Source organism: Falco punctatus (assembly GCF_963210335.1).
Source record: "Falco punctatus genome assembly, chromosome: 6".
NCBI lineage: Eukaryota > Metazoa > Chordata > Aves > Falconiformes > Falconidae > Falco > Falco punctatus.
In genome coordinates, this window is record NC_137585.1 from 78,046,419 (window position 1) to 78,173,447 (window position 127,029).

General features: G+C 39.7%; 2 protein-coding genes and 1 long non-coding RNA gene across 7 annotated transcripts; 1 reads left to right on the forward strand and 2 right to left on the reverse strand.

Annotated features, from left to right (window-relative positions):
* The first annotated feature begins 9,847 nt into the window (after window positions 1–9,847).
* Window positions 9,848–35,077, forward strand: LOC308065273. Of its 3 annotated transcripts, XR_013928721.1 has the most exons (3): window positions 9,848–24,231; window positions 32,175–32,249; window positions 32,345–35,077. It is a non-coding gene; the product is annotated as an uncharacterized lncRNA (long non-coding RNA). The 3 variants fall into 3 exon arrangements; XR_013928720.1 differs by having other exon boundaries at window positions 32,175–35,077; XR_013928722.1 differs by lacking the exon at window positions 32,175–32,249 and having other exon boundaries at window positions 32,496–35,077.
* TMEM168 (transmembrane protein 168) lies at window positions 33,490–62,183 on the reverse strand. Of its 3 annotated transcripts, none has more exons than XM_080391006.1 (5): window positions 61,667–62,183; window positions 56,264–57,530; window positions 44,505–44,647; window positions 42,422–42,696; window positions 33,490–37,857 (listed from the first exon to the last, which is right to left on the reverse strand). In XM_080391006.1, the coding sequence occupies exons 2-5, from the start codon at window positions 57,398–57,400 to the stop codon at window positions 37,310–37,312; spliced, it is 2,103 nt and encodes a 700-aa protein (XP_080247132.1). In that variant the 5' UTR covers window positions 57,401–57,530; window positions 61,667–62,183; the 3' UTR covers window positions 33,490–37,309. The 3 variants fall into 3 exon arrangements, with proteins under 3 accessions (XP_080247132.1, XP_080247133.1, XP_080247134.1); XM_080391007.1 differs by lacking the exon at window positions 61,667–62,183 and adding an exon at window positions 57,946–58,564; XM_080391008.1 differs by lacking the exon at window positions 56,264–57,530 and having other exon boundaries at window positions 61,667–62,178.
* A 637-nt stretch (window positions 62,184–62,820) lies between these two features.
* Window positions 62,821–105,506, reverse strand: SAMTOR (S-adenosylmethionine sensor upstream of mTORC1). Its single transcript, XM_080391031.1, has 5 exons — window positions 99,643–105,506; window positions 87,969–88,110; window positions 79,363–79,518; window positions 71,842–71,956; window positions 62,821–67,045 (listed from the first exon to the last, which is right to left on the reverse strand). Exons 1-5 carry the CDS (start codon window positions 99,878–99,880, stop codon window positions 66,416–66,418), a joined length of 1,281 nt encoding a protein of 426 aa, XP_080247157.1. The 5' UTR covers window positions 99,881–105,506; the 3' UTR covers window positions 62,821–66,415.
* Window positions 105,507–127,029: the final 21,523 nt, after the last annotated feature.

Genomic DNA, 127,029 nt, shown 5'->3' on the forward strand with positions numbered 1-127,029 from the left:
ATACCTGATACTTCCAATTAGGAAGTTATGGTACTTGCATGAATGCCTGGTTTGGCAATAGTTTCAGAGTTGGTACAGGAAAAGATATGTTATGAAGTCAGCTACAAAAGCAGTGCTAACACATTTCTAATACCCCTCTCAGGCTGTAAAAGCATGGTATCTTCCAATTTAGGTTTCTACAGTCATCATCTTTATGAAAAATTATTAAGCAGGATTGTGCTGTTATAAAATTAGCTGGTTTGCTGCAGTAACTTTTCAGTAAAGGGCCCTTAAAGAAATAATTCCTGAACCAAAATTTATAATTACTTCAAAGAAACTAAAATAAAATAAGAAACTCAAGCATTGCCAAAAAGCAATATAAAAATGTTTGAGTTACTGCTATTTGTGCATGTCCATACTTCCAAATTGTTGGATGTCTAATTGGGACATTAATTTTGAATTACCTGACTTTTTATTCATTTATTTCACCACTGGGTTCCTGCTTTGTAATCTTTATACTATCTGTCTGCTAATCAGACATATATCAATCCACTATACGTCAATAATGTTTTACATTTAGGAATTAAGAATAATTAATGACATCTTCTGTTTATTCTTTCAAAAAACCAGCTATGATTGATAGTCTTTTCCTGACCTGTCTGTTCCTTTTTAGGCCCTTTTTGTGTAGATGAACTTCAGGCCAAGGCAAAAATGGATATGGATAGTATAAAATTTAGAGGAGTAAGGTGGACTAATGTTGCAAAGCTTGTGGATTTTGGTTTGTTTGACCATAAATCAGAACCAGATATGACAAAAATATGAACTTAAGACTGGAGGGCATGTCTTGGGTCATTGAATTAGAATTCTTGCAATTGCAAGTATCTACATCATGTAACCTTTTGGTTTATCTTAAGATTTTTTGCAGACCTCAAAATATAGATTATATCTTTGCTATTGTTTTAAAGAAGAAATAGCTTCCTTTCCTTGAAGGTAAAACTTCTTTTTTTTTGTCCAAAGAACACCACTTCAATATTTTAAACTCGGATATTTCTACTGTGTATAGCCAGACCACTTCTATTGCAGCCAGGTTGTGTACTGCACTTGTAGACCCCCTATTGCATAAGCTATTTTCCCTCCGTGATTGCAGAGGATTCACTTTGTTTGGGCACGTTTTACCACACACTAAGAGCACGCTGCATACAGAGCACATCCAAATCAAGTGCAGAAATCAGTTTCTTGTTGGCTAGAACACACAGAAGGTCACTAGGATTAACAAGCTACCCAGCCAAGCATCAGTATTTCCCCACCTGAAGAGTATTGGCTGGCCAGACACGTGTCAGTCAGTTGGGGAAGGCTGATGTCTGTTCCTCCTTGGAAGAGATCTTTGATGGTACTGAGTTGTCATCCTCCAATTCCCCGTTTTTTCCTGAAAGTTTTTATACCTTTATATATTGTTTTTCTTTTCCCCTTTAACTGCTAAGGATCCTTATCTCAGTAACCCTCTATTTACAGTTCTACTTTTCCTGTCTTGCCTGGCTTTACTCTACAGATCCTCTCATTGCTTTCTCACATTGTAATTTGCTCAGCAGTTAGAGCTAAGGTTACACACCTGGTTGTACCTGACCTGGGCCTTGGATCTTTGGTCACGGGCAGCTCTGGCTGTGAGGCCAAGCCTTCGGGAATGGTTAGAGAGAGGTAGAACCTACAACTATGCCAGTATAAAATGCCATTATATTTACAGTGATTATCATTTTCCATACCTATTAGTGTGTCTATGTTCTCAACTCTATCAAAAGTTATTTACGTACAGGCTGTTGTTCTGAACACATTAAAGATTTTATTACATACTTCTTCAAGAAAAACATGTTTCTGATCCATAAAACTTTTGCTTTTAAAATATTGAAATTGTTCCATTTTTTTGAGAAAGTCTGTTTTCTTTCAGTGCAGCATTAAGGAAAGAGCATGTAACCGAATCACTTCGACATTAAAAAGTGCAGCCTTTTAGGTGTGGTAATCCAACTAGATATCCAGACAACATTGCCTTTTTCAGGAGGATGTCAGATGTGGAGACAATAAAGGAGCTGGATGCAGTATCAGAAGGTAATAATTTATCCATTCTTAATGATTGAAAAATCTATCCTGAAGGCCTTTCTCTTCCTGTAGAATGTTCTGTTTTCTTATTTTTATTGAGAAACATTTCTATGGAAATAAAGAAGGATATAGTGCTTTTGTGGAACATAAAGCAGAATTCCACTTAGTTCCCACCCAAAGTATTGGTTGGATTTTTTTTTTTGTTTTAGTTGACAATATGGAAAGAATGGACAGGTAAGAAATGAAAGGCTTAGAGTGGTGGAGTTTGAAAACAGTTAGGTACACTACATTTGCTGATTAATCTGTAAAATATAATACATGCAAAACTTTGCAAGTAACTGCAGGCAAATGACTGAGATATGACTTTTTAAATCTAGGCATAGACTTTTATTTTCTTGCTAGAAACAGCTAAATTCTTTTCAGTTTTTCTTGTTGCTGATCAGGAGTGGAGTTGGTTCTTATTAAGTTGAATTGCTGAGAACTTTTTTTCCCCCTTGAATATGTCTAATGGATTAAACTAAACAAAAACTGTTAAAAAAAAGTAATACTTTTTATCTAGAGGCACGAGGAAGAAGTATTAACCTGCAGGGAAATTTCAAAACAGATTTTGAATTTAATTTTCTTAAATGTAGAGTACATTTGCATGCGCAGGTCAAAGAGTGAAAAAGCACAGGGAAAATTTTTCAAATTAATTGAAGTGCAAATGTAAGTTCATTTCTGGTCATTGTTTCTCTGTAATTTGGCTTGGTTTGTTTGTTTATGTAAGTATTAATGTGGAGGTCAGATGAGAGTTTTGTTTTCATGAGGCTAAAATAGCCTTATGAAAATTTGATATTCTAAAGGAGGGAATGGTGGCGTTGGCATAAGCCGTTTTACACTATTCCTTTCCCAGTGTTTCCTCCACATTTTATCATCCTGAAATACGAAAGTAAGTGAAACTTTGGGTCATTGTAATCCATGCCAAGCTTTTCAGATCACAGGACAGCCCTCTAGGTATTAGGGATTGTTGCTGGGAGCTAAGACAAAATTAAAGGTAGCCTCCAACGTATGTGTGTTGGCATTGATTCTGTGCTGTCAGACCATACTTAGACTAGTGGTAAAGGCAAGCGACCTTCAGAGCTGTTGATGCAATCCTAGCATGCCCCGTGTCACTGTACTTAGAGCTGGACTAGACTAAGAGTATAAAACTAAATACAAAGGAGATTTACTTAACACAAAAGTATTAAGGGCAGGGATGCCATCCAGAGGGACCTTGACAGGTTTGAGAGGTGGGCCTGTGCAAACCGCATGAAGTTCAACAAGGCCAAGTGCAAGGTCCTGCACGTGGGTTGGGGTCAATCCTGAGCACAAATACAGGCTGGGCAGAGAACAGACTGAGAGCAGCCCTGAGGAGAAGCACATGGGGGTGTTGGTTGATGAGAAGCTCAACATGGCCTCACAAGTGTGCATTTGCAGCCCAGAAAGCCAACTGTATCCTGGGCTGCATCCAAAGAAGCGTGACCAAGCAGGTTGAGGGAAGCGATTCTGACCCTCTGCTCTGCTCTCATGAGACCCCACATGGAGTACTGAGTTCAGGTCTGGGGCCTCCAGCATATGAAGGATGTGGACCTGCTGGAGCAAGTCCAGAAGAGGGCTGCAAAGATGATCAGAGGGCTGGAGCACCTCTCTTAGGAAGACAGGCTGAGAGACTTGGGGTTGTTCAGCCTGAAGAGAAGGCTTCAGGGAGACCGTAGAGCAGCCTTTCAGTACCTAAAGGGGGCCTGTAAGAAAGTTGGAGATGGACTTCTGACAAGGGCTTGTAATGATAGGACAAGGGGGAATGGTTTCAAACTGAAGGAGAGTAGATTTAGATTAGATATTGGGAAGAAATTCTTTACTGTGAGGGTGGTGAGGCACAGGAACATGTTGCCCAGAGAAGTTGTGGATGCCCCATCCCTGGAAGTGCTCAAGGCCAGGCTGGATGGGGCTTGGAGCAACCTGGTCTAGTGGAAGGTGTCCTTGCCCATGGCATGGCATTGGAACTAGATGATCTTTAAGGTCTGTTCTGACCTGAACTATTCTATGATTCTAAAAGTATGTTTTGGAAAATCTAGAATACAAAATATATCCCATTTTAGTGCAACACTGGAACAGACAGAATTATATGAAAAAATATACAACAGAAGCTCAAATTTAATTCAATTCCTAAACGATTGTCCAAGTACAAACATGTTCAAACAAAACTACTTGGCCATATTTTCTTCAGAAGGTGAGTTTTCAGGGAGGATTCTGTGAAACACCAGCACTGCTTCAGTGGCCAGGAGAGAAGGAAGCCTTTAGCTATATGAAGAAAACAATAATAGCACGATAATTATTGTTATAATTAGATAATTATTGTTATAATAGAGGCGATAATAGCAGTAGAAGTATCATCACAGGGATAAAGTACCAGTTATTTTGCATGGCAAACCTTAGTTTCCAGATCTGTGAAGTAAACTGGTTAGTTAAATTGCTGTGGTCAGTACAGTTACACACACATACAGAGATGTGCAGGGACAAAACTGTGTTGCTTCATCACTAAGGAAAAAGCCCCACCCCAGCAGAAGGAAGATCTTAAAATTCATAAGCCGGACAAATTATGGCAGTGACAGATTTTGGTTGTCACCAACAACTGGGAGCTATGTGCTTTTTACAAATACTTATGACAGCAGAAACTGGAAAGCTTATTACTTTTCTTCCGTACCTCTTCCAGCTATGGCATACATTTGAAGGAAAAGAAATCAAACCAGGATGGTCCTGCAACTTTTTAACGCTAGTGAAAAAGCTAGCAGCTAATTAGTGTATCCTTTGTATGAAATACGTCCTGTGAATCTTTAATATGTAGTATATTTCAGTTTATTATTTTTTTATATCTACAGAATAGCTAAAAGTAAAAGCATGTTCTCCTTTATGTCTTCAGCCCATCTTCTTCAGCAGAGGTACTGCAGGGTTCAGGAGCTGCATAGGCAAATACTGCCTGGTTGTTGCAGTCACAGCAAGTGCCTTAGAAGTGACTTCAAAGAAGCTGCAAAGATGAGCGGAGAAATGCAGAGGAGAGAAATAAGGTCTGAATTCCATTTCTCAGAGGTGGTTGCTTCTGGTTGGAATTCTTAGATCTCAGCTCTCTCCCTGCTGAAGTAGCTTAATTTTAGTTTAGCTGAAAAAACCTGAAAGGTAGCTCTAAAGATGGCACTTGTTTAATTACAATCTACTGTGTAATGCAAACTGCTGTCCCTTTTCTCTAGTTTTTTAAAAAAACAAACCCACAAAAAACCCCAACAAAACCAACCTACTATTTCTCCAAGGAGAAATATTTTTAATACCACATATTGGTTTTCAGTCCTTCACATGGAATTGTAGAAATATTGGTTGGAATGGATCTTTGTAAGTCATCTGGTCCAGCCTCTCACTTGTAGCAAGAATATTTCCATGGACTTTCTGGGTAACCTGTTCCAAGGTTCAGTATCTTCCTGGTGAGTAAGTTTCTCCTGATGCCAGTATGAACTTCAACTTGAGGCCATTGTCTGAAAAGTTTGACACCATAATTTTTCTAACTCCCTTTCAGTTGTTCTTGTAGGGTGCAGTTAGTTCCTCTCAGCCTTCATCTCCTCCTTGTCAAACTAGAGGTTTTTCCTTCAACTTCTGCTTGCAGCCCATGTGTCCTCTGCCTCAAGAGCCCCCTTCTGTACTTTCTCCAGTTACCTTAATTTTCTGCTCCAACCAGGTGACACAAAGCTAGATACACTATTCTGAGTGTGCCTCACCAATGCCAAGTAGAACAAAATGTAGTCACTTCCTGCAGTTCCCTGCTCATAATCCTAATGGATGTGGTGTTTGCATTGTATTGAGGCTCCCTGTTGGCTTATATGCAACTTGAGATCCACCATGATGACCCCAGAAGATTTTCAGCAGGGTTGGTCTTCAGCCAGCTGATTCCCCGTCTGTCACAATGCATCTGAGTGTTCTGCCTCAGGTGCTGAGCTTTGCACTTCTCATGGAACTTCATGAAGTTTCTGTTGGCCTAATCCCCGATATCTTATTGCACTGAAAGGGGTATTTTTTCAGAACAGAGTGTTTCGTTCAGTGTCTGTAACACTGTAGAATTAATCTGGTGTGGTACTCGAAAAGTTTGAAATACTTTAATAGCAAATAACTTTATAATAAGTGTTTCCAAACAAAATCTTTGGCCAGATTTTGCCGTTTCGTTGTAATTGTTCTATTGCTGTAGAAGTTAGTCAGGTTTCATTTGCAGACATGGTGTAGCGTAGGAATGAACAAGACTTACGCCTTAACTGTAACCTTGTTTAATCTCTGAGCCACTAGGTCTGAATCAGCCTGTGGTCTAATTTTCTAGCAGATAGAATGTATCCTAAAAGAAATTTTGAAGAGAGCCGAGTTGACTCAAGGTGTCCCAGGGTGAGACCTAGAATTGTTAATAGTGACAAACATTTGCAGGTCTCTGAAGAGATTCTATATAAATCAAGAACATCTACATTCAGATTTGCAAATTAAATCTCTGTTCATTTCATGTGGGTTCAACTACTTGAGGAGGAAGAGGAGGCAGGCAGAATAATAGTAACCTTCTCCCTTTTTTAGAAATGTGCCAACGTTGATTGAATTATATACCTTTATTACTATGAAATGCTGTTTACCAGCTGGTAGGATAGTATGCCTAAGACTTTGCCTATTTCTCTTTCACAGCATGGTTACAACTGCATAACCAATAACAAACTCATAGAAGCAAAACCACAGCTGCTTAAGCCCCTAAAATAAGTGGTTTACAAGAAAAAGCCTAATCAGTAGTATCAAGTATTTTGTCAATTATATTAGCAACAGAGAACTAGAAAACTATGCCTATTTGAAAAGAGACTGTTTTTAAGATATTATATTTGCATAATGCTTGTCTTTTCGTGCTATAGAAAGCAACAAGACATTATAAAAGATATCCATTATTCATGAATTTAAATAATCTGACTTGCATGTGGAAAAGAAGACTGAACTAGATTTTATATTGTTATAGTGTGTTTTTTAAAAAAAAATTACAGGCAATTATTGTAATTTTTTAATGAATCCTGTTTCTTTCACCTTTTATGACTCAGAGTGCTGAGAGTAAACAACTCAGGCAGAATTATCCTGTCACATCTGTGGGGCTGATGAGATGTAAGCATCGGTCATGACAATTTAGGTTTTCCATGTAGCTTCTGCAGATGCCCTTGTATACTATAAGCATGGATGTCGACTAAGGCTGCTTACCAGATCTATGTTGGTTTCAAAAGACAGAAGTAATTTGTAAAATAAATACTGGTTTTTTATTGCTCCATCTTGTTTTTAGGCAAGAACTGTGTATCTCAGAACAGAATTAGTGACTAGATACAATCCTCAATGGCAGACGCACAAAGCAGACTAGTCTGTGTCTGTTTACCCAATTAACATATGAAACAACCATAGTACAAAAAACAATACCTGAAATTTGGTTAGCTCAAAACGCTTGGATCTCTCTGGTTTTTCTGCCTTCTTGAATACGTTCCAGGTACTCTTTCTTGGCTTTATACCCATTTTCTGACCATAAACTCTTCTCTCTTTCCAGTAAAAAGTTGCAATGAAGCAAGTCTGAAGCAACAGCTCTGCAGCTCCCATGTGAATCTCTGAAATGCAGCTGAGGTTCTGTTGCATCCCTTCTAAAGCTCCACTGCCTCCCTCCCACAGCCACCCCAGTGAGATGTTAGAACCCTATATTCAGGCTTTTTCTTCCTAACTCTTAAGGTTAGAAACCTGACCAAGCTCCCTTAGTACTTCTGACGCTACAGCTTTACATTCTTTAAATACAATGGTTTATTTTGTAGAGAGTGGGTTATCTAGTGATAGTGTTCCTGTAGCTGTGGTAGCCTGAGAATGTAAGAAAATGAAAGTTTATAGGTATAAGAAACATATTTTAATCATTCTATTAGTTGAAACATTCTATAGAGCAATGAAGACTTCTCTGACAGTGGTCTGAGGCAAAATGAAGGATGCTGATACAGGATTTGATTAATATATAGTTAAAGGAGGAAATGATAATGATAATTAATATAACTTTATGGAAAAAAATGACATTGTTAGTTGCAAAACAGATTCTTCAATTCACCGATTTCATATTTTTATATCTTATCAAAGATACTTTTAAATCTTTACTTTCACTGTTGATTAATTTTCTCATTTTAATTTGACCAAACTCAATTTAAAGTAAGAAAACACAGTTTCTAACCAGTGAGGTGATCAGAGATCTTTAAGACAACTGGGCAGGACAGAACCCTTTGGAGCTCACTTTGGCTTTTTGGCCTGTTACAAAGATGAGAAAAGATTTTTATATTTAATACTGTTTAAACATGTATCTTACGTGGTAGATACTATTATGAAACAACTAACTGGTCTAATTACATGGACTAGAGCCCATTCCATTATAACTCAGACTGCTTCTGTAGATTCACTAATATAAATGGAACTCTAGATGTATTTTTTTTTTTGCCAATCTCTAACCTGAACAGCAGGTTTGTAGCTGCTGTCTGCTGATCTTGTAATCCATGAAGAAACACCCTTGAAAAGAAAGTTGTCAATATGGATTCCATGACCAGACCAGCTTCCCATTGTAATTCTGTGGAGCACTATATACTGCAAGAGGAGCAGGACTGCTCCCCAGCATAAGGTATAAGGGCATTCAGAATTTAGCTGATATTCTTCATGATTGTTGCAAGCCAAAGGGAATATGATAATGAGCAGTTGGGATTCATTAAATTGGGATGGGAAGCATTGTAGATTATATTTATTACAAAATCTAATATATTATTTCTTGTATTTTGAAGAACAAGTGGGCAGAAGTATTCATTTTTCCTTCTTTGTATCGTTATTTCTTGTTCCCCTGGATCAAAGTATTAGTCTTTTGGTTGTTTTCTCAGACGGATGCCTTTCCCAACTTTGTTTTCTAATCATTCTCCTGACTGTCTTTGCATACATGTGTTTTTTATGTGCTCTTCCACTTAGTGAGTCCAGAATAGTATTATAGGAGAACACTTCAGTGATACATAAAAAATGTTGAAATACACTGACTTAGTCTCGGCATCTTTATTGTTTCTTTATTGTTTCAGACTGATATGGAGAAATAGTGTGAAATGGGGACGCTTAACACCGACTGTGATTGTATATGTCTACTCAGAAATGTGGGTATGGTGACTAGTCATGGGTGCGGTGTCTGGTCACATAGGCACACAGCTCTGAGGAGACAACTACAGTTTTTGAGGAGACGCCTGCCCCTCTTCCTCTAACAAAGGGGAGACGGGGAGACGCCTGCCCTTCTTTCTCTGACAAAAGGGGCTATTTAAAAGAGAATGAGAGAAGATGAGAGACATTCAAATGCTATCTAGAGGGAGGGAGTGCTAAGTCTCCTTGCTGGAGAAGATGGGATGGTCACAAGGACATGAATCACCTTTCCTTGCTGAAGAAGATCAGATGGTCACAAGAACATGAATCACCTACAAACCTGCAAGACCACCACATTCCAGGAAACGGACTGATAAGCTAATTAACATACGAAGCGGGGTTTAGGTAACAAATATGTATAGGCGCTAATTGAATATTCATTTGTTTCATTGTATAAATGTGGGATGGTTCGTCACTTCGGGTATGCACGCTTGTGGAGGAGCGATCCCCCGTGCATCTGCGCGCAATAAACATACCTACTTTATAACTTTCGAGTTATAGAGTCTAATTCCGCACGTCAAGACGTTATCTGTCACAGCACACTGAACTGTGGTTTTAGACTCAAGACTTTGGTGAGAGGTGTGGCTAGTTTAGAATTTAACACGTTGTTCCTTTCTGCACACGTTACCTTGCATTCGCGAATGCTTAGTTGTCTGCTTGACATGCAGACTTACTCTGACTTACTCTCTCGGGTGCCCTGCACCTCCTCCTGTTGACCTGCACGAGCATGAGATTTCATTCTGTATTTCTCAGTTTAGATGAAATGAAGGCTGTGACTCTTATTTTAAAGTAGCTTTGATGTTTCTGTAGGAAACGTGCTGATCCTTAACGTATTCAGTTTTGAAGAATTATTTTTTCAAAGACAATATACATTCTGAGCACTGATAAATGTAACCTTACATTTACTTAAATTATTTTCTCTGAAAGTGAGAAATTTATCTCTTTGGGAATACTCTTAGAACCACTGCAGTAAGCAATCCTTCTTCTTGAAAATGTGAAATATTTTATTTCAAGGCTTGGGACACTCACTTTGGATGTTGTTCAGCTCTTCCCTTTTCCTGAAGAAGATTTGAACTCATAGGACTTAACTCCTGAAGCAGGCAATTTTAGCTTACTGCTCTCAATCTCCACTTGAAATTGCTCCACTTTTAAATGGCATACCTAAGCATTCTTTGAGCCTTAAAGAGAGAATGTGTGTTATAAGGTGAGACTTCAGATTTAATCCCCAATCGTTTGATTGTTTCATTGTTTTCTGTCAAGAAGAACTGTGCATATCTCCTTTACTGGTAAACATAAGAGCGTCTCTTTTTTTTTTTTTTTTAAAGTCACTGCTGGATTTAGGTGCATGTGTTTGATTTATATTCCACTTTGGACACCTATATCTTTCTATGAAACTGGCATTAAATGCTTCTTGAAATAGGCAAGAGCTGGACAAGCATTTTAGAATCTAAATTTAGGACTTTGGCACTGAAGACTGAAACAGAACAAGGTCTTAAAAAAAAAAAAAATTAGTCAGGATGAGTTTGGTACAATGCTCTGGCTGATGCTCTGTTTGTGTTGAGAAAGGAATGTACTCTGAACAATTAGAAAAGATAAGGTGGGCACCTGAAAGAGATAAGGAGACCATGAGTCAGGAAAACAAAGAAAATTGAAAGGTCTATTCCACCTAGATCCCACCTGTTATGAATGGAATGACTGGGTGTCAAAATCAAATGAATATGTATGTAAAGATGTTGTAACCTTTCATGAAAACTGTATAAAATACCTAACTTCTCACTGAAAACTTTGGAGCTAGTTTGCCCGGTGCGAACTGGCCAGCTCCCCAACGTTGCACGAAATAAATAACTTTGCTACTTAAAGACAAAATTCGCCTCTGAGCAGTTACTCTGTGCTGTTTTGGCATCAAGATACATAGTAGAGGTATGTAAATACTGCAGTGGTTTGTCTTGCACACACGTATGAACTTTGGGGCTATTTGTAAGCTTGCATTGTTTTTCCATTTAGCTCAAGCATGTGATTTGATTAATCAAAATTAGACATTTTGATTTCTTTACCTAACTTCAAGTTTGAGAAAGCTATTGTGAATGTGCGCTGTTTCAGCATATGTACACCTCATATTTCAGTCTCGCTGTCTTATTTCTGTTTAGATCAATAGCTGTAGGAACAGGAATGTTTGCGTGTTTTGTCTGAATTATGAAACATTTTTCTTTAACATTAAAGAAGAAGTTTCTTGAAGTCCTTTAAATTGATTGGGTTTTGGGGGCTTTCCAAGCTATTTTTCAAAGTACTTGTTTAAAGGTTAATAGACTTAACTCTTAGGAAGTGTCATCCTCTAACAGGAAGTCTTTGTTATCTCACCATAGAATATGCTTCCTGCAGCTCGGGGTTAGGTAATACTCCATTAATCTCTTCAAGTGTCCTTTTGCATTTAGATCCATTTGGTTACACAGACAAAGAGGAGAATATGTTGACGTGCGTGTGGTACAGTACCAGCAGTCAGCTACAGTAAAGTGACGATGCAGCTTTTTTAGAGAACCAATTCCTGGATTATTGGCATGGATTATCTGGTGAAGATTATTTAATATTGTGGAATTGTAGAATTATAAATTATTACACTTCATTGTTCAGTCTAGTCCTTACTAGAAAAATAAACCAAGTTTCTTGCAGCAATATCTATCGGTTTTAGTTCTGGACCAAGATTACTTTATGCTTAGTCACATATGAGTCTGAAATGCAGTTTACTGAGCCTAATTCCTTCCAGATGTAAGGATTTAACTTCTGACACATTCAGACTTTTGCAAAAGTAATGGTCTGAATTTTGTGTCCTGTAGTTACAACTAGGGCTGAAGCAATGTGTGGAGTATCAAAAGTTCCTCTGAAATTTTTCGATACCATGCGGAATTGGAATTGCAAGCATGTGTCCTGCATTGAGGGACCAGGCTTCCTGACTTAAGATACAGTCACTTATCAAATAACTGAAGAAGGATTGCTGTTCTTGGTGGAACCTTGTGCCTTGCTTTTGTTGAGTTTAGCAGAGGTCTGGCTGTCTGGTGTAGCTGTTCAGAACAATTCTCCATCCATGTAAAAATTCAGACAGTTGCACTTTCCAGAGCAATTAGCAGCAGACCTGTAGTGGAGAAGCAGCATCGCATACTGGAGATGGAAAGAGTTTAAGGAATGGCAGCATCTATCTTCAAGAAGTGTATTATATTTATGACTCTGGTTGGTATTCATTTTGATGGCATTTGCACAAGTTATCCTTCCTAAAAATTAACTTAAATTGTCGCAGCTGTTGTTGTCAAGTTTTATCTAATCATCAAGTGTCAGTAACAGTATTTATTCATTTTTGAGGAAGCCCAAACCACTTCAGTCAAAATTTATCATCATAGTAAATTTCTCTAATACAGTAATTTTTTCACTGAAGTATCAAAGAAAGATTGTGTTTGACTTGAGTCATTTTGAAATATCTGACGAGGCTTTGTGTAATGGATTTTCAAAATAATACTGTCCTATACTGCTTGCATACTGTTATCGTAAATATCGTAGAATGGAGGAATGCATTCTTTTGCATTATTTTTTGTTTGTTTTGCATTTAAGGAATTGATGCCTAAATTATATCTCTTCTTTGTGATCTAATACAATATGTTTGATTAAGAAGCACGTTAAAATACTTCTATTTTTAAAATATTCTCTGTTTCTGTGTTAGCTACTTTTTTATTTTATTCTTTGCGTATAAACTTTTTACCAATGTAATTCCATGTATTTATTCAGGAAATGCTTTTTTCCAGGGAGCTGGAATCTGTTCCTCCCCTTGCTTTTTGCAGAACTGGAAATATTCTGTGACATTCTCGCTGATAAAAAGGAAAGCCTAATAATTGCATTGGTGTTTCTTTTACTTTCTCTGTGGCAATAATGGTTCTGTAGACAACAGAGACCACGTCTAGCTGCTACTGAAACCAGGAAAGTCCTTCTCTTTTAATCTCAGTGGAGAGTGAATCAGATTTCACGAGAATGGATGATAGCTTTTAGATGAAAGGTACCAATATCTTGCTGTGTGATGAAGATGTGTCTCAGCACTCTGTTCTCTCCGTTCCTTGGATGGAGAGCTCTGCTGTAATGTATTTAATCCACTACTGCAGCCTCATTCTGCAGAGCCAATACTATTACAATTAAGCAGCCTAATCAAAACAGAGAATTTCTGAGAACGATGAGATTTCAACAAGCTTGTGTTCCTATTAAATATAAAATCTTATTTCTGGAGTTCTTTTCTATTTGAAATTTGTTTTAAAATATTTTTCATTTAGAAAGTGAAACTGTCTGCTTTCCCATTCCTGATTCCAAACTGAGCTGAACGCACCAGCTTTCTGCAGCCCCCAGACCTTGCCTCCTGGAGCAGTTAGACCTGTTTCACCCAAAGATTATTCACTGCCTGTGACTGAAGGCAGTGTGACCACAACTTGTGTGAGGGCTGCAGCTGAGGACTTCCTATGCAGTATTTGCAAGATCATTCACATCTTAACTCACACCTGTATCATTTTTGCATTTGCACCCCTAGAAGGAGACTGCTATCTGGGAGCAAAGGCTGTCTGGGGTGCTGCAGAGCTGACAGCAGTCAGCATCCTCTGGGAGGTGCTGGTGCTTTACAGTGTTCCCAGACTGTACATCGTGGGACCTGGCTTCATAAGGAGGCATTGGATGCTGTTTATTCTATTTGAACTCGGGGAAGCTGAGGAGGAGCAGTCTTGAAAAAAACTGGTCTCTTAAAAGCATTATACACATTATATTCAAAGCTTTAAAACATATTTACTCATTTTAGATCAGTTCTCTGGGTGGTACTGTTAAGAGTATTTAGAATTACTGCTAATTTAAAGGAAAAATAAATCACAGAATCTTTGCAAGTTTCCTTTTCAGTACTGAATGAAAGATTTTGACCAGAAAACCAGAACATTATTTCTGCACTTAACAGTTCTTGTGACAGCATGGCCATCTACAATGATACTAAACAAGAAAACCATCTCAGTCACTTATTTTTATCCAAGCCTAATTGCACATACCTTGTTTTAACTAGCATAATTATGACCATAATGCAGCAAAACCTGGAGATGATCCTCTGTTTCTCCAGAGGACAAATAATGCAAAGAGAGCAGATTTACCAAGGCCATATCAACAAAATAAGTATCCTCGTATTTTTCTTGTTAACCTTTTACATGCTTATTAGTTTTTTTAAGGTTGCTAAGAAGAGCCGTTATTGTAGCACCAGAGTATTGGATTTTAATTTTCTCAGTGTAAATAATTCAGGTAGCTACCATGGCTACCTTGGTACCTGCTCTGGATCCCACAGGGAAAGGTGGTCTTTGCAGGTCTTGAGGACCAGTGACCCCTTTCTGTGTTCTCCCCTGTTCTTGCCCTGGAAAGCTTTCTTACTGCCTTTGCTCCAGGTGGAATACCTTCTGCAGCTACGCTTATGTCTCACCTCTGCAGCCTTTTATGCACAGATTAGAAACCAATTTTGTTTATGCAGCAACCTATAGTAAAACCAACCAAACAAATAAAACCCCCAAAGCTAAGTTTAAATTGAATTTTGGCATAGTTCTCCTTTTCGTGCTTTTGTGAATACTTAAAAAAAAATTAGCAGACTTATTGTATCACCCTAATCGATTTTATGTATTTAGCTTCTTTTCAAAGCAGCAGTAAAACTTTATTGTAAAAGGACTTTATCTCAGTATTATTTTTAAGTTTCAGGCTTTAATCTAACCTGCTGTAGCATCATAATATTGTATTAAAAAAAACCTCCAACATTCTCGAAAGGCATTTTTCATTTATGTTGAAGTTCCTTTTGTCTTTTAATTGTATGACACATTAATGCTGAGGTTTGGGGGATTTTTTAAAACTATGGACAGCTAAAGAAAAGCTACTGAATATATGGCCTGATTCTGAACATAGCTTGATAGCTGCAGTGCCCAGAAAACCCAGGATTGCAAAGTTTGCTTCAGAACCTGGATTTAATGGATCTGTTAGCCTAGGAAGTTTCCAAAGCTCTTGAGGTAAAGCTAAGCTCGTTTTTTTATGAAAACAAAGCGCATGCAGCTCCAGGGCCAACGAGTGTCTGCATGCCAGCTTTCAGTCTGGGAATATATAAATAGCAGTAGAAGCAGGAAGAAGCATTTGACCAGCTGCATGGGCAATTGCATAACACTATGTTACTGAACTTCTCAGCAAAACTAATTGCTTCAGACAGAGGCATTGTGCTAACTCTGCAGGTCTTGGGACTGACATTTGATTACACGGCTTCGCACTGTCCCCTTTGCTGGCAGCTTTACTGCCCTGGTTGTTGGATCACTAGCTTCTGGTACAGATGATACGGCGTTTTACCTGTTTGGGCCAGATGTCTCTGAGTCTAGCTACAAGACATGTACACCTTGTCAGCTTCTAAGATCCATCTGAAAATGTTTTAGCCATGCCCTCCTGCAGTATGTCCTGTTTAACCAGTAATAAGCCCCACTCCGACCTTCTGTTGATTTGCTCAGTTTGACATTTATTCACTACGGATTTTCACTCCGCTTTCTGAATATATACAGAGCGCATTCACGCTGGGGTGTTCTCCAAACCAAGGGTGATACAGGAAAAGCTGATTTCTACTGTTTGAGTCAGGCCTTCGTAACTCACAGACTACAGCCCCTGATTCTCAAGAGGATCCATTTCCTGAATGGTATGACAGGACAAGATTGTGTTACTCTGCCAGAATCGGATGTATCGTGCTGTATGAAGTATATTTTAGACAATTTTCATGAAACTATTGGGATCTGTATCCTCCCAAGAATATAAGGCAAAAATAAAGAGAATAAAGGTGATCTTGCAGCACTTACTTTTAGGCACTACATGGCTGAATCCACAGCATGAAACCCTGACTTGCCCTTGGTCTGAGAAGGAATTCATGTGCCAGCAGCCTGGTTGAGCCTGAAGTTTGCTGGCTTGTCCCCCAAAGCTTCATCCAGACCCTTGTAGCTACAAACCTTGGCTCCCCAGGCTGCACACACACATTACCCAGACCTAGCCAGCAAACCCAGGAAGTTCTTGTGGTTCCTCAGAATTACTGTCCTTCACTTCAGGGTCTCTCCCCATTCATTCAGCTTTTACAGGGTTTGCTTTTGGATGAGGTATATCTGGGAAATAGCTGCGCTGTGCAGCGGAGCTTTGATGCAAAAATATTTAAGTCTTTCAGGCATGAGAAATGAGAAAGATGGGCTTTACGAAGAGATTTCTAAGCAATTATGCTGTATTCTTACATAAGTCACAAAGGACATCCAGAGCTATGTGAAATAGTAGAATTTATGCACTTGATTTCCTCTTGAGTGTTTTGGGGAGATCTGATCTAGACCTGGACTCTTTTGAAAAACAAGATGGTTCTACCTGAGAAAGCATGTCCTTTAAACCTCTCATCCAAAGGTTTAAAACCCAGCTCTGACACTTGTTTTCACTCCCTCAGGTCTTTAATTTTCCTCTTTTATATCTCTATGGACAACATAAGGAGAAGCAATTCCCTACCCTAACTCCCTGCAGAACTTTTTCAGTTATTCTCTCGTAAGGAGATCTGGTTTCCAGTTTCCTGTCCTGAAGCGTGCCAGTTCAGATTTGAAAAAAAAAAAAAAACCCACAACAAAACAAAACACCAAACCACTCCAGAAAGCAAAATGGACTGTTGGAGTGTATACATAACAGAGATCACAATGTGCAGATTTCATAGCTTTTAACATATGGAAACAGCATGTCTGAGTTTTGTGGTAGGTAAGGCAACTTTATTCAGTACTGGATGGATAAAACCAAACCAGCAGACTAACTTTCATTTCAATCAATAAAGTGGTAGGCATGGAATTGTTTCTTTCCTTTTTGTGCATCATGATTTGGTGAGATCACGAGAAGAAAGGCTTAATTCTAGTAGAGGCCTTGGATATCACAGTATGAAGCAAGTCTAGTTGCCTTTTTGCCTGTGTTGGTTAATGTGTAAGCATTCTAGCAGGGTATGTCCTGCTGGTGCACACATAACCTCCTACTCGGTTTCACCTGTTCCAGAGGGGATGTCAGAGATACAGCCGGGAAATTTTATATTATATTGCAGTAATTTTGGACAGAATCCTGAATCAGCTTGTTCTTAAAAAATGTAGCCAGTGAAAGTGGTCTTAAGACAGTAGGTCTGTGCTAGGCTTATCTAGTATAAGAAGGTAAAATTTCATGACTAATTTAAGTTAAACTGATGGTATTTGCATTCTTAAATTTAGTCACTAAAACATGTGGCCTAGTTTTCAGAGTTTCTGCATACTCAATTGTTTTTTCATTAAGAAACTATTGATTACATTGGTGATGTAGAAGAGGCATTTAAAGGAATACTGATGACAAGGTTTCTTCCCTCTTCAGTGCAAAATCCATGTTTCAACTTAAATGTGTTGTATAGCCGTAACAGGAGACTTTCCTGCCTCTCATGTGCGTACAGCTGAGTCCTTACAGGAAAGCTTTCTATTTAAAAGGTTGTGGGGGGATGTTACTGATAGCAAAAAGGGGGGAGAAAAACATAGACAGAAGAGGACAGCAAAATTTCATTTAGTCCAACACAGACTTATTAGGGAGAAATTAAGAGACTCCTTGTGACTAATGAGTTCAGGAGTAGCTTTGACTCAATGCAATTACTAAAAACTCATTTTAATCCTAGGTATCGAAGACTTAATAGCTGTGCAGTTTACCTTATCAGCTTTACCAGATAGTGGTGTATACTCCAGAAAAGTCCATGACTGTTACTTCACTGTAGTGATTTGTTGTACCGTTAAAAAAAAAGCAAATGCAGACTATGATGAGGTCAAGCAGAATCACTCACAATGCATGTGCCAGCTTTACAAGAAGGCTTCTTTGAAATGCATGTAGCCTTTTGGCAAGTAGAATCCAATTTTTCATTGCAATGCAGGGGAATTGTCAGACTCCTGTTTTCTGCCCTTCTTCCGTTTTTTGTTGCGGTCTCAGATGCGTGCGTCGTAGCAACTGAACCATCGCAGTTCATGGGTAATCTTTGTAAATCTTTGACATTTCAGCAGCTGTTGCATGAAGAGCAGAGGGACATCTGAAGCAAGGGTAGGATTTTCCAAGAGGCTGAGGTCACCACAACAGGAATTCCTAGGTAATCTGTGCATTCATGAATTACAGCCTTCAGCTTCATCTGGGGACCATATTGCAGTGTTGACTTTGCTAGAGTGAAGTTGATAGGACTTTCAAATGTAAAGATTGGCTCTTTTGGAAGTCTTTCTTCTTTTGGAAGAATTACACACATGTACTCAAGATTACCTGGAAATCTGGCATTCCTCTGCTGATGTGGAATAGCACTTGTGACTCAGATTCAGGCAGGAGCCTTGAAATTAATTTTCTTTTTCATAAAACAGGACTTTCTTAGTGCAAGCAAGTGAAGGTCACATCTTTGGGGAAGATGTGACCTGCAAATCAGTAATCTATTAATATCTCCAATGTTCTGTTACTCAATACGGATCCTAGCCATAGCAAAACACCTTGTGCACCTCTGAGGGACCTGTATGGAGAGCTTAATTAGCTGTTTAGGGAGACTGGAGGGGGTCTTCTGGGTCAATAAAATGTGGCCTTGTGAAGTTGCCATTAGAGAATAACTCTGGTGGGGACATATTACAGCCATCAAACTGCAACATCATCCAGTCTATTTTTGTTTGTCATTGACTGAAATCAGTGTTGAATTTAGAAATGGCTGTTGGAGGAAATTGTCTTTCTCTTCTTTTTGCTTAAAGGAAATATCTTACAAAATTATGTGGTTTACATGGGTTGCAATTCAGCTAGTTCAGAAAAGAAATGATGTGAATGTCAGGGGCAGAGACTACGGGATGAAAAGCTGGGGGGGGACGACTTCGGGTTGCAATGAGGAGAAAGGCAAATTATGGCAAAAGTTGAAGTGTTGGGGCAACTCTGGTGAGAATGGCTGGGGGGCTCAAAGTGGAGCAGTAGGAAGAACTGGGCTTACAGGAGATAGAAGTCAGTTGCCTCTTCCTGTGCACCAGGATCTTGGAGGAATTCATCTCTTGTGACCCTGGGGTCCTTCTGCAAGACGTGACATTAGGCCTCTTACCTTAGAGGCTAGGAGAGCCACTTACCCTCTAATCACCTCATTCTTCTTGTCCCAGACTCCACCTTGAGCAAGCTGAGGAGGACATCAGACACCGCAAAGCAACCTTCAACTTTTGCCAGCCACGTTTTGTTTTGCCAGTAAAGAATAATGCTGGCAGGCTCAGCATCCTGCTTCCTTTGCAGGTGCTCAGCACAAAAGCAGCCAGCCAGCGGCGGGGCAGAGGGCAGGGGTCTGCTGCTGAGTTACGGGAGCTGTTCTGGGCTCTCCTGGGCTTGGATGGTGATACTGCATTACCCGGTCTGTGAAAATGACCTGAGAGTACCTGTTCTGCTGGCTGAGTTGTTTCACTGGATACTGTTAACTGCCCCGCAGACGTGTCTTGAAGGTTACTTTACAAAACAGTTCAAGAAAGTGGTATAGAGGATGAATGTTTAAAAATAGCTACTTTCCACTGACACTGCAGCAGTTTGGATGAGATGACAAGTCCAAACCTAAACATTTGTCTTCAGAGGGGTATTTATTTCACATTAATCTTAGCTACTGCTCATGAAAGCAGCCACAGCTACCAAGGCAAAATAATTAGGGTGTACTGACTGCCAAGACAGTGCCTGTTCCTCTGTCTATTTTGAAGGTGTTTAAGTTTACTGCTTATTGATGTAGTATGGACAAAGATACTCTTTTAATGTATGGCAGTCCTTCTGTTGTGTTTCACACCAGGACCAAGTAGTTCTTTTGCCTTCAGGCCTTATCCAGCTATGGAGAGAATTGTGGGCATTTTTACCTGCACATCCCTGGCATTGTCATGAGCAGAGCATGTCTGTGGTACTCCAGTGCTGTGTCAGCCAGCAAGAGACAGATGTCCATGACTTCAGGGAAGAAAATAAGGTTCAGGATGGGCTTGAGAATATCCTCTGAAGGGGTACCTGAACCAGGAGGCATCTGTGCTAGCTTGTTTTATTAACACAGTGAGGTAAAAACCAATTGTAGAAGACCCAAGGAACAAACAGCAGAGTGCATGAGTAGCAAAAACCAAACAAAAAGTGTTACCTGTGGATTTGAATCTCCTAGCCGGACTCTCTGGTGTTTAATGACCCTAGCCGTGTTTTGCACTATGGCAATAAGGACATTCACAATGTATTCACTGCTGTATGTGGTAACTAGCACCGGGAGTGGGCTCAGCCTTTCATTCAAGAGGGATGCTTATGGGAGGTCCCCCTCCACCTTCTCAGCATACTTTTGAGAAACTTGTAGAACCTAACATCTTTAACATCTCTAGCCTGACATGAAACGAGATACATATGGATTACCATGTTCAAAAGTTACTGGAAATATACGTATGCACACACAGGGTTATTATGTATATCTCCATAGGAAAATACGCAAAACCCAGACCTCCAGCTGTATTTTTATTGTATTCATGTTCTGACAAGCTGGATGGCATTTCATCAGAGAGCAGCCTGCAGCTCAGCTGCTGACAAATCCAGGCCATCATTGCTGAGGACAACTTCTGGTTCACAGGGCTGACAAGAGAGAGGTCCAAGAAGATTCTGGCATCAGGAACCAACCTGTCTACTTTGGCAGTGTTTTTAGCGTGCCGTATACTAGATTTAGTGTAATAAAATCTTACCGTGAAGTAAGTTTTTGGAGCAGTCTAGAGGCAAGGCGTTATTTAAAGCAGTTTGATTCAGTTTTATCGTTAGGTTGTTGAGATGACACTTCTGACAGATGACTCATAGAATTGTGTCATGGTGATAGAGCATTTAATTGCCTAACAAGGCAATTCTACAAGGAAATCCTGCAGGTGTTATTATAACCAGTGAATGAACCCTGTACCTGTCTGCAGGATACACTGAAGGTACAGCTGTGACACTGCCAGGCAGTGCTCCCTCCTCATCTGCTCCGCTACATCAAGCTACACCCCTACCTGCCAGCAGTGTTTTGTGAGGGAATCAATCTGCCTGTGTCTTGCTGAGTTTCTATTTACCTTCTTAAGCAAGTACATCTGGGCTCTTTGATGCTAGATGCAGTCTGCCAGTGGAAACCGCTGTGCAATTGTTCGCTTACTACCTGCAAGCCTTCAAAGCATAACATTCCTTCCATGGATTCTGTCCACGGCTTTCCCAAGTATTTCCCTGCCAATGTCCTCTGAAAGCTCTTCTTCCTTTTCCCGCTGCGGTCATGGGAACCATTGCCGCTCACAGTCAGCTCTTGATCAATGGTCCACAGCAAGAAATCACCTGCCTACCCCAGTGGCCACACGGAATCGTGACCACAGGGTGCCATACTTAGGGAACACAAGGTGGGGAAACAACTTCTTGTCTCCAGTCTAGGGAAGATGCACACATCTCTTAATTGAAAGGTGGGGGAGACCGCATCTTTTAAGTCATCCAAGTAAGATATTCACGTTAATCTACCTGCCTTCCACAGTAATGGAACATGAGCTGTTGGTGTTGTCAAGGACAATTTCCTCCTTCCTTGCCATTCTGAACCAGGAGAGAAGACTCAAAGAAGGAAGCACTTGAATAACATCTAGTAGCTTAAGAATGCTGACAGCAAGTGTTTTCAGGACTCTTTTTGAGGTTCTCACGAAGTTGGAAAGAGAAAGATGGGGGGTTAGCTATGTTACAACTGAAGAAAATCTCACCATAAGCAAGAGGACTTGGGAAAACAGGGATGAGCAAGTATCACTCCTGCAGATAAGGAACAGGCAAATGGCTTCACTGGGAAGCATACTGAAACAAGGCACTTTTTCTCCTTTTTTTTTTTTTTTTTCTTTTTTCCTCCTATCACAACTTATATTCTGCATAAGACATTAAGAGCTGAAGGTTTGTGTTGTGGCCATATGAAACAGGACATCCAATGAAAGTTCTCTCCCACACAAGATTCTGGCCCTTAAGATATCAGACAAAGTGGGCAGCTAATTGTAATGTTGGAAACTTGTGATCTCTTGGACTTTGACAAATTCATGCAACAGTTTTTGTGATCATCAAAATTTAATGACTGACTCTTTTTAAGTTCACAAGCTTTCCTCTTTTCTGTAATTTATTACAGCAAAATGATTATTTTTGAATGAAGAAATATTTTTCATCTGTATAATTGAAAAAAATTCTATAAAAGCATAACTTTCAGCCAAAGAAGTCCTGCTCTCATATTCAGCAATTTTCATGAAATATCTGAAGTATTTTAAAAAGACTCCCTGATGTTTTCATGAAATATAGATGCCAGTGTATAAAGAAAATAATTAAGATCCCAGTGAAATATGTTGTAATTTGGGCAGACTCCAAGACAACACATGCCCAGTTTTCATGAGATTATATGTTGCATTTCATGAATCGTTCAGACCCCATATTTTACAATATCCATTAGGTTTCATAGCAACATTCATGACATTTAATAGCAATTAATACAATATTAAAACATAAAAAACCCCATCACAGCCACAAGCTTAATAAATCATAGGAGTATAAACTTCCAAGCTGTAAGAGAACAGACATCTTGCTTTGTTTTTCTTACATTTCATTAAAGACAAGCAGTGTTTCATGGCAGATTCACAAAACAGGTCTTAAAATTCATACTCGCCCTGCATAGGCTAAGCATTCAAAATGACACAAAGCATGAAGACAGCACAGCCACAGCTTCACTGGAGTTTATTTTAAATTATTAATAAAAAAATAGCCCCCTCCTGTCATAGCAGGAATGCTGCTCTGACAGACTTCATCAGAGACCGCAGAATGTTATTCTGGAGACAGCAGCTTTCTAGTTGCTCATAATTTCTACTTCTGTGTCTTCGAGTTATAACCTTAACACTAAAAGGCTGTTAAATGGAAGTCTCCAGCCTTGCAACTTGCCTTTCAGTTTTCCAAATTCATACTTCATCCTTACCTTACAGCTAATTAAACACCAGTTTACCATTCACAAAGCCATTCAGGAAAAGGCTTTGTTAATCCGGGAGCTACAGGGTAGAGTGGGTCTCCAGAGGGAAGAGCATCGGTTTTACCAATTGCAGTAGCTGTGGGAAGTAGATGCTTTACAGCACAGTGACATATGTGTACTGACAAATGTATCACCATGCCAAACAGGAGCAGCAGATAAGGTTCTTTAATAGCTTCCACCCTGTTGAAAAGGTACAGTGTCCTACCTGCACCAGCTGTACTTTCTTTACATCAGCTGATCACAACCCCACCACCAGCAGCCAGCAGGTGACCTGCTCAGGCCTGACTGACGAGCAGAGGCAGCCGGTGCCAGCACGGTGCTGGTGACTGGCTTTTGCAGAGATTAGAAATCTGGTATCGGTGTGCTGCTTCCCCGGCTTTGCTGGTTGTTTATTGTATCTCTAGAGACATGGTCTGTCTCACTAAGGTTCCTCAGTCAGGGCAGGTCTGAGGAAACACATCCCCCCCCACATCCAAGGAAATGACTTCTCCCTCCTTGAGCCCTGCAACCTTTTTATGTTGCATCAAGGGCATCCAGGGAAACTTGTTGCTGGACACGGGTCCACGGCTCCTTGTCTATGATCTGCTGGAGCTGTCAGCAAAGCTGCTTCTTGTTGACGAGCAGAGTGGAGGCTGTACGGAGCAGGCTGTCAAGTGCAGCTCTACAAGACTGTGTGGGTGTTAGCAGGGCTGTAAGTGGATCACTGTGTCTGACACATACACTGGTAATGACCTGGAGACGACTGGCTACCTCAGGAGGAGAGGTCATGGAGATACATTAGCAGCTTTTGAAAAACCACAGCTTGGTGCTAACTAGACCTTCATGCAAGTAAGCTCTCAGGTTAGAAGGTAAGCATTCTCTTCTGGTTGTTTCTCCTTTTTTTTTTTTTTTATTTTTTCAATATGTTTTGTTACTCAGCTATCAGTGCTTGTGGATGGCAATACAGTACAAAACATATCAAGTAATATGTGTAGCTACTCCTGAGTACAAATATGCTACCTGTAATTTTAAAGCACTCTGGCAGTAAGTTTTGCTATTGCAGGGATGTGTTGAGTGTGCTGGGCAATGGGGAGAGCTACTGGGGTTTCTTCTGGAGTTTATTCAGTTACTTCTTAGGGAAAGCTTCCTCTAATGGGAGTTTGTAAGAAACCAGCTTGTAATTTGACTCATGATGACTAAATTAATAGAGAGAAGGCAGTACTTTGATCTAATTTTTTGGTTTCTCCTGAGAGGAACATGCTTATTTGTCAAGAGAGGTCTTAAAATATTCTCATATCCTCAGTTCCCATTAGGCCAGTGAGTGAAACCTTCAGCTTTTCCACAGGCAAAAAGTATTTGGGATGAGCAGTTTTCAGGATAAATCATGCAAGCACTTGAAGAAACTGATCCTCACGTGAAGTTTTTCTCCTGTCTATGAAAGGAGATCCCCTGTCTATGAGAACAGAGGTCTACTGTTGACATTTGTGATTCAGACTCTTAACACTGACCACCTTCCCTACCACCAGCAGAATAGCTTCACAATGAAAATGTTTAATGTTTAATAGTTCCAGACATGACAGAGCCAAAGTAAAATACACTGAAGTGACTTGCTTTTTTAACGTGTGTGGTGGTTGAGAGAGGAAATTTTCATGTGTAGTACTTGGAGAAGGGTAGAACAAACTGACAACCACATGGGAGGGGGAAAAAAAAAAAAAAAAAAAAAAAAAAAAAAAAAAAAAAAGAGTTCTTTGAGGTACTGGTAATGCCTAGAAAGCACTCCTGACAGTAGGATGTTCCCATGAAGCCATTTGGTGCCAGCTCATTAGAAGGTTTTGGCAAGGATATTTGGCATAAAATAGATTTTATTTAGAATTAGGGACTCTGCTGCCTTGCTCTTGGCATGGAATGAGCTGCAAATTAAGCTGTCTTGTAATATAATGACATTACCTTGTATCATGAATCATTTTAGAATTAGAAACATTGATCTGAATAAAAATTCAAGACTTGTTAAGAAGTGGAGAATCATGTGCAGCTGATATTCAGGGCCTGAACACATATGCACGTGAAGAACGTGTTGCACTCTGTCCCAGCACTGCAGCAGCGTGCAGCATCTAAGCCTGTGTTCAATACCTGGATCCTTGTTTGCTAAGATTTCCAGTTACTCCAGTGGTCGCTTCAGTGGTTATCTTTCTCTCAGGTTCAATTTCTTTAAGAACTTCTCCTCACTGGACGTCTCAGGTGGCTTAATATTAAAATTTTATACTTGCCAGAGGCTTACTTTTCAATTAGGACAGGTTTGAAAAGTCTAGGTTAGGTGGAAGAAAGTTTTAAATACAGGGAGATGGTGGCTGGGCATGTGATGCCTCTCTAAATGTTTGATGAAGCACAGGGCTCTGTTCTGGCTGCCCATACTCTGCGTGGGGCAAAACCCCCACAGGGATGGTTGTGTATTTGTGGAGCGACTCACTGAATATAACTGTGGCTTGTTTCCTGAAGTGAATTCAATACTTAAAAAAAAATCCCAAACCAATCAACCAACTAAACAAAAAAAAAAGAACAGGAAAAAATGCCTAAACCAAAATTTGGTGTTGGTGTCCTCTTTATAAGAAATGGATACATTTGCAGTAAGATCAGCTCATTTCCCTTAATAAGCCTCAAACTCACAAAGTTACAAGTGGAGAGAGCTTCCTCAGCACTTCCTTGCAAATATTTCTCTCTCAGATCAAAGACACCATCCAGTCCTCTAAAGAAAGCTAAGTTATGGAGTGCTACAGATTCCTCTAGCCTGAGCATATAGGAATGCAATATGCTTTTCTGCATGTGTTGTGCTTTAGCATTCATAAGTATCCTTATGAAGGCAAGTTTTGAGTCACATGCTGTGTCACACTACAGGGAAGAAGAATATCAATTATATAGCATGCTTAATCATGAGAGGAAATGGATTTGACTAAACTGAATATGCAAATGCCAGTTCAAAATAAAATTATGAGCTCGTCCTGATATGCAAAATGCCACTGGTGAAAAACATTTTATATTAGTCCTTGACTTCAGGGGAGTGTGGTCTATGATGAGAAGAAAGAAAAAAACCAAGTAATTTAATTTCTTGCATTGTATTATTCTTGAAGCTGTTGGTATTTTTCTAGCTCGGAAAAGCGTAGCTGACATGAAGCTTTTAAAGCATATTTTGACATTTAAAATGCAGCTTCCTGTGCTTGCGTTCACGCACGGCTTCCTGAGACAAAGGGTGGTAAGTAAATACTCACTGCTGGTTTTCCTGCAAACACCATGAGGCTGTACAGGATGGGATTTGTTGTACACAAGAACAAGCTGTTTCTGGAACCTTACACCCCCTTGCCCTAATAAATCAGCAGCTGTTTGGCAAGGAGACAGGAACTGTCTTATTTACCCAAAACACGGTATTTACAGCTATTCCCCCATGATGTGGGTGGTCACAGCTCCCTTCCTGTGGCTGCTCAGTGAGAACAGCACCTCCCACCCGCTGTTACAGTAGTCTCTGGTGGAGCATCTTTTCCAGTCCTCATCGCAGAAGTCTTTCACTTCACGTGGTGTGGTGGGCTGGCTCAGAGAAAGGTGATGTACTGCACAAGAGCATCACGCTCTCCTGAGTGGGAAAACCTAATGCCAAAAATCTTTAAATACTGTTTAAAGTAGCTGGCATGTTGGCAATCGAGGCCAGTTTGCCATGTCCTCCACGAGTACTGGAACAAGTGATCAAGTTATACAGGAAAGTCTCTTTCCCCTCTTACCAGCTCTTGTTTAGAACCTGTTTGGTGGTCTTGGCTAATCGTACTCACAAGGTCAAGCTCTGTAAGGAGACTGTGGTGGGTTGACCCTGGCTGGATGCCAGGTGCCCACCAAGCTGGTCTATCACTCCCCTCCTCAGCTGGGCAGGGTAGAGAAAATATAACAAAAGACTCGTGGGTTGAGATAAGGACATGGAGATCACCCGCCAATTGCCATCTCATCCAAGACTCACCTTGAGGAAATTAATTTAATTTACTACCAATGAAATCAGAGGAGGATAATGAGAAATAGACCCCACATCTTAAAACACCTTCCTCTCGCCCCTCCCTTCTCCCTGGGCACAACTTCACTCCCAATTTCTCTCCCTGGGGGCTGCGCTCAGTCCCTCACACGCTGCCCCTGCTGCCCCTTCCCCCTCAGGGGGGCTCCTCACACCCCGCCCGGCTCCAGCCTGGGGTCCCCCCGCGGGGCGCAGCCCCTCAGGCACAGCCGGCTCCAGCCGGGGTCCCCCGCGGGGCCACCAGCCCGGCCAGCAAACCTGCCCCAGCCCGGGCTCCTCTCCCCGCGGGGCCACAGGCCCTGCCAGGACCCTGCCCCAGCACGGGCTGCCCACGGGGTCACAGCCCCCTTCGGGCACCCCCTGCTCCGGCGTGGGGTCCCACGGGCTGCAGGTGGGGATCTGCCCCACCGTTACCCTCCACGGGCCGAGGGGCACAGCCGGCCTCACCTGCAGACTGCAGGCTTCCAGAGAGACAGAGAAGTAAAACTGAGGGGACAGCAGCATTTCAGTGACAAATGCAGGCACTGGTGCAGAATTCACAGGGGGCTCTGGGAAGACGGGGTGTAAGCACTGGAAATTCACCTCTGTGATCTGAATCTTGTGCTTGTTCACTGCAAACTGTTCTGACTGTGACAGTGCCAACCAGCAGCCTTACTGCTGGCAGTGCCAAGTGGGCTTCTTGCAGCCTTCTCCTTCTCTTTCCCTCAGTATAGTTTTAAAATACCATTTTAATGGTGAAACAAGACTCCAGAGATTAACGTGAATGTTTTAAGTCCAGAACGGATTTCACAGATTCTGGTCTGAAACTGCTTGCCCGTCTGTGGCTGGGCTTTCAGTTGATGCTACTGCTAATTCATGAAACACATCCTGGCTTGCTGGTGGCTGAAATCCTGGGTGTGGGGTAGCACCGCGCCTTCACGCCACGCATCGGTAACAGGTGAAGCTTTGGGGCTGGCCCCTCTTCCCCCCAGAGGAGGGCAATGGCCAGCGTGATTCTTGGGAGGGCAGCGCTCCCCCAGCACTGCGCACACTGTGTGATGCGTGTGAGACTGCAGACAGCTCAGGTGAGGGAATGAGCCATTTCCGTGTGCGAAGGAAACTCTAACTGGGGGCTAAAACCCGGGCTGGGCTTGCTTAGGTGGCAGGATGAGGTTTGGTGGAAACGTCCTAGCTGGGTCCTACTTTGAATCCTGTAAAAACAGGAGCTTTTGAGGTATGTTATGTCTCTCTTTGACTTTCCAGTAAATAAACCCATGTTTATTAGGCTGTGGGATATATGGACTGGCAGAAGTGCCGGCGTGGGTGTCCAGAGCTATGCAGATATAGGATGCTCCCACATGATGCTGGGATGGTTCCGCTCCACTGCCTGCAAGCTCGGTGGTTATTCCGCACCTCTGGTGGTACTGTTCTGTCATGCCTTCATCTGAGCGAGGTTTGGGGTAAATCTGATGGCTTGAATAGGAGCTGTATCTGAGCTACAGTGTTTAGACTGGGGATTTCTGCTGTGGGGAAGACAACCAAATAAATAAATGGGAAGTGAAAGATGGATGAGCTGGAATGAGCTGTGAACTGACAGCTGTGTGGCCAGTTTTGACTTATTCCCTTTTTGTGGTCTAAGCTGGGTACCTTATAAATTCTAAAGACATCAAAACTTTAACTAACACAGCTGAAACTATCCTAGCACGGCTGGAAATCTAAAAAGCAGCAACTGTAACTAGAAGACAAGAGAGAGTGACAAGGGAGTGAGTTTTCTCCTCATAATGATGTTTTTGGGTATTTACTTCGCTTTTGACATTACAGGTTGAATCAGCACACTGACACAACTGTGGGCATTTGAGGTCACACAGGGAATGTCCTACAATCTAATATGGACCTAGAAATGAAAACAGTTTCATAGTTTATGCTTCTGGGATGCTGTACTGACTGATCTTGAAGATCTTGGAATCCTCAAATAGATACCTACTAACCCTCTCATGCTCTGTCAGCCACGAGGTGACGGGCAGTAGATGCCGTTCACCAACCACCAAGCAGTGTGCTGGGCCTGGGGGCCGCTTCGTGCTTTGTCCACTGGGTAGACAGGAGGGCTGAGGGCTTTTGAGGGGAGGAGAATGTAAAATGAGATCAGCCGCCTCAGGTCTGGTCAGAGCACGATCCAGTCCAGCACCATGTTGCTTAGAGTGGCCAAAAATGGGATGAGCCATAAGAATGGGTCAAACAGTTTGCAGCTGAGAGGACTGAACTTGGGTTACTAGCTTTGTGTCTCAGTTGTGCAGTTGTACTCAGTGGTACGGTTGTCTCCTATGAGCCTGTCCTAGACCTCTTTAATCCATATAAGCATCTGCAACACCCTCTGGCAGGAGTCGCAGCTCAACTCTCTATTAAGGTTATTTAGTGAAGAGCTGGGGAAAGAGTTAGAAAATGAGCTATGATAACAGTACTCCAACTGCAACTTGATATTTAGCATCATGCAGTGACCAACAAACCCTCTCTCCAGGGTATGCACAAGTGAAAGCTGCTAACTTTCCAGCAGTTCACTGTGCAGTTGTGCGTAGCAATTTCCTGGCTGCCATCAATTCCTTTTGTGTTTCCTCGGAAGAGCCACGGGGCAGCTGTCGCACAGCAGTGAACTCCAGAAAAGTACCAGCTTTTCAGATGTTTGGGTTTTGGGTTTTTTCCCCCCCTTCACAGAAATGGTCTCTAAAGAATACAGTTTTGTAGTACGCACTAGAACTTTGGAGTAGATTCCTGGCAGCCCCACGCCTGCTAAGTTTAAGTTTGGTATTCCCTGCAGGACAAATTTCTTACCCAGAACTATAGATGCATGAAGACTCTGTACATCCATTAACAGTCTCCAACAGCTAATTTCAATGTTTATGTACACAGTTTTGTGCATCAAAAGCAGGCTGGTCCAAAAGCATACTTTGCCCTGTATGTGGGTGGAACCAGTCTGTTCTGGCTTGTTCAGACAGGGGCAACTCCCGAGTGCTGGCCCGTTACGTACTTTCTGTATTTGTAGACGAGGTGGGCTGTAAGTCTGTCATCTGAAATCTTCCTGGCAGTTAATCTCAGTTCTACTATTTTTATACACCTACGTCAAACAAGCAGGAATTACAAAATATTTGACTTCCTGCCCTAAACCAAAGAGTCCTGTGGTACATCTGGGTGCAAGACAAGCGGGATGTGGTTCCTTTATAGGGCTTCCTACTCCCTTTCTAGCCCCGCTTTCCGTAATTTTGTACTTCACATACCTTGTCTGTGTATGCCAGCGCTGTATTCTGTCCACATTCATCAGATCTCTTATCAGAATGTGCTTGATCTTTAAACTTCAAATCTTTAAAATTTATTTCACTGAGTACTTGAGGTATTAGAAACCTGCTCTAAATTCAGCCGGGAAGGTACCACGTTTCCTCATCCAGAGAAGCATCTGGAGACTCAGCTGACAGTAAAAATGAAACAGGTGGAAACCTGGCTTAAGTCATCTGAGCCATCTTCCTCACCAGCGATGGCAGAAGACAGGGAACCTTCAGTGCTGCAGCAGATGTTCCATGCACAAACACCACTGTGGGAATGTGCCTGAGGGTGCATAACATCCACTATTGCCTTTGTACTACAAAAGCCCCTCTTCTTGGCCAGCTGTAGAGCTGTAGCTGTACAGCATGATCTGGTTTCAGACACCGTATTAAAAATATAACAATCAGAATTTTTTAGAAGCCATCTTTGTAACAGTCAATTAAATGGTGCCAGGATATGAGCCCAGAACGGAAACTTGCCTGTCTGTCCTGTCAGTTTGTTAGGACAGGCTGCAGCATACTTCTGGTGGGCTGACAGCTTTCCCTGGCAGGGCTTGGGAGATGGTATGGGACACGTTTGGAAGGCAGTCTGGATGCTGCTGCCACGGTTTGGAAGGTAAGATGGTCTGACAGTACACACAGGCCACCTCTGCAAGAAACGAAACTGATCCGTTCTGAAGCCTCTCTCTCATTTTAGGTCTGTGAACCCCCATTCTCCTGCCCACAGCACTGAATCTGACCCATCTGATGGTATTTCTTTTCCCCTTGGCTTTTTTTTTTTTTTCCTTTTTCCTCTTCTGTCTTTTCTTCTGCCCTTTGCTTATCTTTCTCTAAGGATAAAAATCTTTATACTTCTTTTTGCAAGGCAGAAGAAATCTTCAGGGCTTTCAGCTATATAAACCTAATTTGTCAGGTTCCCCACCCCCCACCCCCCCTAATGGATCTCTTATGCATTTATAATGTACTCAGTACCATGGTGTCTAGGGACCTTATACACAATTTATAAAGCAAACACTTTTCGCAAGAAGTTCCTACTTCTCTTCTGGCTACTGCCAGTCTCTGAATCAGGCTGTTCTCTGATTTGCAGAAGAAGCCCAGTTGTCTGTTTTATACTCCCAACACAGCCTGTCTTTCTCCGTTTGTGGGATCGCAAAGTTGGGCTCGTGATTTATTTTAGCAGCTATTAACTATGGAACTGTCTATAACCAACACAGCTGGCTGCATTTCTCCATCAGCTTCAGCACTGCCATGAGTCAGCACTGGCAGCTCCCTGGCTCTGGGCAGAGCAGTATCCGAGGTAAGAGCCCAGAATGTTTCACTCTACCTCGAAGTGCCTTTACCAGAGAAAATAATTCAGTGCTGACGAGGAGTGAAATTTTGAGTTTCTGTGTCACTAGATGTAAGCAGCTGAATGCTGCAGGCGCCTGTTGGGAACAGCTTCCTACCCAGTAATCCAGTGTCTGACTGCTGCTTGCAGGGTGACCAGCCCTTCACAAACGTGTACGTTGTGCATCCAGTCGTGCATACCTGTTCCGGCCCTGAATCACTAAAGGTGAGCTCTGTCGTACGGAGGGCCTTTACTGGATCCAGCTTTCCAGTCTCCAGTGTAACACCGTGATAACAGTGTGTTTGTATTTCACTCCACAGTGGCAGTGGGCAATGGAGACCACCTTGCTTCAAATCCATGTGCTTGAATTCTTCTGCTTACACTTGTTTTCCAACAATAATATATGTAACAGCACCTAAGAAGAAACATTATTGGAACGTTCACATGGCTATTCACACTTTTATTTCCTAGGTCACCAAAGAAGTTGACCAAAAACCCCTTCAAAGCCCCCAAAGCCCGTGACACGGATGTAGACATACCAGGCCAGATGAGTCCAGCCAAAGAGACTCTGAATAGCTGCGGGGCAGTACTGAGGGCGAGCTGTATTGCTGTCTAGGGTTACCTCTGAATTTGAGACTAAACAGAAAGAAACACCGATGAGGAAGTTTCAAAAATAATGGATTCAACCATGAATTAGAAGGATGAGCTAAAGTTAAATTCCTTCTGATTAAAAAAAAACCAACAAACCAAGAAAACGTGCCACTAAATCTTCATTGTACTCAGCTAGTCCTTGTGTTACAAGCACTGCTAATGGTGCAGTGCCCTTTCCTGCAGCTCTGGATACTGGATTACTACTGGTATGCCCATCACCTCTCATCACACCAAACGCTCTGCCTCCCCTCCATTTCCTACTGAAGTCTTCACTTAACAAGCCCCAGCTTCTTAAGAGTAATGCTGGACCTGTTTCATGAGGAGGGAGTGCAGGAGCCTCCTCAGCAGTTTCTGGGAGGGGCAGACGTGCAGATCTGTCCTTCTCACCACTCTGCAGTGTCGCAGTTCCCTTCTGTTTCATCTTCCAGGCTTGATCTCACTCAGACAGGAACCCTCCATTCCCTTACCTTACTGGAGATGGTAAGTTTGACTAACTACAAATACTCACATAAATGAAGGCTTCAATTAAGTCTCTATAAAATAACGTCTCAAAGTATAACAACATTTTTACTAGCTTGTTAAGTGATAAAAAAATGACAAGGTGAAAGTTGTTAATAAGTTAATATTTCTCATGTCTATTTAATTGCTAAACTACAAATAACCCTTACAGTATTTTCAGTAAACTCTTGTTGCAATTTATAGCTTAAAAAACCCTCTAAACCAAGCTGTACAGAAAAAAAACCCCATGTAATTCAAGAGGGAGCACAGAGATCTGGGAACTGATCAAGGCATAAACAAAAACATGAAATGGCAATGAGCATCCAAACCAGCAAAATATATTTAAGTAATATCACAAATACACACACAAAAAAATCTATTTACAGATCTACAATTGGTATATCCCATAAAAATCCTCCCACAGAAAGGTATTTATAAATGAGAAAATTAACCCAGTTACATTGTCTACTGCTGGCAACAGAGGTGCTTTATGGCTGGCATAGCATTAATTATGCCTTTGCAAAATAAAGGGAGAACTTAATTAAGTTGAAGAAACTTTCTGGGAAAAACTTGAACTGAAGGCTAGACAACACAATCACAAGGTGTACAAAGCACAAGGAACTGCAAATACTCTGGTAGTGCAAAAATGAAGAATGGCTTTTTTTCCCCAATACTTGCTCAGTGAAAAATACTACCGTGAATTTGCAATCTGAATTCCTTTTAAAGACTTACATTTGTAGGACTCAGTGCGTTAGCATGTTTCAGCAAGGCTGACACCATACAGGAGGTAAATGAAACAAAGTCAACATAGAATTACTAGCATGATATAAATTTATAACAACCTTTATAACAAATTGTCTGAATATACAGTATGGAGACAAGCCTCTAAAAAAAGTTTAATCTTCTCCATGCAGACAATTTGTAAGCATGTTACTGCTAAACAACTTGTATGTAACTGACCGCATATGCAACATTCTTTGGAATTAGATTTAACCTTCTCTTTCAGGCGTTGCCCCTGTATTTCATACAGGGAACAGCAGAGGGGTAACTCCTCACTGGGATTACCAGCTGGAGCTCCAGTATGCACCCAGGGCTGGGCAGAGACCTGCGGAGGTGGAGAAAAACTCCACTGGGAACGTGGTTCAGGTAGGACACCCTGGTATTGGTGAGTGTGTAAGTGAAGAATTAATGCTGTTGAATTCCTGAGGCTCATCATCCCACAGCCCTGGCTTTGCTGTGTTTTGAAACGCACAAGACAGTCTCTGCCCAAAAAGGCCTCGTAGTCTGAATGGCTGTAAACATTTCTTTTAGTTTAAATCAGCATTTTCACCATGTCTTCGCTGTTTAAAAAACAACAAAATCCAAAGTAGGAATACCTTAGCTGACCCTAAAACTATTTCAAATTCAGAAAACTAGAGTTCTTTAATTCATAAAACTGAAACAAATCTAAAAACATGATTTTGCAAATAATCTTTCTGCTCTATTTGTAGCTGACTCATACCTATCTAACTTTCAGCCATCTGCTAAAGATCACCCAGTCTTCTATCTAACTTTCAGTAATCTGCTAAAGATCACCAGGTCTATCCTAGAAAAAAATAGCTGGAAACCATTTAATAAAGAGAGGCAAAAGATCAGCACCAACTGTTGCGTTTGCTCTGCCCAAAGCTAGGCCCATCACCGCACTGCAGAGCCAACACTGCTCACAGTCCCGGGACAGGTCAGGAGTCCCACGCTTTCCCCGTTTCCCTTGATGTACAAAAGGAAAGAGAAAGACGACATCTGTGAAAATGTAACAGCAGCAGGTACAGAGTAAGATTTACCCATTAAAATTAGTTGGTAGTGGTTGATACCCAAAGCTTTTCCAGACCAGAAAGGACTAACTTCTTGACTTTCAGATGTTCACAGAGTGACTATCGGGTATTACAGCATTGCTTTATGGGGACTTCATTAAAAATTTCTAGTGCTCAAGCTGGAACAGTTTATGATGCAATCAGATGAACCTTTACTAAAACAGCAGTCAAAATAATGGTGATTTTACAAACCAAATGACTGCTTTTATACAATCATTTTTTCTCTGTACCCCTGGGTTGTTGACCAGAAATGGCTGAAAATTACTTCTGCAGGAGACAGCACTGCTTTTCTGCAACCTGACGGAAGCTCTAACCTCAAGTATCCAATTTATGTGCTTGAACGAGGAGCGTATGCACCCAGCCCAGGCTCCAGAGGATGACTTGGAACAGAAGTGCTCTTAGGTTATTCAACAGCCATAAATGATTTGTCTGTTTGACCTCTGGCAAAGTCAAAACAAATCTAATGGGCACAATCACAAGAAAATTCATCCTAAAATAAAGAGATCAAATGAGTCTTCCTCTGGAAATATTTAATTCTCTTTGTTAATGAACAGTGGAGCACTTCAGGTCACTAGCACGGATTCAGATGTCCAGCTTTCAGACACCTGAATTTAAATGAGATGACTGCTACCTCAGGCTGCCACGTCAGGAACTGAAGTTGGCTACTTGTAGTTAGATGGTGCAGTTACCCTCTGGTCCTTACTGAGGACAGCCACCTCTCCAATCCATGACAGACCTGCAATCACAGCATTTACTTAAAGACAACCCAAGGGAACTGAGTCTTGGTAGGGTATCTCATCTCGTTTCTTTGTCACCTTTTCACTTCATGGAAGGGAATAGAGAAAGGCAAAGTGGGGTGGGGGGTGGTGCCTTGCTAAACAAAGTTGTATAAAACACACTAATGAAGAAATTTAGTGCCTGTCACTTGTAAATCCTACAGAAACACAATTTTTAAGTTGGTGGGTGCAGATTACTCTGGCTATTACAGATCTCTTAGTTTAATCACACATTTTATTTTCAGGAGTTACTAACAGGTATCAGTGTTAGTAGATTCTCTAACTTGGCTGACTAAAATGTTCAAACAAAATTAGAAGAACCCTTGATGGCAAAGACTTAAAGATCTCCTAAAGTATTTTCATATATTTAAGTAAAAAAAATATTAGTAAGTTATATTTTAGACAAGTATCAGCTAATGCCTAACTTTTTTATTAAAATACTGATGGAAACAGAGAAAAGTAAACTCTAGGACTACAGGATTGCACACACATATACAAAAAAAACCCACCGCAAATTGTACTGTCTTAGCTGCTCAGCTGTTTCACTCCCTGTTTTCTGTACTTGAGAAAACAAGATCAGAAAGTTATGCAGATTCTCTGACTGAAGAGGAAAGGCTAGGACAGATTTTCTAGACTCCCATCCAGCTATGTGAGTGGAAGGATTAGGACTGGGACCTTGTGGCTGGAAGAACAGAGTTGAGGAACACTCAAGATTCCCTTCTGTCCTAAGGGAATAAATCCAATCTTTCTGACAACTTTGCTTGTGGTTTTAACAGATAATGAACTCATTGGTCCAATTCTGAAAGTAACACTGAAAGGTTTAAAAAACTGCACTTCAGAAAATACTGTCTGAGGAGCACCAGAACATTAGTGGGTTGTCTGACTTCCCTGTAGCAAACTTCCACTGATGGCAGTACAGAACTGAGGCAGGGGCTGAAGATGTAAAAGGAAATAAAACCAAAGATTCTTGATAGCTACTTACCTACAATGGCTATTCATTCTTCTTATTTTTTTGGCTCAGTGCTGTTTCATAATACCCACGACCCCACAATACAATTTCAAGGACGTATAAATTGATTTGAGTATTAGCTTGGTTCCTTTCCTATATTTGAACCTTATAGTGGATAAAAATGACAAATAAGTATGCTGTAACATTCACAGGAGCTGCTGTCCATCAAACTGGTGACTCTGAAAAAGGCTGCTTTAAGTAACGCACATGAACATGCAAACTGTCTCCAAAATGCATGGTCACATTAAGTAAGTCTCTTGCATATGGACATATACAGACCAGAAACAAAACTCAAATATCATAGTCCTACCCTCTCCTGTTTTAAGATTGTGGTTTCTAATTGTTGCATATACTGTAGCTGCTCAAACAGCTACTGAATAAAGTGAGCGTAGCAGACATTTTTTTTTTTTTTTTGAGAAAAATAGTCATATAAAATGTTGTAAGTACAGTACAGTGAGTAAGTTCCCAGAGTACTCACTTCATTTTCTCTTTGGTTGCTAATTAGGATTTGACAAGTTTGAAACCCTGTCCCGTGTCCAGCACTGTGGGAAGAAACCAACTCATTTTCAGTCTTTTCAAGCACCTAAAGCATGCTTTACAGACCCAGAACAGATTGAGACCACAAAACCAGTTTGCCAAATGCACTAATGGATAGGTGACACGTGGGAAGTATATCATCCAGTGTTTGGCAACATCGCTTCCTGTTGGCAAATGCAAAGTGTAGTCACTCCAGTGTTTCGACACACCATACACTGCTTTCACTGTACGTCCCTTTTCGGACCAGCTGATGTTGCTGTCAGGGTTACAGTTGTACTCAACCCATTGCCTGGTGAAGTCCCCAAGCTGTGGAGGGTCTGCTTCCTCGATGTCTACAACTCTGGCCATTTCTGCTCCTTGCACGGCAACATACTGGTCATTTACTTTTCTTACTTCTTTAACCCAAGGCTGAGAGTTCTCACAGTCTAAAACGATGATGAGTCGAGAACAAAAAGTGCCATTCTTCTCTCTCCACCACTCCAACAACGTGTCAAGTCGTAAAGCATCACCTCCTGCCACAAGTAAAAAAAGATTTACATTAGGATGAAGAAACAGAAACCTCTGTAGAGTTTTGACTGCGGGTTCCAAGAATCCCTTATTTTAACAACCTGGACAGACATAACAGAAGTTTTCAACTGATCCTCCCTGCCTGTATGCTGCAGATCTCCAGAGAGGCATTAACTGATTCCACCTGACATCTGTGGCAGATGGGGCCACTAACTCACCCTCGATTTAAAAAAAAAAAAATTAAAAAAAAATTCCCTTACAGAGTGAAAGAAATCACAGACTATTGAAGAAATCTGGAAATATCTGAAGGAGGATAGAAAACCTAAAATAAGAGTTTATTTTGTATTAAATCTTAATAATTTTAAGGCAAAAAAAAGGGGACATTTTTCATATGTTCTTATTAATATTAAAGAGAACTCATCTTTTACAGGAAAAGAGAGGACTTCTGAGCAGAACACATGCTAACTGTTTCAAAGCACAACGAGAAAGCCACCTACAGGCACGACCATGGCTTTGGCTTGAAAAATTCATGTGACCAGAAATGGAGAGATTCACTCTAGACACCGATGTCTTCAGTTTCAAGAAAATTAAAACTGGCATGGATTTACAACTCAATGAAGCAAAAATCTCATATGGAATTTTTCCACAATATTTATTTCCTGTAAGCTCAGAAAGCATTTGCAACTAGAATGTGCACCTTGTCGTGTTCCCTCTCAGCTCTTGCTCCAGCAAAACTTTGAAAGACCAGACTGTAATTAAACCAAGCCACCTGTACTGGGGAGTCCTTCTGGTTAAGTGTAATGGATACTGTAGGATTAATGCTCTGAAAAGCACACTTAAGTGCCTAAGGAAAGCATCCTGCAAGTAAGTGAATAAAACCACATTGCCTCCATAGTGACTATCAATGTGAAGAAATGGTATGTCTAGGTGTTTGCATGTTGGAGCTATAACACAAATTTACAACAACGACGCTCTAGTTTGAAACTGTCAACTTCAAATAAAAAAAAGCAGACTTTTAGAAGAAAGGCAGAAAAATATGATTTAAAATAACTGCATTTTAATTCCATAGTTATCTTCGCTGTGGAATATAAGTACATTTAACAGTGTTTAAAATCTTGTTAGTAAGAGTTTCACTGCAGTAATGAATCTCAAATGGAATAGGTGCAATTTCAGCATTAACATTTCTACCTTAAGAGGTGACAAAAAAGTGCTTCAAATTAATAGCTCACAGTTAAAAGCTGTGAGCATGCTATCACAGTTAAAGCAAAATTACAAGGCTACAATTTTTTCCAAAAAAATATGTACACTTGGAAAAATTTAGCACCAAGGAAAATCTTAATATGCAAACCTACAAGTAATGACTTGTACACAATCCCCACACTGTGGTAGTTTTTTACAGCAGAGACTTATACAGAAGCAGCTTCCTTTTTCTAGGTAAGCCTTCCATGTCAATTAGCAGTAAAAATTACTTTATTTGTTCACATTTTAAAAGCTTTTAAATAAATTTAATTTACGGTAACAATGCAGGGGGTGCAGGTGATTTCAAAACAGTACTGGACAGAGCTGCCCAAAGAAAACCATCTCATCGTTCATACGCATACACAAATACATGCTCAGCTTCTAATCCTACTGACCTCAAACACATGGACCGATAGGACTGTGCAAGATTTAGGCACCAAGCTGTGCAAGAAATCCATGCATCTGGCCACATCTGGCTCTTTGGCAGGTTTTGCAGGCAGTTAAGCCGACAGTTTCAGCAACAGAGGCAAAGCTCCATTAGCCCAGCTCTTGCCTTTGCCTTCACTCGGAGAACATGACCTCCCAGGTTGTTTGACTGCTCATACTTTATGCATGACTAGTTAACAATTTCTTACATACACCATTGTGTTACATCTCAGCTTCCAACATGAGAGAAACATCATTAGTGAACTAATAAATCCAGTAAGTCTGCTTTAAAAGATGTCATTACAAAGCAAAGACTACGCTCCTACTGCTGTGCCCTATCACAGCATAAGCTGGCAGCGAGACACTGCTTTTTCTATTAGATCAGAATGTTGTATTTCATCGTTGCCATCTCTCTCCACCCTCTCCAGAGGTCGGAGAACGGTACACATTACTGGAGCTGATGACCAAATGTTCCATCTGTCAAAAACCACCACTGTCCAATACATGCAGCACGATTACACAATCAGCCTTCACCTTTCCAGTTTATACTTCCAGTTACATTCAGGAGCAGTGCTATCTGGAGGGACTATCATGTTACACTCCATGATTTTGCTAAAATTAATCACCAAAAAGCATGCAAGACACATGACAGCTGCCTCTTCCTATCTTTTTGTGACTATACATATCTTCAATTAGAAGCTGAAGATGGGCTTGGACAGAGAACGGCAAAGCTTTGTGAGAATGTCGGAACACTACTGTAGTTACACACTTTCTCTTTTAGCACAAAAACTTTATTTTAACAGTTACCTTGGCCCTTATCCTAAAAGTGAAGTCAGAGTTTAATTTAAGCTACAGCTACCTGAGCAGGTACAGAGAGACCTGTGCTCCCCTGTCACACTCCAGGCTGGCCAGATGTAAGGCAGGACTGGGCTGGAAGCTGTGCAGTTTTTGCAGCAACACGTGGCTCCCTACACGCTGGAAAGCTAACCCTGTCTGTGCTGCCGGCTGCAGCACGGCTGGGAGGCAGTTCTGCTGCTGGCCGTGGACACACTAAGCAGTTGCACAGGGCGGCAGCTGCTCTTTTGGACAAAACACCCTACCCTTGGAGAAGTCACTCCACCGCCCCGGCAAATGCTGCGGTACCTCGCTCGTGCTAAGCTCGGCGTACAGCTGTGGCTTTTTGAAATCATAGGTATGGATGAAGCCTTTGAGAAAAAAATAACGTGTTGCTTCTTCAGCAGGTCTAATGGTGCAGGCATGGAGTCGCACCAAGCAGGCACACAGCCTCCAGCTGAAAACCGACCCGAGCAGACCACACGCAAAGCTGTCTGTCGGCACTGTTGAGGAGCACATGCCCCCGGGGGGGGCAGACTGATGACAAACAGGCAGGAGCTCCCCGAGCACTACCCAGGGGAATTAATTCTGTCCCAGGAAGAAAGAGAAGTTGCAATTTTTCAATGTATTAACTACAAGATTCGCTGTTCGCACACAGCAACCCCAGCAGCGCAGTTCCATACAGCAGGAGGAAGCTAAACCTACCAACGGTCTGTAATCTTCAGGTTTACCAAGGAACACAGCTGAGACAGAACTGCCCATCATAGAGAGATCAAAAAAGAAAAGGGGAAGGAAAGCGGGGTGGGGGGCGAGGAAAGGGGGGGAGGAAGGAAAGGGGGGGAGGAAGGAAAGGGGGGGAGGAAGGAAAGGGGGGGAGGAAGGAAAGGGGGGGGAAGGAAAGGGGGGGGAAGGAAAGGGGGGGGAAGGAAAGGGGGGGGAAGGAAAGGGGGGGAAGGAAAGGGGGGGGAAGGAGAGGGGGGCAAGGAAGGGGGGGGAAAGAAAGGGGGGGGAAAGAAAGGGGGGGGAAGTAAAGGGGGGGGGAGGAAGGGGGAGGGGGAGGAAGGAAAGGAGGGGGGAAGTGTTGAAGTTTATGCCAGGCGTATGATAAGGTATTAAATCAGCCCTTTATATAGGGCTTTGTAGTCTTAAGGCTACACTGTGCCCACAGGGACCCCCAAACTCCAGGATCTCAGCAAACCACAGCTGTTCTCATGATACAAGGTTTGCTCTACGTTTGAAGACCTGGTTTTCTAGTGTGGATTGTACAGCTGCCTCCTACTTCTTTTATCGATTCTATCTTCTATAAAAAAAGCAGAGCACATCTTAATGGCATGAATGCAGCCCTTCATGACAGCCTAACTGACACAGTGACACAGAGCACTGTAATACACTGCCATGTCCAGGGAATGAGAAAAGATTATGCTTTTCCATTATAGTGAACAAATATTCCTCAAAATACAGGGGAAATCTGTCTTGAGAGCAGGAGGGGCTTTTCTGGGGGAAAAAAAAAAGTTATCTTTAAAGTTCACTTGGATTGTACGTGGAATTTGAAGTCATGTTTAAACTTGTAAGTATACATTTGGGGTCAATGATATGTAGACAATTTTGAGAACAAGTGTAAGATCAGTTAGCTGCAAAAGTGACTAAATACTAAAATGACACGAAGTTCATGAAGTAACATACCTGGCTGCCACACAGAGCAAGGTAAGGCAAGAGCTCCTGCTTTTCATCAAGTTAACTGCACACAAAAGGGGCTTCTGCATTTCACAATCCTCCCCACTAGCAGAGGCAGGCACCTGCAGCCTTGCCTATTTTGACAATTCTTTGTAGCCCCTGAATCTCTCAACAGCCATGCTCTGCAGATGACCCCTTCCTTCCCTGACAGGAGCTTGTATAAACCTGTTCTCCAAAGACTGGTGATTCTTTGACCTTCTGGACTATCAGATAATAGATGTGACAAAAACATCAAAGTTTTGCAATACGCCATGATGTTTTAAAGAACAAATTAATTGGTTTGGAAAATTTATCAATACCAAAACTATTAATAAAAAAACCTGCCAAACCAGTTACCTGCCAGTGCCCATTCGCCAGTGCCATGTGAGTGACCACTGTAATATAAAATGTAGGTATCATGTCTGGGTCCATCTGCTGTGCGAAGTTCAAGAAAAGACTTGATCTTGGAGTGAAGAGTATCAAAGGTCAGTCCGCTTGTAGAGTAGTCACAACCATATGTTTCAATCATATGATATGCAAAAAATCTTTGGATGGCATTAAGCATGCCAGTAGACCTCAGATTTAACTCCTGTACATGCTCAGGTGGAAGAAGAGTTGGTTGGCCATCAGGACTAAAAAGAAGAAAACCAGCTATGATTATGATTTATAATTATTTCATGCTTAGTTGACTTTTAGCAATTGAGTGTTTTTTTCCCTGTGCATCTCATCTCTGATATGAACTAGCACTGTTCTAAATGGAAATTGGCTTGAAATTTACAGTTCATAAACAATTCAAAATACTGTATTTGAGTGAGGGACCACTACCTCTCCCTTCCTTCTGTCACATTTCACTTCAAAGCAGTCCGTCTCAAACCCATGCTACTCCTACAGCTGAGAGACAGAGGGATAGAGAGAGGAGCTGTGATGTGAACAGACTATGTAGGCTTCGACAATTAAGTCCCATGCAAGAATTCGTGCTAATCTGCATAGAATATCATGCAAGCTAGTTTCCAATAACTGACTAAAGAGAAATCCAAGGACACATTTTGCTCAGGTATTTTGAATTAATCTCCCTCTGTTCCAAACCAGCCTTTATTCAATATGGTACTCATACAAATACAGTTAATTCTTACTTGTGTGTGCTGTTCAGGTGCTGATCTTTCAACACAAGAAACGTGTTTCATATAATGGCATTCACAGCTTAGAAAATGGAAGTTCTAAGAAAATTACAAACTAGACCTGGAACAAACCATGTATATATAGAGGGGTGCGTGTGTACCTGTCTCTGTGTGTGTATACATATGAATATGCATACACAGCAAAAGAATCCCTGGGTTCCAAAATGGATTTTATTTGTATTTATATATACTTTCTATATAGAAATATATAATAAAAATATTTTAAAATGTATAAAATACACTTTTTTTTTAAGTCTACATAGCTATTCATTAATCATGACAATAAGAAATTTGGTCTTGCAAGACACCCAGTTATGGGAGCGCTCTTCAGGATGCGTTTTCAGAAAAAGAAATGCATTCATCACTCTTCAGCCAATGTAATAATGGTAATGATAAGGAGCCTAACTGACAGCTTTACCAAGCTGACCTGATTTATGCTTAGCTGGAGACATGGAGAGGTTCCGTGGGTGAAAATATGGAGACAGTCTTACTCTACTAATACAAATTATAACTTCCATTTTTTATACATGTGTATATTTCATGTATTTTGTTTGCAAGTCACTGTGTAATGCTACCATGTTTCTTTTTTGGTCTAGCTAATTAAATTGTGTGCCTCCTCACCTGGCTCACATTCTACTACTACAGTTATACAGAATACATCGTCATTACTGTTTGTCTCAGCAAGTTTCAATGGGCCCGTCATTGAAACAGTCAAGCTTTTTTGACAAGGAAGCTTAGTTCTGTCAGGTCCTAAACAGTTGTTCAAAAGTATCTCATTCACTCAAAAATTAGAGGGAGCTGCCAGAGCCAAAATAATGTAATACAATGAAAGAATCAATTTGTTGCCACGAAAACAAAATTATTTATTCATATTCTAATGTAAATATTGAAAAATTATTTTTTTAACCCCTAACAATAATTGACTACAGGGATTTTTTAAGACTGCATCGCTGAAGACTGTAGATCAAGAGCTCAGAAAATTTGTTTCTCTCTTTGCATGAGATATGGACTGTGGAATCTGCCTATGCATGACTGGTTTGTGAAGCATTCATTTGCTTTCTAAAAGCAAATTAAATACATATAGCAAGGTAGAGTTGCAGTTACTCATCTTTTTTGGAAGGCAAGGCAAAGGAAAAATACAAAATCTGCCTATTTAAATTTGTACTTAATTATTGAAAAAAACAAGCAACAGTGCTGCATTGCCTCTGCGAGCTAACAGTACACTTGCACTGCTATGAAGTTCAAATACGTGGTAACTATACCTGCAAAAGTTGGTGGGAATCACAACAGCATACCCAACACATGTTCCTCCCAAGCAGTTTCCCAGCTCATGGAAAAGCCCATGAGCCATGGACTCCAGAGGTAAAACGATGAGAAATGCACTCATGAAGATTCCATTGGTTGGCTAAAAAGAAAACAGAGATTGAGCTATTGCACGAAAAATCCCTCCTGTTGGTTACAGTTATACGAATAATTCCCTGTGTATGAACACACATAACTGGATCCTGAAACACGCAAATTATTATATGAAATGTATACTTATTTTTCCACATACTATACAGTGAAGTACTTGCATGGCAAATGAAAGGCTTGGGGAGAAGATGGCTGGTAAGTAGGGGTCACTCTTTGGAAAGGAATGTATTTAAAAACACTAACAGCACAGGACTCGCGTTTAAAAGCCCTGATGATAGGTTTGCTTTACCCACTTAAGCAGGAAAATCAAATACCACAGAATTATTTATGTGCATAAAACAAGTATATCTGTAAATATCTGCAGGGTCAGGCCTTAATCAGTAAAGTACAACACAGAATATTATGTACCTAGCATCAGATGGTTGCATACTACATTACGTCATTAAAAACATAGATTTAACTCTAGATTTAACTGTTCTTACCTTTTAACACCAAGAGTTTTTAGACTATTCTTTGTGGAATACTATGTATCACACAACAGATGACTTCTGAGAATATTTATGAACATTACTCCCATTAAAATGACAATTGTTTATCAGCTACATAAATACCAGATGAGAAGGAGCATCCACCACACAACTTCACAGCATTCACACAGTTTATACCCTACACTGAGCTTTCCTGTTTTATAGACTGATACAGATGATTTCTGTAAAAAAGAAGTTTGAAAAGTTAAGTTTCAATCACTAGCACTAGTAAAATAAAAACAGACTGCTGAAATGCTAGCTGTCAGAGGCAGAACAGATACAGCTTCATTTTAATTATTTTAATATGATGTAAATGGGTTTAATGAGGCATTAAAGGCTTTAGGAAAGGTAGAAACAGTATTATATAATTAATCAAGAACGTTAATACACATGGTACGGTTATTAGATAGTTTATTATGTAGCCAAGGAAATAAATTCACAGCTACAGATTTCTGTCTTGAGAAGAGTCCCGTGGCCTCTGACCACATTTATGTTTTATTCACCCTCTATGCATAAATCCATGATACTAATTTTTTTAAAAAACAGGATATTACCTTATTGTTTAACACTCAGCGATTTGATGTGGACTGGTAGTCTGGCTTAACGCATAGAAAAAGCTATTAAGTTTTGAAAGTAAATTATACTGAAAAAAATGAAATTTGAACCAGCTCATTTCTTGTTGTCACATGGCACTAACTCAACTATATTCAGTTTTTAAACAAATAAATATTACAAGACTTGGTCTGAAAGAACAGCTTTACCTATCTAATGTGCTTCCTGCCCTAAGGAAGAATACTGTTTGCTGCCTGTCCTGGTTTTAAAGTGTCCCATTATACTTCTGATGGAAGGATCTCACCTATGTCCTTGAAATGGTGACAGCAATACTTCTAACCGCAAATAAACACCAGAATCTGATATTAACTGATAACTCACTGATAGCACTATTCTCAAATAACTGGTAACTGTTAATTGATAGCATTATTCTCAAATTCCAACACCTGAAACCACTGTAAAACTATAATCCAGCTCCTACTATGCTTCGGACAATTCATGACAAATGAAAAGTTTATTTATTTGGCTTCTAGCTCTCCAGGACATGAAGATAGGACATTGAGCGAACATCAGATCATATCACAGAACAACCATGGAGAGCTTCCCCTAACCCACAGCCCTGCACACCTTAGTATAAAAGTGCAATCAATCTGCTTATTGACCTGCTATCGTTTGAACTACGAAACTGGTTCAGATATAACCAGCTCATCAACCAGTGATAATGCTAGTGTTAATACTGCAATACAATTTCATGTGATATAATGTAATTTTATGTTTTGGTGCAATAATTTGAATCCACAAGGAGCAATGTGTGCCTACGAAGCAGACATACATTGTAGGAGATTCACAATCACTTCTATGTACATAATTTTCTTAGACATCTCAGGAGAGATGTTGCATCCCTCCAAATACAACCCTTTCCCCATCCCAGTCTTGACTACTCTCAGAGGGCTGGGATCAATGAGCAAGTGAGCAGATGGAATGTATTTACGACTAGTGCAGAGAAGCATTCACATAGTGATCCTCGAGTTTTGTGTCAGAGGATAAGGGTTTTCAGAGTAATTTCCCTGAAATCCATATAATTACCTGAAATCACCAGAAGATAGGAAAGCATAAACCACTGTAATAATTATGGTGCAACTTCAACTTGTTTTGTTGTCAAGAAGGAGGAAAAAAATCCTATAACTAAGACAATATAATTTTCGTTTCAAATGTATCATCAGAAAGTGCGCATTTTTGTTGCTCATTTTCCCTAATGCACTCTGAAAATGAAAAGCACTCAGAGCAGCAGCAATAAAAACTTACAAATATTTGGTTAGTTTTCATTCTATAGAAGCCTTCTAAAATATAAGATTCTGATGAAATAGTGGAGCTCTCTAGCTAAATTAGTTTCAAGTTTTGGAGACTTACTTTTGTAACTGTGGATACCAGAAGGATAATTTACTTTAAGTTATAAAAAAAAGGAAGACTTGGATCCTGCAGAAATTGAAGGGCTTGTCTGGAAAAGCTTCCTATTCCATCAGTTAGAGGACTTTCTCAACTTTGGAAAGACTGAATACATGGACTGGGAAGTTATATAATGCATTTTTATGACAAATTCAGCTTTTCCATCATGTATAAATGTGACATATATGACTTTTCTTGGATCTCATTAGAGCAAACTGCTCTTATACTGCATTAGTGTTTTGATCGCAGTGAGCATATTACAAAATAAACCCCACATCTGCCCATAAAAAGTACAGCAATCATAATATCCTAAAGAATACTATTACATTATTACTTTGTATGAATGTTCTTGTGGAAGTGTTCTTACAACATGCCAGGTTGTTATAAACACTCCCTGCATTTCCCCAATCCCCTAAACACATGGAAGTTATTAAATCCACAGTGTTCTTCATTAACACAATTTGAGATTATCACAAAGATTAATAGTTTTCACCAAATTTCTGACTGAGTCTGACTACTAAAAAATATCCACATTTGATTTTTGAAAGTACTCCTACTAATATGAAGATACCGGCAAGAAAATTCACAAGTACTTGTGAGATAAGGATTCCACACAGAAACCGTAAGGATCATCTCAGTGATCCACCTTGTTCTGTATCTTGCTTTGAGTTTGTACCAAATATTAAACAAGTATGGGAAATATGCTCTGTAGTGTTATGAATCAACTCAGCTCCACCTGAAGTTTCAACTTTGTTTTTCATTTAGTGACCATCTTACATTATTGGAGTAGGAAAGTGTTGTTAGTATGGATATTTTACATTTTTAGACATCTATCTAATGTAAAGACTTGCTGTCAGCACTTCAACAGTTTTAATTTAGAAGAAATGTATCACTAACAAATATAAAAATGATTAACGATGCTCAGTGCAGCTCTACAGTAAGATTTTAATTTATTAAAAAAATATTTTAATTCAGCACTGCAAAGACATGACTGGTGGCATTTTAAAATACATAAACTACAGGAATTTGAAAAGAGTAAAAAATAATATATAATTAAGTTAGTAATTACAGTAAATCTGAAGGTAGGCTCCTCTTTTAAGGTAGCAGCTAAGATGCCAGGTGGGGACTGCCAGTGCTTTACTAAATCCGAAAGATTTGATGACTGGTCCTTAATGGAGCAGATGGCCATGGATGCATAAGCAGAGCCAGAAAGGGATTTTGTTCTTTCATCTGTTGAACCCATTTTCATTCTGTTTTCGACTGCAGTGGCAATCTCAGCCTGAAGTGCATCCCTGTGCTTCAAGTGCCCATTGATTCCAGACAGACTGCTCCAAAAGCAAACAGAAGACAGGGACCCTTCTCGGCAATCCCACTGAAAACATGAGAAGTCATTTTATCCCTTAGTCTTTGGGGTTTTTTGCCTTTGTCTTCTTCTAAATAAGTATTTAGGAAATATACAGTGTGTTTTCATTTCAAATAATGTAGAAAAGGTAAAAACTCCATGCTTCTTGCCTCTGATGACAATAAAAGACCTGTGAGCTTCACTAGTAGTATTATCTTTCCACTTTCTTTAGCTTTCCAAGCAACACTTGTCTTTAACTGTAACTGTTAAAGCACCAGAAGAATTTAGAGGTATTTTACAGCCAAGATACATAATTTTATATTCATAGATAGCACAACTCCAATCCCACAGCGTAAACCCCTGTTGGACGTGGAACAATTCTGGAACTGTATTTAATGATGGAGCATTACTGACATGCGACCGATGAAAATAACAAGGAGGAGGGGAAAAAAAAAAAGAAACATTAGTTTAAATTGGAAGCCAGCTACAAAGACCCACAGAAGAGCCCTTCTGTTTAAAACAGAAACAAATTACTAAACATATGTCAACTAAGATGATCACAGAAACACTGAGTGGCTGAGGTTGGAAGGGGCCTCTGGAAATTGTCTGGTCTGACCCACTGTTCAAGCAGGATCACCTACAAGTAGGCTGCCTGGGATTACATGGAACAGACCAACAACAGAGGAGGCTTACAAAGATCTCTTTGTGTATTTCCAAGCAAAAATTCTGCCCTGCTTTCTATTATCCAAGCTGAATAATATTTACCTATATTTATATATCCATAGACACAGAGACACATGTAAATAAATATTAAAGAAACCAGTTTTGCTTAGCTCCGCTGCAGTGATTCTGCAAAAACAAAGGAGTATATGATGTTCCATGATGGAGAAGGCTCAGGAGAAAAAGGATAACGTGATAACTAATTTGAAAATATTTTATGGATAGCTCATTCTAAATGAAAACAAGACATGTATATTACAGGTAAAAGGAAGCCTAAAGACAGAATTTGTAAAATTACAATGTAGATCAACTACCAGAGGAAAGAATCTTACAACAAGTTATTGAATGAAAGAACAGTCTCTGAAGAACAATAAATAATCCATTACTTCTGACTATTAAAACAGCACTGGGAATACAATTTGCAGAAAATAGTTGTCATGTTCACTGGCAGACAGATTTAATAATGTTATGTTTCCCATCTTTGACTCCTGTTCTAACCACAGGAATGCCAGTGCTTTAGTCTGGCATTTGTCCCAGCAAAACCAGAAGTGGCTGTCAGTTTAAAAGAATACTACATGGTTTTCTGATATTTTTTTTTTAATATAAAACTTTGAATTCTGAAATTAATGCGATTTTGACAGCAAGCTTAACACATAAGTCAGATTCTTTAGACCAACAATGAATACCTTCTTTCTTTTGTCACCAGAGATTCCCTTCATGACCTAGGGCCACTGGGAGCAGTGGCAACAGCAGCAAGGTGTGCTGGCACTGTGGATGTGAACAGGTAACCTGATGTAGCCCTCAGGGCAGGACTGGAAAGGGAGAGAGCCAAGGCAGGATGAGTGCTCACTGCAGGGAGGAAGATGGGCACCAAAAATAAACAGTACAGCAGGTGAGTTTGAGAAGAAATGATGAGCAGTAAGCAAGGAGGATTTAGAATCCAGCTTAAGAGATGCTGAAATAGTAGGGAAAGAGGGAATCCAGGTTATTATAAAAGAAACTGAACAGATGAGTCTATAAAGAAACAGCGAAGCACAGATATGCAAGTCAAATCAGCAAGTAGGGGAAAAACCATCAGTGAGGAAAAGAAAGGGGGAACTAAAGATGACCAGACAGAGAGAGAGGAAGAAACAAAACCAAGCAGGAGTGGCATGGCTATGTGAGAAAATATGGAGAAAGGCCAGAGAATGCAGCAGGGCCTCTGAAGGGGGTGGGGGTGGGGGTGGGGGGGTAGGAAAAAAAATTAAATTGGACAAGCAAAGCCTGAGGAAGACTGGATTAAAAATACATCAGGATGAAAAGTCAGGGGGAAATAAAGGAGAAAGACTGGATATGATCTGTATTCAAAAAAGTCACTTAATCTGTGTGTTAACAAAAGTATGTGCAGGTAAATATAGATGTTACTTAGAAAACTTCTTACTGCTCAGAAAACAATCTTGGTTTTAGGAAAGTTAAAAACCTTACCATCTTCAATCTTACTAAGGCATTGCAAATTGAGCTTTCAAGAAACACCAGGCAATAACAAAGACTACAAAGTCAGTAGCTCTCCCCAAACAAGAAAATACTCATACACAAAATAAACTAACTTTTCTTCCATGAATAATTCAAGTTCAATAGTACTGTCCATTTAAGTACTCAAGCATATCATGAATATGATTATATACTAACCCATAAATTTCACTAAAATCAAGAATAATGTACTGAAAGTACTTCATTCCATTACTTTATCTGTCTCTGACAGTTCATTTTTCTCTTGGTAATATTACATTACAGGTCTTCCAGGGATAATAATTCTCTTTGGCCAGTAATTCAGAAAACCTGTAGTTACCATGGCATAGAGCACTTAACAAAAGCTGATTTTAAGTTTCTGAGAAAAAGAGTCCCCCAAACCTTTCCAAGATCTTTGCTTGCAAATTCTGAGACTTCCACCTGCAAATTTTTCATAATTTTATTGGCTTCTGAAAGAAGTAATGCCTGAGTCATTTGCATGACTTCTGCTGGATCTTGTCCCATCCAAGGGCCTAATTATAGGCAAGCACATGAATAATTGCTGAAATAAGCTGGAGTTGAAAAAGTCTATTGATCTGACTGAAATTACTCACAGAAATGTAAAGGCAGGTGCAGAATATTCCCTAGATATTTTGCAAGGAAAATGTCAATGCATTTCTACCAACAAGGCAAGGTGTCTTTCCTCTCCAGCTAAAGCAGGAATTACGCTCAGAAGCAGACCATGCCCAAAATTAAACATGCCCCACTGAAAAGCTCTTACTCAGTTTTTTAATGCAACCAGGTTGAACAAATGACTTTTACACTTCTCATGCTTCCTGAGCTCATCCTCCAGCTTCACACAGACCTGACAATTCTGCTCTTCACATTAAAAGCTTCATCCCAGAGACACATTCTGCTTTCAGGAGCCACAGGCCTTCCCAAGCACATACTGAAGCACTAGGAACAAAGACTTTCATCCTTTGGCTTATTACAAGGGCTCAGCTCCCCTTCAAGAAAGGTCCTTGGCTAACCGGACTCTGAGCCTCAACAGCTCTGCATGAGTCAGAAAGCCACTATGTGCAACAGTGAGTTAACTGACCTCACTTTAAAATCATTTCCACAAAAGGAGATTTGATGTTTTTCTGGCAATTTCAATCAAATAGGATACTTCTAGCCACCAATTAGCAGACAACTGTCTCTTTGGGTCTTGACCTTTCATACACTTGAGATTTATATGACATATAAATATTAGTTATTAAAACCATTAAAAGGGCATATATAATGTGCCTGTAACAAAAGTTTTCCATGAAACAGAACCCCTCCTCTCCACAACCCTGTCTCTGGCTATAACCTAACACACACAGCTGAGCTAGATTTTTTTATATGCTGCGGCTATATAGCTGACTGTCCAAGTCAGTCTTTTTTTGTCAGACTGTTTTTAGCCAATTCTACTCATTATATAGGAGGCCAAATGGCAGACCATGAAGTGATGTCAAGCCACCCCTCTTATCAAACACAGTATCATTAAACAAACTTTCAGTACATTTTCAGAGTGAGGTAAGGTATAAATAAAAAATGCTTCACCCTCCAGGTGACACTTAACAGGTTTAAATATAATTAGCACTTACTAAAATGACTACATAAATCATAAACTGAAGTCACACAGACTGAAAACTGTGAAACTTACACATACACAAAATGTTTTAAACAATTTTAAAAAGAGCAAATACATTTTCAGGAACTGGTGACTGAGGAATACTTGGCATTCCTAACAGAATGTAAGGAAAAAATACACTGAAAATTTGAGTTAAAAAAATGTCCATAATATAAGAATGTATGACTGGCTGTATTAGGTTGCACCAAAAGTCCATCTAGAAGAAAGCCTGGTCTCCAAAGAGGCCAAATGGGTGCCTAGGGAAAACTGTAACAGACCAAGCACATGTCTCCTGAGTACTCCAACCACTGATGGCTCAAGGACTTCCTGAGCCAGATGTAGTTTCATACAGTACATAAACCTCTGTGAATGTTTCCCTGAACTAGTCCAGCTTCCTCCCGAGCCTCTGCAACCATCTGGCACACAGCAGGCCATGATCCACAGCCCCAGAGCTCACGCAGCGCTGTACGAAGAACTGTTCCACCTGTCTGGCTCCAGCCTGCTTCTTGCCAACTTCATTCCCCTCAACTTTTGCACCAAAACTGATCACTTGTTGTCTCTTACTGTTTACCTTCTCCTGCATAAACATATTTCATACCTTCATCGTATTCTTAGTTTTCTCCTTTCCTGACTGAAGCATCCTTGTTTATTCATTCCCTCCATGTAAACTGTTTCATGTCTATGATGAATTTAATCACCCTTCCCTGAACCTTTGCTTGTTTTCTTATCTGTAGGATGGTAAGCAAGAATTGCAGAGTTATTCAAAATACAGAAGCTATGGATTTATACAGTGGCATAATGATACCTCCAGTCCTTTCCTAATAATTCCTAATATTTAATTTGCTTTTTTGACCACTAATAAATATTATGCTGATGCTTTCATGGAAAGGCATCTAACACAGCCCTAAGATCTCTTTCTACTACATACTGATGTCACTGGCTTTTTTTTCTGCAGCAAAGTTTTCTTAAAAAACAAACAAAAAAACCCTGAAATCCCAACCCACTAAGTATTTAGCAATAACTATTACTTTTTAAAGAGGAAAGGCTGAGAGTGATCTTCAGCAGTCTGATTTGTCTCTTTAACTGTTACAATACATATAAATCACCATAAGAAAAGTACACATTCACTGCAGAAGCTTCTTTGCTGCATTAATGTTGAGCTTGTTAGACTTCCTGAAACAGCAGACTCAAAAATCCAGCAAATGATTCTAAAGTAGAGTCTTAAGGCCTTGAATTCCCCCTGCAATGAAGAAAAAACACTGGTTTCCTTAAATCTCTAGGAAAAAAAACAAATGCCCTGCAAGAGGGTAAATTGTGTGCATGCATCATTGCTTTCTCACCTCTAATTATTTTGAAACCTGACACTATGCAGAATAATACAGAAAAGACCCCAGCTTCCTGCAATCACTATAATAAATGATACATCCATTTATTAAATTATGTTCCTGCCAGGTCTGATGAAGTATTTCATTTTCTGACAAGAGACGAAATAGACACACTGATCTGCAAGGCAAACATCACAACATCTGCTGAAGTAGAAATGCTTTTAGTTGGGGACACCTGCATTCATAATCTTAAGCTAATTCATTATATAAACACATGATGAAAAAATATAAATATAGTAAAAGAAATGTAAATGTAATTATCTATTGAAAATAAATTATTATGATAAAAATCTGGATTTCCTAACAAGGGAAAGTATTTGGTCTGATGCCTTTCCCTTTTGCTACAATTACTGCTCCTCCCACTGAATAGGCAAATACACAACCTGTCAGACAAAGGTGATGAGCAACAGCTTATCTACAGCTTATCTAATTTACACACAGAATGCTAGAAACTGAAATTAGCCAATAATAAAGATTTTAGCTGCACTGTCAGTTTTCTTCTTGAGAACAGTCCTGCACAAGTCATTCCACAGCACAACTGCACTTCTTTAGAATTAGAGAGGACTGAAAATTACCAGATACGTTAACAGTTGCAGCTATTTTGGGGCAGAGGACAGAGACAGGAAAAAAACCCAATGAACTATCAATCAATGTGAAGAGAAAAAAGTTGTAAGATGGGTATGAAACCAGTCCTCCTTGCAGTAATGAAGCAGTTCTATAGGAAGCGCCTGTGTGTTTTAAACAGATGGCCTGGGGAGGGGGAGCCCTTGCCATGAAGGGCTACAGCAGGAGATCCTGTCCAAGTCTGGTGTTTAACTCCCCGCAGACAGGCTCTGGGCACCACCAAAAGAAACTGCCTCTCTCCAGTTGCTATCTGGACAATTTACGCTCATCATTTGTTCCGATTGCTTTGCTAGATGCAACTAGGTGGAATGACTCTATCCAAGTAATTTTGAAACTGTAATTAACTAATGTGTCTCAGGGTGTTAAAGGAAGAGGGCAAGGACCGAGAAATTAATAAGACTATCTGATAGAAATGGTAAAAAATTGCTTTTTCTGAAAAAACACACAACTAGCATATAGAAATTAAAAGCTAACATTTTGATAAAATCACAAAATTCTCAGAAGGAAAAGTATGGAAGTTAGCAATATTTGCACACTGATCTTTATTGTTTCTGTCTCCCAAACCACCATTTCCTTTGGTGCATTACCACCCTCACTTTCTGTAAATACATTCTGCGGATTTTTCTCCTCTACTTCACTTTGGTTCTATTTCTTCCTATTGTCTTTTCTGCCAGCCCACACACTACAGCTATGCATGCTGATACTTTCCCAAAGACAGACTAAAAGCACCTAGCTTTCCTCCCAGGCTTGTCCGTTAACCTCTAATGCTCTTCATTCAAATAAAACCCCAACACCTAAAAGAAACCCCAACTCAAAAAAACACAAACCCAAACCACCAACACACAAACCCTCACAAAATGACTGTTAATTTCCTTTTCCACCCAAGTTCTTTAACACCTTTCATCCAAGAAGTTACTTAATCTGAGAAAATCTGCAGATATGGGTGGCAAATTGTTCTGGAAACACTACAGGGAATTTCTAAACTTACATCTGCCATAAAAATATATATATAATTTTTATATACCATTATAAAATATATATATACTTGTAATTGATTTAAGAGATGCATGGGTACAAAAATGATTGTTGTCTTGTTTTAGATCAACTTTAAAAAGCAAGTAGGCACCAAACACGCTGCTGCAACTGTGACAACACACAATATACTTTAACTTGGGCACTTTGCAAACATTTTGAGAGAGATGTATGTTTTCTGCTAAAGAAGAGACAACAGCCTTCATTCAGGAATGGAAAGAAAAGTCAAAGAACACTGTGTGGTTTTGAGAACTGGTCTTTCAGAGGAAGTATCCTGTGGTGCATAACCAGACTTGAAAATAAGACACTTAGAGCACGTGCTATACCAACAATTTATCAGTTTATCAGCTGATTTCTAACGCCACATTAATAGTTAACTCCAAGGCAAAATCACTGAAAAATACATTCTTAAAACATGAATTTGCCTTGATTCAATTAAAATAGTCCATAGGAAAAGCCTCAATATAGTGAGCATTACTAGGGTTCAACACTGTGATTTACCTTGAAAACAAATTTTATGGCACAATGAATTCAAAACCAAAATAATTTCCTAAGTGTATAAATGTAAAATACTTTGCACACTTCATCTGGCCCGGAAGCATTAACTCTTCCCATTCTGCCAACATAAGGAAGCTGGTAAGTTCCAGTTGCCTTAACAGGTCACAGGTCAAGGCAGCACACAGCGTTAAATTCAAAGCGCGTGCTGGTGAAACCAAGGGTTCCAACTCTGAATTGCTGAGCCACAGCACACCATCAAACGTCACAGAAGTTTTAAGGAGCCAGGAGTTCTCTGGAGCATTCTCAAGAGGGATATCAATATAAACAGACTGTTATTTACCTGCCAAGAAACGGCCCCCAAAACAGCGGTCGCGACAAGGCTGAAAAATACTAGCTGTTCCGAAATTAAACAAAAATGACGCATTCCTTTAGATGCCATAACTCTGTCAAGGCTGTTGTTTTCTGCACGGTGGGTATAGTATACCTTGTGACAGTCATTTAGTTTTGTGTGAAAACCCCAAAGAGTTATGAAAAAAATCACATGACAGATCATCCAAAAAATTCCAAAAATAGAAAAACCAGGTATCACAAAATACCAGAGATCCAAATCACGCAGTTTAAAGGCTGCAAGAATGAAAAAGATTAGTTCAATGACTCCAACTGAGATGACAGAAAGCCTTCTGCAAATTTTACCACGATACAAATAGGGCTTCCATCGTTCAGTAACTGAAAGTCCACTGAAGTAAACATCGAGAAGGGGATCTGAAATCAGGCAGCTGAAGAAACATGCCAAGGCAAAAGGGTTTGTGGGGATTTGCAGCGATGGAAAAAAGAGTAAGGATGCAATGGCTCCAAAAATTGCCAAATTTGGAATTGCCAAAAAAGACTTCATACGTAAGTCAATAATCAACATGGCCAAAGCCATGACCAACAGAATAATACTCACAGATTTTTCAACCAGCATAGTTGTGCTGGCAATTGCAAATCCAACTAGTTCCAAAAATTCAACTGTTGTCAGCAGAGTTGGTCGATGATGGATACAACCACAAATCCTCTCAACCAAAGCACATAATATCCTTAAAACAATGGCGGAGAGGAGTAAATATTTAGTAGCTTCTTCTTTCACATCCGTTTTGAAGGCAGAATTATTAAGAAAACAGAGAAGGCCAAGCAAAAAACCAAACCAAAGATTGGAAAGACTCAGACTTGCTGTTTCCATTGAAAAATAGTAGTACAGTATGCTGGCAATTCCAAGAACAAAGAGTCCCAGAATAAATATTACCAAAATCAATGCATCTGCAGTTTTTTCCCATCTGACATAAAGGCCCATGCAAATGGCAACCAGCAGGTTGATCCTGGCAAGATAGCCAAGGTATCTGACCGATGAGTGCATGTTCACTTCTCTGTTCGCTTCTTCTAGCCTTGTCATTGCTGCATAGAGACAATGACTAACACAGTAACGCAGTGACCTACACATGTAAACTGCAGTTAGGGGGTTTTACCCACTCGGCTGAAAGTAAATATTTGGGTTTCATCCAACAAAGACAAGGCAATCGCCACCTTCTGTAATATCATTTCAGCAACAGCAGTCCACAATCCCTGAAATCCTGGAAGAAGAATTAAGAAGGTTTTAGCGGCAAATAATTCCTTTTAATCACATACAGCATAAACATGACACAACCTTTCTCACCAAGGAGTTGAACACATAAATTAAAAAACACGTAATAATGACCAAGTAAGTGTGTTGTTAAAGGTCATTCAAATTGGGGTTATTATTAAATCCAATATAAGACTGGTTCTGCATCAATCTTATTTCATAATCTGAATGAGAGGAAAAGGTAAACCAAACCTGGCCTGTGCAGTTTTTCCACAAAACTCATCCATTAGGTATCTATATTAGACATCTATGGGTACCCAAAATATTGCTATGATATCCATTGTCTTCTAAAATAATTTAATATTGATTTAAAACATTGTTTTACTTCACCATTACCTTTGATAAGTTCTCACTTTATAACATACCTTTTCAGTACATTTTGCAAGGCTTCTTTTTAGTAGTCAAGTAGCCACAGGATTCACAAAAAGAACTTCATAATCAGTTAATGAGCTAAACCCACAGTAGATAATCAAAAAGGATATTATCATCTCCATTTCACAAAAGGGGAGTGGACACACAGATGTATCAATAGATCTGGCAATATTTTCAGAAACTTTTCTTAACCAAAGACTTCATTTTCACCCCTCCAAGCCACTTTTTTTTCTCCCACCAAAAAACCCAAACAAAATGATGGGGATAACTATTATATTTAGAACATAAGCATCTCCTACTCGGATCCATTTAACTGACATGCTTTTCTTTTTAATATAGTATAAGAAAAGACAGTAGTATTTTTAGGGGAATTTTGTATGAAAATGTGGCTGGGCAGATTTCACTGGAGATCATTACTATTTTACTGGAAAAGTTTCTTCCCGGTCTGAACTCAGTCTTGAAACATGAGGACCACTGTCATCCTATCGGTGTTTAATCATACGGGGCTTACACATAAACAATACTAGTAACTGCTATAATTAGGAAAAAAAGTTATTGAGGAAAATCTATTTCTGTGAAAATCTTAATTGCACTGTATTTATACACTTTTGTACTTACCACAAATTTGTCAGAGGCACAGTTCAGAGCTTTCTAATTAAAGGCAAAAAAGGTTAGTACTTTTGAAGTCACAACCCTGCTCTGTACGTAAAACATGTTGTGACAAATTGATAAGAATTACTCAGAGAACAGGCTTTTGCAAAAAGAGCCACACATACTTCTGATTTTTGGTGCAGGAGTCACTGAAGGAATAAAGCTGAGTCCATACCACCAGAAAAAATAAGGCAGAAAACAACTGGTAGATCACAAGAAAGTACAGAAACAAGAAAACCAGCATCATTTTTTTTGTCTCTATTTTTCTTAAGTGTCATACATTACAAAGAGCTCCAGAGCTCCAGTCGTCCAAATTCCCTTAGTTAAAACTTAGCAAAAACCTGTGTAGTATTTATATTTAAGCATAAGTTTTGCTTTTGAAGTAATTAATGAAAAGTTTATTTGTAAATATAATTGTACAGGTTATGGGCAGAGTCCCCAGCATGTAGGAACACTCATTCGTAGCCACTATAGTTTTTTAAGTAATTACCTAATTGCCCATCTTACAGAGACTTCTGAAGAGTTATTGGTATGACAGAGCAATTAATGTGTCAAGAACACTCAAAGATAGGTTATAGCTTACTGTTTTTATTTATACTATTTATTTATTTTTACTTATTTATTTATAAAGGACACCTTGACTGAAAATCAGAACTTAACTTCCATTTTCCCTTGATTTTTAAATTCTCATTTTTTAAACCAGAGAACAACAGAAGACAAAGTGAACTGACTGATTTACCCATATGCTTTGGCTGACTTGAAGACTGACACCCAGCATAAAACCAGCTTGAATAATTGGTGTAGAGATAAAATAGGCTTAAGAAATCCTATTGTTTAAATTACTTAAGTTTGGTAACATATTTCCAAATTATGTTAAACTCCTAACAACACTGCAGATGTTACTTGCAAAAACTATGTATTAAAAATCTGTTTAATTGAAATAGAATACATACCATACAGTTAAAGCAAATGGTTACTGCATGCCATTGAGAGTTAAAAGTTTTCATTTTAACTGTGCATTTTCATATTACTTATTATTGCTAGTGTTTTATACAAATAAACTTAATTCTGAGTTGCCTGAATGCTTAAGATCGTGTAATATTTCTCTCATTAGTTGGTAACATATTTACAGTTTTCTCAACCTTTCATTTGTTTCTACTTTATATAGATAACAACCCAAAGTTAGCTAGCCTTTTCCAGGTCACAATATATCTGGTATCATAGCACTGTCAGCAAGGCTGTTTCTTGTACTACGATCAACATTTGCTTTATGGACAACTTGAGCTTTTCAGTTCAACTCCTACACATGCCCCCTCCCTGCCCGCAGTTCTCTCTCCTCCAAACCATGAATATAAAGGAACGACTTCCCCATCTCCCCTTCCAACCCACAGCACTGACGTGTAACTACTGCTATGCCAAAAGCACATCTGCCATGCCATCCTGTTATCTTGATTCCTTTCTGGAATCCCTCCAAGTCAAGAAGCTAATACTATAAACATTCATCTGGACAACAGGCTCATGGAAGTCAGCAGTTTAGCTCACGCGCAAAGGGTGGAAGCTCCCACCTAACCCCTGGCTTACTATTTTGCTACAGTTGCTACATTATTTTCTGGTGGTATCATTACACTAGCAAGCTACCTTGCAGGCAAGCAGCCGCTCTGACAGAAAACTACTCTGACTAGCTCAGCTTGTGCCAAGCGGAGTTTTGCTGTGATCACATCATGAGAAATGTGAAAGTGAAGCTCCACTGCTCTGCCCCACGTGCTGTGCCAGGTACTGGGGTGGGGGAATGTGCCTGCTCCTAGTGGAAAGACACAAAGTCTGCTTAAGTACCAAATATTTGCAAAATGACAGCTTGGACGTAAATGCAACACCCTCTTCCTGGCTACGCCTTCTAGGCAATTATCAGAAAGGCGTACTACTAAACCACGCTATTAATCATTAGTATTTTTCTATTCAAAACACATGGTCAACTTTTTGGTGAGAAGAGAAAAAGGAGCATTTTAATGATTAATGCATCCCATCACGCAGTTATTACCAAATAAATTTAACACAATTTAACACAACAATTCAGACAATTTTAATGGGAGATTTCGATATCTGATTTATTCTTTAAAACATAGCTATTTGTAACTCATTTCTGTTAAGACTCTGACTGTTGAAGCAAAGACTGTTCCAAGACAGGGGAGTGTTGTGTTTGGTTTTAAAACCAACTGCTTTCAAAGTTTCAGGCTTCAACATCTGAGTTACATACCTGAGCGAATCACATTTAGATCCAAAACACAGAATGTGTACACCCACTTTTAAAGATTTGTTGACTTTTGCAAACTTAATTTTAGAGCGAAACCTGGAGTCTAAGTAGAGATTTAGAGACTAAACCATCCAAGAGCTTTCCTATATGTAAAGGAACATCATTCCCAAAGTAGTTTTCATCTTAATTTGTCTAAGAAAATATAAAAAAAAGAACCAAAACCCGAAGATGGTTCAGTAGTTTGACTACAGTTGACCTGAAGTCCAGGCGAGGCCTATCTAAAATACTGGACTTACTTTCCTTCAGCTTTATTCTTCCAGTTTAGTGCATGTTTTTTTTAAAAAAAAAATCCCAACCAAAACACAACTGCGTGACGCCTTTTTAAAACCATAACGTCGTACTTAGCTACCATATTAATAGAGCAGCCTTAAACTTCAGGTGAACGTCTTCGTTAGTCTTCGGACATGCACGCCCAGCCCGCATTACGGATTCCTGGTGCGGGACATGCGGGGAGCGCCCGGCCCAGGCACCAGCTGCCGGACTGGCCCGGCCAGGGGAGCCTACCGACGGCTGCGGGCTCCGCGGGGTGCCTGCGGGGCAACGCCGCTCACCGCCAGCTGCCGCCCCGGGAGGCCGCCTGGGCCCGGCCCGGCCCGGCGAGGCCCCGTGCCCCAGGGGCTGCCCGCCAGGCCGCCCGCCTCCCCTCGGCCCCGCAGCGACGGGGCCCTGCTCCACGCACACGGCGCCGGGGCGAGCCCGGCCCCAGCCCTTCGGTGCCGCCGGCCCCCGCCGCGCTCCCGGCCCGCACTCACCTCAACAGGCGTCCCGGGAACTTCCCACCCCCCGCGCAGCGCCGCCGCCATGTTGAGGCTCCGTGAGGCGTCCCGGCTACGGGCGGCGCCAAGGCTCAAACGCCGCCGCGGCCGCCCGGGCGCTGCCGGAGCCCAGCTGGTCGCGGCGGGCAGGCTGGGCCCGCGGCGGCCCCGGGCGACGGGACCCTCAGCGGAACGGTGCCTGCGTCGGTGGGGCAGAGCGGGGCTGTGACCGTGGGCGGCCCCGTCCGCACCCCCCAGCCTCACGGCTGCCCTGCTCTCATGAGCGTCTGGATGCAAGGGAAGCGCGAAAGCACCTTCTTCCCTCCACACCCCCCAAAAATGCAAAGTTCATCAGCTGGAAGAAGGAGAAAACAAGACAAGACAAAACTATACGCACTGAACTGGTGCTTAGGGGACAGAAGAGGGAAGCTGTGTTTGAGTCAGCGCCCCTGTAAGGCGGGCTGGGCCCTCCCTGGCCTCCCCCATGGCGGGCCAGGAGTGCCTTCGGGGGGGGGGGGGTGGGGTGTCGGCTCCGGGCCTTCCCCAACCAAAGCATTCACCCCGCTCAGGCACACCGCCTCGGCCACCGCTGTGGCACAGCACTCGGCCTTGGGAATGCATGCTTTCTGCTGGCCCTTGCAGGCAGGTGGGCAAGAGCAGGAAGCTTCTGGATCATAATGGCTCCGTGGCTCAGGCAAAACCAGGGGAGCCTGTGTGAGTGACGGCTTAAGGGGCACTGCCTTGAACTGCCAGAGGGCTGGGCCTGCCACGGATTTATATCCTTTGTGCCTGCATCACATCCAGCCCCTTCGCCCCCCGCATCAAGAAGCACTGGTGCTGATGGGTGGCAGCTGGACACTCAAACATCTAAACTGACAGCCTGTCTTTTCTGCCTCAGTTATTCAGACAACCGATTCACAAAGAACCTCCGTAGTCTCCAAATCCGTACCACTCTCCAAATATTAAATAAAACTGGCCTAAAAGTTACACGGGTTAAAAAGCCAAGAGGTTTCCCTTGAACAAGCAGAACAGTAGAAATCTCAGTTGGTTAGTAAATGTTACCTGCTTCAGATGCTTTACCAGCATCATGGACAATGCTTAGTTGGTACTACATCTGTTCAACTGTGATTTAGGAATACTCTACAAGCAACTATTTGTAGAACTTTTTACTTAAAAATTAAAAAAAAAAAATAAACAAAACCCTCCAAACAACTGAGTTCCTGTGCAAGTCTGTGAAATGCAGCCCTTCTAAAACTATCTTTTACTATTCTACAGTTACAAAACAATGAATCAAGGAAAATCAAGAAAATGAGGAAAAAGGAGAAAACCTGCTGCTGATTCATAGAGATAAAATTAAAGACTTAGAATGATCATACTTTTAAAGCAAGTCAGCAAGTCTCCCTTAAGCTGAAAAGGGCAGATTCTGCAGGAAGCAATACTGAGACCCAGCTGTGAAATCACATCTTCTGGTCTTCACTGTCAAGAAAGAGACCAGAATATACCAGCTAGGCTCTGCAGTGCTAGACACACACATCAGTTCTGCTAAAATCTAATTTTTGTAGAATCTGGATCAGAGTAGGCACCTTGCTTTTTTTTTTTTTTTTGGGGGTGCGGTGTGGTGTCTTTTCCCATTGCCAGCCTTTCCCCAACACCTCCAATACTCAAAACCACTAGGGAGAAAAATACAATCACCTCAAAGGGTCAACATACGAGCGCTGCAAAGACATTTCAGGGGAATAGAGGAAAAATTAAGAACATCTAGAGAAAAAGATGGGAACTGCAATAGAAAGTAACTGCATCCTAGAAACATGATACAGGATCAAGTGGAGGAACTCTAAAACACCTTCTGTAAAGCAAAGGCCACAACCATGATGTAGAAGCTGAAATGGAAGTACCAAATCTAGTATCTCCACTATAATTCGGTAGTTTATAAAATAAATCCAGTGCAAATACTTTCTTGACAATAAGGAAAATAATTATGCATGGGTTTCACTGGATTTCAGCATAAACAAATTGCACAGGAAGAAAAAAGGGTATCTCCACCCCAAAGAAATTTTAAAGAGGTTTTCAGTTTTTTGTGTTTTTTAATAAATGTGCTTTGTTCACAAAAGGTAGTGACATAAAGACAACAGAAATGCAAATACACATTTTTTCCTTTTCCCCTCCAGCACCTTAAGAACAAGAGATCTCTTGCACAGTCATATTTTCAAACATTTCATAACCTAGAAACATTCTTGCACTAAAGCCAAATATCCAACAACTCCTGATATCACCACTTTATTGTTCAGGGAGGTGTATTTATGCAAATCCCACTTTCCTCCTCCACCACAATCTACTGTCCCTTGTAAAAAAAAACAAACACAAAAACACAAATTAAAAAAAAACAACAAAAAGCCAAAAAAACCAAACCAAACCAAAAATACCAACAACAAAACACCCCCCCCTTCAGCTATTTAAAAGGAGCAGCAAGAAAACCAAGCTGTTAGGAATCTCAGGTCCCTAAACCACAAATACAGTGGTGTCACCAACCTGCCAAAAAGGCTTAAATTTAAATGTTAATATTATAAACTATTTTGGGGGCGGATAAATCTTGGTCTAAATTGCTTTTTTGTATGAATCACAAACCGGTTTACAATTAAACAATGCCAACATACACTTCAGCTGGTCCATAACTTGTTGTTAAAAAGTATCAGTTCAAATGTTAGGTACATTTTGAAGTATGCACAGATTGTTTCCATAAACAGCTGAATTTATAGCACCAGTATTTTAGCTTTAACATGAGCACTGCTGGAGTCAGTGGTTAACTGGGAAGAAGAAAGGCTGTGAATGACAAACATTTTAGTGAAAGTGAAGTGGGAAAGCATTGGATGCAAATATTGACTTAAAGCCAATTTTGAAACCATTATATATTTCATTAGAGAAGTATTCTCCAAAAAATCAACCCCGATACTTCTGTATCTAAACTTTTTTTTTAACACATCAGAATATAATTGTTTGGTTTATATATATCATTCAGATTGAATAACAAATTTGAATCAGGTACAAAGGGACCCTTTACATTTAAGAAGGGAAACACAAAAAGCTTATGTTAAAGAATAAAGCATTGCAGTCCAGATCATGTTTGAGTGTAAGATGGACCAATGTGGGATGACTCTGTGTAGGAAACAGTGTAAAAGAAAAACACATAGGTCAAACTGTGACACTTGTCAGTGCAAAACTTCAGTGAAAGGAGTAAGTTTCCTTTTTGTAGCAACCACCGTAAAAATCCACACTACAGTTTCAGTTTATCTGGTAACTTCTGTATTATAAGTACAACATGGTAAGTTAATATGGTATAAGGTGTATATCATCACAACTAGTTGTGAAAGTACATTATTAGTATTTTCTACCATTTTGCTGAAGTCAGTCTTAAAACCATGATGTGGCACCTAGGTCAAATCATTTGTTATTAGGCACTTACAGATTTAACAGCCTAACATTCAAACCTGAAGATTCTGACCATTATTTTTAAATGGAGGGAAATCTAAACTAAACTAATAGTGAATCCTCTGTTTTTACTATTGAACAGATATGTTTTTTCCAGCAAAAACTCACAAATTTATTACACAAATTTGAAAACTCAGATGTAAAAAACTTCTGTTCCCTGTTCTTACAGCACAGACCAGTTTTCAGACAGCTATGGAGTTTTTACTTAACTAAGCAGAAGATTTTTGGGTCCAATTCACTGAGTATGTGGCTTTGTGCAAATAAGTGTATCCTTGAAAAACTTGTGTAATTGTGTTTGTTTTCACAAAATTGATCTGTAGTTACCTTTTAACTTGGGAGGTCTACAAATAAGGGCAAATAAAGAAAAAAGTTGATTTTAAAATGCATAAATAATTTACTTTAAAACATGACAAAACCTACCCTGTCCCCCAAAAAACATGGTTTGAAGAGAATACAGAACACCATCATCGGAGAAATACTGATATATGTTAGTGCTTGTACACTCACAAAATTGCAAAATCATGTTCCAGCTTTGAAGTGAAACATAATTGTCTAGACGTACCATACTCCTCTGGGGGGGGATAACCTCTTCAGAAATTTCATGTCTAACTGCTATTTATGCAGTGAAATTACATAATATGTATAACTATGGATTAATAAATTCCTGTGTTTTGGTGTTATCTTGATTTGGTGTTATCTCAAGAGGGCTGCAATAAACATAAAATCAAATGTGCAAGAATTATAGTTTCTCCAGCCCAGAGTGAAATAAATTTTGGAAGAAAAGTTTTTTTCCCTAATTAAGAAGGGACACGTGTAACCAAGTGTCTTAACCTTTCTGCACGTTGAATTAAAGTGCACAATATTTCTTTCTACAAATACTTCTCAGAAGCCCACCAACTCCAGTGCCTTAAGCTCAACCACACCGAGTTAAAATATTGAAACAACATTTAACAAATTAAATAGAATTCACACTTCACAGCACTAAAGAAAAGAATGGTACCTTTCTGGAAAAAATTAGTGATACAAATCTAAAGAAAGTAACAGTAACTTATGCTATGACACAAGTCATTTGCATAAAACTTGTATTTCTTTCACTTTCATACAAGAATAAATTTTAAAATTCAAAGTAGAAAAAAATAGCAAACTCTGTAAACCTTTGCATTTTCTTTATGCAAACCGTTTTTGTGTGTTGAGCCCATGTTAGTATAGCAAAATTAGTTAAGCAAGAGGTTTGACTGAAAGGGCATTTCAATGACTACATTAACTTAGAAGCAATATAGGATCTTCTAGCTCATAGAAAGGAATTGAACTAGACTGGCTTTCTCCAGAGTCCGAGTCATAAGGAGCATCAGGTAGCTCCATAAAACCATAAGCTAGCTGTTCATCTTCTGTATCAGATCGAACATAGCAGGAAGTGTTGGAATATTCCTCATCCTCTATACTGTTGAAATCCTGTGGGATATACAACATTCCTGGGTAGTTCCTGCTAACTAAGTCACTTGTCGTTTGCAGGGAGGTTTTCCTAAATGCCATCAGATGCATGTGAGAAAACTTGGAATACTTGAAGCGTTTAAAACCCAAAGACTCTATGGCAATTTTCCAGCTTTTCATCATCATAGCCCGGCGATTCTGATGAGATGAATCAGGAGTTATTACAAGCAATAAGCCATTTAATACGAGAAGTTCATGTGCCTTCTTGCAGCATATCCATCGTTGATAGGGGGATGGAAAGTAAGAAAGGAGGAGTGAGAAAACAACGACATGGAACAGTTCTCCAGGTAGAGAATCAATGGGATTTTTCAGTTGCTTAAGAAAAGCATCTATAGCATCTTGTGCCAGTTGGAGAGGTTGCTGAATTTGAAGATTTAGGAAGTCACATTTGTATACACTCTGGTGGAATAAAAAAAAACAAACAGAAAAAAACAAACAAACATCAAGGTTAGTTTAAAGAGCAAACAATCCAAATCCACAGAAAAATAAATCATTGACACCCTCTCCATTCTCTTGAGGAAATATCAAGCCTTCTGAACATTCCTCTTGATATCACATCAAACAATTTAATGCATTGCTAGCTTTTAGAGTTGCAAAGCAAAATTTTAGATGTGCAGTAATTTACTAGTGATTTAATTGCTGAGAAATATTAATTTAAAAAAATAATTTTCCTAAAGTATCAAATGAACTATCTCATAAATGATTTAAGAACTCAGGCAAGCCTACATTGCTTTTGTTTCTCCAGATGCTGGAAGCCTTTTATAAACCTGAAATTAGTGATGAGGAACTATATTTGATACGTCAGTATTTACAGCAGTTCTTTGAAAAGAATCCAAGAAACTTAGTCATCTGATCACTTGGGGAAAAAAGTGTCATTCTTTACTGCTACAGAAACAAAGAAGCTATGGCAAGGCAATATACTTTAGAAAGTTACAGTACGCTAACCGTTTCGCAGCAGTGAGGCAGGTCCATGTAATTTACTGTAAATGCAAAGTGGTACACATTTTGGCAATTATCAAAGTAAGGTGAGGGTTGTTAAGTTCACCTGTTGATCATTCGTGTACTCAAGCTGCCAAAGATGGGAAATGACACCACAATACAACATACAGAAGTTCTTAATGCCCTTAATTACTGAGCATTAAAAAAACCCAAAACCACAGTACGCTATTCACTACATTTAAGTTTTGACACTTTATATTCATCCAAATCTGACTTCTTCATAACAAAGGTATTAAGATAGAAGGTTTTGGCATGATAGCAACAAAACTTGTTATTAATGCCTAGAGAACATGCAGTGAACGACAGACACTCTGAACAGGTAAGTGAACATGAAAGCAGAGAAAACATTTTATGGAGCACATCTGAAAGGTCCACCTGTTAGATCTGTTGCGTTTTCATACCACAGAAGTATTTATATCGTGACTTACAAAATAATATTCAAAAAAGATCTCTAGAACACTATTGTAAAGCTATTCGTAAAGCAACTGATGTGCACAATTGTTTTCAAGTAGAAGAGAATGTTATTTGTTTATATAATATCACATTCTCTTCCAAGAGTATGCATTAAATTAGAAAAAGTAGTCAATGTTCAAAAAAATGTGCGATTTATTTTCTAATAGCATTAATCTTGGCCTCCAATATGCTAAAAATCCAGAAAAATACTTATGTTATGTGGCTATAATAAAGAAATTTTAATTGCAACTATTATACCTGCAGGGCTATATTCTGCTTTCTTGTAATACTTAGAACAGGAAATTACCAGTAGTAATTTCATTATTTCCTCTAATAAGTTTTAAAAGAAAGAAGTGCTTTGAAGAATAATTGTTCAGGGTAACAGGCTAACTTTATGTAGAAACAAGACTTAAAAAGGTTAAACATACACAATTAAAAAAACAATACAGACCACAAGTATTTCTGTATACTGGAAAAATACTTTAGTCCTTAAATTGTCCTTAACACTATTTCTATGTTGTTTATGACTGGTTTATGACTTATTTTTCAAGTGGAATCTGAACTCTGCAGAAAGTTTTAGGACAAAAATGCTACTCAACTGGAGATTGCTACTAAACTCCAGATATACAAGTCTGGAACTGATCTTAAAGTCCCCCTAGACACTGAAACAGCAGTCATACTTCAGTGCATCCACTGATATTTAAGAACGTAATCCTACTTGTATATTCTAATTTTTAATTCCAGTACCCTTCCATTCCCCCCCCCTTTTTTTTGGTCTCAAACTATATTTACTCTAATGCAACAGATGTTGCATATTCAGAAACTTTTGCAGCAGTATGAAATCATATTTGGATTTTCCCAAAGTGCACATTCTCCCTTCAGTTTTGCCTTTTTTTTAATTCAGTGTAGACAAATTATCTCCTCCAAGAAAATAACCACTGCTACTTGTACTCTAGAATATCTGTGTTATAAGCAGAACGTTTGAAGGAATAGCAAAAAAACCCACACTGGGTCAAGAAGAGACATATTCTGCTTATCCCAGTCCCCCTCCTCCTCGTTTCTAATACTGCCTGTTTCCCTCTGCGTATGTTACACCCAGACACTGAAAATGAGTGCACAATGCCTAGCTAAAGGGAATACTATTTTTTTTCTTGGTGCAGTTCCCTTCCTGCTCAAAACACAAAACCTTTTAATGGAAATATATTTCCATTTTCGTATCGCTACAGTTTATATTTTCTCTATATGAAACTGAAATTCTAAACATTTTGAATACATTATTACATTTCAGTTCCCCTCCTAGTTTTTCCACAATTTTATCTGTCTTAATCCTCAAATTAGCTGAAGTATGTTATTCAACTACTTAGTCTATATCCAAAGCATTTATATATGCAGAAAGTGGATTAATCTATTTTTATTAAGGAAGGAATTATTTAACCCTCCATTCAACGTTATTCAAGAAACTGACTTCCTAAGAAGTCTCTATGCTTCAATGTGTTTCAAAAACTACTTTGGTATCTTAACTCAAAGATCTGCTAAATCAGATTTTACCAGTTCTATTTTCAGCTTCTACCACTAAGTTATTGGATCAATTTTCAGGTCAGAAGATGGCAATAACTACCACAAGAACCCTCTGGCTGTTGTTCTGAAATCTTAAATCAGCCCAGGAAACTGCTGGCCTAAAGATAAATTTATTCAGGAGGTTACAGTGCTGATGTAGTTCAAAATTGAGTTATCTTGAATACATCAGGGCTTATTAGTGCTGTTTTGGAGGTGGGCCTAAGCTTATTCTAGCAGATGCATTTGAGTGCACAAATTGTACTCCATGCCACTCCAAGAAGGCTTGCTAGCTAGGTTGCAAGGTGCCCTGAACACAGAGTATCCAGAAGAATTGAAGTAAGAGAAGCTGGTGAGCCTGGGGACAGGCTTCACAGTAACTGTGTTGGTCTGTACAGTAGCATTCTGGGGAGTTCCTACCATTTCCTGTCATCAGGCTATAGTACTAATTATGTCCGATGACAAGAAATCAATTAGTTTATCATTCTCTTGTTCTGGGAGAGAGCCTGAAGAACTGGTTAGCACACAGAAACTGCGACTACCTGATTACTGTTGTCTGGCCTGGATTACTCACATGCATTCCTCCATTACATCCACAGGAGTAACCTTTCTGGGACTCTTCCAAGAATGGTTTTGGTCACTGTACATCTACATTGATTTTCACGAGAATAATAGTAATACGAAAACAGCACAACCGACTAGATACCAAAATAATAACTATGCGTACCCACGAATTAATGGTTGGGTTCAGCTCATGCACCTTCAGGTGCCTAGGCTCCCTTTATAGCCACTGGAGAGCTAATCAATACAGCCCATGGGGTCAGCACACAATTCACCTCAGCATGAAACAGCAGACACTGAGGCTTCACTGACTATTTTTAATAGATCTCCACTGACTGTAGTGGAGATCTGTGTATCTTACCTCAAAATTTACTTGCCATGTATTACTGTTTAAGTGCCATAGGCTGCCACTTCAGTGGCATGTGTCTCTGACATCCTGTATCGTGCCAACAGCCCTATGCAGATGTCCTACAGCCTCATCAGTGGAAAAGTACTGGAGGGCAATCATGTTTGGGCAACTGGTGCCTGTTCTTCAAATTAGGCAAGACTGAGTCCACTCAAAGTTTCTTTATGTTTTAGATGAAGCTAACATTGAATTGCCTTAAAAAGCAATTTATCAGACTCAGACTTTTTTTCCAAGAATCTCTTTCATTATCTCTAAGTGTATATGGCAAAAATATAAATCAGATGTTAGTGGACTAAACCTGGTAACCACAAGAAAATATCACACATTTAGCATGTAAACGACACTGCAGCAAGTAAGAGGACATTACTTTCAAGTTAACTGTATTGTACTCATACACTTTTCCAGTTCTAAAAAGGGTAACCTTAGGCCACTGATTTTAAGAGCCTTAAATCTTTAATTTTTAAAGCTTTAAAATCAGAGCCTGATTTTAAACTGGAAGGGGTCAAGATGCGTACAGTCAAAAGTTTTTCTGTCAGAAATGCATTCCTTTTTGTTCCTTTTCATTTTTATGCCACTTTGTCATTTTGCTTGGTTGATAAATGCTATCTGGACTTACAAAAGTTGGGTCAAGAGCAGAAGACAAAGAATATATGATTACAGCAGAATTAAAACATTTTAGACCCTTACTAACTAGAGAAAGTAAAGCAGTTTACCCCAAAAATGCTTATAAATTTGTCTTAAGTATTGTGGAAGTTCAGTAATAATTCTAGCAATTAACGAAAAGCCCCCTTACAGTGAACTCTGGTTACTAAAACTCCCCAGAAAAACTCACCAAGTACAGTCACTGATCATTTCCTTCTGTCAGCAAACGCAGCTTCTGAGAGGTTTATGCCTAAGCATAACCCTATGTAATCTGTACTTATGCCTTTAAGATGCAAGGACTCATCTGAAAAGATGGCTACTAAAATTTTCAAAATTTAAGATTCACAACAACATAAAAGGCATTAACTTAAAAAAATCAGTTTTTTTAAAACCGAACAATTACAGTTTAGAGTCTGTTGATGGGAAAGGATATAGTAGGAGGATCACAGTTCCTATTAAAGCACAGATATTTACAATACACACTTAAGTATTTAACATACTTTCTTTTTTACAGTCATTTTGAAGCATTCAAAAATATTAGAGAATCAAGTTTATATTAAATTCAGCAAACATTACATACCTCAACAGCTGGAACAATATCTATGCCAACTGTCAGAAATTCTTCAAATTTCAGAAATGGATTAAAGCAGCTACCAACATCAAGTAATCTTATCTTCCCCAATGAGTGGAGCAGCCTAAGAAGCAGCAAGAATTCAGCTTTATCAAATGTTTTTGAAGGTATATTCTGAATTACAATTTCAGATAATGAATGCAAAAGAATTCTGATAGAACACCACAGTAGTGACTAACAAAAGTGAAGGCCTTACTTGAATTGCTGAGATACCTAAAGAACCAAGCTTCATCAGTAAAGCAGATGACCCTCAAGTAGAAGAGTTACGTTCAGAGCAGCTGTAATTCTATTAACTTGTACTTGTAGTAAGAATGGCAACTTGTGTGTCCACTAGACAGGCTTTCTCTGTTGCTTTATGTTTCCCACTTACCTTTTTGTGGTATTTATCGATGGTGAAGACACACAAGTCCGAGTTAAAACTTCATAAGTTTAAAAAGAGAAACTGGCAACACTCTGTGACCTACCTTCTTGTCAGTCCCATTTAAATGGGCATCTGAAATCAACTGCCATAATTGGTTAATAAAGACAAGAACACATATAATGGAATTCCAAGATAAACAACAAAAAATATAAAAATGAAAGCATTTAGTTATTCCCTGCAAAAAAATGTAAAATATTTTATTTGCTTTATGTTAGCTAATATTTTTTTTAATGGATGACTGCTGGAAGCTCACTCCAATTCTGTTTTCAACAGATGCTGTGAAAGAGATCAGTCCATACACAGCTACAAACTTAAATAAAATTGGCTGCTCAAGTTGTAGGGAATTATTCTAAACATCTAATGAACAAAGTATTCCCTCAAAACTACTTGGGGGGGGGGGGGGGGGGGGCAGGGGGGGAGTCTATTGTATGCCATGCAGTCAGTTTTCTTTTGGAGTATCCAAAAGCTTTTTAATGAGAGATAGTCAAAGGTAGCCATCTGGTTTAGGAAAGAGTCCTTATCAGAGTACTTCTGAAGTACTGAAAAATGAAGATTTATCCCATAAGAATTCTGGAGAACATTTTAGCAAGCCAAAAATCTATCTCCTTATCTGTTACTGTGTGATGACCCTACTATTCAAGGTGAAGTTACAGATAAGGACAGTGGCCTTAATGCTAAATACTTCCCTATGCAACCAAACAACAAAAAGTGAATGATTAAAAAAAAAAAAAAGGGGGGGTGTGTGTAGCAGAATTAACTTGAGAAATCATGACTTACAGCTTGGACTGATAGATATTGACAGACTGCTGAGGACACTTCAATGATTTAGATCCAGAATGCTGCAGAAATTAACATATACCCTTCCAAAACATCATGGAAAAGGAATCAATAAATAAATTAACCCTGCACTGAATAACTGGCCCGTCATCTTCTCAACTAGATTCCAAAACTTCCTGAGGTAAAAAACAAAACAAAACAAAAGAGGAGTGGGAGATCAGAAAGGAAACAGCAGACTGAAGAAACAAAGAGAGGACATTCTTGTACTGTCTGGTTGAAGCTGCCATTGTAATAGCAAAAAAGATGTTAGAGGCTGGCAGATGAGATTTGCCTTTTCTTGGGAAGCTCTGACATCATCTGTGACCAACTGCAAAAAAAAAAGCCCCTGAAATGCCTTTATAAAGATAATGTTTTCTCTATTATGAGAAAAGAAAAAAGATGCCTTGCAACTTTTAAGAATAGTGACTGCAGTCTTGCCTCTGAAAGCATTCTTATTTTCTAAAGAATAGTGTCCTTGACCAGTGCCTAAAGGAGCATTTGCAGTCTTCAAGTTTGTGGCCATAAGCATTTTTTTAATGACAAGAGGCAGTTACCAGTGTAGATAAAGTAGCATCAGATAAGATCAACGTACCTGTACAGAAGTACTGGCAGTCAGCTATCTTGTCAGCATTTAAAGGTTTTGCCTTGTCCTGGCATTTAGTTTGTCTAACTTGAAATGTTGTCTCTCAAAATAATTAGAATTTGAATGTTGCACTCTTATCACTAATATCAAGGACTCAGCTGTTGAATACATCCTACAATCAGAGACATTGTCTATTTTTTTTTATTTTCCTTGCAATCTGAATTTGGAAACCCCTGCTGTTTATTCTTTCTTTGCAATTGCAACAAACGAGTAAATCTGAGTTAAACACAGTTGTTTAAGTCCACTAGTATAGATTTTACATCTGCCTGTTCTTTAAAACACAACTTGATGAGTATATCCATGTAGAAAAAAAAAGAAAATCTAGGCAACAGTTTGAGCTCCTTCTATTGGATCATTTTTAGGGCCGCATCTAAAAATTTCCATCATGATTTGTAAGATCTTGGAATTCCCAAAATCCATTAATAGAGACAAACACAAACTCGCAGCTTTCACAGGAAGGTGAATAATAACTTTCCATCAAGCAAATGTTGCTTCTTGTTTCAAGTTCTGCAGCCAATTCCAATTGGCATCTCCAAAATATCACTTGTCGTGTTTCTGGGAATGATTCAGCCCTAGAGATGCAGATAACTGCAAACACTTTCAGAAACAGATCTGCAGGATCACTGGAGTCCAACAAAACCATGGTTCTATTCATAGCAACAACAAAGCAGGAAGGAATACCATGAAAAAAAATGCCCATCTTTAAGCAGCAATAATGTGTTCCTCCTAAACTCTTAGTGATCTACCACAGAGAGGATATTGGAGAAGCAAGACAGTATTTCTTGTTGCATTTGGCACAATAATCACGCTAGGTTTAAGGATTTTGCTTCTACACAGAATAGAAGATACCCAGGGGATACTTCTGTCAAAACACCAGCATCACCAAGGCAAATGGTGCGACAATTACCTTTAAGTTAAAACCACACGCATTACCAGGCTACCCTGTAAGTCAGTCAGTACCAAGTGAGGTTTCAGAATGAAGATGATAGCAACAGTTTTTTTCCAGCTTGGATGCCAATCACAATGTAATCTGTACAACAGGGATCCGAATACTGCAGAGGGATCCTAGCGGCCATAAATCACAGACATAGGCTAAAGTCAAGTATCATCTTTTTCCACATAAAGCCAGCATGTCTCCTTCAGACCAGCATGTCTCCTTGCCTAGCAAATGGAGACACCAATAGCAGATTTCTCATTCAAACACAAAAACGTATGTGCCTCTGTATGCCTGTATTCTACTTAAATCGTAATAGCAAATAAATAGAAGACACATGGGACCACAGGAAAGACAAGAGGGAATGCGACTCTATAGTGCAGAGAAAACTTCCCATGTAGAAGAGTGACAGCCTCTAGAGATCTTAACACTTTCCATTTAAAGTGTTTGATGAAATACTTGTACAGATGAAAATTAAGCAACAGAACCCAGAGCCTTCTAACCTCCAGGAGAACCTGCTTCACCTACAGTAGACTGGAGAGCTGCGGGGGGAATCACTGACCTATTCTGACTTCCTCTCTTACAAAACCTGCATTCTTGACTGGGTGAAAGGGGATACTGCTTCAGACTACTACAGCATTGGGGCACACTTCTGGAAAGCTGTAACTCTGGATTCCAAGCTGAGCAGAAGCCAGAAACTCTTTTCTACACTAATGGACAACAGATCCAAGACATCTGATACAGAGCAAACTCACTCCAACAGGTGTGCCACATCCAAGAAACCTTGTAGTCTATGTTCATGTAAATATACTTTGAAATCTTAAAAGTAGCAGAGATTCAGATGCTCATTTATGCCTTGACTTCCTGCTGTTGGTCAGGTTTTGCTGCCTTTTAGAACACAACAGGTGCAATGAATCACTTAGTAGCAATTCTCAGGCTGCCAGTTATCAGTAGGAACAGGATCCTAGTTACATGCTTGAAATCATTTTGAAGCTCTTCAGAAGCACTTAGATTTGGTCACTTGAACATTTACAGGGAACACAGATCACAGATTCGGATAGCCTCAACACCACTAGTTCAGATACCTACTTTTTCAGCACTGTAAATCTTAAGTCAGATTCCTCAGTGAGAATATAACTGTAATCTAGATGACGATCAGCAATCCAGTGACTTTGTTAGAAATGTAGCCTTTCTGAATTAATTGATAACCACCCTTCAACCATGTTTCATAATGATTTTCAGTTAAGGCAACATTAAATGCAAGAGATCTACTTTGCCACTGTAGGTAACTTGCAAGCACATCTTGAATCCCATTCTTTAATGCATTAGTGTATAGGCAGAAAACCAAAATGTGAATAGTTAAGAGAGCAGGAACTGGTAAAGAAGTGTACATAACCTGGGAAATGAGTGCATTTTAAGTATATCCCAGATTTGTTTTTCAAGAACTTTACTAAATGGACTGCAGTGCTTGATTTATCAGCCCCCTTAAAAATGCACCTATTATTCAACTAGGTGCTGTACAGGTAAGTGACATTTTTTCTTCAAAGTAGATAGAAATAGAGCAGTTACACGACCATAAGGAAAGTCACTTTATCTCTGAAATTCATCACTTCAAGCGCTGATCTCCTAGTTGACAGTTTTTAGTTACTCTAGTGTTTATCAAGAATGAGAGGGGAAAAAAATTCAGAAGCCTTATGCTGCTGTCAGAAGAGCAGAACAAAGCTAGATATCTGGTTCTGAGTGGCAATATTGGTATGCCTCAAATCTTTTGTAACATCCATGCTAAAGATATCTAATGGGAAGGTCTAGCTTGCTGAGATACATATGAAAGAAGGAATGATAGGTTGTACCTTAAGAGACAGTCAAACCAGCAGCTGAGAAGAATCCATACCAAAAAGTTGTGATTTTTGCCATTAAGGAGAAAAAGGAAGACTGCTTAATTTGATGGGGAAAAAAAAAAACCGAAAACAATACTGAAAAAGTGAACAAAGAGGGGACTGATTTATTGAAGGGAGGAGCTGTTAAACAGCAGATAACAGCCACTTATCTTGCAAGACTGAGATACTTTGATGTCCAGCTTCACAACAGGTGCAGTTGTAATGCTAGAACTCATTCTGGGATGGACGTACTGTGGACAGTACATTACTTTTCATATAGATGAAAGTAAAAAAAGCAAGACTGTTCATATTAGTTATTTCTGTGAAACTCACCAATTTTAATCTGGCAAAGAGGTGAGCAACACGAGCAGCTGGAAATGAGTTCAAAGTAGTTGAGTGACTACCTTGAGATGCAGTAAACTTTGCACTTCTGGTTCTTATGATATTGCCTGCCATCGCCTGTAAGAGCTGGCTGAGTGCTTCCTACTTCTCTCCACATCTCCCAGAGTCCTTTTTACTACCTGTGGAACTTTTTATTCCTGAACTAGCTTTGCTCCTTACCAAGCAAGGTACAGAGTCTACTATGGCTTGCCAGTAAAAGTAAACTCAGAAAGAGCTCTCACATGAGCGACCTGTTTTTAATACTATGGGAGAGGATTATTTATGGGAAGAACAAAATTACTGTGTTTACACTTCCCAGAGTAAAACAAAATGTCACAGGCTTAGCCATACCTATAGACAACCTCACAACTCTTATTTGTAGTGTTACATGACCAGAACGGAGCAACAGTGCTTGCAACAAGTGTGTGCGCATAGGTTCCCCCATATCCCTTGTACCAAGACCTCACCAAGATTCAGACTTCACTAACTGACCAATGTAGACATGGTGGAAAAGCATTTCAGGAGCAAAGTATGCATTGTGTAATACACAATTCATTTTCATCTGATTAACTCTGTAGTTTCTTCTATAAAGCACATAGGAAGAAAGTGAATTTTGATTTCTCTGGGCAGTAACTTAGAACAGCTATCCCTTGTGGCTTTAAGGTCTGTACAGCTACTAAAACCCTTACTATCAGTTGTTGCTTACTCGGGTAAATATTATGAATCTTGCCTTTGCCATGTACGTCTTTACTGATATTTTTTTTTTTTAAGTCTTAGGGATGAAGTAAAAATACTTTAAAAATTATTTTAAATTAATAAAACCTTCTCTACTAACTACTTTGTATACACACTAGTCAGAACAAAAGGTAAGGCTACAGACTACTGGTAACAAGAAGAAACTCGTGTGAAATTAGCTCCACAATGGCCATTATTATTAAGTATGAAGACAGAGCACATACAAAGAGATAACTAATGCTTTATCATAACAAGGCTCCCACTGGAAGACAAAGACAAGTAGCGTACGATCATCAAACCTATTGATTTAAACAAAGTACCATCAATAAACTGCTATTTATAGTAATGTTAAAATTACGTGTTAACAATTGCCAGCATTATTGGGATGTTATAAGGTATTAGTATCTCATCAGCCCTTTGTGCAAAAGTGCCTGGCAGTTTTTATTAAAAACAGGTGTTTGTTTGAGGCTGACTTAGCAAAATGAGCACTAAAAAGAGGAGCCTGGGGGAAGTCAGCTTATGAGAAGCCCCTGCCTTCATTTTGGAAACATCTGGTTTGTTTTGTCATAAGAGGACAACAAGGGACAAAATGTTTTCATTTTGCATGTAACTATTCACCTACATTGGCATTTGGGATCTTTATGCCTTTTACAAGTTTACAAACATGAGAAACCACAAAGATACCAGCTCATAAGGACAGACATCTGCTAATAATATTATTAACATGCTCGTTCCTTTCCTAACTAAAACCATATCCAACTTAAGCACTGATCATAGAAGACATGCTACAATAATGAGAAAAATCTCTTCACAGAATGGAAAAAAATATTATTGCAGACAGTTGTAATAATTGGTCTATAAAGTATACGACGCGAGTCATAAGCATAACATTCAATGATAATATGCTTAGACATTCATTATTCCATTATACTTGCAAAATATTGAATTCTTTCCATCGTGTATGGAATAGCCACAAACATGACCCATGTTATTTAGGAAAAATAGGAGGGTGGGACTGTAACTGAAATAAAGTTACTCTTGAATGCCAAAAATAAAATTCTTACTTGAGTGAAGGTCAAAAACAAAATTAAAACTCTTGTTAGGAAAATACCTCAAGGATACTACAACTTCTGCAGAGCCAGCCATCAGAAAGCTAGCACATTTAAAATTAAGGGTTATAATTCAAAATTGCTTTTGAAGTGTATAATTGGAATCAAGAGTTTCTCTGCAATTATTTATGAAGAGAAAGTTTTAAGTACTCCGATATTTACATTTCGCACTTAGAACTTACATAAGCAATTGACTTTTCAACAGTGCTGAACAGCCATTAGATTCTAACTTAATTAACATCTCCCTTATTTCACCTCAAGGTTTAATATAAATTGCATTGCACACCAATGACATACAAAAGTGAAATTGCTCTAACACTTAAATGAAGATGACTCAGTTGTCATTCTCAACCAGTTTTTTTATGGCATCCATCAAAATATACTACAACGTAAGTATTTCTCAAAACATGTACGTATTCACATGAAAATCCCCTTTCTTAACTATTAAAAATACATCAGATTGATCTGATATGGGGGAAAAAACGTCCAGGTAAGTCTTACCAAAGCGGGGGGGGTGGGTGGGGCAGGAAGCTTGGAAAACAAGTAAGACTTACTCTTCTGTTATAGCTTCATGATTTGTCAAGCCAAAGTTTGGCAAAGGATCTTCAATCTTGGGAGCTGGAGTGGTGTTTGAAGCAAGAAGTGCTCTTTTTTCATCTTTTTCAAGTGCTTTTCTTTTCCCACCGTTCTGGAAATATTCTCGGCATACACTGAAAAAGACAAAAAGAAAAGTTCCCCAGAAAAACAGAATGCTATTTGTGGTCATTCCTATAGATAAGACACAAGACAGAGGTTTAAGAGATAGAAGTGCTGTCAGCTTTTAGACATGTCCGGGTTTTACTGCAACTTTGGTAGATCAGCTTTAGGAAAGATGCAATACACCCAAAGAGACATGGGAAGTCACATGGTGTTTTATTCCCAAAAATTAGGCTGTAAGTCACAGTTGAGTAAACAGATTAAAAATAGTTTTATCTGGACAGATCTTTAAAGCAAAACTGCCAAAGTCTTGTCAGAACATCACCAGAGGGTACACTTCAGCTGTCACCTGAGCACCACTGTTCTTCACCGAAGTGAAAAGAATTATTAACTAGCTCCCCATAAATGCAAGGGCTTTTGAAACACTCGTGTCTTAAAAGGCACATAACGTGGGGGAAAAGGAACATAATCCAGGCCTATGGGCTAAGTTACATATACCAGTTTTTAATTTTAATTGACTCTGCCTGGGGTGTTTTTAAGTAACTGATATCTGCAGTAGCTGTATTATTGTGGAAGACTTACTTTAGCTTCCCATTTTTACCCCCATACGTAATTATTTCGCTAACAGGAACCAGAACAAAACAATCTGATCATACTTCAACAGAAACATTAACCAGTTTAAAGCAATGAATGTTATCAAAAAAGTTAAATTGCACCTGCATACTTCAACCAGTAGTTCAGCACTAGGGTATGAGAAGCAAACATTATGTTAGAAAATAACTGAATTCTGTCTACAAAATAGAACTAGAATTGGAAACAATTCATTGCTCAAATTAAAAAGCCTGACTCACCCTGCACAAAACAGTATTTTTAATTAGATGTGCCAGCCAAGTATTTGCATGGAATGTTTCACAGAAATAGTACTTGTTTGAATGTTTTCATAACAACCCATTTTTATGATGTTTTCTTGAAATTCACTCAATTTTCCTCTACCAAAGCTGCAGAGGTTTGAAGGAAACATTCCAGAAAACATAAATTCAAGCGTAGTTTAATAACACCTTATAAAAGCAGGGTCAAGATAACATAGTATTTCACATTACATATTCAGGAAAGGACATGTTGGTATAATACTGCATTTAAATCACAAATAGAGACAAGGACTTGGAATACACAGGCCTTACCTAAGTGTTGGTGCTATTAATGCACCAAATATATCCAGCCACTCCACCATATAAGATGTGAAGGAAAAGAGTCATTACATTTGAGTTTCTCGAGTATGTAAAGGGAAACATACACAATCAAACAGAAATTGCTTTACTCCAAGATGGTAGAAAATGATCACCTTGAATCAGTAAACATATAATTACAGTAGCACATTATGTCCAGGTTTCTAATTCTTGCCATAAGGGGGGTAAAAAAAAAAGTTAGCCTGGACACATTCCTGTGCTGACATGCTTATAGGACCTCAAGATCAAAACTGACCTGTCTAAAACTCAAAGCACAAGCAAGTTTTACTTGCTCAAGTAGGCCCTAGGCATTCTTGCACTAAATATAAAAAGTCTAAAACGCTGACAGTAACCTTAGAGCAGAAAACACAGCTATGTAAGAAATAAACTCAGTAAACATTGTATTTACAATCAACAAGTTTATTGTTGCAATTCCTCAGCAACCAAAGCTATTTTCAGACCAAAGAGAAGTGAGGTGTAATAAAGAAATAAAATCCACATCTTAACAGTATGGGGCAACATCGCATGCAGAAGCATGAACAGCAGTCGAGGCTGCAATACTCTCAGATATATAGACTGTGAAACCATACCAACTCCATTCATTAGAGACTGTATGTATGGAAAACCAACAATTCTAAAATTAAGAAAGTTAAAGCAGAAGTAGCTAGTCATTTAGCTTAGCAGGGACGAGATTTAACACATCAAGAAGCCAAAGAAAAACCTAGAAAAAACACCTGAATTATTGCTGGTATGCTAATAGAAGTCTATTTTCACTGTATTGTGTTATTTGTTCATAAGCATATGACCAATGTAGAACTATTTAGTTCTGTGTCATTTAGTCAAAGAAATGAAACAAAACAAACCCCTTTTTCCTCACAATTTATCAGTCACCTTGCTACTTTGTTAGCATCTTGCAGTCTTTACATTTTTAAGTCTTTTTTTTCCTCATCACATGTCTTAAAAAAATCCAGAATCAATGGCAGGCAGCGCCATTGATGCTGACATTTAAGTTGCAACATATTAAAAAGTTCACAACCTCAGGAGAATGTATTGCTTTTTCTCCTTGACTACAAATGTTACCAACCTTTTAACTCCCTAGAAGCAAGTGTTGCCCCGCTTGACACTTAATGAGCTGTTGCACTGGAGAACTACCTACTCTGAGTGTAGTGTAAGCTCCTCTCATCATGGAGAAGCCATTTCTTCCTCACTGGTACTGGTGCAAAAAAGAGTTTTTTCCATCCTTCTACCCCTTTCTATCATGCCATCTGAGCTCTCATAATTCTATATTCTTCTTAACTGATCTTCCTTGTCTGCACAGAAGACTATCAGTCAGCCATGAGAGGAAGCACCTTCTTTTCTACTCCTGGGTAGACAGAGGGGCCAGAGCCACAAAGACGGCAAGCTGGGTGAAATTCTTCACATTCAGATCCCAGTCTGTATACCCATGCAGTACCACAAGGAATAAAAAGAAAAAAAAAAAACCCACAAAAAAGCCCCCAACCAAATCCACCCGTCCAAACAAAAAAACACCAATCAAATCCAACTATCCAAACAAAAAACCCCAGGCAACACTACACTTCATAACCACTGAGGGTTATCGCCATTTCACACCTTTCTGAAATCACTGATTCTGGCAGGACTACTGCATGTTGCCCTTTTGGCTCCTGAGGCCTCAGAGGAGCTGTGCACGTACTCCGCTCATTGAAGCAGACCTCACACCTACTGTGGAGTAACAGGGAGCATGTGAGCAGTCACTGCACAAGAGGTAACCAGAGGTAATGCACTCTGTAGCTTACTTCATGGTAACTTGTTGATGTAGCCATATGTTTAACTTCACGGCCATTACAAGCTCTCGTTGATCACACTGTGGTTTTGAGTATGCTGTTATGTAAGACTCTACATTTAACAACTGTCCAAATTAATGAACAGAGCATCTCAATTACCTACAAAAAAAAAAATTAAGGGATCTGTTTTATAATTCCGAGAGCTGACATGGCTCCATTTTTAACTGACATTCAAGCGTTCAGTCTTTGATGATACAATATTAGCTCTACAATTAATATACTTGTTTGTGAAGAATTACGCAATTTAAATGCTAACTGAACTAACACTTACTACAGTTTACTCAAACTGCAAAATAAACATTTCAGGTCTAAATTGTTCAAGTTTGCTGGCAGAGGAATGGGTGAAGTATAAGTTCATCTCTTCGCTTTAAAAATAGAATAAATAATAACAAAATCATTGAGGTATTTCCTCAGTGCAACTTACTTTCTATTCTTCCTTAAATGTTAAACAACCTTCTTAAGTTCAAGTTGACCCCATTGCTCCACCATTTGGGCTGGACACATCTAGGGAGTTTCAGTAAAAGCCAATATGAATACATATTAATTTATTAATACTCTCCAGAAATTAAAGAGAAGCTTTGTTTTCAAATACAGTGACCAAACCCAAGGGGTTCAATAGGTTATATAATAATAAAAAGAAAAAACTATTGAGGGGAGCATTGCCAAAGAAACACAATATGAAATGTAAAACCCATGAAAGAATCAGTAGTTTGTTCTTCTTGTTGAGTAATAACGAACAACTATGTGAAAGCTGACATGGTCAGCTTTTATCATAGCAAAAAGCAGTTTCTGATGGCTGTCATCAGTTCTTGAGGGTTTCAAGCAGCCAATTTTACAAGCTAAGAACTGACACAGTCCATTTTTTTCCCCTTCTGCTTTATAACAAGGAAAAGGTGATCTTAACATACGTTCCTTATAATGTTCACTAACCAAAACCTAATATAGAAGATGAAGTTTGGGAGAGTACAGAGAAATAACGTACTTCCCTTTAGAGCTGAAAGTCTGGACTTCTTGTCATGGTTTGTCTGCAAAACATTTCTCCCTTTCTCCCACACACTGAGTAATATGTTTATTAACGTTGACTGACAGAGCTGCTGGCCTAAAAAAGAGCATAAACTCTTCTATAGGTTTAACCTACCCACCCCCTAACCTCTAAAGAAAAATCAAAGAAGGGAGAATTCTCAATTGCCCTTACACACATTAATCATACCTAGAAGAGCAGAAAAGTTTCCTCTGGACTGGGAAAAATTTTGTGATTCTCATGCACACCCAGCTTTGGGTTATGGAAATCCTGTATTCAGCATAGGTGATGGCACTAGGTTTCTCAATTTAAAGCATTATAATTTTTTATCATCACATTTTGTTATACTTCAAGTTGAGAAACTTGTATACAATACATTTTTCATTTTATTTTTCATATTTGGTCTCAGTTCTAGGGTTTTGACACATTTTCCTTTTTGAACATCCATTCAGTCTTCCAAACCCAAACAGGATCAACTTTCCAGTTCTAGCAGAGACCTTTTATTCTCAAAAGATCCTTGAAGAGATTACTTAGACTTCTCGACTATTAACTAGACAGTTCCAGTTTCTAAAAAAAAATAATAAAAAATCCAAGGCTTTTGCAGAAAAAAAATTAGAAGATTTTTGATCCTTTCTTTGTCTTTCTTGGGGTTGAGCTGTTATTTGTTATTTTTTAAATGCAGTGGCCAAGGTGATGTTTTGGCTAAGAGCAATATTAAAAGTCAGAGGACTACTTTGCGCATCTTGTGGACAATCTCATTAACACACTCCAGTATAATATTTGCCTTTATTGGAAAAGCATCCCATGACTTTCATTTTCAGCTTGTGGCCTGCTACAGAATCCAAATGGTTTTCTAAAAGACTGACACAACCAATTACTCCCTGGTCTGTATTTGTATAGTTGACAACACTGTTAATTTTAATCCTGCTCTCAGAGTAACAGTCCTTTGCTGTTTGGTCTCATTTGCAAATTTAATAAACAGACATTATTCTAGCAGACTGCTAATGAAAATATTGATTAGTAATGGATGCAGGGACAAACACTGACAGAGTCCTCAGTAAATCACATTTTTAAGACAAGCTTCTAACATCTATTCTCTGCAAGTTTTTCCAAAGAGTTCTGTACTCACCTGATATTAGCTTCATCAAGACTACATTTCTTCAGTTTGCTCATGGAACAGTCAAAAAACTTTTGAAAAAAAGGCAGGTCTAGATAGTGTTTTGTCATGATAGTTAGAAGTACAGACCTTTTTTTTTTATTATAAAAAAAAAATAAAAATAGCCAGGTCAACACAAGTCTTAACACTGCAAAAGCAACAGAAAGAAGCAAACCTGCTGGTCTAGCTTATTTTGTTCTAACTAGAACCAGAACAGGCTGGCATTCATTGTCCATACAAAGGTTCACCAGCCTACCTATGCCAGCAAAAATTAAGAGTTAGGACAATTATTCAGGGTAAACCAACTTTAAACCAAAATAGGATAAGACAAAATTTTGTGTTGTAATACAAATGAAAGAAACCCAGAAACATTAATTTCCAAATACCATTTGTTACTCTGTATTCAGTTTTCTAAAGATATAAAAAGAAAGCAAGGGTAAAGACAGTTGAGTGTTATCCAGGCTTTTTACACAACCACTCAGGGGATCATTGACCTGCATCTGGAAGGGGGTAACATTTTAATCCCTCTTCCCCCTGCCCCTCTCCCCAGTTAACAGTTGTATAACGTCACCCTGAAACAACAAATAAAACTGGCCCTATACAGTGCAGCGTATGGTCATCAGCACAGTCTATGATGCACTGCCTTCCATCTTACAGAGTTTCTAAGGTCTGGATATGTGCTTGTTTAATTCAACAACTAACAAAAGTAAAATAAAAAGTTTTATGACACGTGGTTTAAGAATTAATGTCAGAAAAAGCATTTTTTCAGTGTCTTCAATTAAATAGCTAGACTGAATTTTGAAAGGAGAACCCTACTGTATTCTCTGATTTACTTTATCAGGTGCTGGTTTGTAAGAGAATACAAAGAAAATGAAAGGAAAAAAAGAAGTGTTTTTTTTAACTAGTGGAAACAACACTTCTCAGATTCAGACCTTTGAAAAGTTCTTTCTTCAATTTAAAACAAAAAAAGCTTAGACTATCCTTTCTTCAGCAGGCATACACCAGTGGTTCCAAAGTATTTTCAGCATTCCACTCCCAAATTAAATTTCATCTAATACACATCAACTACCTTCCTGCTGTCATGGTGATACAGCACTGAGCAAAAGCTTTCACTGAAGTCTCATGCAAGTTCTCTTCCGTGCAATTACACACCCAAACACAAGGAGGAGTAAAATCCGTGGGACCTGCCATCTGTATGGCATAATTCTTGGCCCTTTGAGAAGGAACAAAAAAACCCCTGTGCAACACAATGTCAATCTGATGTGTTCTGGCATCTAGCCATCCAGGCTTTGGTTTAATCAGAGACAAACAGAAGTGAAGAGTACCCCTCTTTTTCTACAACTGTAAAACTCCTGACCCCTTGACTTTGCAAATTGAGAAGGTATGTGTGCTTTAACTGAAGTTTTATACTGATTCTTTTCTTAATATGAGTTCATGCTGCAAGGTCCAAACTGGACACTTGCTTAAGTGTTTACTTTGTAAATCTTGTAGGAACTAGAAACAGAAACCAAGTGCGACAGAGCCAAAAACCTTCAATACAGAGGCCATGAACTGTTCCTCCCCTGTCCACAGGGAACGTTTCCCAGCCCTACAGGGTAACAGACAAGCTTGCCACAAGCTCAGGATACTGTTTAATTGAAACTAAAGTAAGTGCACACAGCTCTATTGAAAACCTTTTCACATATTAGTTGACAATCAAATTGTAAGAAAATATCAAGCAATATTCCATGGGAATCTGCCCTGGGTCCTGTATAATTAGTTTTTGCACAGATAACCTGAACATTGGAACAGTCAGTACTCCTCTTAACTGATCTGCAAACAATGCCAAGCTGAGGCAGGGGGGGGAAAGATGCTGCAAGTCACAGTATTAGTATTCAGTATGATTCAAGAGAGTGTAATTTAGTGAAGAGAAATACAAATATCAGCATTTCCACAGAAGTAATGAATAGCACAAATACAAGAAAACAACTAGCAACTAAGCAAGCCTGTAAAAAAGAAACAGGCAGTTGGGATCACAAGTGAACATAATCAATGCCAAAACCAAACATAAAAGCCAAAAAGCCCACAGAAAACCCACCAAACAAGGTCAACAGCATAAACAAGAGTTTACTACAACCTCAATAATATTTACTTTATTTATCCCCGACAAGGCCATTGGAACACTATCCATTTCGGGGCATAGTTCTTTACAACAGATTAACCTCTCTTGCAACCGGAATAAGGATACACAAAACTTGTCCAGAAAAAGATATGCAAAAAAACCCCATAGTTAAGTTTAAGTTAAAGGATAAAATATTGATATGTAAAGGAATGGTTTTCAAATATTTAGAAGTCTATGGTAGGGAAAAAGGAAACCAGCTTGTTATTACTTGCTGCATTTCCAGAAGCCACAGAACAGGTTGAGTTGCCACCAAGATGTACTCTAGATGAATTGTTTCACAGTCATTCCTCCTACTTTTTTTTGTTTGTTTTATGGGCTCAAAGGACCCATATAATGAATTTAAATTTAACGATACCATATCTGCTGTTCTTTAATGCCTTTTGCTCTGCACTTTGCAACACTCACTTGCAGAACCTACAGACTGGCACACAAGATTATTTTCACTTGTATAAAGTCATTCCCAAAGACAGAACCATTGATAAATTCTCTTCCCAGTTAGATTTCAACAATATTTTGTTTTATTCTGCCATACAAATTCCATGGTATGCCTTGGATGCTGACTGCGTGCAGGAATCCTAAGTGACCAACATTTCTCCTTTTAGGAATTTGTTTTCCAAGTATTGAAATATTTTAGCTGAACTCACTTAATGACTTTACAAATAGGAAAACCCAACAAAAATTAGATGTTTATGACATATAGGAATTTAAAAGTTTAAAATCCACTTAAAACAAGTTTCACAGAGGTTAAAGTCTGCTGCAAGAGATTGAGACTCGAAAATTAAGCACCAGAGATGGGCATTTAGGAATCAAACACTATTGGACACACAAACCAAACCAAAGCCCTGAAAAATTACACTTCATAAGCTATTTCCTTAGTAAGCTGGAACAGTAAGAAGGTGTTTGTTTTAGAAAGTAATAAATCATTAACATCTTATAAACAAATATAACAACATGTTAAAAACTGGCAAAAAAGCAAAAAAAATATGTTTAAGCCCTGTATTAAATTATTGCAAGTAGAAGTGTACAATTGTGTCTTTCAAATACATTAAGACTTACCTGCAACACCATTCAATTCGGCCTTCCCCTTCACAAGTTTTTGCCCAGTGATTATCTGCAAGGTTTTTCATTGCCACAGCATATTCACACAGAGTTTCTTCATCCTCACAGTGCTCACGCCAGATCTTATCAAAGTCTCCCACTAAACAAAACAACACAACAACAAAAACATGTGCACATTAGATACAAAGCAGTTTATTATCTCCATGGCAAAATCCCCATCTTCCAGTTAAAAGATGTTACATAACGCCCCAAGATATTACTTCACCTGCATGCAACAAAAACAAGGTCCCCTTTCTCTAGTTAAACACACACACAAAAAAATAATCCAGGTTTTGAAGGAAGGGACTATCAAGTACTTGAGAAGCTAGCAGTATTCTCAGTATACTGATTTTGTTCAGTTTGCTCTGTGAAATTCAAGTCCCCAGGAAGTTTCACTTTCAGGTTTCTGTGCATAAGCATTAATGTGACAAACATTTTAGAGATGGAAGACTGAAAGATTTTCTAGAACATTCATGTTCATGGCAAATACTGTGGATGATATTACATGTAACAATACCAAAAGAAGTTTAACCCAGAATACAGATTTCTATGGATACATTGGAAAAGGAATTGAAGCCTTCATTGATGTCTGCCTAATCTAGCCAGTCCCAATGAATTTGCTTCTATGGGACAGTATGGAACAATCAAACTATGGTCAGGAAATCACAGGTAAACTCGCCTGCTGATCCCTAGGGACAAATTTATTTCCATGCGCATCACCTTGCTGAAAAGAAGTCTTGCAGATTAAGTTCTGTCACTTCGAAGTCATTAAACATGATTTCCCTCTCTTTTGCTGCTAAGTATCCACTTCTGCTAGTTTGCTTTACATAATGTACTGCTAAACAAAAACAAGGTAAATGCTAGTCTGGCTAGCCACAAGTCTTATTGTGGTTTCTATAGCACGCAACTCCCGGGTATACCTTACTTAAAGGATATTTCTGCCTTAAAGAAAAACTCTAGTACAATCTTCACTAATTCCTTTTGTTTCTTAGTCACAAACGTGAGTACGCATCTTTTATATATATAAATCTGTAGAATAAAAATTATCTACTGATTTTGCACCTACAAGCTGACACAGCTAAAAACAAGTTTTCAAGAGCAGAGTTACACTTCAAGGTTTCACATGGTTCCAGACCAGGTTTTGTAGCAACTTCATATAAAAAATATTTTAAAAGTGTATCAAGCATAAGCTAACTATTAATGTCTGCTAAAGCCTGCAAGTAGCTTACCATATGACCTGTCCTTCTCATATCAGTAAGAGATTTCTGTTCCTAACCCACTTATGGCAATTTCTTCGATGTGCTTTGTTTTAACTAGCAGTAAATAACAGATTTCTTCCAGTAGCAATCTTTTTTTTGCCCTCATGCAAAGTAGTAACAAGGTCTTACCTCACCTGTCCTCCACTTAGAGCAAGACTGGGTATGACAGACAAGTATAGACAGCTGCATACTTAGAAAATTTAAACCAACCATCCAGGTTACTCCCTGTTCAAGTTTGGGTTAGGGAAGTCACTGCAATTTTCTCTTCTAAAATAATCATCTAGCACACTTGTACAATCATCAAAATGAGTCATGTTTAAAATTAGGTGTTTATACTCCCTTGTGTGAGATGGAAGGTGAGATGGAAGGGAGTGGCCATGATTTAGTTTTAACAAAATAGGAAGGCTAAGCAAGAAATCACATTCTACTTGCTACTCAACTAGCACATATAAGAAAGTTTTTAGGCTGGACAAAAGAACGTAGCAATATTTGAGAGACAGCCCTCATTATTTCCCAAATGATCCAAGTTCAAGGAGATATGCTTAAAAGAAAAGGTGGTCATGGTCACCAACTGACCGCCCAAGACACAGGCAGGCCCTCACAGGGGTTACTACCAAAACCTGTGGGTCACTTTTCAAGAGCTTTCAGGAAAGCTTTGTGTAAAAACAATCATGCAGGACAGAACATACTCTACTGGCAAAAAAAGAGCAAGAAATGGTATAGACAGTGGCCTACCAGCAAAGGGGGCAAAACAAGCATAACTCCTATGAATCTTCATTTCTTGTGTCACTGCAGTGCAGAACTTATACAGCACCAAGCCAGAAAGCACTAGCCAAGTTCAAAGTGTATTTCCAATGGCCAGTCATGGTGGAATTTAGATAAAGTTTCATTTTCTGACACAATACTCTGAATGTTAATGCATGTTCCAGACAACTGCAAAATACTTGAATGACATGTAGCTGCTAAAGTTTTGTTTCAAGAATACACTACTAATTAGAAAAAAGTAAACAAGTGAACACTTCCTGAGGGAAAACATCACAAATACAACATCCCACATTTAATATTGTTCTTTTAGTCCATTACTTTATTTGGTCTATTCTTAAGCAATGATACTATTTCCAAACACCACTTCTTAAAAATTAAGAAATAGATGGGTAAGAAGAACTATGCAAAGACCAGACATTCTTATCTTAACTAGCCTCCACTAGTAACTTACTACTTTTTTATAGCAAAGTAATGATGCCTCCTAACACCAAATACTGCTTATAGCAACTCTTACTATTTCCTTCCGAACAAGGTAGTTTGCACCTCTCTCTGAAAGTCAGGTGAGGGTCAAAAGAGTCCACAGATAAGGGATCTTGAATTTAGATATACAGCAACAGACCTAGAGGTGACTACTAGCACTCTGAGACATGAACTTTGGGTTACTACAGAACTGTCTATGACAGCAACAGCTTCTTGGCATTCAGCTAATAGGAAAATAAAACTGAATGATAAGGACTATTAGGAGAGATAGACAGAACAAAAGTGAAAAATTCATCACAAAGTAATTCTGTCACACTTCCTATATCAAGTCTGGGTGAACTTCCAGTTTGTTTTCATCTACCAATACCGAACGTCTAGAGATACAGAAAATGGCAACATGGGGCAGATACAGTACAGCTTCTGTATGAGGAACACCTAAATAGAGGTAAGGAAAAGGCAAAAGCAGGAGGGGACAGAACTCTGCAAGATCACAAGTGACAGAGGGAAGGTAAGTAGGGAACAACTTCTGGTTGTTCTGGGAGTAGGAGACATTCAGGAAAAACATTAAAAAAAAAAAGACAGCTTCAAAGCAAAAAAAAAAGTTACTTCTGGACAAAACGTATAATTATGCTTAAAGTTCATGTAGTGGAGCAAGCTAAGAGAAGAAAGTCTGGGACAAAGTCCATATTCAATGATGCAGTTTTTAACACAGGAGCTCCTAGACTATGAAATCGCCGAAAGAGAATAAAGCAAGTCTAAAGTGATGCTCCAGCAGCATTTCTCATATATTCTTGTTTAAGCATCTACTATTGACCCACTGTCAATACTGGGCTTGATATGATGCCCGTTTGCCTGCCCTTTCATTAATGTAAGCTCCAGAACAATTGCAGACAGGGTCATCTTAACACACTGTCACAACTGCATGGGGACTTTCAAAGAAGGGTCTGAGGTCCAGTTTTCCTTGAGCAACTACCATGGCAGTGTGTTGCTTTGGGTTCCCCTCCCCATTCTTCTCCAGGGTGAGCTTTGAGAAGACACAGACAAGTGCATTAGATTTACAGGAACTTTAATTCCATAATCATGCTCCAAAACAGAGTTCAAAATGCAAATAATGAGATTTTTGAGGTAGTGACTACAACAGGTCTTGCAACATCCACTTTCAAACTGATACCCAGAACACAGTAGAGCTAGGTATTAAAAATTTTCAAACAATACAGTATAATCTACTGTGTATTAATTTTTCAAGCAATACATTATAACCCATGTGCAAATACTGCATTAACTCTAGTGGAGTTAAACATTTATTTATGAATCATTGCTTGTGTAACCAAAAAAACCCAGTAAAATATGCAGGAAGGTTTCACCACAAAACTAATGGTTACTAAAGATATAAGATAAATAAAATCTTCTGTTAAGCAATCAATAATGCTGTAAATTGAACATAAGTTTGTGGTAGGCTAATCTAAAGGAATAATAAAAAAAGGTTTGCATCTTCAATTGCACCTTAAAGTTAATATTTGATTTAGTGCATTAAACTTTTAGTCTCGCATACTCATGACCATACTACAATCTGATGTGTAAGGCTACTTGACACTCTTACTATGCACTTGGAGATCACCTTTTACGCGACTTAAAACCTGTTTTGAGCACCGACTGACTTCAGAAATCTTCATACACTTCAGATCTCCATCAACAAACCAGTTATGCCAACATCCAACTAGAAAGTGTGATTGGCAAGACTGGCTCACAACAGAAGTTTCACATACCTCTCAAATCACTACAGTGCCATTATTTTAAAATTATTTCATGTTTGTTTTCCTCTCTATCCAGAATTGCCTAGCAAATAAATTACCTATTCTTCACCTTGATGATTAACTATTTCATTAAAAACAAGAAAAGCCCACAGCCCACCTCTTTCCAGCAATTCTGTCAGTGAATAAATGACTGACCAACTTGCAGGTTTTTGTAACACAGCCTTTTCCAATGCAGTAACAAAAATCCAATACTATTTACCTAAAACAGAATAGTCCCTCTAAACAGTTTCCACTCACATTAATATTGCCCACATAATGGCTAAATCATACCCCAAACTCAACCACAGAGTAATCAGCAGTTGCTGAATCCTGTCAGAGAGAGAACAGGTCAGGCACGTTGAAGTTATTTTTAAATTATCCTAATTACAAGATAGTTTTAATTGCGGGTAACAGCAACAGAGACTTAACGTTAGTTGTAAGTTTCAACAACTGAAAACATTTTTAATAAAGAAGAAAAAGAATCATACAAGCTCTGTAAGAACTCTCCTTATTCTACATTTATTTACAAGACTGTATCAAAGGTCCCCAGCACAGCATGAGCAGACCAGGTTTGCCATTCTTGGCAGGACAATTTCTCACCAGAACTCTTCTCTATAGGCAGCCTATTTTTAAGAACAAAACCCCAGATTTCTTTCATCCTATTTTTGTTTGTCTTTTTTATTTCTAAGACATTTCTTTACAGAGTGTTAAATGTAACAGTCATTTAAGGTATATTTATGAAATAAATAGAAAAATCAGTCTTCTGCTTCTGATGGAACGAGTCATATCAACTAGTATTTTAAACAAAACACAATCCTCTATATAAAAGAAACAGAGCTCAGTTTTGCTAAAGGCAATATTTTTCATTTTTGAATGGGATAAAACCCCAAAAAACTGATCTGAATAATTCCCTTTTATCAAGCAATAAAATAGTTAAGTCAGAGATTTAAAAGTACTATCTGCACCCACAAGACGAGCTTCGTAAGTACTATTTTCCTTAATTCCATCAGTGCTCTTCAGAAAAATAGTGCAGTCATCTCTGACAATCTCAAAAACAAATACTAAATACTTCATCACTGAACAAGATTTTGCATCCCAAAATTTAACTGACATTGTGCGTTTAAACTTCAGGCAGATGCAATGTGGACTTAGATCTTAATCAACAACTCCCCCCAAAAGAAAGTTTTTTAATATTCAAGGAAAACTGGAATTAGAACAGCCATTATTTCCTTTTGGAAAACTACAATTTTCTGAATTCAAAGTGGCTGTAATTGGGGCAGGGGGAAGACCAAACAAAGGTTTTGAAGTCTTGGCTACCGACATGCTGATAAAAAATTTTAAATGTAAAACCCCACAATTTAATCCACTCCCTTTTCAATATGTCTATTTAACTCCTATGTACACCTTTAATGACTCTGGTAGAGAAGAAAATAAGCTCAAATACGTTGAATAACAATGAAAGCTAGGAACATAAGTTACACATTCATGTTTGTACAATAGTTACTAATAAAGCTCTTTGAATTGCTCATTGGAAAAAGCAAACCTATCCCCACAATTAACAATCTGGATAACTTCAGATGACAGGCTGCTGGCCATAGCAACACCTAGCAAGATCTTTGAGCTTTCTTTTTTGTTGTTGATGGCAACAAACTGGGGAATGCAAAAAATCCATCTCATTTTCAGTCCCTTAAGACCACCTCTCACTGCTGGCAAGAATAAACTAGCCTCTACAACATGCCAAAGTGTAAATGGGAAAAGCAACCCTACATAGTCCACTGCTCTAAAGCTGAAATCAAATTCCTATGAATATCCCAACAAAATTTCCTTGTCTTGTCAGACTTGTCAGTTGAAATTTAGCTTTACTACTAAATGCCTGAATGCTGTGGCTATGATTAGTAAAATTAATTACATGAGAGATATCAGCTAATATTATGCTAGTCACAATTTTCAGTGTATACAAGATAAACTAGAAACTAAGTGAACATCTGTCTTACTAAAACAGCATATCCAGTATTTCTTGTAAAAGACATTAGGTATTTTCGGCTTCACTGTTTTCCAGTTTCACATGTCTAAATACAGAACATGAACTTCAACTCAAAGTTAAAGCAACTGGAGCTAGTATTTTCCTTCTTTTGTCTGACCAGTGTTTGCTTTACATTTCTTAGGATTTACCTGAAATATTTCACAATAAAGTATTTTAAAAAATAAATAAATCATAGAATCTCCTTTGCTCTATCTATCTCAATATCAATGTTCCTCCCTTCTACTCACACAGAAAGTATTCATTTGACCAAGCATGGATTTCTACATCTGACCTGTCAAGTAAACTTCCTATCTATCTGTTTACACTAAACAGACTCCCAGGGCCCAATTCATCTGCTATTTAAAGCATCTACTGGGGGTCAGCTTAGATCACCCTGAAGAATAATCTGTGTCTGTGATCTGGTGTAAATCTCTGATGGCTGTCACACAAACAGTGGGGAGCCCATTGGTGATAGTTTAAGCAATTACTGCCCTCAGGTGTTGGATTATTCTATAGGAACCTACCAGCCCTCTCTCTTCTTCCCCAAACCTGACTTTGTGGGATGGACTATGTGCTACACCTTAACACCACCAACACACAGATGAACACATTAACAAAACCTACTGATTTTGGTAGATTTGTGCAAACACAGGAGCAAAAAAAAAAAAAAAAAAGTCAGAAGCAGCAGAGGCACAGGTAAAGATTTCATAATACTGACCCTGCAATTGGAACATCACCTTCCCTGCCAAGGCAATAAAGGAGCAGGGAAGAAGTTTACATATAGCTGTTTGTTCAGTGGCTGCAAGTCTGTATCGTAGCTTTTTTCAAAAATTTTCAAATTTTTCAAAAAAAGAGTTTTCAAAATTTGTGGACTAACTAATGATACCAATGATTAAATCCCCCAAACTATAAAACATTATGGGACTTCTAATGAAAGTTTCACTGCAAAACTGTGGTGTGCAAACTGGAAGGGCAATTGTATCAATGCTCATGTCATAAGATAGCATCAAATTTAATTAAATGGATTTTAGTTTGTATTGCTTGAAAATGTAACAGTATTACAAAATGTCCCCCTCTTCCAAGAAATTAATGCGAGTGGGGAAAAGACAAATGGAGATCTTGAAAACTTAGGTTTATTTAACAACAACAAAAAAAAGAGTAACAACTGTTAACTTACTGTGTAGAGTTCAGTGACAAAGTTTTCCTGTCCTGTGAAAAATGCCACTATTTCAAACTGTTTCCGGTTTCACATCAGGAAGAACTTAAGCTCTCTCAAGGTTTTTCATGAAAAACATGAGAGAGGAAGAGACCATAAAGCAACTGACTTCAGAGCCACACTTCTCACTCAAGTGTCTAAACCAATTACCTACTCAGGCTATTTATTATTGTCAGGCAGGTTCCTGTAAATTCTTCCTGATTTTCTGGATCTGAAAAACCTCTTAGTAAGTTACTACCCATTTTCTTTAAAGTTTCAACAAATCTTTAAGGAATCAAACTACCACCTAGGAACGTTTCTATCAGTTTCTGTGATACAGTAACGAATATCAGGACAAGGATCAGTTCTGTGTGATTCTAAGCCTGAACAGCCTTAACAGGTGTATGGAAGGAAAAATGAAATGTTTTAGTGAAACACAGAAAATTATTGCATAAAATACCTTTACAGATACCTCAGCAACTGAAACAATTTATTAATGATTAGCTAAATTAGTTGACACATTCACTCAGTGTGGACAAGGACCAATCACCTCAATTTAAAAAATACACTTTTTTTTCTCCACTAAAAAACACAAACTCATTTTTTAAACAATTAAACCATTTTACAGTATATGACATAATACTACTGTCAGATCCACAGTGGTGAAAAAAAAGAATATCTTACAATTGCAAATTACCATATCTGCCATGGCATTTACAATTACATGCTTCCCTTCTTTATTTACTAATTAAGAACAGAAAGGATGTAAGGGGAAGGGAAGGAAGTCAAAAAGGATGAAAAGAAAAAGGAGTGAAAAAAAGAGAAAAAATATAAATATTCCCACTAGAAGTCATACTAGATTAGTAATATCCTGAAAATAGGTAGAGGTAAGTACTAGTTACATGGTAAAAAACCTAAAAATTCTTGAAGAAAAAGAAATGCGCTTCGATGCAAACTTAAAAGAATTTAAGCTGAACCATTTCAAACACAGCAAATGCTGTCATAAATATACTGGCATGCTCTGGGACTATCATATGACATGAACCACAGTACAGAATTACATACAAAATCAATCTACCATACTTACAGGTACAAGAGGTTCAACAAATGCAGAAATTAAAAAAAGCCAAGATTCAGATTTGATGACATGATGCTAACTAAACTTTACTCTGGTAATTCCTTAGTAACTACAAAAAATTTGCTGTGATGCATCCTTAGTTAAGATTTATTGCTCTTGCAGTTTGACAAGTATGCAACTTCTTCAGAAATGTGTTAGCTTGCAGTTTTGAAGCATATTGTCACTTTCCCACTGGTTCCTCTTCAAATACAGTGGCTTGCCTTTTGCAATTGCCCGTTAAAACACAAGCCTTGCTAACATCAGCAAGGCAAATGAATTATCAAACCAGCTTATTACAATCAAGCCTGTATAACTTCTATCAACAAACATCTCATGAGAAAGGATGCATCTATTTCCCTTCAACACTTGAACAGAAGACAGTAACTTAGGATCATAGTACAATACTAGGGACTTTCTTAGACTTATCCACCCTGCGCAACATAATAATCCACCTTTGAGAAGGATATTCAACATGCTTTTTCCTCCTACCGATAAAATTCATATGTAATTTATTTTACTGTCTACAGACAACGCACTGAAGTCCATGCAATGGCAATTCTGTATGTTTATTTAGACAAAATGGAAACTGGCTTCTAGCTTCATGGAACTCCACTAAACATGAAAAGAGGCAGACAAAACAAACAAAAACACAAAACCAAAGAAAACCCCAAAGAAGGACAACAGAGAAGACTCTAGAATACAGATAGGTCTGTTTCTGCTTCATATGGAGGTTGACTGCGGAGTCAAGAGGTTTTCCAACTGTAATAAGCTGTAAGTATATAACCAAGGATGCATTTTTTTCCTCTGCTCTTTCATTCCCAAGTTAAAATTCAAATTATACTGAGAAATTACAGAAGTTTTATTGGCTTTTTATTTCTCTTCAGCAAACTATCAACTTTAATTTTGGCAGTGCAATGTATTTGCCAGTCAGAGTTGCTGAGTATTAGAAAACAAAAAAAATCCAAAAGATCCTTCAGAGGTCAAGCATGTCTTAGTATTACAATTTCAGAATGACATTAAAGGCATTTAGGAAGGAGATTCTCAAGTCTGCTTTTAGAAGCATAGAGAAACACAGGGAGAAAAGACTCCAAAGATAAAATTCTGAAGTTGAAAGAAGCTAAGGTATGAAGTACTATGACTACTAATAGCTAGTAAAGACCACCTATTATTGGCTGAGTAGGTAATGGGTGGAGTTCTCCTTGTTGCATAGATGTGATGAACTGTTTGGTTTTTAACTCTATCCATGAAAATACAGTGTTGCTAATTTAGAGAAACTAGAAAAGTCACCTTAAAGTTTTCATTAACACATGATTTACAGAAAATACGATGTAAATTAAGAGTACTATTGGCTCTTTTGCTTAACCAGTTACACACAACTTACCTTTGCATACTAATCTGCTCTTTGCCGAGAAGCAGGCTTATATAGACTTCCATGTAATTTAGGCTCTCATCTAAAAAACATTCAATTGTTACAGAGATTGCTCACTTTTTTTTTTGTAAAGTTAATGGTGCCAGTGCTTATCTGTCTTAATCTGCAGGCACTCTGAAATACCAGATAAATATGAACTGCTAAAAGCTGGATTCCTTTGCCAGAATTTGCATGTTTAAACGTACTATGTTCCTTTCCTTAGATGTTGGGAGAGCAAGGGAGATCCTCCCTTCAGTTTTGGCTCATCAAGGCCAAAATAAACAGCAACTTTTGATCAGGGTCCAGATAGGTAGATATCTGTGCCCAAATCCCATGGACAGGCTCCTGTGGAGACTTCTGAAGTTCAGAAGGCAGTATGACCTCGTTTCTTTAACGGAAGTGTCATACACAGACATAGAGGAGCAGCAAGAACTCCTGCCTACAACAGGAAGAGTTCCCATTTTTATGTGTGTCCTTCTGGAGGTATGCACCAAAAAGCTGTGGACTCCCTGAAAGAATGAATGGATGAATATTTTGTAACTTGTGTTAAAACAAAGACTGAAGAGATCGTTATGGTCAACCCAAGGAGGCCAGAAATTTCAGTAAACAAATCTCAACTCTGACACTCATCTGAAAGCATTTCTGGGAAGGTTTTACACACTGCAATACCACCCATAAGAACCTTGCATAAGGGCGTTAATACTGATGACCTAGTAGATTTTTCAAGGACTCACAGTAATTTATTTTATAACAGCCTTTCCCCAACTCTCAGCTCTTTCACTTAGCGCTCCAGCCTGAGCTACATCTCCACCGTAGAAAGACAGAAGGGATAAACAACTCACAAAGACCCATGCCTTTCCAGATCATCATTCAATCTCTCTCGGCATTCATGACCTACAGTCCTCACTCCTGCATATCCTCGGTCTGGAAAACACTGCTGTAGGACTTGGAAGCTGCCTGCGGTGAAAGGCCTGGCTATCTGCTACTGAACGTCACACGGAGCGGTAACATAGGGCTAGACGGACCCATGCCCAGGCACAGGTGTAGCACACCTTTAGCCAAGGGCACGTTTCCACCTCGGTGCATTATCCGTACGCGCCAACCCTCTTCTCTTAACATCCCACGAGAAAAACTCCTAGAGACGCGCCATAAGCCCTCCCGAGCCAGGAAGGGGTCTCCGCCGCCAAGAGCTCAAGGAAAGCGGCACAGCCTCGGCAGACCGGCCCAGGGCTCCTCGGCGGGGCTGCGGGCAGCCCCCGGCAGCGGCACCCCGGGCGCCCGGGGAGGAGCAGGAAACGAGCCCGGCGCTGCTCCCAGCCGCTGCTCCCAGCCACCCCCCCCGACACACCCCCCTCGGCAGCGGTCCGCGGCCCAGCCGGCCCGCGCCGCTCCGGCGGCGGCTGGGGGCACCGGGCCGCCCCGCCCGGGGCGGGACGCACCGATCGGCGCGGAGCCCCCCGCGGGAGCGGCTTCCCCTCCTCCTCGGCGGCAGCGCTGCGGCTCCCCGCCGGCCGCCCCCCGCTGCCAGCCCGGCTCCCGCCGTGAGGGGAGAGGGGCGGCGCGGAGCGGACGGCCCCCTCCCCCGCGGTTACCTTCCCGGTACTTCTTGCGCAGCCGCCGGTGGACGCTCTTCACCACCCCCGACAGCTTCTCCTGCTCCAGCTTCCGCTCCTGCTCCGGGGCCGGGGCGGCGGGCGGCGGCGGGGCGGCGGCGGCGGCCCCCGCGGGCCGTGGCTGTGGAACGGCCTCCATGGCGGTACCGCTGCTCCGCCGCACGCAGCCCGGCTGAGGGGTAGGCGTGAGCGCCGGGCGCTGTGGCAGGGCGGGCATGCGCGCCGCCCGCGCGCCGCCCCGCTCGGCATGCCGGGAGGTGGAGTCTGCAGCCCCCCCGCCCCGCTCGGCATGCCGGGAGGTGGAGTCTGCAGCCCCCCCGCCCCGCTCGGCATGCCGGGAGGTGGAGTCTGCAGCCCCCCCGCCCCCTCAGGGCCGCGCCGGCGGGGCCATGGCGGGGCCCGGGAGCCGGTGGCCCCTCTGCGCCGTGAGGGCTTCCCGGAGATGTGGGTTTGCTTCGCTCCAGCAAAAGTTTCCACATCCCACAGCCGGAGCAGGTCACCCCGCGGCGCTTAATAAAGCAGGGGGGGAAATCAGGTGAAGAACAGACGGAAGGGCCTGGGGCAGCGCAACTTCGCAGCGGGGGCTCCTTTGCCTCCCTGCATTACCCTGGTTCACCGGCCACCCCAGAGACCCCTCTAAAAGATCTGAGGGTGAATCGCTCTGAAGTAGGGTGGTAAAACCCATTCCCCACCTACAAAAGACCTTGCAGAAACAAACTGAATTCAAAATAAGGTAAAGTGAACCTTGGCAGGTCGGTGTCAGTGGTGTGGAGATGGGTGTTTGAAGAGCATGGTTTTGTACAGGCTTTTTTTCTGTCATCATGGAGCTGCTGGGCCCATTTCTTAGCAGAGTACCATTGCTGACCTTATCTGCTTGGAAATAACACCGAGCAATGCCTGCAGCCAGCAGAACTGCCCTTCACAGGTGAAGACACAGTGCTCTCTGCCCAGCTTCAGCCTTCCACCAAAACCAAAGTACTTCAGTTCTCTCATTCAGTCGTTGTTGGAAACAGGATAAAACAAAACCACTCCTCACAAGATCAGGGCAGGGAAATCTGCCACGAAGTGGCTTGCTTGTTTGACTGGGCCAGAAGTAGCTAATTGTCTTCTCTGAAGATGTTCGAAAACATTAAGGAGGTAATTGCAGCTACAATTAAATCGGTGACAAATCTGACTCGGGTAGGGTCAAGATTTCATCCTAATAAGAAGTCAGTGACACACGCAACTTTATGCAGTAGGGTGTATAACAGCTCCTTATCAGCACCGTGTCAGTCCTGCCAAAAAGGTTTTACAGCTGATCAGAGAGCACGCATGATGTTGTTCTGCTTTTCTGATAAATTATTTTTGAAGGTGCAATTATCACGACAAAACAGCAATGTCCAAACAAAAGCTTTTCATCATTACTGGCTGCAAAGACATCCCTTCTTCACTTCATGCTGAGCTGTGCAGGCAAATACTGCATCGCACCCATTGCCCTGGAAGTGGATCACACATTATGCCTAAAGGTCCAGCTTTTTCAGTAGTGTTAGTTTTCAGTAAGTGCTTAAAAACCTCCAGTGTAGTTCGGATCTTCCATGATATATTTACATGCCATTATGTATTTTATTGTGAGACTATTTCAATTTGAGTTTTTTTTCTCAAAATGCAGGAGAATAATGGAAGGAGAATTTAAATTTTTGCTACTGACATCAGCACTAAGAAAGGGAAAAGAAGTATAGTGATTGAGTTATTCTTTTAGCTGTACTTTTAATTTTGAAACTGAAGAAAATGATCATGCATTAATAAAAAAATATGTTATTTTACTTTGATTTGGAAAACATCTGAAAAATTGGCTTCTCATATCAGTTATTGTATTTCATATTCACCAAACTGATCCAGGAAGTCAAATCTGAAGTAGAAAGAAGGCTTGGGCTGGGGTTAATGATAGCTTTCTGAAATACTTCTATTTCTAGTTTTATTTGCAACTCCACCTAAGAAGAATTAAGATGGTGTAAAAAGAGGTTACATTGATAACTACTAGGAACCTTTTGGTTAAGGGTGTGCCGACACAGTGGTTAATATTCCTTCCACTTCTACATTGTGTAGGATTTGGGGTAAAACAGAATGAGGAGGAAAGCATAAACCAGTCTTCTGTGCGCAGCATGATACTAGAAGAGCACTGAGGGAGCCTTCTCAGAAGAGTAGGAGTACCAGAGTGACAGAAAAGAGATGGAGGCATTTGGAGGATGCCTAACAGATACTGCGGTGGCATCAATGCCCTCCCCAGTCACAAACCTCTAGACTTGGAAATGTAGGTCAAAATATGAGTGTATCTGTGGTTTGGAAAATTGGAAATCAAGTTGTATAATTGGAAAATCAGGGGGAAATGGCACTTAGGTGAAATATACTCTCCCAGAATAATAATTAAAAGTTACTATTTGAATGATGTTTACATTGTTTTTCAGTTCTCAGGAATTCTTTCTAAAACTAACAAAGTTGGTTTAAGTACAAAATGGTTTAAATTTATCACAATTATTTCAAAACTTACAATTTTGATATTAAGCATACTTCAGTATTATGACTTTACACTGTACAGTTTTTACATGACTCTTCAATAAAAGTGAATGATGTTACTTTACATTTTCAATATTTTGATCATTTTCGGATATTTTAGAAATATATCAACAAGGGAAAAAAATCCAACTCATTACTTTAATGCACAGCCTACTTTCATATCTAGCTGTACAAGCTATTATTAAAAAATAGGAACTAGAGAATATCGAATTTTTAACATAAGTGGTTCTATATGAAAATAGACCAAGATACAAAAAGCATTTCTCCTTCTTAAAGAAGTAACTTAGAAGCTTAGTTTCAATAAACAAGTAAACAGCATTTACCAGATGTCAAATTTGTCCAGGAACAAAAATGAAAGAATACTTGAGGAAGAGGCATTATGTTTTCAGGACACACAGATACTTACCTCAGACTGCGGTGAGAGCTGGCTCCCAGCGACAGACTCTGAATGCAAAGCAATTGAAGGAGGCGCTTCCCCTGAGTGCTACAGAGATACGGGGGGATGATGGAGTGGGTGATTAATGCAGGACCAGTTCTGGCAGGCCTGGAACTGATGACCCACTTGCTCTATCGAGGTGGAGAAAAAACATGTATGCTCAATACGTTTCTTGAACACAGTACAGGAAGAGTCAAGGAACAAATGAAGACGAACATAAATCTTGTGGTTGTCCCCAAGAGGCGAGGGCAGAACGAATGATAAGAATGCATACACTTACTCCAGGGGGACAGGACAATAAACTACCTGTGTCCTGATGGGGATGATGGAATTTGACCATCTGGGAAAGAATAATTTTGAGCAGCTGGATTTACTATCTTGAATGTAGAAAATGGACACACAATCCTTTGTGTATTGCTTACTTTCTAAAAAGAAAAGGCCAATATAGGGCAGGCTAGCAGTTTCTTTTGACATTTCTGCAATAGTTCAGTGCCCGTCACTTTTCATGAATAGCATTAGAAACAAGTGTCTGGATTCACAGGCCAGGAGGAGGAATAACCCCAGTCCTTTCCAGTAATGAGGTGGCTGGAACATTCACTGAGGATGTGGGAAAACCAGTTCCCATCCCTGCTCTGCCTGAGGGGAATCTGAACCCACATCTTCACTGTGAGATTATACAAAGTGGAAGTGCTCTTCCTTCCCCAGGGAAGGGTGACAAGCAGCCTATATTTTCAGTCTTTCTCCCCAGGGAAACTGTGGAAGAAAAGTAAGATAAAAAAATTTCTGAGCTATGCAACTCGGCAGTGCTTTGTTTCCATCTCTATTTCATGGTACTTTTGATAATCAAGTCTTCTCAGCCTCTTCATCCCTTCTATGCTATAGATGCTGGTTGTTTGAAAAGGAACCAAAAAAATGACACAGCATCAAAGAGAAGAAACCTTTCTAGACAACACTCTCTCAAGTATGATGACATCATCATAAGAGTCTCTAATGCAATGTAATCTGCAAAAATATTACCAAAAGCATGTAATGATTTTAATGGAATACTGAAACACTGTGGTAATTTAAAAGGAATAAAAGGTTCTTTGTTGGGTGCAGAACTGTTTTTGCTACATATATCCAAAGGGAAAACAAATAGGGAGCAATAGTGTATTTGGTTTGAATTTAAGATTTTTCTTTCTCATTAACTGTGGAGACCACGAAGGCCACGAAAATAAGATAATTTGATTTAAAAAGTGGGAGTCACATCCCTGAATTTGCACTGATGCAATTATTAAGAGCTGGTCCCTTATTACATTTCTCCAGACTACACACTTTAGTAATTTAGTAATTAAAATTATATAGTAATTAAAACTGCTACCCCATAACAATAATTTTGTAACTACAGATCCTGGATACTATTCCTGGAGGTTGACACCTCTAAAAGTAAGTTGACATCAGCAGTCCCCCTACTTAATCCCCTGTGTATTTTGGTGGAAAAAATAGGACTGATATTGACTTTGTTTTGCACCTGAAGTCCCAGTATTCACAGAAACAAACATTTTGCTTCTGGATAACAGAGGATTTGTCTACTGAAGGACCAATTAAAGTTGCTCTTCAACTAGATAGAGACACTCAACTTGGAGAAAAAGGCTGAAAAATCCTTCACACATGGGGACTCATTGTGGAGTCTGATTATGGATCCTTAAGACCATGAGAATTAGATACTGATAGGAGATTTTATTTATTGAAATTGTGCCTTCTGCTTGTTAACTTGTGTTGCAATAAGGCAGGAGTAATTTTAACAGTACCCAGCATTTCTAATAAACAATACATTCACTTCCTTCATTGTGGCTAGAAGATACCACCGATTTCTGTCCATGGGAAGGGGCTGTTTCTTTTGACATGAGGGAAACTAGGAATTTTTTAGTCCCTTCCTTCTGTCACTTGTGTAATAGTAAAGTGGGTATTAAATTCTGTGTAACTACTGACAGGTCTACTGAAATCCAGCAAAGTACTTTATACCTGAGCTGTTCTGAATGTTATGTGCATGTGTAGAAAATAAAATGATCCTTTAATGCTGAGAACAGATAATGCATTTTTCAAATAAATGCTGTACTTCATTGTACAACTTCTTTGCAACATGAGCATCACAAACATACTTAATACTCTATTAACAAAGATCATTAAATATAAACATAATTTATTTAAAAGTAATCACAAATTCCCTTAAAAATCTGGGGGGTTTTATTGATTTTAGTCTAAGCACATTCCCCTGTTATTTGGAATGTGAATTATTAAGTGAAGAGAGTCAATATAATGATTGCTTTAAGAAAGACTACCAGCTACTCTTTCTAGATTGATTTTCTTAGCTGATTTCTTGCTGCCATAAAAGATTAACTCGTAAAATCACTTTGATTTAGCAAGAGATGTCAAAACATCCAGCAGGTCTAACTGGTTTTCTTCCAATGTCAGTCAAAATAGTATGTGGTTTTAGCACTGATTCATGTTTCTGTCAGCTGCTATGCATAAACTCGCTGAGTAATCAATTCGGACACAGTAACTTCAAGAAAAATCGGTGCTAGTAGGAAAATTTTAAGTTTGATTATTTGTGCATCTGTGGAACCTGATAGCCTTGAAGATGTTCTTAATTCTTGGGATTCAAATTCCAGTCTTCCTGTATTGGTCAGGTATGTATAATACTAGTTCAGCTCAATAGCAGTGCAGCTGTACATTAGGTCATTTTCAACTTGGGAAATACTGCAGTATCCTGTAATCTTGTATTGCAGGTATGATAACCTGACTCCTAAACTAAGATGAACTCACAGTCTGACTGGAGTTGTGAGTGCTAAAAAGCACCCAAAGAAAGACTAAGATGCAGGTGATGTGGTGCCGTGGATAGATCAAGGTATGCTGCGTCATTTCACTTCTCTCTTTCACCTCCTAAATCCTGGAGGGTGCGGAAGAAGATATTTTGGGTATCATTAGATATGACCTATAAAGTAAATACATCTCTAGTATGCATCAACTGTTCTTGTCTATTCCAAAGATTGCCCAACTCCTTTTAATCTCTCCTGCCTCTTGAATACTGTCATGTGGTTTATCTGGGACTCTACTGAAGTTCAATTTTTCAGTTAAGAAGATGAGAGAACAACAGCAATGTCTAATCATGCAACATCAAATGGAGTTCTGTCTCTGGGACAACGTTTTGCAGGCAGTATAATATACTGCAGGAAGAGCAAGGAATGCCAAAGCTCTTACTTACCCTGCACACATGGTGTTTGGCCTGTGCACGGTTCATGTTTTAGGTTTGGGGAAGTCTTGCCTCACTGACGCTAATGCCTGAGGTGTTATCAACAAGATTAAAAGGGTTAGTACTCTCTTCATCAGTTTGAAGGATCAGGGCTTAGGAGCCTAAAGAATGGTGGTAGGACAAATGAAACCACGAATATTAATGCTGTTTCAGAATTTTTGACAGTCAGTACACAAAGGTTCTCAATAGTTTTCCCATATAAGCACCACAAATAAAGATTATCTACTGTTAGAAGAATAGTTTCTCTTTTCTTCTCCAGAACATCTAATAAAACAGCTGTGGCACAAATACCATGAAGTAAGCATTGTCCACACTAGATTTTTTAAAAATTTCATCTCCTATTACTGTGGATTAAGAATGATCTGATAGCAGCTGCCCTAAGGTATGAATGGAACTACAGTCTGCAGGAGAAGAAAGCAGCTCTGAAATGCTTATTTAAAGATAGGTAGAGTTGTGATAAAATTAAATAACCATTTCAATTTGTTGAGGATACACTGATAAACTGTTACGTTAAAAACCCAGGAAAGAGAAGAATAGCGTAGCAGTTAGCGGAGACATACATTTCATACTGATGTTCAGATTTCAGTTAAGACTTAAGTCTTTCAGATTTCTAGCTAATAAAAATGTCTATAACTTCTCTGTATGTGTGAGAGTGTTCTTGGACATTAACCATCTTGTTAACTCCTAGAAAAACTTTAGACTAATAAGCTTCCATTATTGAGTGCTATGATTACGGTTGGAGTTTTCAGTCTTGTTAAAATAATGAATTCTCTCTCACACGCTGAAAACATTTCAATAATAATTTGAAATATGTGTGTTTGAGCTACGTACAACGTTATAATCATGACATTCAATGCAGGTTAAGAAAAGAAAATTGTCAAACAGCAAGGCAGTAAATATCCATCTTCAAACACCCTTCTTTCCGTTCCTGCTGGACATGGGCGTTTCATGCACGGGGGGCTGCAGAGCGCCTCTGCCCCAGCCCCACAAGGGGCTGTTGTGTGTTTTTCCTGCCCTGCCATGCTTTCCCTCCCCCGGCAGGTCCCCCCCTGGCTCCCACCGTCTCCTCCACCTGAGCCCCTGCGACAGCGATGCTGTGCCAGGCCTCCTTCCTCCCGCTGCCTCAGCCCCGCAGCCCCCTCCAGCCCCCCAGCCTGACTCCTGGTGCCACTCCTGTCTCGTTTCCCAGCTTTCCCGTAGGATTTCTGCAGCTCCCATCGCTTTGCCACTTCAGTCTCACTAAAAGCTGTGGAGGGCAGCGCCTGAAGCACAGCCTTGCAGCCGCACAGAGAAACGTGGAGAAATGGCTGCTGTAAACCCATTTGTCCAAAATGGATGGTGGCAGCCATGTTGGGGAAGGAGGGGACGTGAGGAAAAGCTGCTGTCTGCCTCACAGCCAGGTTCAAACTGCCACTCTCAGGAGAGCTGGCAGTGCCGAAAATCAGAGCGGCTCAGCTACCGGGGAGGAGGGGGTGATGTGGGAGCGCAGGCTGGCCGGCAAACCGTGGAGGAGCCAGACACCTGCAGGCACACACAGAGTTAGGGTAGCCACCACAAAGCCTGAGCCTCTGGAGTCGGAGACCTACAGCACTTCTGTGCTTTCACCCTGGGCAGCTTCAAACCGTTTCAGAGCACGACCATCATCTCACCGGCATCCTAACAGGAGGGGGAAGAAGCACCTCCAAGCCACAGGGCAGCCAGCACCTTCATCTGGCTTTGTCAGGATCCCAGCTGTATGATCCGGATGGCTCCGTAATTACAACCACAACGTATTTTTCAGCCCCTACAGGTGCCATGTCTTTTTCATTAATTAAAAAGAAGGGGAGGGGAAGAGCTAACTGCAAATACTTCAGAGTTCTGGTTGTCGAGTGGAACCTATCTCTTTACAAAAAATGTAGTACTGCCTAAATTTCGCTGGGGATCCAGTGTTGAAGGGCTCACATTTGCCATTTCAACTAGTTCCTTGAAACGCATCACACATAGATACTCTGTCAGGAAAGTGTTAAAACCAGTGCAAACACTCCTTATAGACGTTGATGGGTTCATTACACAGAAATGGCGTTAAGAACGCTTCTATAATAAAAATGTCTATTCAGGCTACGTGCTTTTCTGCACTGGTCACCAAGGAAAAGGCATCATTTTGGAAGCCATAGTGACAATATACTACAAAATGGGGAAAATTTTAGGAGGTAATGTAAGAACCAGTGGCAGAGCTTCTGCCTGCTGGAACCTGAAAGGTGGATTTTTGCTGAATAACACCTGTAAATCCAGGTGAAACGGCTGTCAGCTCACAGGTCATAGGCTCAGCAGGAACAGAATTTCATATCATAAAGTTATAATATTTGCCTCTTCTGGAGCCTGACATGATCAGCAAAATGCAGCATGAGGCTTACCACACAGCCTAACAGGTACTTGAAACATTGCTGTCCTTGCCTTTTCAGAAGCTAGAATGGTCTCCTGGAGGCTTTTCTACATAAATAGAAACAGCCTTTTCTTAGAAGATGTAGAAATAATTCTGTAGCATCAAGAAAAGTAGTTGTGGCAAAATTTCTTACATAACTCATGACCTTTCAAGCTCTATTTGTACTCATAAAGGTGAATTTTATCCATCATTACTTAAAGGTCCCTGAACCAGAACTAAAAGCATGACTAAAAATGTATTTTAAAAATAATTTTGAAGCCTGCTTTTTCATTAATTTTGTTTTGTTTTGTTTTGTTCTGAATAATATTAAAGCCTGTGTGAAAGGTTGGGAGGAGATTTTTGGTTTCAAACTGTTTCAGGATGTGCTTCCCTTTGGTAAAAGGCTACCCCCATTTTTTTACCATTCACACTGAAGTCTAAAGACCCATAAATGTATAGAAAGATCTAACTGTCCTTAGAGTTGTTGGAGGGTTGTCCATGTGTGGAGTTATTTTTAGACAATTCACTATTTCAAAACAAGTTATCTGTAAACCCAGTTGGGTGGGACAAACAGAATTCTATTGATCTATGAAGGCTCATTTTTGAGAGAAGCAGCTCAAATTAGATGGTCTTTTTGGTTAGACATTGTTTTTGGTATGGACACCGGTTATGTTTAAAACATGTTTGGCAAAGACTCCTGGGGCCACACAGACCAGACAGAAGGCATCCCAGACCCAGCAGAAGGCATCCTATGAATCCTTGTTGACAGATTTTTTTTCAGGCTACCTACAAATCTCATTTATTCTATGGCCTTGACATTGCTTAGGGTCCCTAGGATGAGGATGCATTCTTGGGCATGTTTTATGCCTGATGGTTTTCCTTAATTTTCATCTGTAATTTGTGGCAGCCTAGCAGCTGCTTCATGATCTAGCCTTAGAACGCAGACAGAAACCTCTGAACAAGGGGCACGCATCCAGCTGTGAACAGCAGCTTCTGTAGCTGTTACAGAACCCCAATGTAACCTGCTTGAGCCAGAGCACTAAGAGAAACAAGACAAATAGCTATTGTACATTAAATTCACACCTGGCTTGTTGGTTTTGCAATAGCTTCTTTATGCAGATGAACACAAATGGGACCCTGGCCAATTTTCTTTTGCTGGAGGAACCTTTTGCTCCCGGGCATTGAATGGGTCTGCCTACATTAGCGGTTAAGAGCACTACATAAATGTTTCTATGATGTGAATTGCCCTTACCTGTGAAACTTCTATGCCTGATATTCTTAAAGTTACATCACTTAAGACCTTTGGAGGACAGGAACTGTATTTCTTCCTGAAGAAGCTTAGCTAGAAATCGCACACTAGGGATTTTTCTAACACACCCCAAAGGTAATGGGAGCAGTAATTTTTGGGCTGTTGAGAAAGAATACAGTGGTTGATCATGTTATTATTTTGAATTGTACTCCTGCATCATTTCCTTTTTTGTCCTGAATAAGAGAAATATCAGCACAAAGGTGAACTTTTAAAGCTCTCCGTTGCTGAGACTTCTATAGAACTTTTAGGGTTTCCTTTTTGCAATCTGAGAAACTTGATGAGATTTTTGAAACTGTAAAAAGAGGGACTTTCCAAAATGCCTGTGTTGTTGCTATGGTGTAAGAGACTTCCAAAAGAGTTAGTTAATCCTCAATGAGCTGTGTTTTTAATGGAATTTTATTTTAAAATAAATTTTCTTCTACATTCTCTCTACTCTGGGGTATATGCTCAGTGACTATCGTAGTTGTTGTTCTGATACTTCAAGTTACCTGGTCATCTGTGAATGTTTCTGAGAATTCTTTTCCTATAGAACCTGGCAACTAAATGAAGGTGACTAGCAAATTCCTATAGTCTGAATTCTTCTTTTGTTGCTGGGGATTGCTGAATTCACATGTACTTGCTGGGTCTCAGCAATGACTGACATAAGCAGCTACCATTTCTGACAGCAGTTATTTATCAGGTCTAAATTTGAATCTCTTAAACATAGTGGCAAGGCTTGGGTCAATACAAATTCAAGGTTTAGTAAGTGATTTGTGATCACCATTACTCTGCGTACACTCTTTTAATAATAGTTTTACAAACAGTTGGCTCCAGACCAACATAATGTGTCTTTCCTGTAATACAAAACCAGTAATGGCCATTGGGTCCCATGCTGGCATCTTGTGTGTGAACACGCAAATCCTGATTGATAAATGGGCAAAATAGCTGCATGGTTTTGGAACAGGCTGTAATTCTGACTTGAGGAATAGTAGTCAGTGTGCTCACAGGAAGTATTTTCTCACTTCAGTCCTTCACTCTTTCTTGTGTGATTTTATAATTTCACATAAGCAGAAGTCTGATATAAATTTCTTTCTAAACATACTTGTAGAGTTGAGTCTTTAAATAAGACTACCAGAAAGACTGCAACCAGAAGAGGTTTGTAAGCTAAACAAAGCCAAAAATAAAGAGCCAATTCTTTTATTTTATCTATAAATTAATTGGCACATTACACTAATTTTTACCATTCATGTAATTGTGTAGAATGTGGTCATGAGTGCCACAGCAGCAACTTGAAAGCCTTCAGAATGGGCATCTCAGCCAATGTGCAAGACCCCATATGCAGGATGATATGGTGGGGAGATGAGGTTTTGGCCTCACTGAAGGATGACCGCCTGGCATCCTACTGTGGCACCTCCCTGGCTCCACCACCTCTAACACAGCACAGCAAACACAGCTTGCCAAGCTCTGTCTAGCATGGAGATTACCAGCACGGAAGGGAAGCATCGTACTGTAAATTAATGAAATTTGGACACCGATGCAAGGCAAAGACCTGTTAAGTGAAGGTCACATGCAACCTGGAAAATCTGACAGGTCAGTGAATAAGTTGAGGTTTACAGCTGGAGTGGGATTAGGGCAAGCTGAGCTCTAGGTACACTACAGCCCTAGAGTATGTGCAGTTCCCCTCTTCAGTACTGTCCTTTGAGATTATTTCCAGGCAAAAAATCAGATCATCAATTGTATATGGTTCAGAGTTTGAAGGATTCCTTAATGAAGAGCAAAACTATATTTTAAATTATATATTCTCAAAGAAAACCAGATGTTGGTGCAAGCGCATCATCTCACAAGCCATAGGTAAATTGGCCTGTAGAATCTATGCCTCAAGCTAGCGCTAATCAGAATATCACTTGTAAGAAAGATTTCTTTAAGAGTAACCAGGGGGGAAGTGGGTACCATTCCATCATCTTTTATAAGTTAAGAGAACTGAGTCATCTGTTTCTTGTCAAGTCACACACTTTGTGTAGTCACTTGTGCACAGTTTACATACTAAGGCAAAAAGGATCCTTTGCATTATATAGGGAGTTAGACTTACTATCTGAGGACCATTTATTTAAGTCAAGTTCCTCTTCCCACCTGGTTTCAGTGTGGAGATGAAACAAAGACTCTCATCTTTCAGCCATTTTGGCACATGGTAGCCTCTGCTAGAGTGCCACAGAGATTCTGTAATTCCCAGGACACCCTCCAAAATAACCTGCACTGCAAGTTTTGAACCGTCCATCTTTGAATAATTGAGAAATAAGTTCCTGCCTGCTGATAGACCCTTAAGGCAGAGCAAGGTAATGAAGAACTGGGCCATGTCAGGTTTTTGGTCTTGATACTGTATGGTTCCTGACTCCCAATTAGATATTTTACTTGCAAAATAATACTTCATAATTGAAGAGTGCATACTTTGAAATGGTAACTTTAGCCAAGTATTGATTATTTTTTAAAAATTTACAAGATTTATTGTACATGATGGGAGGTGACCTAATGAATCACAGAAGATTATACTCACTATCTGTCTAGATTTCAGCAGACTGATTTTAAATCTATAGCCTAAGTGAAGATAATATCTATGAGATTACAGTTTCACAGAGAGTGTTTGATTTATACTAGTGAAGCTGAATTGTAGTACTTGCAGATTTCCTGTAAGTAAAAAATGTAGCTTTCTTACAAGAACCAATTACCGGTACATGGTCACCAAGTCACCAAGTCACCAAGTAAATGCAGCACTTAGAAAACATAATAGAGGAATATAACACTTTTCTGAAGTTCACAATGTGTTTAAGATAACGAGGTACTGTAAGGGTGATCTGCAATCAGAAAAAGAATTGTAAACTGATTTTTAATACTCTAAAAATTTAAGAAATAGAAACCAAGAGGAGGAAAGGGCACATACCAGGAACATATTTTAATCCAGTCAGCCAGTTAGGTGATCAATTAGACAACACAGCAAGGGCAAACAGATCAATGTTTCTGTCTTCAAATGTGTTTACTTACCAACATTTGCATCTTTAAGATAAGCATAACCTCTTTCACTTCAGTTAAAATTCCAAGTCTTGTTGATGTTGCCTCTTTTTTTTCCCTAAATAATTACTGTTGCATTCACTTGTTTAGCACTTACCCGACCTTGACAGAGACTGGCTGCCAGAAAGGAGTTGACTTTTGACATCACGCAGCTTTCCTCGGAACACCCTACAGTAGGAGATTCATTCACAGAACTCATCCTCCTTCACCCTGAAGTCACAGATTCAGATCTATCCTAACTGGAATGAAACATAATGAATTTCTTATGACTGCTTTTCAGTAGCTTCTTATCTGTCAGGGACAGTTCCTAATGGACAAGTGCCTGTGTGGCAGCTGTATCACCAATGGCCTCTGCGGGTTGTTTTAGGAGTGGTGGAAGGAGCCACCACATTCACGAGGACTAATCCACCACAGTCACAGGAGATCCTGCGGTATGTTTGCCTCACGAGCATCCACAAATCCTCCTGCTTCCCATACAGCTGTGAGTTTGCTACCCACAAAATTGAACTGAACTAGACTTGAAGTAGAAGTTCAGAAAGCATAAGGGAAGGAGAGACTTCTTAGGAAGGCCTGTTTCAGCATGGAATAAAAGTACCTTTTGTAGTATCAAAGGACTTTATAGTTTAAAATAAAGGAGGAAGACCTCAGGAAAGAGGAAGGTGCATTGCCGTTTCCAGGATGTGGCCAAGAAGGATCCGTTCCCAGGGTATGAACCTGAAAGCTTCCACCAACCCTACATTTAATATTGACAGTCACTTTGGTCCTTGTGGGGGTGAATTCAACAGGGAAAACTTCAGTCATAAAGCCTGTGCAATGTGGAGAAGGTTCTTTGTAGCCTTGAGCTGTGCAAAGAGCAAAGAGGCTCTTGTTCTGCCTGATGTACAGGAAAGCCATAACAGATTGTTAAATAAATAAAACTTTTCTTGGAAAGACAAGAAAACCCAGACTTGTCATTCTCAAGCTTGAGAAATCTGGGGAGTGCTTTGTAAATCATACTTCTTGTGAAACAACTTGTTTCAAAAACAATAACTGACATGATTGGTGATTATGATGATATTGTCTACAATAAATTACACCCCTACCCTCCCCTCAGAATATAAATATAGTACTCTTGGTTTACCCCAGGGAAGAAAACCAGCTGGAACTACAGCTGCACTGGCAGCAGGTGTCACAGCCATAATGTTCATTGCCTTTAGGTGGAAGATATATGAAAAAAAAATAGTTACGTGGAGAAGTAAGACACTAGGATAGTGCTGTCTGAGCTGTGGAGACTAAAAGCTAGTATCCACAGCTGGAGGTCAAATGAAATACAATTCAGCGTTCTGGGTCTAATGTAATAGTAAGTTTAGCTGATACACAAATCACTTGGTTCTGTAAAACGCAAGTGAAAGTTTAAAACCAAATCTTTACTGCAAGACTTTGTCTTCCTATTACTCTGGAAGGGCATGAACAGCCTTCTCTGGGTATATAAGCACTGTGAAAATGCATGGCACTAAGTGAAATGTGCCATCACTGCCTCTGTGTTTGGATGCAATTCCGCTGTATAGTAAGCGGACAAAGATAAATCAAGCAAAATCATCCTCAAATTCTGTTTCCTGCTACCCACATGAAGAAGCTGCCTTTGTTTAATCTTTAGGTTTGCTTTGCAAGTTAGAAGTCATGAGGAAAACTACAATTTTTGGTGAGGAACTTAACTGATAGAGAACAAGAACACGCATAATAATTTTTTTGGCTGTCAGTAGGTAGGTGTAAAGGTTAAAGGGATCCAAACACACTCTGAGTTCTGGGAGGAAAAGTCTGGGGAGAGACTCAACTTACTGCAGTTCAGAGCAGCTGTGGGATGGGATGTGAGAGTGCTGGGATTTCCTCAACCTGCTTTCCTGTCACTTGGGTTTTAGCTGCGTTGCAAAGTCTAAGTTTCAGCAATTGCTGTCCTCAGCTGTCCTTGGCATTATGTCTTATTGACAAAACTGCTAGGAAGAAGCCAAGCTCCCTCTTCTCTGTCCACAGTCGCATGGCCCAGGTCAGAGTTTAGAAGGCAGATTCCCTCGCCACTGACAGCAGCAGTATGCAGAGAGTTCATTATTTGCTGTGAGTCACCTACCCAAGCTGCCAGAGAGAAAAGGATCTTTTGTATTTTCTGCCTGCTCCTGGCTCTTGTTGCTGCTGTGAGACAGGTAAAACAAGGCATCCTTTGACTCTGTTTTTATTTTTAGATGCATTTTTTTCTCTTCCCTTATGCAGTTTTTGACATCTGAAAAGCAGTGAGATACAACTGACTTTCCTGCTGCTTTCACAGACCAGATTCCCAGAAGTGTTTGGAAGGAACCAGTGGATGTCATCTACCCCATCTCCTGCTTGAAGCAGAACTCGTCCTGGAACTAATCCAGGTCAGCCATGGCTTTGTCTAGCTGAGTCTGGAAACCTTCCAGGGGTGAAGGTCCCTTAGCCTTTCTCAGCGTGTGCAGTGTAACGTGAGTAGAAAGAGAAGCTGACCGTAGGTTTTCCTTTTTCACCGGTGTGCTGCTTGGTAGGAATGCCATCAGACGAGGAGGGACTGAGTAACTTGTCTTTCAAATCAGGAAACTAATTTTGCACCAGTGATAACAAAGTGATTGCAAGTGATACTTGTGGTACAAAGTAAATAATTCTGTAATGTGGTGCATCATTTTTGTTTTCTTTTGGTGATTTTCATGAAGTGTGAACTTTTAGAATCATATCAATGAAGACTGTTATCTTACTCTGCTTTATGTGGAGATTTCTAGTGACATTGATTGCAGAAATCTAATGTAAAATGTAAAGTCAGCATACTCTCAAATTAAATAGCTTAGAGCCCCTTTGCCATGCAGAAGAAAATGCTCATTTGCCACCAAGAAGGATTTTCCAGCTGTGTGGAGCTTTGAGGGAAACCAGCCATAGTGTAGAAATGCTTCAGAGAGGTGTTGCCAGTGAAAAGATACTGGAACAAAGGTGATTGTAACAAAGCAGCAATTCTTGTTTCAGCCCTCAGGTATAAAGAGTGGTAGGCTTGCACTGGGTGCTGGAAGGAACACTTACCTTTCCTTGATAGGATTTGGAGCCTCTGGCATTGTTTTTATTTTCTTCTCCATTTCCTCTCAACCCATGGCAAAGGTTTTCTGAGAAGTAATTATAACAGGATTAGTGTGTGATGGGAGTAAATGTGCTTATTCGCAGTGTGACTAGGGAAGATGGAGTTAGGACGGTAGGGGAATATTCTGTTAGATTGTCTGAATTCTAAAAATTCTGGGTAAGGGCTGATGAAGTTGGTTATTTTTACTTAAGGCCAGTTCCCCAATCATAAGTTTTAAAATGCAGTAATGCAGAGGAAGACCTGAGGGTGATGGAGAACAAATGAGACAGGAGTTCACAATGTGATGAAGCTGCAAAAAATGAGTATTGTACCAGATATATAAATAGGGTATGACTTTTAAGGACAGAAGAATAATTCTGCTTCATGCAGCTTTGCTTACGTTTGGGAATACTGTGTCCAGGTTTAAAAAGATTTTTAAAATTTGATGGAATCCTAGACAGCTGACAGTAATCTTAAGGTTTTAGGGAATTATTCCTATGGGAATAACAAAGGAATATAAGTCTAGAAAGGAAAACCTGAGGCTACAATCTGTTTCTCAGCCTGTAATAACCTATAATATTTCAGTCACGTGAGGCAATTGCCAATATAAAACCAAGAGAATATCTTGAAATCAAAATAACTGTCCTGCTATTTAATTCTAAATGAACATTTGGTGATTTGCTCTGTTTCAAAGAGTGGCCTCATGTACCAGTTTAAGCCAGTGAAGTATTTCCTACATCACAGAAAATTGTCAGATGCCTGAAAACTAGGATGGTGGTAGGCACTAGACTCCCCCATATCAGCTTGTCTGCCAGCATTTCTTAAAAATACAAGTTATTCTTTTCCAGAATTTTACAGCTTGTGAGTTACTACTTCTGAGCAAACATAGATGAAGAATACATGTTTCTTTCCACGTATGGCCATGCACAGAGATATCAGTATATCAATCACAAGATGTTCTTTATCTAAAAACACAGGCCTAGAAATAAGTATTACTAGATGGGTAGTTTGCTACAGACCAGTATGTTTGCTAGCTCAAGGTATGTGGCCATTTGCTTAGCATAGTAAGATGTGAACATAGGGGACTGAAAACAGGCAAACAGCTGATGATGTAATTAGGAGTTGCCAGAGTAGATGTGTCTGCTAACTCCAAACAGCTTTAAAGTTTTCACAGGCTGCTGGTTTACAGTGGTTTTTAGTATGCACTGCATAAAAATACCAGATTTGTCTATAAGACGTGAGAGGGGAAGAAAAAAGAATGAAAAGAAAAAAGGAAGAGAAATTATTTATTTTATGTAAGCATGTGTATGAATTATCTAATCTCTGTATTTGTCTGACTGCTTTACAAATAATTTAGGAAAAAAAGATCCTTACCTAGTCTGATCTCTGTCCTTAGTTGTTATATCTCTAAATCATCTTCTGTAGATAGAAACATCATGGATGTCAAATACCAACAGGATGCCAGGTACATTTTGGTGCTACTTTAATGTACAAGTAGAGGCTGTGTGGCTAATACCAAGAAAAACATAGTCTAAATCGCATGATGTCATAACCCAGTTTTGCTCCAAACCAGGAGGAGACTAAGTAGCTGAAAGAGTTGATAACTAGAAGTAAAACTTTTTTGCTTCTAGGCATAGGTAGTTAGTAAATAATTATCTTTTAATAAAATATCCAATGAGAGAATTAAAATACACTCTTTTTATGGGTTATCTTCACATGAGAAAAGCAGCATGTTTCAACAAAGTTGAAAAGGTGAACAAAGTTTCAATTACCAACTGCTCCTTTTGAGGAAGGTTGTTTGGGTTTTTTTCCCCCTAGGACACAAATATTTATGAACAAAACCAATTGTAAGCTTTCCTTTTGTTATTTGTAGAGAGAAACAACATTAAATTAGGCCAGACATATTCAAGCTCTACTGTTGTCCCGTTTCCAGCATTTAACCTGCTGGATTTTATTTTTGTAATGCAAGCATTACACACAAGTTACAAGGATAGCCAAGATAGCCAAGGATAATGTTGTGGAAGGTCTGTTTCTAGTGATTGGAGTGGAAGCTTGTTGAAAGTAAGGAGTGTTGCAGCTCTTCAGTGTTTTGTGCCCTTGAGGTGCCTTTCCATCCCTGCTGATGGCTGAATCCCAGACAGGGGGGCCTTTTGTAACACAGATTGGGTGGTCGTTCTGACTTCTTCAGTCCTGTCACAAATACATCTCATCAAGTACAGAAATTTCCATGGGCACATGACCTGTCCTACCTTCAGCCTTACTTCTTTCTGCAAACTAATATATTATGTTCAAGATCACCTGCCTCTTCTATAAGGCCCTTAAAGACATTTTACGGTATGCATCTGGGTTAAGACAGCAGCTGTCAGATCAGGTACAATAAATCTGACGATCACAACAGGAAAGTCAGGGGATGAGGCAGCACTTTCTTGGAGACTGATTCAGGATCACTTCTGATCTCATTACTCTCTGTGCCAGATAGAAGAGGAACTCGAGGCCTGCTTTTGCGTATAAAAGCTCACGGACTTGATGATGAATGAACTCATATGCAACTTTTGTCAGGAAAAATAGGATAGGCTCTGTACATGACATGCTATGCATTTTTTGTTGTTGTTGTTGTTATTGTGGTTTTTTTTTTCTTGCTGTGTTAGGATTTGAAAGCATGGCATGAAAAATGGCATGGAAACCTGAATGGTGCTGCATATCCAGGGCTACTGTTAATGCAAATTGTCTTTTTCCAAAGGCCTGGTCCAAGACAGAAGTAAGGGTTTAATATGTACATATATAGGTGTAAAGATCTTCTATGTATGTACATCTATCTTTCTCCCTTTCGGTGTTTGTTTTCATGAGTGCCTTATGCCTTAGCATGCCAGTTCAGATGAGTACTGCAAGGTCCTGTTTCTTTGATTTTGTACCTTTTCATACGGATTTTTTTTTGAAAAATGAAAATTTGCCGTATAGTAATTTCTTGTATTTTGGCCCAAATGCTTTGCTGATATTTGGAGGCTCTTCTGGCTTCTCTCTATCAGTAGCAGAATTCATTCATCCTTGGTATTTATTTGTTGCAACTTTGTTTGCTTAATTGCCCTAACACAGTATACAAATAGACTGCTGTGACCAATTTTTAAACTTATGGTAGTAGTAAGTCTGACTTTCCAACTGGTCCTGCACAACACTGAGCCCTGCACTTGCTCCTGATGAATACAATTTGTGCCATCTGCTGGGTTGCTCTTAGTGCTCTGGTTTCCCTTGGCCTCTAATAACGCAGAGCTAAAAACATTCATGCCTCAACCCACTGCCTTGCAATCAACTGAGAAATCAGAGAAGCGTATTGACTGAACTGGCTTAACTGCTTACCATACTGGCTTTAACCTTGGGCAGGAGTTTTTGTTTCAAGTGTCATCACACATGGGAATATTTAATTACTCCTTCCTTTAGTCTGAATGAAAGGTACTTACCGGACCTGTGTGAGTAATGGATTTTGTTGTGGGGCAAGCATAAAAATCAGTTATAAAATTGTTTGGATTTACTCTGTATTGAATGTATTCTGACTGGAAATGAAAATGTAATTTTGGAATTAAACTTGTTTTAATTAAAAAAGCATTACAAATATTCACTTAAGTCAACTCAGTCATATTTCTTTCCAGATTTGTCTTTCCTCAGCATAATTTCTGATCTCTGAAAACATCTTCTACCTCTAGTGTTCAGTATATCCATTAACTTTAACTGTGCTAGTAAATTAGTGGCAGCCTTTTTTATGAATACTAAAAATAGACTTTGGGATATCATAGCTTGAAAGTGTCTTTTTACATCTGACATTAATTTTCAAAACCTTTGTGGGGAGGATGTGTGAGTGTGTGTGTGTGTGTTTTCTGGTTTCTCCTTTCACTGATTGCTCTCCCCAAACACTGAGCAGTGCTGAAAGCTGTCTAATGCTCTTTGCCCAGAACTTCGTCTAAATGTGAAGGTCCTCATGTTTTCCTTCACTTGCATTTACCTACTTACATTAGCAGCTCATCTTCCCTTACCATATGCTTAGACTTCCAGACTGTGTTCAATATTGTAGTCATTTTTGAATCACTGCTGATTTCTGCCCCAATTCTAGACCTAGTACTTTTTCACATATGTACTTGGTAAAGCTCTGCATAATCCTCTTACCCGTTTGCCCAGCATTACTAACATGGATTCCTTTTTTTGATGTTTTTGCTCTTTCTGAAGTCCTTGAAATTTGCTGCTTGGAATATAGCCATTTACATTCTGAAAAAGATCTTTTCATGTTATGCCAAGAAAACTGTGACCATTGGGATTAGTTCTTCAGAAACGTGGAATCTCCCATGCTTAAAATCTTTGATTTCAGGATCATAAAATTGTAGTCGGTGTAATTTAGTCTCTCAAAGCTTTATGCTAGCTTCGACTCATGACCAGAAAAAATACACAGTTGAAGAACCCCTATCTAATGCTAACTTTCACAGATTTCCAGGGCTAACTTTCACTGATTTCCAGGGAAAGGTGTGGTTTTTAGATGTTTTAATAGACTGGACTAGGTAGTGATGACTCGTGATCAGGGCCTATGATGATATGGTTATGTTTACTGGTTTCTGTTGATGGTCTGTCAGTGGAGCCACGGAGCCTTTCTAATATGCAAGTGAACTCCTTGTATTTTGCTCTTTGAAGCTTTACATTGTTTCTCTTTTTGTAAATGGTGTAGGTATGTGAAGAAGGTATCTGAAGATACAATCCGGTACCTTTATTATGCACTCAGCAAGACAGGCTTGGGTAACTTTGCATGTTAAATTCTGTATAATCGTAATGTACTCTATAAACAACTCATAATCTAAAAAGAATTGAGACATATAACGTTGATGTATAATTCATGCATTCATTTATAGAGGGTGCAATATGCACATGCTAGCAGTTTCCTCTGGGGCCTGCAAACTGAACTGAAAATTGTTTTGACTTATGTTCAGTGTAGTGTATAGAATAGTAATTTTCCAAGATGTATCTTAATTGTCAGAGGAAGAGGTGAATTACTATCCAAAGTAGAAAGTAGGACAAAAAAAATCTATGTCATGTCACGGTCATCAGTCCAATCAGAATATGAACAAAGAGGAGGGACCATGGAAGCACTAACATTGTCAGTCGTAAAGGCAAACAACCTCAAAATTGAGATTAATCTTATAGCAATTATATGAATGTTATGAATATCTTCTCCTATCAAGTGTTTTCAACTCTTGAGGTGGTGTCTTACAAAATACATTGGGGTTTCTAATGGATGATTTGTTGAGAATAAGAAAGAATAAAATCTCTACATATTGAAATAATATTAATTTAGCCTTCAAATCTATGGAGCTAATGGGAAAACCAGATACTAGTCCTATCTTAGACCTCATATGGTATTAGTCCTGAGCTTTTTAGCAAGCAGGATATCCATATTATACCTGTATGTGTTTAATCAGGTCTTATAATTTTAAAAGTACATTAGCAGTGCACACAAAGTATTAACAGGAAGAATCAAGAGTAGTGTTGTGGGAAAGACCTGTTTGGAGAGATTTTTATTTCTGGTTTTTGTTAATTTATTTGAGTGTATTGATTTTCCTCAACCTGTTGTGTTTTGTTTTGTTTTTTTGGTTGTGTGTTTTTTTTGGGGTTTTTTGGTTTTTTTTGGTTTGTTTTTTTTTTTAGTTTGTAATTTCCCTTTCCTTTTCTTGGCTTTTTTTCCTTTCTTAGTTAATTTTTCATAATTTTTTTCTTCTCCCCTTTCTGGTTTTCTCTTTCCTTTTCACTGTAGCTACATTACCTTGAAAGGCTCTTGTATCTGTAGCACCGCATCTTTGAGGTCAGGCATAACTTTTCTTTCCCCTGCTCAGTATTTAGCACAACTTAGAAATACTTAACTAATTTCCACTATGATTCACACCTTATCCATCAATGCTAAAGTCACATGCTTAGGGCATGACAGGGGTTTAGTTTGTTTACACGGTGCTGCAAGTATCACATCAGCCCAATGCAGGCAGATACCTGTTTTGTAGCTGAGGACCCCGGGACAGGAATTTTATTCCTGCAGTCAGTGGGAGAGTCCCGTCGGAGCTGGGCTGGGCAGGCAGCTAGCTTTCCCTCACTGAAGTATTAGTTTTTATTCCTTTAGACTGAGCTGTGTCTTACACTCTGCTGGTCACAACAGAGGTCGTGCACAATCACGAGCCACTCCTGGCAGCTTTAGCAGGGAGCATGTAGTGGTACTAACAGCCCTGGAAATTTCAGAATTGGTTTCAAGCTGCCTCCAAGAAGTAGAGGAGTTGTAGCCATAAACTGCCCTTCCAGCCCTGCCTGGCTACATGGAAGAAAATGGAAACAAAATTTCCAGAGATCTCTGTCTGTTAGCTACAGAACATTGTGAGAAGACCTGTGAACATGCTTAAAGCAAATTTTGACATTTCTAGCAACTCCAAAGCAGGAGAGCAACTGGATCCCAAAGGTCGGCTCTGAAATGAACAGTCTGAGGAGGCTTTGGGACACCAGTGTCCTCTTATGTGTACTCAGGTGAGCTGGCACTAATGCCATGGGCATCAGCCAGGTTTCCTACACTGCAACGACACACAAAAGAATATATCTCAGTGCTCTAGAGATGTATCTCTGGGGAAGTTCTGTCCCAGTTTTGCTTCTCTTGTCGTTAAGGGGTGTGTGAGTGCAACCACTACAGTGAGCAAGGTGATGTTTAAGAAATAAGATCCTTTTTGTACACTTTTCTAAATGGCTTCTTTTGACCACAGACTTTCTTCCTCCTGCTCATGACAGCACTGGAAGGACGAGACTACGGGTGTTAAGATAAATACGTTAGTGTGGTGCATTCATTTTCATGAGATGGTGAATTTAGGGAAGCATACGACTACTGTAGTTTGGATGAATTCCGAGGTCTGAGCCCCTTTGCTGGAGCCCTGTCTGAGGCTGTCACTGTGCCCGTGTTAGCCAAGCACATCTAGGCTAACGCCAGGGCTGTGCTGGCTCACGCCCAGCTACACTGGCTCTTCCAGCACTGTATCCTATGTGCTTCTGCCACAAGGGGTAAGCATGAGGGGAATGAATGCAGATCTCCCTGTACCTGTCCAAGCAGGCACAGCACAGCCTAAGTGAGCTCAGGTTGAATTGTTCTTTTTCAAAAATACCTTGAGACTGGTCCACAAACCCTGTTCTCCTCTGAAGAGGAGCATCTGCGTGCACTCCCTTTTTGCATAAGGAAATAGTGGATGGTAAAAATCAGGTATTTCATAGCTGTAGATCCCTTAAATCTGCATGATACAAAAAAAATACATTCAGCTGCTGTTCCAAGAAGTAATCAGCTCCTATGTAAGAGGAGGCACAACACAGAAATAAAATATAAAGGAGCAGGGATCACAAGCTGGCAATGAGAAAATACTAGCTAACATGGACAATGGTGTGACCGCCAGCCAGACCTGCTGCCTGTCCAGGTTCCGTGGGCATCGCTGTGAAGGAGAAGTTCTAGGAGGCTTTAGAAGACTTCACAGACATTTATACTGACATGTGCTTCACTGAGCAGGAGAATTTTCAGAGGATTTTTGAAAACCTGGCAGACTTTTATACTGAAATCCACTTGTACATGAAGGAGGCGGGGGGTAGGGGTGTGTGTGTGGGGTGGGATGGGGAAAACAGCTATGCAAACCTGAGACAGAGCTGCCCAAAAAATACTTACAAAATTAAGAAGGGGGAGGTGGGAGTTTGGGGGAGTATCCACCAGGTGCAGCGGTAGAGGAGTAGAGGGGTTCAAGAATTTGAAATAAAAAGAATGTTAAACAGAGGAAGAGCTGGTATTAAATAATCACTTGTTGTCAGTCTCTGTTATAAGGGGGGCAGCAGGATGCCAGCCCTGCCAGAGCTGTCCGGCAGGTATCCTGGGGACCGATTTGTGCCTTACAGCATGGCGCTGGGGGAGTGAGCTGCATTGCTTCCCTCCTTCTCTGTGCTCTCCACAGCAAGGGCTCAGCCACCTCTAGACTCCGCTACCACCTTGCCTTTGCTTTTTTTCACCCTGTGAAGCCAGTATGATGGCCCCACCACCTGGAAAGACTTTGGCAATGTATTCTTCCAGTGTTTGCAGCTCTACCTCCACCAGCAGTTGTCAGATGCTCTCTTGCCCCTTTCATGATCCTACGTACATCCCTGCGGAGCAGTGTGAAATACTGTCAAGCAGAATAGCACTTTATACCCACTTTGCCCAGATGTAGTGACTATGCAGAAGTCACTAAAGTCCACAGAAGCAGAGAACAAGTACACTGTGTTCTGGAAAGTAATTAGTCACTGTATGCGAAATATCAGTGAAGCCTTTGAGGGAAAAATTGCTAAATGAATCAGTCTTGAAAAAGTACACCCATTTAATCAAGTGGATTTAAAAATCAATCTGGTTCATCTGGAGCAAATGTCTAATGTAGGTTTCCGTTAATCCTTTTAACCCTTGTGTATATCAATTCTGCTTGTGTCAGTAAGTTACTGATGGAGGGCAGATATAATAAAGTGCTTTAGTACCCATGAATTAAGTGCTCCAGTGCCCGAGTTCTAAGTGCTTGGGGTAAAATGCAATCATACAGTAAAGCATACAGGCTCCCTGTACAGACAACAGTAAGAATAAGGTGCCTGAGAGGGGGTCTGGAGCAGCCCTTGTGCAACAGGAATCCCCCCTGAGTTAGTGATGGGGGATGTTGAGCACGGGGGTATATCTGAACATTTGCCTCTTTCTGGAGTTTTATTGCCTAGCCTGAAAAAAGGGGTTGTGAACCCGTGTCAAGATGCTCCAACCCATTTCTGGATGTCTGCAAACACATGTAATTCTAGAAGCCTTGCCTTCTCTCTGGTGGTGCCTCCCACCTTCTGCATAACAGCGGAGCAGATGGAGCAGGTGCCCAGGGCAGGAAGCAAGCCCCAGCCATCAGCTTTCCTCAGCCTGGGAAACCGCCACTGGTAACTGCTTGTTTCACCAGGGGAGGCACCTCCTGCCTCTTCTGTGGGTGTAGAGTGCCAGGCAGCAAGAAGCACATTATCATGTCTGTAGAGCGGGTCGGTGAGAGGCTAGGGCGTAGCTTAGAGAGGGGCATTTCCCCAGAGCAAGAAAATTCTTGTTTCATAGCAAAATCACAGGGTTTTAGCCAGCGAATGTAAAACAACATGTAACACATCAAGTTTTCAGGCAACAGGACGGCTGGGTGGTCGCTGACCCCTGCTTCTCCCCATGTGCTGTACTGATGCCTCTGTGCCTTACCCTGGGCTCCCTTTAGAGGCAAGAGGCTGAGGATTCATTTTAACGTGGCACCAAGATTTTTGGACCGAGGTCCAAGACCTTGTCTGTTCAGAGTTTTAGAGCTGCCTTTTCTTACACCTCCTCCGTGTTCATTTTGTGGTTTTATATGTGACGTAAAGCCCTGCTTCTGCTTCCAAGCAGCAAAGAGGGGCTGTGCAGAAGATGAAACACAGGGCAGGTTGCTGAAACACAGCTTGAGATTGCTGCTACCTGATCTCCTGTGCTTTACGTGTGTCACAGTGCCTGGGACAAAAAGCAGGACCGAAGGGGAAACAAGGCAAGAACAAGGTCAACCTCATACTACACCGAGCAGGTCAGCAGGGTCAGAATGGATGAGGCATCCAAGTGCCGAGCGGAGAGGTTTATAGCATTAACAATGAGGCAGCGTTTGGCCTTCAAGGAGAAAGTTTAACTCTTGATTTTGTAGACATACGCTGTCTGACCTCAAGAAAGCAATCCCAGTACTGTTTTCATCAAAATCATGGAGAGTTTTGCTTAGAGACCTGCTTGGAGAGTGCTGGGTTAGGCTGATGTCTGAGTTACCTGAGGCTTATTCTGTTGTCATAATTGCCTGGGGGAAGCAGAAAGAGCTGGTTACCGATTAAGATTTTAATGTTATTCATTCAAGAGAGTTTGAAGGGTATAGGTGGTCTAAGGAATCTGTCTAACTGATAGGAAAACAAGTTAAAGAGCCTCCTGCCTCAAAATCTAGCTGTGTTCTCTGTCCAGGGAATTTTCGATTTTTACATTTGAAAGGTCAGGTCTTTGCAGCCTGCGGGAGGGCTGACATAGCCCTGCCCGTGAGAAACTGAAATCCAAGCTGCAGCTCTGCCTCCCCACAATAAGGGGCCAAGTGGTGAATGGGGGGACACCCTTTTCTGCAGAAGAACAGCTGTAACTCGTGCTTCAGCCGGGTATGACATGAGTGTTCAGGTCTTCCAAAATCTAGCTGAGTAACAGAAGGAGAAAACAATTTACCAGAAAGGAATAGTAAGGACTGAAAGATTACTTCTTGCTTCATAGCTTTTTATTGAGCAGAGATGAACCCTCTTCTAGCAATCATATGAGAAATGTTATACAAAATGCTTGCTATAAGATCCCATCCGGTTCATCTTTAAGAACTTCAGCTCACAGCTGACCTGAAGTACAGACTACTACATAGATACAAGTAGTACTACTGGCAATCTGGCAGCTCTCTGGCAGATGGAGATTGGGACTGAATGTTTGCTCTAGATGTTTGTGATAATGCAAAAAAAAAGTAATGAAATATTAAGCAAGCTCCTATTACTTTTTTTTTTCTCCTCAACTTTTTAAATAAGAGAGAGGAAACGTGTTTTGAATGAGTGCTGGAGCGTCTAAACTGTTATCTCTTAAGTTATATAAAGTGCAGCCAAAAGTTAACCTCGCAGTACATTTTGGGCTTGTGTTTGCCAGCCATGTAAACAGCTCCTGTATGGCCAATGCATTCACTTAGCCTAATCAGTCTTTTTGCTCTCCAAGGTTGCTTTTCAGATGCTGAGCTTGTTGCAATTAAGGTAGCAGTGACTTTCTAAGGAGAAAAATGGCAATTTATAATAGAAGCTACAGAGTTCAGTTTCCCAGAGTCTAACATAGGGCAGGTCTGTCTCTGTGATCCAGAGGGGCTCTGCTTGTGTGACCTGGAGGGCAGACCATTGTCTACCCATCTTCAAGAAAGAGGCAATGGTATCAAAGCATTGCTCTGTGCCCTTAATGGGCTCTTTGAAGCCGCAGTAGCAGAGAAGGTGAAGTACTGCAGCTCCCTTCCTCCTTCTGAAGAAAAGCCAGCACAGCACGGCTCTCTAGAAGTTGTATGTATAAAGGTCGAGAAACTAAATATGGTTTTATGGAATACGCTGCTCTTCGGGAGTTACTGTTTCTGTTGAGTTACCTTATTTCTCACTGAGGCTGTAATTGTAA

Coding starts and splice junctions, on each gene's coding strand:
- TMEM168 (XM_080391006.1), bottom strand. CDS start 57,400: ATGTGTAGGTCACTGCGTTACTGTGTTAGTCATTGTCTCTATGCAGCA. Junction 44,648..56,263: donor TGGGGGCCGTTTCTTGGCAG/GTAAATAACAGT, acceptor TTTTCTTTTTAG/CCAACCAATGGAATCTTCAT. Junction 37,858..42,421: donor TGGCGAATGGGCACTGGCAG/GTAACTGGTTTG, acceptor TACTTGTGGCAG/GAGGTGATGCTTTACGACTT.
- SAMTOR (XM_080391031.1), bottom strand. CDS start 99,880: ATGCCCGCCCTGCCACAGCGCCCGGCGCTCACGCCTACCCCTCAGCCG. Junction 88,111..99,642: donor GCGCAAGAAGTACCGGGAAG/GTAACCGCGGGG, acceptor TGTTTTGTTTAG/TGGGAGACTTTGATAAGATC. Junction 67,046..71,841: donor ATATTGTTCCAGCTGTTGAG/GTATGTAATGTT, acceptor TTATTCCACCAG/AGTGTATACAAATGTGACTT.